This window comes from Chanos chanos, chromosome 7 (assembly GCF_902362185.1).
Source record: "Chanos chanos chromosome 7, fChaCha1.1, whole genome shotgun sequence".
In the NCBI taxonomy this organism is placed as follows: Eukaryota; Metazoa; Chordata; class Actinopteri; order Gonorynchiformes; family Chanidae; genus Chanos; species Chanos chanos.
The window spans coordinates 36404915-36548560 of NC_044501.1; the positions used below are offsets into that span (position 1 = coordinate 36404915).

The 143646-nt window shown below is 41.6% G+C and overlaps 10 protein-coding genes across 11 annotated transcripts in view; all 10 read left to right on the top strand.

Moving 5' to 3' along the window:
• Positions 1 to 818, top strand: part of cldn7a (claudin 7a) — a 3902-nt gene extending 3084 nt beyond the window's left edge. The window contains exons 3-4 of the mRNA XM_030780630.1: positions 272 to 356; positions 656 to 818. Coding sequence (XP_030636490.1) covers positions 272 to 356; positions 656 to 818 — 248 coding nt within the window. The remainder of the gene's footprint in view (positions 1 to 271; positions 357 to 655) is intronic.
• A 14790-nt stretch (positions 819 to 15608) lies between these two features.
• On the top strand, positions 15609 to 21076 carry ponzr5 (plac8 onzin related protein 5). Its single transcript, XM_030780796.1, has 3 exons — positions 15609 to 15711; positions 16415 to 16569; positions 20954 to 21076. The coding sequence occupies exons 1-3, from the start codon at positions 15609 to 15611 to the stop codon at positions 21074 to 21076; spliced, it is 381 nt and encodes a 126-aa protein (XP_030636656.1).
• Positions 21077 to 25752: 4676 nt separating this feature from the next.
• Positions 25753 to 28432, top strand: LOC115816300 (cornifelin-like). The gene is made up of 4 exons (XM_030779259.1): positions 25753 to 25858; positions 26346 to 26500; positions 26759 to 26877; positions 28291 to 28432. Exons 1-4 carry the CDS (start codon positions 25753 to 25755, stop codon positions 28430 to 28432), a joined length of 522 nt encoding a protein of 173 aa, XP_030635119.1.
• A 1937-nt stretch (positions 28433 to 30369) lies between these two features.
• On the top strand, positions 30370 to 31355 carry LOC115817495 (cornifelin homolog). The gene is made up of 3 exons (XM_030780806.1): positions 30370 to 30475; positions 30749 to 30903; positions 31233 to 31355. The coding sequence occupies exons 1-3, from the start codon at positions 30373 to 30375 to the stop codon at positions 31353 to 31355; spliced, it is 381 nt and encodes a 126-aa protein (XP_030636666.1). The 5' UTR covers positions 30370 to 30372.
• Positions 31356 to 34088: 2733 nt separating this feature from the next.
• LOC115817486 (cornifelin homolog B-like) lies at positions 34089 to 34821 on the top strand. The gene is made up of 3 exons (XM_030780795.1): positions 34089 to 34191; positions 34403 to 34557; positions 34699 to 34821. The coding sequence occupies exons 1-3, from the start codon at positions 34089 to 34091 to the stop codon at positions 34819 to 34821; spliced, it is 381 nt and encodes a 126-aa protein (XP_030636655.1).
• A 1349-nt stretch (positions 34822 to 36170) lies between these two features.
• Positions 36171 to 37965, top strand: LOC115816301 (placenta-specific gene 8 protein-like). The gene is made up of 3 exons (XM_030779260.1): positions 36171 to 36276; positions 36467 to 36633; positions 37672 to 37965. The coding sequence occupies exons 1-3, from the start codon at positions 36171 to 36173 to the stop codon at positions 37963 to 37965; spliced, it is 567 nt and encodes a 188-aa protein (XP_030635120.1).
• An 8029-nt stretch (positions 37966 to 45994) lies between these two features.
• On the top strand, positions 45995 to 47536 carry LOC115816627 (UDP-glucuronosyltransferase 2C1). The gene has a single exon (XM_075353587.1). It carries the CDS (start codon positions 45998 to 46000, stop codon positions 47534 to 47536), a length of 1539 nt encoding a protein of 512 aa, XP_075209702.1. The 5' UTR covers positions 45995 to 45997.
• Positions 47537 to 51440: 3904 nt separating this feature from the next.
• Positions 51441 to 52954, top strand: LOC115816302 (probable G-protein coupled receptor 132). The gene is made up of 3 exons (XM_030779262.1): positions 51441 to 51492; positions 51689 to 52271; positions 52555 to 52954. Exons 1-3 carry the CDS (start codon positions 51483 to 51485, stop codon positions 52952 to 52954), a joined length of 993 nt encoding a protein of 330 aa, XP_030635122.1. The 5' UTR covers positions 51441 to 51482.
• Positions 52955 to 55945: 2991 nt separating this feature from the next.
• On the top strand, positions 55946 to 71299 carry fxr2 (FMR1 autosomal homolog 2). 2 transcript variants are annotated; one of them, XM_030779817.1, is made up of 17 exons: positions 55946 to 56575; positions 60181 to 60233; positions 61655 to 61748; positions 62326 to 62397; positions 64122 to 64270; positions 65126 to 65219; positions 65319 to 65435; positions 65831 to 66001; positions 66262 to 66340; positions 66462 to 66619; positions 66826 to 66912; positions 68571 to 68796; positions 69040 to 69219; positions 69459 to 69662; positions 69811 to 69909; positions 70146 to 70240; positions 71072 to 71299. In XM_030779817.1, the coding sequence occupies exons 1-17, from the start codon at positions 56525 to 56527 to the stop codon at positions 71174 to 71176; spliced, it is 2034 nt and encodes a 677-aa protein (XP_030635677.1). In that variant the 5' UTR covers positions 55946 to 56524; the 3' UTR covers positions 71177 to 71299. The 2 variants fall into 2 exon arrangements, with proteins under 2 accessions (XP_030635677.1, XP_030635678.1); XM_030779818.1 differs by having other exon boundaries at positions 66462 to 66571.
• A 9539-nt stretch (positions 71300 to 80838) lies between these two features.
• On the top strand, positions 80839 to 82826 carry LOC115816303 (cornifelin homolog A-like). The gene is made up of 4 exons (XM_030779263.1): positions 80839 to 80938; positions 81470 to 81630; positions 82060 to 82244; positions 82661 to 82826. Exons 1-4 carry the CDS (start codon positions 80839 to 80841, stop codon positions 82824 to 82826), a joined length of 612 nt encoding a protein of 203 aa, XP_030635123.1.
• Positions 82827 to 143646: the final 60820 nt, after the last annotated feature.

A 143646-nucleotide genomic window follows, 5' to 3' on the forward strand; every position in this document is an offset into this window, starting at 1 on the left:
TCCGTGTGCCAAAGGCTTTCCCACCCACAGTGTACAAAGTTCTGAAGAATTTGAAAAGAGGTCCGAGGGTGAAAATTGACTGTGTGGTTGATTGGGTACCTTGTAACTTCTCAAAGGAGTTCAGCAATAAAAGTAAATGCCCTCATCTTTATAACCTCACTGTCTTCTGCTCAGATTCTTTTTTCGTAAAAGAAGCGTTTCTTTCTCTCTCTCTCTCTCTCTCTCTCTCTCTCTTTGCCTTTCGATGAACTGATGTCTTTGTTTTACACAGCTTTGTGTGCGATCGTTGCGTGTTCGTGGTTTGCCCACAACGTGATCCGGGCTTTCTACAACCCCTTCACCCCGGTCAATACAAAGTAAGTCTCGAGCACAGAGCCAATGAAAAAAAAATGTTTGAAATTCCTTAAAACTTCATTTTTAAAAAAGGACATATAAGCTGTGAAGGCCCTAAACTTTGGCATTGAGGTTACAGACTTAAAAAATACATTTGAAACACAGACACGTAAGTCTTTATTTATCTTTATAACAGAGAAACTGACAACTTTTTTAATTTCCAACCTGAATTGTTGGTCTTTAATTACATGTCTGGAACATAACAAAGAACTTGGCCTTTCTCTTCGCTACTCTCTGTCACATACGTGTAAATCTCTTCCAGGTTTGAGTTTGGGTCGGCCATCTTCATTGCATGGGGCGGCTCCTTTCTTGATCTCCTTGGGGGAGCCATGTTGGCTGCTTCCTGTCCGCGCCGCAAGCAGGTGTCCAAATACCCCCCCAAGAACTCCTCACGGGCTCCTAGCAGCACCAAGGAGTATGTGTGAGCGCCCTCTACTGGATGAAGAACTAGAACTGCAAACGGTGAAGGATTTCTCCGCTTCCATGAGAATACCAGGCTTCGAGAGTCAGTGAAAGGGTCTGAATTAGGGTTGCATAAGAAGCATGTTGGAGAGCATCATTTTATTACTAAGAGAAAGAAATTGAAATGTGTTTTGATTCTGAAAGTCCCATCCATGAGTATGGTGCCTTATTCAAAGTTTTTTGTTTGTTTGTTGTTGTTGTTTTTTTTAGCACTGTAACTAAAAGAGTGGACAACCTGTCCAAGTTTATACTTTGGAGTGGACAGCCTGTCCAAGTTTATACTTTGGACTGGTCATAAGATTCAAATGAAGGTAAAAATACGCTTTTGTAACAGTGACCTCTGTCATTCTTCAGTGTGACAGAAGACTTCATAAAATCGGTGCTAAGATTTACACTTAGTATGTTCATCATTCGCAGTACTATTTCAATAACCGTCCCACACAACGACAACAGGTTAATGCAGAACGTCTTTTCATGGTGTCTGGCTCTTGTTTTGGAACGGCTCCAGTTTGTAAACGAATAAATGAAAAGGCATTTTAAACATTCTAAACTCAAATATACAGTCAAATATACAATGTTGGAGTTTGTTTGTGTTTGCTTGGTCAGTGTGGAAGACCCTAAGACGTGGGGTTGAAATAAAACCATACTTAGATAAAGGCATTTTAAACAAGATTCACAGATATGCACCTTTTTTTCCTTTCTTTTCTTTTCTTTTTTTTTTTTACAGAATACAGATCTTTAGATTTGTTGAAATATAATTTGTGACACAGTTGTAGTTTGTTAAATACAAAACCTAGGTTTTGAGTTTCAAATCTGCATTTACTGAGGCACATTTGTAAAACTCAAGATGGGAAAATGAGACGTTACGAATGCCGACGAACCGTTTTTGGCGCTTGTTTTTCGTGGGATTTAACAACAAAAATCCACATTTGTATACGCCATCCAGAATTTGCTGCCCAAGGGCCAAACAAGGCAACGGTTGGTCAAAACCAATCAACGTTCGACAAAAAACTACAATCAGAAAATGCAGACTGGTCGCTTGCACCTCAGGTTTTGTATTTGAGAATATTTATGCAACTGTAAAATATGATCTTATCGTATTTCTACAAATGTGAAGACTCGTATTTGTTAAAAAAAAAAAAACAAAAAAACAACTTGCTGTATATACATAGCAAATATTTTTGCATTCATTCAGAAATTGTTTCTTATAAGTACCAGTTAAGTAGTGTTTATGTGCATGATGAAAGCATTCACTCCACATTCATTATAAATCTGAAAGAAAAACACGTTCGTCACAACACAAAGTGTTGTTGTTGTTGTTTTTTTTCAGCATACTGGTGCACTAGGGAATATTTGGCCTAGACTACCTGTCAAAAGGGACAAGGTTTTCTTAAACTGCTGTCCTCTAACAAGCTCAGTGTTGACATTTCATTTTAATCTGGGATAACCTTTATGAGAAAAATAGTCAGATTGCGATCTGGATCCATATTTTTTTTCCTTTAATGGTGTATGTCATTTCAGTTGACCATAGTCAGAATATTCTCACTCTTGTCTTTTTTTTCTTCATGGTCAAAAAAATACGGATGATATTTAAAATTCCTTCAACTGATGGAACTTTTCTGCATTACATTTTGTTGTGAATTAGCTAATCAGTTGTGTCTGAGTGGTTTGACTAAACTCAAGGCACCATATGACATGTAGGGTCTTCAGCTAAATGAAGTTATATGTCTTCGTGTGGAATGAAGGAAACCCATATTTCTATTTTTGTAGATGATTCGGTCGGCAGTTGCATTCCCAGGATAGTTTTTTTTATTTTTATTATTATCAGTATTAGAACCTCTTTTGTGTTTTACCTTTAATGTAGCAAACAGACATTCCCATATTGATGTGTAGAGGACTTAAATAAATAAATTTACTATGAACATTCAAATTCACAAGGGTATTTAGTTTATGTAATGTTATTTCCACCCCCCCCCTCCTTTTTTTTAAACACTGCAGAGTTTTGTAATCAGTCCTTTCCCCATTATAAAGGTCATTTGGTAATTTTCCACTGGTAAACACACTGTTCATTAAGATAAAAAAAAAAAAAAACACACACACGACATAAATAACACGTGCGCTGACACACACGTCAGAGGACAGTCACTAAAAACCACGAAACGACTTCCTCAAAAATGACCACAGAACAGAATCACCATACTGATTGCTGTCAATCAAAACTGTACATCATGACCTTACAAAAGCTGTTACCATGTGCTAAAATTCCTTTTTCCCCTTAATAAAGGATCTGTTGATTAGCATATAGATTTTATGGGGGGGGGGGTGGTAGAAGTGAAGGAAATCAGTCAAATGGGTTTCCCCCCCCCTACTTGATCTAGAGCAGTACTTCTTGGTCTCTTCCACAGCCCCACCCCCTCCCTGCACACATTTGGTTCGGCCTGATTCTAGCACACCTGATTTCCAATGATCAACAAATCATCCAGCCCTCGATTATCTCAGTTACCTGCCATAAAGAGGAAGTAAAACAATGACGTGCAAGGAAAGGATTCTGAAAGAGCAGATTTACAGCCAATGCACTGAAAGATGCGAAGAAAAAAAAAAACGAGTGTTAATGTATACGGCATGAAACCCAATAGGTCCGCGTCGTCAGCGTTTATAACTATAACTGATGTAGAAGTACTTTGACTGATTGTTGTGCATACTTTATTTTCAAAAATGCAATTTATAAAAATCCATGAGCAGTTTTCATGCAAAACATTTACAAACAATTAAAAGAGCAAAGCAACATTTTTTTTTTTTTTAAATCTGGAACATTAATCAACTGATAACAAAAGGTATCAATTTATTTCTGCATTATATTCAATCTATGATGTGAGACTATGTTAAGTTAGTAATTCTGCAATCACGTAAATAGTGACCTTTTAAACAATGTCCCTGACAACAGTTTTAAATCACTGATATTCTGTGCACACACCAGAAATGCCAGGAAACAGACCCCGGTTACCTTGGTAACGAAGCGTCTTACCTAGTGGCGTGTTACACGTTAACGGACGTTCGTAGGAAAAAAAAAAAACGTATCAAAGGAGATGAGTAACTCCGCCAAATAAGGGCGATTTTTTTTTTTTTTTGTCTGTTGACCTCAGTAAAGTGCAATTTTTATAAACATAGCCCTACTGCTTTCAGAGATCATCCCAAAAAAAAAAAAAAAAACCTTCATTAAAAGTCCATTTAGACACAGAGGTAATCAAATAAACTGAGCATCAAAAAAAAATCAAATCTTAAAGAGGGCACGCTTTCAATTATTTTATATATATATATATAAACTGTGAAATGATAACAATACCACAGTTTGGATATCTTCACAAAACAAACACAACTCAATGGAAAACAGGTTGTTTACAAAACCATGTCATCTTGTCATTTTACCCTTTTCCAGAAAACATTCAAAGCATTCTCTCTTTAAGATTTGATTTGTGTGTGTGTGTGTGTGTGTGTGTGTGTGTGTTTTTCTTCTTCATGTTCGGTATATAATCATTCCAAGCTTCAACGATTAGACAGAGGGTCCAAAGTGTGACATACAAGCAATGACTGCGAAGTAGCGACAGTCACTCGTTTTTTCAAATTACATCTTGGTAGCAATGCAGCCTTTTAGAGAGAGAGAGAAACAGATGGGGTTGGTTTTTTTTTTTTTTTACTTTGGCCTCCCCACAGTGTTGGCAGAGTCCTTTAGGGTTTAGGCAACCGGTGAGATGTTGAGAGTCACGGGGAAACTCCTGTTGTTGTTCATGATGTCATCCAAATCTTCATCCTCAATAACCACTGGTTAATGAGAGGTTATAAAATGTTAGTCATGGAATTTACATAACGGAGCATCACCAATGGAACCTACATGTTATTCATTCTACTTTATATGTATAAAATATTTGGTCAAGCTGAAAAGCAAAGGCTACCATTGCTATCTTGAAGAGCAAGGCTACATAATGTAATATCAACAATATAATACGTGGTATGTTTTCTTAACAGCTATCGACCTTTCCCTTCGTAACAGACTGGACCCAACGCTGCTGAGATATCCCAATTACAAACCTCTCTTAGAGCGTCCGATTTCGCCAAGTTTGGGGGCACGCTGTAGTCTCCGTGGAGGGGAGAGAAGATCTAGTCCGTGTCTTTCGGCGTGGCCGTGTCCTGGGTGGTAGGGGACAACCGGACTAGGCCGCAGTGTACCTGCCGGAGGGATCAGATCTGGCATCTCTGCCGTGCTGTACATGTCCGCTAAAGGGCGCGCGTTCTCTCGCTCAACCCCGCAAGATGTCTTCATACACTTTCCACCCTCGCCTGAAAATGCCGTCGCTGCTTCTGTAGCCTACTTCCGCAGTGTAGAAACGCAGTGGTTGGTGTATCTGCTAAACAATAACAATGAATATGTTTAAGTACTTACTGAATCGGGACAAAACACTTGATTTGTTTGTAGAAGGCAACAATAACAAAGTAGTAAGCTTTCAATCGCTATGGAGACTACGACACAAGTGTGCTACAACTGCTACGACAGACAGTAACACAGCCAACACCACAACATAAGCCATAATAGATCCATCGAAGACGTCTCTAAGTTACGAAAGATAGGAACACATACAAATTAACCAAACATGTCGACAAACAGGAAATGCTGTATTCCTTTTACACAAAACAACCATTCAAGTTATTTTGTTGCCAGCGCGTGAAATCGCTCCCGTCGAAGCCTTCTCCCTGTTTACCAAGGATTTACTGGCATGATAGAGTGTTGGCACTTACCCGATACAACTGAAAACGAAGCCGACTTGTTTTGGTGTGTCCGTTATAACTGAGAGATAACAGAGATTGTGTTCTATCAATCGTAACTTCGGTCCGCTTTGCCTGGGCACCAATGTCTGTCGTAACTCTCACTTGGGGATTTCCTTGTCTGTTTCGCGATGCGTCAGTGCGATGGAGGCCCTGTTACGTGCAGCACCCAAATGAATAATTCACAGGTAGGCGGTTTAACTCTTTATACGCTACACACCCACGTTGCGAGGAGGCAAAGTAACAATGAATGCACGAAGACCCCAAGGCCACCACACATGAGTGAAAACGTGTTTTTCCAAGTCTGCGTCACTGCCTGTTCTCGCAGGAGTTTTCGCACACTTAAAAATGTAACATGAAAAAATAAAATTGCACAGTTTAAAGTGCACATGCTATCTGTCTGTTATAAACTTTATCTAAAGTTAAATAAAGTTCATATCAGGAGTTTCATCGTACTTTAGTGCATACCATAGTGGATATCGGTTCTGCATACTTTTCTGTTGTTCTAACAACGCAGGCACACCAGTGGGGGCTGAGAAGGAATTGAAATAATTTTCGTTTTAAATTAAAGATAATTCCCTGTGGTCACAGTATGACTCAAGCGCTTGTGATGCCGTCAAGTAGTCATCAAATAAGTGTCCGTCAGCTCGCTCGTTTGGTGGTTTGAGGTTTCGGCAGACCACACAAGCATTACTGGAAAATGACACTACCCACCGCTTGATCTCATCTTCCTCTCTCTCTTTGACGTCTTCAAAAATGAACAGAAGTCAATATATAGCACGCTGTGTAAAAGCTGAAATGTTTCTGAAGGAAGTCCGTTTTACGCCATAAATTCAGCGTAACCAGAAGAAGTATGTGTCAGGTGAATATTGTAACCGCGGTGCTTACAGCTGAGTTTGTGTCATTTTAGGAGTAAAAAATGAGGTTGGCACAGACGGTAATCTGTATAGTGCCCTCACCTCCCCGTCCCTTCCTGACCAAGACTAAAATTTCTGTTTGTCCTCATTTCAGTAAAATGTAGAGTGGAGAAGAACAGGTGCTTTTAACTAAATAGAAACTTAGGCCCTGACTGATTTAATGATTTACAATAGAAAAACACACAGAGTTACACAGAGATTTGTCACTCAACCTCCCGTGTCCAATTAACCAAGACATAATTTAACAGAATTACTTAGGGAGGGCATTGGCTCACTAACTTTTCCGGTACTTTCCGTCTCTAACCTAGACTGACTGGCCCACTGCCCCATTTAGCCCTTTCACCTTTCCAGATCTTCTTAATCGGAATGTCTTCCCACTTGTCTCATGGGTGATTCTGTTTACAATCTTGGCAGTAAACACGCAGTATCTTTGCCTTCAAGCGTCCGGGGGATGAAGGTATGTGCTCAGGCCTGTTGAAACTCATTTGTTTAGGTAAGTGTTCAAATTTCATGCTCTGATCCATATGAGTGATTCGGGGTGGTGTTGAGTGCGGGTGGGTGGTGTTGAGTGCGGGGGTGGGGGTTGTGGGGGGGGGGGGGGGGGGGGGTGTGTTGTTTAGATGTTGCTGGTTTGTTATAAAAAGAGGGGAAATCACCAGTTCTTCCAAACCAATACGAAGGAAGACACCAAGAGGCATTCTACAGATCATCGGAATGATGTCCAAGCTCATCTGTGCCGTCCTTGTCCTGGTCGTACTGGTCACTGTTATATGTGATCATTCCGGTAAATATGTTACTTGTTTCTACTCACTTATTCCTCCATAAATGTTTGACTAAATTTGACTAAATTTTACTAAAATGATCCAGCTTTTGATTCTACCTCAGTGATCATGCTCATTTTCAGAGAACTGAGAGATTCTAGTGATGTGGAGTTTATCCTTGCAAAATAAACTGCTTTTGCAGAAGTAGCTGGTGCTTTTGGGTTCCGTCCGCAGTTTCACCTCTCACCATACATTAATACATAGATTTATATACATTTTAATGATATCATTGCTGTTGAAACTGTTGTGATATTTCTCAAATTGTGTGTGTTTCTGATGGAGGAGTGAGCTGTTAAAATTTTAGTTTCATCTTTCGTAATGTTTCCCTCATGTCTCCTTTCTTTTCCATGTAGTTTCCTCTCGCAAATGTTCCTTACCGCAAAAGCTGAATCCATGCAAATGCAAATGTGAGTACTGCATATTATTACATGCTTTAGAACCAGAGCTGGTTGTATTGATATTATTACACGCTTTTGAACCAGAGCTGGTTGTATTGATATTATTACACGCTTTAGAACCAGAGCTGGTTGTATTGAAATGTTGCATATTATATTTCGCCATTTTGACCAGAGGAATTCGGGGAGTCAGGAACTGATTTACCAATTTACACCTAAAGATATTCTAAAACTGTAAGCAATGGGTATCATGTTTATGTCAGAACTAAACACAAACTTCCCCACTGTTCATATCATCCGATCTGTCTCTTTCTTTGTCCGCTCCGTCTGTTTCTTCAGTTGGTGCCAAAGGAAAACTGTCTTGTATGCGAGGACACGCTCCAACCACAACTGCAGAATGGTGGAATGTTAAAAAGTGTATTTGCGACAAGCACATACACAGTGAGTAATGAATTTCCCTTAATCCGGTTACATATGTTCCCGATTCCAGAATTCAAATGTAAACAAAAAAAGAGAAGTTGATTCAGATTGATATTACACATATTAAAAAAGAAACGATCCTGACGCTCTTTCTGTCATTTTTCCTTGGCACAGATCTTTGTGGGGAGCAGAGGAACATCACTGAAAAATATTGTAAACTGATTGCTCCGATTCCTCTGTAGACCGAGGGGTGTTTGAATCTCTCACTCCTGCGGCCTTCAGTAACCTCATAAACCTGCCTTGACCTTCATTCTGTTTCAAATCATCTGGATAGTTGATATATTCCTTTTCTGTGACTTCATATTATTGTGCACTATTTCATGCATATTACCAGTCCATTTCTATGACATAAAAAGTAATGTCTCACACACCTGTAACTTCTGTTGAAATACAAGAGTATTCGATACATTAGTCATATAAACTGTTTGGACAAAAATCTATTTAATACTGTGACTTTTTAGACGTGTGATTGTGTTTTATATAACTTTTCACTGAAAAACGATAGTAGCTCTTGGTTATTAAGAGTTTTCTTCTTTGTTACACCGTTCTTTTGAGTTTTGGATATCATATTGATATTATTTTGTGTTTCAGACCGTCAATAAAAGATTTCTTTTTTTTTTAAGACCTGAGTGTTGGATTTTCTTTCAGTTGACGTGGCTTTATGTCTCTGTTGCAACACATGCAGGGCTTTTTGAACTACACACATCGCATTTGACCTCAGACGTCACATTTTCTGCTCAGTTGCCCACAGATCATCAATCTGTCGTGTTATTACATGTCCTTGTCGTGTCTGGGGGGGGGAAACATGGCTGAGAATCAGGCGGCTGAATTTCATCTCCTCTTACACATCTGAAATTCTCTATCTACCATTCTCATCATTCAAACAGTTTTCCAAGTCCACATGACAAGAGCTTACCGTTGGGTGCCGGGCTAAGAGCCATAGATGAACAAAGATATCAACTGTTCTGTGTGGGGTTTTTTTTTTTTCCCAGAACTAAATTCCGATTCCGTAAAAGATACTGTTAAAGGCCAAAAGCTAAAATGGGTCATTTTACACTGTTGGACTTTGATCTTGTGTTCATCTCTTTTTTGTCAGTTTTACCTCCTTGCACCATTTCACCACGGTGGACCAACAGAACAATCAAACCATACTTCAAAAGAAATCCAAAGAAATCTTCATTTTTAACCGTTTCGGTAACGTATGCCAATATCAAGCCGTCAGACACGTTGAACGCATACTGTATGCATGAACACAGAAAGCATATTAGTTCCTGAACACATTTCACGGGAACCTGAACACAGTGCTGGACACACAGTGAGGGTTACTTGTTTACAGTAAACATCACGTGACATAGGTGAGTAGAGCGGTTTGCTAGGATTTTCTGGTGCCTAAAGGACACCTAGAGAGACAGAAGCAAGGTGAGAGAGAACATTAACTTATATAGAGGCTATTTTAGCCAACTTGTATAATTTCACTGTACCACGGTGGAACTGGAAAGAATAACACAGTAGGAGACTGGTCTCTATTCTACAATCTGTGCTTCTAAAAACAGCTGACAATCTATCTGTCAATCGGGTCACAACCGGTAAGCCTGCTCTCTCTCTGTGATACAATCTGTGTCTTTGTCAGACCTCTCCAAACAAGCTACAACTTCCACAGAGCCTCTCAGATATGGAGTGATATTTTGCAGTTAAGAAGTTGCTGTTTATGCATGCACTTTGCTTCCAGATAATAACAGTAAGCTTTACGTTGTCGTGTGACTACATCCAAAGCGTCGTGCTCTTGGGAGTTTTGTGGTGGAAAAATACCCAGTTACTCTTGTGAACAGCCACTACAGGTCATCCATCCATCCATCAAGAACATTTCAAATGCACTTGCTGTAGAGTGTCAGTCACTGAAAGTTGCTGATGTTTTAGAGTTTCAGATCACAGCTCAGTATGGAGAGGTGCAGACCCCTTTTGCAGGTGAAAGTGGTACAGTCCCAGCCTGGTCAGGTTGCTGAGGAAGGCCAGTGGAGCACTGGACTATGTGAATGTTGGAAAGATATGGGGGACTGTGAGTCTTCGCTTCAACTCTTTTTCTTTCATTATTTCTGGTCTTGAATAAAACTAAAAACACTCACATAGCCCATGTGAAGTCTCTTAAAGACAATCACTTTGTACCAAGAAGAAAAAAAATCCATTAGTACATTACAGTTTACAACTTATACTTCATAGGTTACATTTGTTGACCTGTTTGTAAGATGTCTTTTGCGTGGACACCGGGTAACACGAAATGTGTGTTTGTATGTTTGCGTGTGTGTATGTATATTTGTGTGTGTGTGTGTGTGTGTGTGCGTGTGTGTGTATTTTTTTCCAGGTTGTTTTGCTCTTTGGTGTCTGCCTGTGTTTGCTTGTAAGACCACCAGTGCTGTAGGTGCTTGTCCTCTATTGCCCCTGCTGGACTGCATCAGCTGTGCGCCTCCGGCCTCCCTCGCCATGCGTGCAGCGGTGAGGGAACGCTATGCCATTGAGGTATCTTACATACACGCACATGCCCGCACAAACATTTTGGCACAGAACACGTTTCGTATCTTTATTCTCAACGCTCCTGCCTAACTGAATTTGGTTTTTGATTTCTGATATGAGGCAGATAATTATCTGTTCTCAGCTTTTCACTCTTTATCCGTGCGCTGAGCCTTTAGCAGGAAGCAGTAGGGTTACAGCTGCCATGAGAATATCATTAAATCAACTTCAAGATATTACATTTCTCTCTCTGTCTGAGTCTCTTTCTCTCTCTCTCTCTCAGGTGATGTGAGAAGTCTGGAATTGATTTACCAATTACAACTAAAGATATTTTAAAATTCTAAGCAGGGGTATCATGTTCATGTCAGAAATAAGCACTCTCTCTCTCTCTCTCTCATTCACTGGGTTTTTGACAGAGAATTTTGATAGCCCTTGTGTCAAATTGCCAAGATCTTTTATTAAAACATAACCAATTTAGAAAATAAAAAAAAGGCAAGAAACAAAAAACAATGAACGTTTAAAACAAGTTGACGCTCTCACAAAGTAACGACTGGATATCAAAGACATTCACGTTTTTTAAGTTTAGCGATGCAAGCAGAGGGCTTAGTGACGCCATTCCAGCTCACTGATGAATTATGGAGGTAGTGTTATTTTACCCTCGGAGTGACGGCTGTGAAAACACTGTTAAACGCTGGGTGTCCATGTGTATCAAAACAGCGGAATGAGCTCTTCAGACGCTCAGCAGGGAAAGTGGAAAAAGGTTCAACCATCCGTAGAGCACGATGGATGTCAAAAGACGGCCGAAAACATGTTACACAAGGACAAGCTAGGCATCACAGATAACTGTATTGTGGTTTCTTCTTCTACCCCTTGATGGACTAGTTGCTTTAGACGCGATTTGTAGTCTACAGGCAGATCAAAGACCAAAATGTTTTGTGGCTTGCTTGCTTGGTTTCTTTCTTTCTTTCTTTTTTTGTAGAAATATTATTTGATGTTTAGTAGTCTTAATGGTTCATTATATTGTTCAAAGCTGTCAGAGTAATAATAAAGGCTGGAAGAAAACTGTGAAAGAATTCCAACTTTCACCACCAAATATCACAGGGAACCATATTTAAGATGGGAACAGAGCTTTATAGCTCTGTTGGTTGGTTTTCCTTGAAGCGGGTTCTCTTTGGCAACATTTGCGAACTGTCCAGTAACAGACCGATTAAGGAACGACTGACAGCCTTGACTATGATACTTAACTTCTCCAAACTCTCGTATGTCTTCTCCGCTGTGTATCAGAAGCAGTTCAAGGAGAGAGATGCGCTGTTCTCACCGTAACGTCGATGTCGTTCACAGGGCAGCGCGTGCAGTGACTGTTTCTACGGTTGCTGCTGTTATCCGTTTTCCTGGTGTCAGATCTCCCGCGAAATAAAGAGACGGGCGGCCATTCACGCGAACGCCAAATCCTCCTCGTCTTCAACATCATTCAAGTCAACCAGATACACGCCGTTGCTTTCTCTGGATGAAGTGCATCTCGTTTAGGGAATTTTTTTCGTCGGTTTATCTACCGAAGTAGAGTATTTAAGGACTGAGTCAACTGTAAAATGCTTTCTCTAGAACGAGATCAGAAGGATTAGCGGTATCCTTTCTTTATCTGCTTATCACATCCCTGTGTGGGAATTTTGATTATCATGTCTTTTCATTGACTTTGGCAACTGTACCATCTCTCAAACTTTACACTGACATTTACTCATTTCAGATTTCCCGATTTCTGATAATTTACATGTTTTGCCTTAGAGCTTTTTCTGTCATAGTTATTCTTAGATTTATCTTTTACATTCCAAGAACCTAGCTCCTATCAGAATCAGACGGAGCAGGAAGATATGTGCCTGGGGGTGGAGTGGACAATGGAGGCAAGGCAGCATTTGTGGTTGAAGGTTAACGAGACGAGTTTGGTGGAAAATATGCAGCTGAAAGTGAGCCTGTTTTAGTTTCAGCAGGTCTGTCCAGTTCAGTGACTGAAGCACAACGAAGAGACTTGGCAACATCTTCACCTCTGTTAGACACTCCTCCCCAAACAGTATAGACATCTCTATAAGATCATTACATCATTATGTCAATCAAAATATTAAAAGCAAGTAATGCTCTCCCTCTCAGTACAATTAATGTTTATTGAAGGAAGAAGTAGGGACAAGACCAAGCGTTGTCATTTCTTGCCACTGCTAAGTATTCACTGTCTAATAAACTTGAGACAGATAGCAGCCCATACTGAGTGAATGACTAAACTAACTATAATAACAAACATGATGTGTGAACAAGTGATACATGAATACTGAAATAAATACTGAATGAATACTGAAATAATAAAGTGCTGAAGATCATTTACAGCAATTTTGTCATTTTAACGACATGCATGTGCACACACAAAACACTTCAGCTTATAAATAAATAAATAATGAACACAATAATAGCAACAGGATGGATCCAAGCTAGATGTAGATTTGTTTTTAAACAGAAATATTCTGCCCAAGGCAAAGAACATTTGCTCAATCAGCGACAGATTAAAACTTTGTTGACTTTACAGTGTTTTAACGTCACATGTCACAGTTGTCAACACATTTTCCTAATGTCTTGCATCAGCAGTTTCAGTGTGAGGGACACTCTTTGCCATAAACACTCGATATACTGGAGTGTCCACATTCAAGAACCATTTTGTTCGAACAGTTAATTAAGATTTATTTTATTCGGGGGTTGACATAACATTATAATGCCAAGGCTGCTCCCTGTAACTGGGTTTCCTCCATCTTTGAACCAGAGAACGGAATGCAGTTTGTCTAGCAGTTTCATTGTTTTCTTAAAGTCACGGACAAACAAGAATAATCGTATGAGTGACATTCATGGAAACTCAGACACCCAACCCACAGGTAACATAATAACCCTCTTGTCTTTTGAGTTCACGACAAAGGTCATTACAAGCCAGTAAGCTGTAAATGAACTTCTGCCTAGAAATGGAGTTCCTTTAAATCACCTCCTCACTTCCGCCCTTGACTATTTTATATCTTAATACTTCACGCACATGAACGATAAAACACACTGCCAAATTCTGCTTTTTTGTGTGTTTTTTTATGCCAAGTGATGAACTGACAAGTCGGCTGTGTCGTCACATGAGTGTCCTGAGACTTGAGCAAATTTGATATTTTATTAATACACGTGTCTGATAACGATCGGTTTCTCATAGACCTCCTTACACGCAGGCTGTTAATCTTCCTTTTAATCGGGGTTTGGGTTTTTTTTTTGTGCTCCCTCTTTCTTTCCTCTCTGTTTCTCGCTTGTTTGGGCCTGACTGACGTACCCAGCCAAGGAACGCGGCCAGCCACGTTCCCTTGGACTCCCAGTTACATTCGACAAGTTTGTTAGCACAGCTGGGTTTTATGCTGTTTTTATACTGGAAAACCCAGCTGTAGGACAGACTTTTACTTTGGTAAACAGGTGTACCTCTTTGGACCACTCATATGTGTTTGTGGATGTCTAATGCAAACATTCAGATGGGATCAATGGTATTAACAAATGATAAATAGATGATATTTCACACTTATGAATATATCATCTCACCTTCTGTAGTTTATGACTTCTATACGTCTATACTATTTACATTTTCAATTATCACATGTTAACCAAATGTGTTATCATTTTTAGGGTGATTCATGTGTCATACATATTTGCAAAGAGTTCATTCACTATTACGAGATATTCAATATTCTGTGTCCCAGGAATGCACGAAATGGAAATTCTTAGTCATAGATTTCCAAGACTTATTACAGAGAGAGGTAAGAATCATTGGCATTTTGGTCATGCTGCCTTTGTTTCGAGGCACACCACATTCTAACATGATCAGTCGACAGAAAACGATTCTCTTTTTCCCCTGCGTTTCGCAGTTTATTTGGTCACTGAATTCAGATGTCCATTAAACTGCCCCTAATACAAGTATCTAACTTGTACAACAGTCCCTAGCCAATTCAGTGACAAGCACATAGCATTCTTTTATAAGACACACAGTTTTTGGTTAGTCTAAGTCACAGCCCAACTGTTTATATAAGGACCGCCTAATGGGAAGATAGAATCTCACACTTTTGTAATTCATAAACAATCAGAGCCATAATTATTCACTGCCCCGACATGCTGATTAAGTCAACTTAATGTGGAAGTTTAGGGTGACTACTGACTTCTCTATATATGAATCCAGGTTACCAGATTTGGATGACATCTACTGGCAATTTCTTAAGAGGATGGGTGTATACTCCTTCCACACCCAAGGCTTGACAGACCAGTTGGTGACAAAAAGAGATTTCGTACCTAAGTTTTGCAAGGTGTCACACCTCTGTCATTTTGCTCCTGGACCATCAAGCTCTGTCAACGTCCTTCTTCTCCGCCAAACAACAACACACAAAAACAGGTAAGAATAAAGCTGTGTTTGCAATGGAATAACAACCAGTTGTCCAGGAAATAATAGAAAGAGCACGCAATTTCCCATCACATCAGAGACTGGTCATTGTTATTACTAAGATAATCCAGAATTTATTTTTGTTTGTTTATAAAGAACTTTTTTTCCCCCCCTAGAGAATCATGGAATACGCTAGAATCATCTTACGTCCTCAGTGTAGTACAATGACTCAAATTTTCACCAAATTTATGTAAATGTTTGTCTCTCTCTCTCTCTCTCTGTATGTATGTGTGTGTGTGTGTGTGTGTCTCTCTCTCTCTCTCGCTCTCTCTCTGTGTATGTATGTATGTGTATGTGTGTGTGTGTGTGTGTCTGTCCAAAAATAGCCACCATGTCGAGGATGGTCGTTCAGCAGCCTCAGCCTGTTATGATCGCCACAACCTCTAATCAGTGGAGTTCTGGAATCTGTGACTGCTGTGATAACGTCCCTGAGTGTGAGCAACCTCAGATGCGTTTGTTTGTGTACCGGTCGCCTAGATGAATCGTGTTTGATTAGCATCATTCCAGTTGTTGTCTTGTAATAACTTTCGATTTGTTGTGTTTAGGCTGTGTTGTATTCTGTTTACTTTTATTTAAAAAGATTTGACTACACGTGCATCTCAGCTTTGCCTGTGTTTACTTGTTTATTTGATTGATTTATTAGCATAAAGCTAAAGCTTCCAGGCAGTGGTAGACGTAGTTTTATACTAGACGAGTGACTTAGATTCAGTGACAACCTGCCTTTACTGGAACTAGATTAGCTCCAAGATTTTTGGGACTGACAGCAAAATTCCATTCAAATATAACGGAATTTTGATGTAGCTAACAAATATTCATGCTTAAAATCCCTATTAAAATAAAAATGAAAAATAGAAATCTCTTTCTTGCTTACCCTGCCTTATTTTGAGATATGTTTTAAAACAAATAAATTTAAGATGATTAATAAATCGTGTTCAAACACACAATTGGAGTTCTTAAAGCAGCTGTTAACTTAAACGTGAAATGTGTTAATTTTTTAACATGGAGAAACAACCATTGATTGTTTACGTGTTAAAAATATATGTATCCAGAGAAGGTTCTGAGATGAGTAAGTGTCAGATATGCGATTCTTTTAAATAAAACGAGATTGCTCACGTACTTGGTTTTTTTTCTCACCAGGTTGCTTTTCATTCTGGTGTTTCCCTTGCTTTGCCTGCATGACCGCGAAGAAACACGGCGAGTGTTTGTGCTTACCTCTGCTTGATGGCTATGGGTTCATTCCACCAATCACGTTGGCGATGAGGGTTTCCACTCGCAAGCGCTACGGCATCGAGGTGAGACAAATGGTAGACCCGTACTTACTTCACATTGATGAATTTTGACCTTATCAGTGGGACTAAGAATCAAAAGGACCCCTTATGTACTAAGCCAGGGACAGACAGACACTGCACATTTTCTTCCGACACCACAGGAAGCATTTTTACTCAGTGGTGAAAAGTGGAATTTATCTGTATTTTTGAATGTGTATCATTTCCTGAATCTAAACTACTCTAAACGACTCATCAGAAACGTTGCTTGAAGATTTACTGATAGTTTGATGGTCAGTTGGTCGGATGGTCAGCGTTTGGTCAATCGTTTGTAATACTTCAGTCAAAATCATTCAACCAAGACCTATGAACTTATAAGAATGACAAAAAATCCTATAAAACGATGTTGTCACTCGACCTTGGACTAGGCCAGACCTAAACGGATACCAGCACCACATAAACAACCTTATCCCATTAAATGGGTGTCAAATATGGATGTGTGGACATGGGTTAATAATCAACATAACATGTCCATTTCAAAATCTCATTAAATGCTGTTTAATGGTTGTGTGGAAAAAAAAATATCAAGTTACTTTCTTTAATAACCTTAACCACTAATAATTTTGGAACAACCATATTAGGTTTTAGGGCATTTCTCACGGAAATGTGTTGGGTTTTTGTCACATGTCAACACACAATACTCAGAAGCTGTCACATGAGACAGATGGGAATAAACTCGTGTAGACTTGCAAATCTCAGAGGGCAGAGTAAAGATACTGCTGTTGTCGAGACAACAGGAGAATTTCAATATCTGCATGGAGGTCATGGACAATTTGTACAATAGCGCCCTCTGACTGAGGGTAAGTGAACACTGAGGAAGCTAATCCCAAGTCAGTTGTAAGAATTCCTCGCACTCTTTCTTGCGCTCGCTTTCTCTCTCAATTTTCAACAATATCTTTATCAATTCAGTTCAGTTCAATTCTCTCTTTCCCCCCCTCTATAGTATAATATAAATTATAAGGCATATAAATTGACAATGTAGGCTATATATGTGCTGTATCAATGTATAACATAGAACAGAACAGAACAGAATAGAATAGAATAGAATAGAATAGAATAGAATAGAATAGAAATGCTTTTTGGGAACATAAAGGAAACACTAATTGTTTAGCATTCCCAAGAATGACCCAGATTCTGTGGTCTCCGTTGTGAATCTCTCCGCACCAACTCGTGCATGGTGATTCACAACATATTTTTGTTCTGCTCCCAGTCTATTCTGTAGCACCCCACACAGTGCAGATAACTCTGTGCTACGGGCTGGAGACCGGACGACCCACGCCGGCCTTCCATCCAATATTGCGTCCTCCTCCTCAGGCATCATAGGCTATCTGCTGTTACGGTCTTCCATATGGCAGCCTCCTCCTCAATTTGAACACTAGCTCTGGCCTCGCGCAGCTGCAAAACACGGCGGGAAAACAGAAATTAGACCACTGAAAACGTCGAATAGGGAGAAAGTCTAAGAACTACTGGGGAAATTATTATGTTTTCACTTACTCTTCTCTTCCTTTCCTCATGAGGGCTAGCCGAGCCCTGATACTTCCGCGCATCCCCCGCTTCGGCTTCCTCTCACACCGCCTGCAGCGCCTCCTCCCCAGATAGGAAGCAGCAGTCGAGGCCGATTATGTGGTAGGCAGGCGGAGTAGTCCAAGGCTCCGAAGTTCCATTGTTTGCGTGGGCTTCGGGTTGTTTTCCTTCGTTCTGCCGATGTCTAGCAGAAACTGACGGCTGTACTTGTATCTTGATAATGACGAACATGAAGACGCACACAAACGAACACGTGTAAACACCCTACTACTGGGACCGAGAGAAGCAGCTGCGTCCGTACGCCCCGTCACTGACACGTCGTCCAAAAGATGTTTTGTTGCCTCCTGGTTGTGTGGGAAAGATAGAGTGTGGAGAAGAAAGGAATTTTGATTAAAAGTTTACTTAGAATTCCAGATGCTGTTATGAAACAATCGTGATGATATACCAGCAAAACACGTTAGTTTACCTCGTCTGTGGATCATATCTGTTCGTGTTTTCAGCATTATGCTTTCTCCGCACAGCTTCCTGTAAAAAGCAAGAAATAGTGCACGGGTAAAATTCAATGCTAAAATGCGAACACATCAGAATGTGCGGCAGTCATACTAAAACAAGCAGGCTACAAAAATAAACTTACCGAAACAAAGTTATTCGGACTCGGCGTTGGAATAATTCGATATTACCGGCGCATAGGAGTAGCCTCCCTACTCCACCGTCCGTACGAAAACTCAAGTGTTCTTTTTGTAAGTCATCTTCAAAACGCGCACTAACAACAGGTTATGGTGTATACAACTTCTGCAAACTTTCGTAATCGTTCTGTGATGTGCTTCTCCTATATACAGGTAACCCACTTCGCCAAAGCAAATTTCGCGCTGCAGGTGCACACAATGCTATTGGTTATTTTCACATACGTCATGCACGCACATAAACCTGATTGGACAGGACTCAACCTTAGATTCTGAGTGGGAGGTTTTAAAACGGGGGCGCGTCTTTGCACTGTCACTCTTCTTCTTCTTCTTCTTTTTCTTCTTCTTCTGCTTATTCTTCTTCTTCCTCTTCACTGCATGACACTACTGATGCAATGTACATAAAACAGTATTCATGTATGATGTCATCTGCAACACCTCCTTTGCCAGACGTGAACACGGTCAAAGCATTACCCCCATTTCAGAATGTTGTATTAACAGACCCTGTTAGACAAACTTTGTTGTCAGTGTACAAAAACGTATAATCCTGACAGCTCAGTCTCACAGGTCGGCCAATTAGCAAAGGTTTGCAGTAGAGTAAGAAGCCTTGGGTTGGCTCTTTGTGTAAAGCAGTAAGGCTGAAGGGTCTGCATGTGTGTCTGCTGCTAAGTGGTGTGTTTATAATTCAACCTTTGAAGAGCCAGTCCTTGACCCAAATGCAGAGGCGCATCCTGGAACTGTGAGGCAATTTCTTGTCATCTCTGTAAAAAAAAAAAAACCCGGAAGCCTCTGTTATTCAGCATGTGGTGGCAAAAATGATGTGGGGGGGCCCCCTCAACCAGACAGGCATTTCTTTGGAAAGCCTGTGGAGGTTTGGGTTATTTAGGGGTCAGAGATAGCGCAGGGATACCAAACGGGCACACACACACACACAAACACACCATCTGGCTTGAGTGACCAAATAATGAGACAAATTCTCTCTCTGTCACATAGACTCGTTCACTTTGCGTGTTTTTCTCTCTAACATTTGCTCTGGACAGGAAAAACCCTATTGTTTGTAAACCTCTGTGGTCATGCTAACTCCACCTGCTGAAGAACAAAAAAAAAAAACCTGGAAAAGAAAAAAAAAACCTGATAAAGAAGAAAAAGAAAAAGAAATGACCGCCTGAATTCGCCTATCAAAGTTAATTGGTCAGTCAAATCTTCTAGGCAAATGTGTACAGTAGTAAATGTTGCACTACAATACCGTCTTTAAAAGTTTGAATATTCTCTCCACTTAGAGTTGCGTGAGAAACCGCTGAAGCTCTCTGTGCCATTTAGAGAAAGTCTAGTCAGAAATCTTTCAATTTTTTTCCAGTTTACTTTGAGATAAGTCCAGTGTTGAAACAGTTCGATGTTTAAAAAGCTTAATTCAGCAAGCGTATTACAAGCAGGTGTATACTCAGTACCTCAACTGTGCAGTTAAGTCATACTAAGGAGAGAGTATCTGTGGTCATTCCATTGGGCACAGAGGTAAAGATTTAAGCGAAGTCTACTTAATGTTATCTTTATATTTTCCTGTATTTACATTTGTTATACTTTGTTTGTTTTTGTAGATTTTATAGCTTTTCAATTAATTTTACAATTAACTGTTTTATAGCATGTTAATTAGCGTTTCTCCTTTGTTATAAGAAAAAGCCAGCGAAGACCCAGATGCCTCTGCTATCAGGGTTTCTTTGCTGGGCTGTTCAGACTCCCTTTAACTTGACTCTGTGTCAGTTCTTTCTAATGAACTGATTCAAGATAGAAAAGTGTCAGTCAGATGCAAGAATAGAAGTAGTTCTAAAGCACATTTCAAACACTAACGCCTACCTCCCTGAACTACTGACGGGGGAGGGAGAGGGGAAGGGGGGCAGGCTTCGGTACCAAGACCACCCCCCCCCCCACCCCCCCAGGACCACTGACTGTTGTTAGCATTTGGAAAGCCATCTAACAGCTGTATTCAGGAATTCGTGGGTGTTTGCAGGTCCGCGTAACAAAGTTCCGCAGGTATCCGAATACTTCTGGCGAACACCCGGATATTTGTCCGGATATTTCCAGATACACCACTTCTCATACAGTGTCTCTCTCTCTCTCTCTCTCTCTCTCTCTATTTTCCCCCTTAGGGCTCCATTTGCAATGACTGTGTGTATGCTTTCTTCTGTGGACCCTGCTCATGGTGCCAGATATCCCGTGAGATGAACGAACGAGACCTGCCAATCACCCTCGTCAACCAGCGAGCAAAATAACAACACTCCTCTTTCTCCACCTCTCCATTCTCGTCTCTGTCTTCAGTCATTATAACCAGAACTGTCTCCACACTTTCCACGGTTCTTCTGAAAGGAGAGAGAGAAACTTCCAGAATGTTAATTATCCTATGCCTGATTTTTCACAGCTTATACACACTTCATGATAATATGTCAATTAAATATGTATCATATATTTGTGACACCACAGGAGGGTTCCAAATGTGATTTATCTGATTAACCTCATTTTGTGACACTTATTTAAATGTATGTTTGACGCCGTCTCTTGGTAAATGTAAACGTGAGTGCGTTAAGGTCATTGTAATGTATGATGTGACAATTATGTCTATACTGTCAAACTGATTCATGAAAATAAAAAGTTACCTTTTAAATTCTATTCTGTCAACTAAAGACTGCCCAGCAAATACACACACACACACACACACACACACACACACACATATATACAGTACCAGTCAAAGGTTTGGACACACTTTCCCATTCAGGAAAGTGTGCCCGAACTTTTGACTGGTACTGTATATTTGAGTGTGTGCGTGTGTTACTGAAAATCCACCTCAGTACAGAAGGTCCACAAGGCAATATGGGAACACACTAGCAGCTGATGACAGAGGTCATTGACATTCACTTGAAACCCAGATGGGTTTTTTTTATGTTTTGTTTTGGGTTTTTTTTTGTTTTTTTAAGAGAGCTTTTTTTTCCCAAGAGAATCTTGCCACGAGTGAGTATCGGAGCGTGCACACGTTTGTGTATTAAAGCCACAATGTTTACATCCACACAGCCAGTGGTAATGAGCGTATGTGAGTGCGTTTACTTATGGTTGTTTATGACTGACCCAAAAAAAGCACTGACGCTGGTGTACATTTGCCAATATTTGGTGTATATTTGCCAATACTGACTGCAGTGTAAAGCACTACGTTTAAAATCTCGTGGCTCCAATGGTTTTATCTCATGGTTTTATCACGTTTAATCATAAACATCCCAGTACTAAGGTTGATATTTTGTCTTAATTTATAAATGACAGCTGAAAAAAAAACCCCATTTGCTAGTATTTGTTTTTCACTTTGTTTATTTCTTGACAGAATGACCCTGACCATGCCTCTCCTTAACCAAAACAGCTGCGTGGAGGGAACAGAACTAATGCTGTCCTCATGACCTCTGTTCCTCCTTTACCGACGTTTGCAAATCTACGATAAAAATAATGATTTGGCATTTTCTAACTGACAGATTTCTGGGGACCAGTTAACTATCTAATTTAAATGGCTTCAGTCCGACACACAGCGAACCGTCAGAAATTCCTTTTTTTTTTTTACCTGTAAAATTTTTGTCCCTTTTTTTTTTTTTCCCAAAAACTCTATTTCAGATTCTTGGGCAAATGTCAGGTTAGAGAAAAGAGCAGGACAGATCCTGGTGCCTTATCTGCCCGTGTGTGCTAACACAAGCCTTAGAAAACAGACGGAGCATACTGATAACGAGGCTGACCGAGATGTTTATCTGTCCGAACGTTTCGCGTGACTTAGACAACATGCTAAAGTTAATCGAAATGCTCTGTGAAGACGTACACGGTCATCTGTACCTTTCTCTCTCTCTCTGTCTCTCTCTCTCTCTCTCTCTATCTATCTCTCTCTCTTTCTCTCTCTCATGTGTGTGGTGCCGAATGTCTCCAAAATGTCTGGAGAAGGGACGACCTCGGGCCATCCAGTCACCGTCACCTCCATCAACCAATGAGCCACACAAAGTCACTCCCGTTGGTCCACTTGAGGTTTAACCACTTCAAGATTATTGCCCTGTTTATATGGCACTGAGAAATATATACAAAAGAGACCATCTCTTTGAGCTTTTGGACACTTCATAGAAACTTAAAAGATTGTGGTAAAAAAAACGATCACAATCAACAAAAACGGATTCACAGATACGTTTTTTTTTGTTTTGTTTTGTTTTGTTTTTTTGTAAATAAAACAAGTGCACAAACGTGTTTCTGTAGTGAGACAACTGTTTAGAGAAAACACCTGGCCTCTCGCTCTTGCAGAGAGCAGTTTGGTGGAGAACGTTAAATCATTGGAAATAGATTACGTGGCTACGTAGGTTCACTTCTTTCTCAGCCCAGGTTCTACAGAATCCAGAGTCTAACATTTCATCGCTGTTTTATAAATGTTTACGTGCCGAGGGGCCATAAAACAGCATGTTTTTGCTCCATTTAGGACTTTCTCACCTTATTCAGTGATATTTATTGCCGAACCCTTGGCCTTTGGAGCCGAGTTTATTGGTTGTCTAGTTCCCACAACTGGAACGGGGAAACACTAGGCACGTGCATGCCAGTGCTTTTCCTGCTGTCGGAAATATGAATGAATAATCTGTAAACAATCTATAAGATTATAATTAGAGATTAGAGACTTCAAAAAAGAATTTGACTCATAGGTAAATGTTTGTTGATGAGATAAGGGAAGTTTAACAGAGCATCAGTATTGAAATGCATAAACTGACCACCAGAGGCCGCCATCCATGTTGTAACACTCATTTTGCTTTGACCCAGAAAAAATCTTGAAAGAGGAGAGTAGATTGCACAAACCCCATTTCAAAATTCTTCAATGTCTTTTTTCATGTTCCGTTTTTGTTTCTTTTTTTGACTGTTCTTGTTTCAAATTTCACATAGCATGGACAGACAATGCTGAAAAGGACTTAGACAAGTGAAAGCAAAAAGAACCTTTAATCCATTCAACATACCGTAAATTCTCAAATGGTGCCCATGGCCTTTATCTATCTCAGCTGAAGAAAGAACCAGGCCTTTATTTGAGGCAGGCTATTGTTAGAGACAGGCCATTATTTATGATTTGTCCTTTTTTAGTAGTGCACTTTGTAATATTGTAGTAATGTTTCATTTCCAATTTCTCCTATAAGGATTTATGGGTATACCTACCACTTGAATATAGCCTATACTGTACTGAGTTTAAAGAACAAAAATATTAGGTCTTCCACAGGCAGTTTGTGTCAAATTAAAGGTTTAAAGGTATAATTTGTTCCTCTGTTACCAGCTCATGGACCGATGTGTCCCTACTGTATCTACGCCATCTAAAATCAGACATTTTTTCCCTTCCGTGACTTCCGTACTGTTAAGGCATGCTGTTATATGAAATAATTCATAGAAATACTGAAATAATGCATAGGAAATAGGAAGGAGAGGACTTTTGGCAGTGATGTCCCTGAATACTAATAATGGGCCATTAAGACACATAGTCCTACAGGGACCACAATCAGTGTGAGTCAGAACACTATTGGTATAGCATTTCTGTTAAAAAGTGAAACTAATAGCAACATAGTAGTGAGCATAATTACCGTATGTTGCTGTACTGATGTAAATAATGGTGTGGAAATATGATGAATTTACCACCTGAGTGTTTCTGTAATTTATGGGGGGGTTTTTTTGCTTGTTTTTTTACCCGGCGTGTATTTAGAACTGGTCTTTATTTGCCCAAAGAGGCAAAACCCCAGGCTATAATTTGAGACCCGGTTTTTATTTGAGAATTTACGGTATCTGTGGAAAATGTTTATATTTTCCTTTTTGTATACCAGCACAAAGTACTTTTATTTCTGTCCTTTCATTATCTCCATTGACCTATAAAAAGTACACATGGAAAATGACTGGCCAAGTGAGAGCTAAAAGATTGTTTACTGTTCATACCGTAAAGACCCTGTACGATGTATTTGTATTTGTATTTGTTTTCTGTTTGTTTACTATAGTGTACATATTCGGAACCTCTTAAACGTGTGCATCATGCCCCATCAGAAGGTCCTGCCATGCCATTCAGACAAGGGCTCCCGGACTGCACTACAGTCTGTGAGGTAATTTGACTCCGTGCTACAATCCAAGGTCATGGTTGGAGGCATTACCAGAAGAAATGTCTTTTTATCGAGTAGCGCAGAACTATGTTCAAATGGACTGTTTTTTGGCCATCTCACCAATCAGAAAGGCTTAAACTTTCATATGCACAAATCAGTTCACGAAGCCTCTGTCCAATAACTTAACGATGAATTTAGTTTAAAAAACAAACAAACAAACAAACTAAAAAAAAAACCTTTCAGGTCTGAACACACCTCTTGGCAAACGAATACTTCCTCCCGGGGTGTTTCTGGGTTAGAAAGCTGTTCAGTACCCTAGTCTGACACACACCAGACAGGTTGTCTCACCTGCTGACAAGTTTGTCCGTAATTTCTGTTCACAACTGATCTCCATCCTCTCGTTTTACAAATTAATACACACGCTCCCTTCTGCTACATTAATTTCAGACTGCTAAGCCATTGGATCTATTTCTTCTGCATCAAACACCTACTCATACACAGGTAAGAATCGAGATATTTGTAAAAGGGCAAAACATCTCTTATTGAAAAGAGAATATGGGAGCGTACTATGGGAGAATATGGGGACATAGTTATAATCGTTCACAGAGACTAGCCTAGCTTATGTGTAAGGAATGGATTTTCAAAAGTACAGAACAGTATGCTCATCTGTTAAATCCACTGAACAGTTTAGTCTGTGAGCCAATTTGCCGTGGTAGATGAAATGTGGAATAACCATTCTTTTTTTTTCTCTTCTTTTTCTCTTCTTTTTGGTGGTTTCATCATTCTGTCCTTTTATACACCGACTGTGTGGGGAAAAAGAAATCATGCCAAACTCATCGGTTATGCAGCAGCCGCAAAACACTGTGATAAATACATTTTCTAATCAGTGGAGTACTGGGATTTGTGATTGTTTTGACAACATTCCAGAATGTGAGTAAATGTATCTGTGTGTGTGTGTGCGTGTGTGTGTGTGTGTGTGTGTGTGTGTGTATGTGTGTGTGATTGTGAGGAAAGAGGTACATGTATTCATGTAAGACTTACTTGCTTTGAAGAATCCTGTGGATCTAGTTTAGTCACTGTTTTCATTTATATCAGACTCACATCCACTTTCGATTCACACATAGTGTTTAAGGTGAGAATGGTGTGAAACAGAGAGCTCTCACGTTTCAGAGAAAAGATTCCAGTGTCACTCACTCACACTCCAGTTTCACTCACTGTGCTGTAAACTTGTTTTGACCACAACATTCAATTTAAAAAATTTACCACGGATAGAATCTATTAATAGTATGTATGACAGAGTTGTCATTAACTTTAGAGGGGAGTGATTCTGAGTCTCTAGGACTGAGTCTAAAATCATACAGTGAATTTTGAACATAAAATAAAGGGAATTATTTGTCTTTGCTCTGTCTTTATGCAGGTTGCTATGCGTTCTGGTGTATGCCCTGTTACGCCTGTATGATATCAGAGAAACACGGAGAGTGTTTGTGCTTACCTCTACTTGATGGATTCGGTCTTTTCCCACCTGCCACAATGGCTATGAGAGTGAGAATGCGCTACCTCTATGGCATCGAGGTGGGCCAGTGGACAGTTTAAAACCGCCGCGTTAACTCGTGTTAACTGTTAAGCCTTAGGAAATACGACAACCATACCAACGTATTTAAGATGATTAGAAAACTTTCAATCTGCTTATCTTCCGTGCCTATATGCGTGACGGAGTATCAAACTGATCTGGAGTCAGTTTAAAATGCGGCTGTGTTTCGAGCGAATGCTGTGTGAATGGGTCATATGCTACCCGTGATTTTCTTTTACTCATTTTCTTTCCTTGTTCAGGGTTCCATCTGCAATGACTGCGTATACTCCCTCTTCTGTTGCGCCTGTGTTTGGTGCCAAATGTCCCGAGAGCGGCAGATTCGCGAGGAGGGAGTCACTCTCGTCAGCCAACGACAGACGTAATAATCCTTATCTGTGACATTTGGAGCAACACTTGTTACTTTACAAACTCTTGCCCTGTTTACGTGATACCCAGTAAAAGACGAGTTTTTGTTGACTTTCAGCCCTGTGTGAACGTCAGTGTATTAAAGTAATGCATCTGGTTACAAATACGTGTTTGTATTATAAAATAGTTTTTTTTTAAATATTCATTTATTTGTGTATTTTAAATATTCATTTATAATGCATTTGTTCAAATAATCAGATAAAGCTATTACACTATTGCATTTGGCCTTTGAAGTGACTTCATCAATCAACAGACTCGGTTTAGTATATGCTGGTAAATTCACAACACTGAGGCTCTCGGAGAGACTGCCCTTTCACAGTGTGTTTAAGAACAGCCCAAGAATTAGCCAGTGGAGCCATCTCAGTCTAGTTCATAGAGCAGGATTATCAACTGGTAGATGGACTTGAATCTGAGGTATGACATTTCCAACAGCGAAGAGACATTATTCAACGTTGCTAACACTATGTCATTTACACTCTTTTGAAAGAATCTCCTCTAAGCGAAACTATTTCTGTGAAGAGAGAGAGAGAGAGAGAGAGAGAGCAAAATCAACCTAAACTGGATGGTTTGGTCGTTTACTGCCTTAGTGAACAATGGAAACTTGCCAGTTATAACTTCCTGGAAAGCCCGACGGTAAACAGGTGGACAGGTGATTTTGTAAAACGGCTCTCGCTTTTCAGTAATGTTATTATGCAAAAAAGGATCAATTCCCGGCAATCACTGCGGCTGAGCGGGAAAAACTTTTTTTTCCCTCTATTTGCGAGATGTCGTATATCCACTCATTCATCTCGATCTAAACATGCTTTTCAGAACCTGGCTTAGAGTCAGACTTTTTCATTCATTCATTTTCTAAGCTGCTTATCCTAATTAGGGTCACACGGGGTGCTGGAGAGTGAAAGGTGGGGGAACACCCCGGACAGGACAGGTCGCCAGGCCATCACCGGGCAGACACACAGACAAACACATTCATGCACACATTCACACCTAGGGCCAATTCAGTATCTCCAATTTGCCTGACTTATATGTCTTTGGACCGTGAGAGGAAAACCCTGTACAATATACAAAAACCAAGTACATATTGTAAATATCACAAACAAAAAGTGCTAAGCAGTTAAAGAAATACATTAGGACTATGCAATGTACAAAAGCCCTGTACATACACACTGCACAACAAATGCCACTGTACAGGTTAAGCATTATTTTCACAACCCAAACATACCAAGCACACCTGACACGGACAGTGAGTTTCTAGCTGCAACAGTTGCACAGGTAGGTGTGTTTTAGAGTGACAGTGCAGTTTATTGTGCGAAAGGACAAAGGTCAAAAAGGTCATTGTGTAGAATCTCTGAGTGTTCAGGCTGTTAAGGAACCTCACAGCACGGGGTAAGAAACCGCTGCGTCGTCTGGTAGAGGGAGCACGGATGCTCCGGGACCTCCCACCGGAGAGCAGGACGGTGAAGCGGATGCGGGAAAGGATGGGTGGGGGGTGGGATCCCCCACGCTGCTGAGGGCCTTCCGGGTGCACCGTGCATTGTAGATGGCCTGGATGGACGGGAGATCAAGTTCCTAAGGATCCTTCCAGCTGCCCCAGTCTGTGCTCTAAAACAGCCCCGAAGAGCTGAGACAGACCCCTCCGGCCTGACCCTGATCTGTCGCTGAACCGGTTTGGCGAGTTTCAGAAGTGGCCTGTATGCAGTTAGCATAACTGAGATGTGGTCTGTGAGTCTCCCAGGTGGGGGAGGGGGGAGTGCTCTGTATGCATGCTTGCTCCACAGGTGGAGAGCAGCGTTTGGAGACTGTTTGCACACCATGCCTTGTTGATGTAAACACACAAGCCGCCACCACCACCACGGGTCGTGCCAGACAAGGATGATGCCCCGTCGGCTCGGTAGCATGCTGGCCCCCCCTAGCTGTATGGTATGCCTGCAACCTACTGTTACTTGGAAATAATTTGTAAATGAATATTTCCAATAAATTGCGAAACAGTTCTTAACACCAGGCCAAACAGTATGTGCTAATAGATAGAGATCAACCAATACAACTTTAAAAAAAGGTAAAAAAAAAAGATTCTTGGCTTGACATGCAGGAATTGACCACCAGAGGGGGCCATTCCATTCCAGTAATGCATTCATTTCACCAAGAAAGTATCCAAATTTCTGCATGACATTCCTGATTCATGGGTAAATGTCCCTTGATTAAATTTAAGGAAAAGTGGTGCAATGTATTTGTATCTGCCTCATGTGTATATTTACCCATTTTGTTTGTTGTTGTTGTTGTGTGATTTGTTTTGTTTTGCTTGTTTGTGCATTTATCGCAATGAATAGGCTTTCTCCAGTAGGAGGCAACCTAGGACCACTGTTAATACAATCATGATGTTTTTGGCTTTGGGTCGTTTAACAGGTTGCAACCCTCTGTAGCCACCAGAGGAGGCAGTTGAGGTAAAAGAAACACAGTGTTAGTAAGCTGTACTCACCACAAAAACTGGAGTGTTGGTGACATACAGAAAAAAGGGGTGTCTGGAATAGCTGTCACTAAATTGAGCCGTTGAATCTGTGCTTGTTTAATACAGCAAAGTAACCGGGGAGGTATTCCACACAGTGCCTCTCAGTTAGCCCGATAACTTGAGCCAAAAGTCGTAAGAGTCAATGCAAATTGCTACTGAATACTGCAATATTCTCCCCACTCAAAACGTATGAGCAAACATTTACATTCTTTACCATCACTTTACCTTTTTATCCCTCAAATTCTTTTGAGAAAGGTTTGCTTTGACTCAAAAGTAAAGTTCTGGTTTTGAAGCCTGTTTGAACCCACATTTGTACGCTATATTAAATGTGACGTCAAAGGGACAGCTAATCATGTTCAATCTACTGATAAAAAAAAACGAGAAACCGAAAAGCACATACCTGAGCCGTCGAACATATTACTGGAAAGACGTCACTTGATAAGCATCTGAGGGCACATAGCCTGAGTGCGCACATGTGTCTGTCCTTATAAAAATACAACTGTCTTCTGCAGAAGCCAGTGTCTAACTCCAGCTTTCCCTCTCGGACTCTACGCGTCTTTCCTCTCCTCTGACACAGGACTCAGGTACTCTGCAAGCATAGAATTCTTTACTTATAGCAATTCTGCAGCTCCCTGTCTATTTTTAAGAGCAGAGAATAACATTTAAAAGCATTTTCATTCCATCAGATTGTCGTGTTTTTTTCCCTTTAGTCGTTTAATTCATGAAGCTTTATTTTAGCGCGCGAACAATGTATTTGGGATAGTTCTGCAGGAACTGAACATTTTGGAACGGTTAAGAAGGCATTGAACATTTAAGAACTAGCTTAATAACCAGTTCCAAAAAAATGCTAACGTTCCTTATGGACTTTTGTTTGTAGATGAAATTTTGAAGTTTTTTTTTTTTTTTAATGTGGGTTATATTTCGTGTGATAGACAAGACTTCACCATGGCAACCAAGATGGTTATTCAGCAGCCTAAACCCCTCGTGGTCACTCCAGGGGCAGATCAATGGAGCAGCAGCATCTGTGAATGTGACAACGTTAACGACTGTGAGTATTACTGAGAGATTTCTGTCCACCAACCAATTCAGTCACTGCATAAACCACATTCTTACTGTTCAGTCCGAAACACAGTCGACCTTTTGGTATGACATGTCAAAGGTTCATTTAAGATACTTCATACCTTTTTTTTTTCCACATAAAATGTACACAAGATTGACTCCCCAAACCTGTCTGAGTCCACATTACTTTTGTCTCTGCCGCTGGTTTTAGGAAAAAACGAATTAAATTAATGCTTTTTTCCCCCTTCTTTTTTTTTTTTAGGTTGTTTTGCATTCTGGTGTTTCCCATGTTTTGCGTGCATCACGGCACGGGACCACGGCGAGTGTCTCTGTCTGCCGCTCCTCGAAAGCTTTGGCCTCATTCCTCCGATCACCATGGCGATGAGAGTGTCCGTCCGTCGCACCTATGGCATTGAGGTAAGAGCATTCACTCTCTCTGGTACTCATTTATTTAAAAAAAAAAAAAAAAAAGCTACACAACCTAAATAAAACTATATGAAAATTCAGTCTGTGTTAAATTACCTCTGCGAGTGTTGATAATGTCCATCACTGTTCAACATCGGTAGAGTTAATTAAATACTGGCATATTTAATATTTACTCTGTGGCTTTCTTTATCATGCACATAATTGTGCAAACTGCTTGATAACTTGCATCCTTACTGAGCTGAATAATTCACTACGTGACCAAAATACCCGGAGTTTATCTCAGATCAGTGTTAACTCTTCATCCTTGTCTTCTTCCCCAGGACTCCATCTGCAACGACTGCGTCTATGCCTTCTGCTGTGGACCCTGCTCCTGGTGCCAGATGAGAAGAGAGATGAAGTTTCGTAACCATCCTGTGACCCTCTTTAACAACCGGGCAAAATGAAAAGCCTCTCTCTTCCTCCCTGCTCTGTGTTCACCATCATCATCATCATCATCATCATCATCAACATCACTGTGAGGCTCTTCACAGGGACCTCTGCGGACAATGACTGTCACTCATTCATTCTTGGACATAATCTCCCAAACATCTTGAATGTGCTTTAACCGCCTCACCCAAAACTTAGCTTTCACTGATCCCATATCAGTTGTACACACTAACTGTGGAAAACCTCTATTTGCTACACTGTACCAACTCGAATGAATGAATGAATGAAGACTTGAGCCGTGTGACAAAGTCATCTGTTTTCCATGTGTATGTAATGTATGAATTTATATATATATATATATGTATGTATTATGAATAAGGCAAAACTGGTTGGAGATTTGCATTGTGTTGACTGACGGTTCATTTACTGAGGATTCATTTGTCGACATGCCATGTTTCTGTCATAATCTTGTATATTATATTGTCAGTGAGCCTGATGTTTAATGAGTTGTTTAGAATTTGCACGTTGTTTATAATATTTGCACATTACCTCAATAAAGAATTTTAATGAAATGCTGTGAAATTCTACTTTTTCGTAACCCAATGCTTCAGTAATTGTATAAATGATATTACATGTTTTATTGGTACATTTTTCACTCAGTGTCAGTTAATGCACGAGTGTTATGTTTTTATTCTTTATATTTTCTAATGCTTTGATCTAAAAATAAAATCCACAATAAATTTGAAATTAAATGTTGTAGTACAACAGTAGATTTTTTCAATGTTCTTTTGACATAATCCAAAAAAATATATATTTATTTATTTATTTAACATGGACAATGGACAGTTAGTAACTGTCTAGGAATTAGCTAGAAAGCTACATTTAATCTGGAGTCTCTAAGCAGGTGATACAAAGACAGGCCAAATTTTACAAAGTAGTTTACAGCCAAAAAAAACAAAAACAAAAAACAAAATAGTTTACAGCAAAAGCTGGAGCAACATCAAGTATAATTTGTCAAAGAAACAGAAGTAAACACTTCAGAGAAGAGGAAAAAAAAACCCATTTCACTGTAATTTATCAAGTCATTTTCACAGGTTATTAATTGGTGGGGGTTGGGGGGGGGGGGGGGCTGTTGACATTCAGTATTTCAGTAATGCATTGTCAGTTATTGATTGATTTCTGTTTTACTACATTTAATTAGGTCTGACAGGGTTAAACAGAGGATTTCATGTTATATTACTTCTGTTCCTCCGTTGTCAATGTCATTTAAAGCACTGACAAAATTTATGCAAAAAAAAAAAAAGTTTGGAAGGAATAGTTTTTCCTTGGTCCCTTTATGTCCTGCCTCAACTAGTCTCTCCAGCTTCTCCTGGAAACGTGCACCAAACTGCCAAACAGATTGGATTTAATTAAGTCCTCGAAAGATTAAAATCTGCCATTTTATCTCACGTTCCACAGCTGTATGTGATGTCTTTAAGATAACTGTTATAGAATGTTAAAAATGTATTTAACGACCCCCCCCCCCCCCCCCCCGTCTTTTTCATACAATCATATACTTAATTGTACACTTAGCTGTTCCAAGATTTGGTGTTAATAGCATATTTAAGCCATTCACAAATCAAAATACACATGGACTAGTCCTATATCCTAGATTGACGTAGTTCTGAAGTAATTCTCTGAACCCTGGTTTTATTTTATCAACAGTTTCATGATTCTAATTTTTTGTTTGTGTTTAGTAAACATGTAGATTGAAGAGAACATTGTGGTAATCAGCGTAGACCCCAAAGTCTGCTGAACAGATAATGTTTGAGACAGATCTCATGTATTTGCATGGGAAATGCACAACTGTAAAGGCCCTCGATGTGACCATTGTTAATGCATCAACAATGCCTTAACAAGTTAAAAAAGAAAGAAAAAAGTAACGTCAGATGAAGGATTCTCCACAAAGAGTCTGAATATGTAATAAACATGCGACAGTTGTTTGTTTATACAAGTTACAAATTTACTGTGTGAGAGTAACTGTAAACGCTCAGTTTCTCTCTTGAGTTTTTGGGTGCTTTCCATTCATATCATTTGAATTAGAGTTCTGAAGATACCTTTACTGTCCTGTAACAGCCATATTCCACAGAGAGTTCAGCTAATCAAGCGCTAATCTAAGCATTTTTTTTTGTTTCTTTGCTGTCTGCATCTCTCTACTGGCTGGACCAGTTCATAGAAAGATATGTACAGATAAGCTCTCTCTGGCATGCAGTCTTGCGTACGTATGGATGTATCTGCGTGTGGACATTCCCTCGTTCTTCCCTCCCCGGTCTAATAAAACGTCCCTCTCTTCCGACCCAAGCATCAGTCTGGTCTCAGCCTTCACCTTGGAATCATCTCTCAGGTAAGACAGAACCTTCATTAGGCACTGGGACACAATTACATACAGTAACATGTGGACTGACAGTATTTGAATTTATGTTAGAGTATATTATTATCATTATTATTATCATTATTATTATTATTATTATTATTGGTAGTAGTAAAGTAATTTGAAAATCAGTTTGGTTTGGAACAATGGGAAAGAAAGAAAGAAAGAAAGAAAGAAAGAAAGAAAGAAAGAAAGAAAGAAAGAAGCATGTTGATTAAAATTGGACCTTCAACAGTTTAGGTCAAAATTACTAAAGTTTAGGATGATTTTCTGTCCACTGTTCATGTGCTTTTGTTTGTTGGTTTGTTTACCAGAATTTTGCAACTACCAAACACTAAACATGGCGACTAAGATGGTCATTCAGCAGCCTAAACCACTTGTGGTTGCCGCTGCATCAGACCAGTGGAATACCAGCATCTGTGAATGCGACAACCTAAATGAATGTGAGTGTGTGTTCAGGTTATAATAAGTGTGAGTGTGTGTGTGTGTGTGTGTGTGCGTGTGTGCGCGTGTGCCCAATTAATGCTGATGCATTCATGTCTTGAATTAACCATGAATTAACCATGTTCGAGCCCAACTAAAACAAAACCAGCACATTCATTCTCTATAAATACACTGACACATTTTAATGGTATGAATTGTACCCTTTGGCAGGTTGCTTCTCCGTGTGGTGTTTCCCTTGTTTCGCCTGCATTACGGCGAGAGACCACGGAGAGTGCCTGTGTCTGCCTCTCTTAGACAGTTTTGGCCTCATTCCACCGATCACTCTCTCCATGAGAGTGTCCATGCGTAGGCGCTATGGCATCCAGGTAAGGACAAACAGGGTTTTTCCTCTTGACCGTGCTAATTTATGATAGAGAGAGAAACGAGTACTTGCCGCAGTTATCGTTGTTAAGCTAATGTGTGCCAAGTCGTTGAACGTGACCCGTGTACATTTGCCTTCTTTTTAGGATACCATTTGCAATGACTGCGTCTACGCCTTCTTCTGTGGCCCGTGCTCGTGGTGCCAGATCAGACGTGAGATGAAGGCACGTCTGCACCCCGTCACACTATTTAACAACAAGCCTACATAAAGACCCTCACCGTCATCATCATCATCATCACCATCATGATTTGAAACAGCAGCAGAATCTTCACAGTTATCTCCACGATAACCTTGACTCTCGCTTACCGCCAAGCCCGATTTTGAATTCGTACGCTTTCCAACTGACTCTGGGATTTTGTTCGTCCGTTTGTTCGTCCTGCTAGCGGACCGATCTCGTATCAGCTGTCGGCATTCCGGAAATCCGGAATGTTATCCCTTCACAGACAAGGCTTCAGTTCAGAGCGAGGGAGCTGCGTGAGATGCAGTACTTGGCTCTCTTCCCAGTTTCTCCCAATATGACAACTGGAGCCTCTGGATGCAAATACAACTACTATCTCACTTTCACGAATTATACTAATGTAAAAATGTGATTATGACACGCTAATCTGTTACTCTAACTTCTAACTTGGTCTTCTTCTTGTCATTTAAGAAAAAGAAAAGATTCTGTTCACCTATGTCCTTTGGAAACAGTCATTTTCCTATCTCTGGTATCAGTACCAAGGTTTATGCATTCAGCTGAAAAATACATTTAGAAACGGAAAGAGAGAATAATTATGGATTGTTTTAATGCTTTGAATTTGTGTAAATACTTCTTAATAAAAATGAATTAAGCATCTATAAAGTGTCTTCAATGACCCATTGACTGTTTTGATTGTTTCATGATCTGTTTTAGTGTTGAACCCCAAACAACCGTTTACTTGGCCATATATGCAAACATATGATTTTGAATACATATGCAAAATAATATATAAAAAAAAAAGCAAAACATCGCTAATAGTCAAATAGTCCAGTCTGGCATTTCCTTTTAGGCTTCAGAACGAAAGGTATTGATCCTGTGTGGCTCTGAGGTATGTGAATTTAATTTGAGGGTTTTGTTATTGGTGTTATTGTGACTTAAGTCTTAAATTAACATTAGAAAGTAAAATTCTGATACAGTAAGGCTTCACTCTGAACGCTACTGTTTTTAAAAGGGCTTTAAATTGAAGAGCAACACCGGTTTTACGACACAGGTTTATCTGAGTAGATGATTTGACAAACCACCGTCATTAAAGACAGAATTGATTTGTGCAATTTGTACTCAGCTGTTTTACAGATAATATGCAAAGGAAACACATCCGAGTTTGTCCCATCCGCAAAAAAAAAAAAAAAAAAAAAATGTAATAACTTTTCACTCTACGTTTACCATTTAGTAATATGTGGTTAGAAAAATCTTTATTGTTCATGTTGTTTTTTAAAAAAAGATGAAGAATAAGAGAAAAAGAAAAGCTTGACATAGATTCGGGAGTCAGGATTGTTATTTATCTGTTTGTCAGTGGGGTTTCTTGTTGAGCGACGACTATGGCTAACGTGATCATCCAGCAGCCACCAACCGTATCAACGCTCGCGGTCCAGTCAAACCAGTGGCACACTGGGATCTGCGACTGCTTTGATGACTGCGACGTTTGTGAGTCGCTCTTTTTCTATACCTTGCTTTTCAAAGCTCATATGGGCTGGTTTGAAGTTCCGCTGCTTAAAATAAAAAAATAAAAATAAAAATAATAAAAAAAACCAACGGCTGCACATTTAGCGTTATGATGTAAAATATAAGGCAGTCCACAGACCAGGCAGAAATTTCATGTTTCTGTTCGTTGCAGGTTGCTTTGCATTTTGGTGCTTCCCATTTTTTGCATGCCGAACTGCGTCGGATTTCGGAGAGTGTTTTTGCCTTCCCCTGGTGGATAACACCCTGTGCTACGGTGTTTCGCTACCCCCCATATCCCTGGCCATGAGGGCTGCCGTCCGAAATCGTTACGGAATAGAGGTGAGGGTGGGAATACCAGCTCCTGACAATGACTCATAACTGTTTAATGTAACAGGGCCTTTTAGAGATACTCAAAGTTGGCCCTCAGATACCTGAGTTACCCTCTGAGTAACCCAAGACACGTGTGCATAATATTTTGACAACCCCGTTCTCTGAGGGACCACTGAGTTTTTGGATTTTGGCTCTGACCCAGCTGTGTGAACACAACCCGATTTTAAGCAAATTGTGGTCTATGTGTAGCCTTGGAACAGTCCAGATAAGTTTGTTAGACTAAGGTTTGAAAGGGTGTCCAATATCCAGGGCAGATCTCTCACTGAAGAGTTTGGCACCTTTGGCACCTTGGCACCTTTTATCCCTGTAGCGGTGGAGTAAAATTCACATTTTAGAATACAGCCCCATTATAACAATCGCTTTTTTATTTATGAGTGTTACGCATGATTTTTTTTTCAACGAACTGCTTGAATCTTCAGATTTTTTTAAAGTGTTTTTTCACCAATAAATGCTATTTATATGGAAGACTCTAATTCATCTATCGTCAGTGAATCCCCGCATAAGCATTAAACATGCAGAGTTTTTCACTTGGTGTAAGTTATATATCAGTTGGTCCAGCGGCCTACGATGTGTTTCTTTCTTAATGACCATGATTGATGGGAGGCAAAACCAGCTTTATAGGTAGAAAAGTACTCATTGTACTACACATACACACAGTAAACATCCAGCAGCTGTCAAATCAGCTACTGGAAACACATATGCGGGTTTACAATACGAGGTGTCTTTCTGCGATTTTTTTAAGAATAGCTGAAATGCATCAAAGTCATCACAAAATGAGTTGGTCATTATGGGCCAATGTTTACAAACGAAGACACACTGAGAGCTTAATGAATGAGCCCTTGAATGAAAAAAAAATCACTGAAGAAAGGTGATCTGTTTTAAATTCCTGCCTATTGTGACTCCTGTTACGGGGTAGAATTATTACAAGCTGTCATCTAGATTGGAAAAGTGTACATATGGAAATTTCCTCTTTCAACTCACCTGCAGGGTAGCCTGATGTCTGACTGCATGTATACCGCCTTCTGCAATACCTGCTCCTGGTGCCAAATGGCTCGTGAGATCAAGAGAAGAAAGGCTACCATCACTGTTATCAACAGCCAGTCAACTGTCATATCGGCCCCCCCAGTGGTGGTGTCCCCACCACCCCCTGTCATTGTGCCCCAACCAACAGTCATCGCTCCACCAACCCCTGTCGTTGTTCCCCAACCAACAGTCTTCGCTCCACAACCAACAGTGGTCACCTCAACCCAGTCCGCAATCGTGGCCACTCAAATCAGATAACCAGCAGCTCTTGTGTCCTCAAAAAGGTATACAAACAGTTTACATAAACATTTGCTTTCATGTAAGTAGACTGTATACCGTTCTGATGCTTTGCAATGTTTATGATGCTTTGTAATGTTCATTCACACACACACACACACACACACACTCACACACACACACACACACACGAAAATTAATTAAAAGTCTAATGTGACAAACGAAACAATTTAGGGAATGCTGATTCACTCTATGGCCAAAATATTATGCTGCAGTTATTGTGTGGGCCAGATCCTCCGTGGAATACAGGCTAAAATTTCTCATTGTTTTAAATTTATGACTCTTGTATCTGGATTATTGTAACTGTATGAGTCTGGAAAGTAATTCATAATATCAAAAAATGACAATGGACTAATCCTCTGAGAGTTCCAAATATAATATGCGGTCGAGTTTCCCCAGGCCAGGATGTTTTGGTACCTGGTGATAAGAGCATGGGACAGGGGAGGCGGAGAGGGAAACTGCTGGGCTCTGATAAAGTCTTTACTGTGAGTCATATGCTGGGATAATGATCACCATTAAAGTCTCCTTTGTTTTTCTTTGGCTTCTCTCTTTGGTCTCTATACCTTTCACCATGGCAATAAAAAAAAAAAAAAAAAAATCACACAAGAAAAAAAAAAAAAAATCGTCATCTATTCCATAATAAATCTATTTTTCTTGTTCAAGACTGTTCTTGTGGCGTTACGCGTCTGTTTGTTCTGTTGACAGAGGCTTTGGCTGAAAGCTCACTTTTCTTCAAATAAAGTTGCACATTGGAACATGTTGTCCATGCTGAGCTTGGCTGGTTTCAGTTTCTAAGGGAGACAGAAAAAGACCAAAATAAGTTGATAACTTGAGGCTCGCGTTTTTCAAATCTTTCGTTTCAGTAACTGCAAATGCAGCACACCAAAGTATTTAGTTTGGAGCCGTTGACAGTGTTTTCTACAGTTGAGACCCAAAAAAAGAAAAAAAAAACAAGATCATAAAAATTTGAAGCGAATGGACGCTATACATTCTACAGGACATTGTTTTATCGTTGATCGTTTGATAGCAGTCACGTCAGGCTCGACCAGCTGTGACCTTCTGTAAGTTAAATGCCTGCCCCTCCCAAACAGAAATCATAAAGGGCCTGTAACAACTCGCCAATGTGCTGTAATGGAAATTTACAGATGCAAAGATCCTGTCTCCACATCCCCTCTGGTTCCACCATTCAGCTTTCAACGTCACCAGCCTATTGATCACCAAGCTGATCGTCCTGTCATTTTAATTACTGTTTGCACCTGTTTCTGTTCTGTTTCTTTAACTTTGTTCCGCCTCTCACTAATTTATTCTTTTTCCTTTTGTTTGGTATAAATACCACTACCTTTTCATTGTTTTCTTTGCAGAGTCTTAGTTTGAGATTGCGGGTTGTATCTTTGCGGTCTGGTTATGAGCAGTAGGCGATTTGTAGGGAGATGGGGAGGGGGGGGGGGTGCCATCCTCCTTGTTAGCAAAATGACCAAAATGCACCCCCCTTGTAAACCTGCCACGCCCATATATACTCTACAGAGTAGTGTCAGTGACCACTGGGCCATCCCCGCTGTTAAAAAATAAAAAATTGCATACTGGTTATAAGCCCGTGTACCTGCTGGTTTATCTTGGTGTTCAGCATTTAGTCCTGTGCCCTGATCTTCAATAAACAATTCAAATTGCACAGTACTCTTCAGTAATTTGTGACAACAGCTGCATCTTGAGGTTATTAACCCCTACCCTCGGTAATAATGAGTTCACAGGGACAGAGTAAGAAACTGCAGACCATCCAAAAAAAAAAAAAGAAAATTAGCATTGAATCAGTTGTGGTGGCCATTTAAGTAAAAAATAACTATTCGGTAAAAATAGCTAACGATACAGCCTCATGACTGATCAGTGTAAGAATATGACTAATTAATATTTGCTTACTAGACCTAAAAATTTGCTAGTGACTGCAGAAAATGTGAGGAAATCTAGCGTGTAGTATATGTGTCAAAACCAGACAAACCTCATTATATTGACTGTGATATTCATTCGAATTCATTTGTCTACTTAGTCTATGGTGTGCCATCGCTAGTGAAAGTGTAGAGAGATAGCCTACATGGATTGGCTTGGTATTGCTGTATATAGGAAGTGACAGATTGCCAAAAAACAAGAATCGGGAGCCAACTGAACTGATTGTTTTAAGGTGGGTATACACTGCGCGACTTTGGGCTGTCCCAGACAAAAGCTGACAAAACGTGGCGACATCTTTGGTCCTGGCTCCAAAATGGTGGTCCTGCGTCGCAGTGTGAATTAGGTGCAAAGATGGCCGTTGTCACGGTCTTGCGACCAAAGATAGCCTGGGACAAAATTCTGACAGTGTCAAAAATTTAGGATGACCATCTCACAATGTGACTGCTCCTACGACCGCCGTCAACCAGCCAACTAACTACTAACACTACGTCTACTAACACTGATGACGCTTTATTCTTGTATATTGACTTACGTCGTAGCTTACGGTTCAGTTGGGGTTATCATTGTACAGTCTACATACATCAAACTACAAACATCGTACCCAAGTTCATAAGATCCATGTCGCACAGTGTGGCTTGCAATAAACTTATACGATTGCTGAAATGTCACAGTCTGTAGGCGCCGTTAGAGAAGTGATTTGAATCCCAGCATTCACTTTAAACAGTGTAATCAAAAGATCTACTCATTTGTGAAGAACACACAGCGCACAGGTACTGAAAATAGCCTACAGGTAAGCAGGTAGGTGATGGAATCTAGGTCTTAGTCCGTCAGTCCATCACATATACTGGAAAACGTATTCATTTAATGAGGAGTGGAGATCAGGTGTTTCCATGTCGCATTAACCCAATGGATGCTTCACCATGAAAGTTTACAGTTGTAAAAATGGCCTTAACGCAAAAAATATGAATCTGCTGATTCGTGAGACAGCAGAAACATGGTTTGCATTTTTCATGTGGTCCTTTGAATTAATTGTTTGAGTGTTAAGATAATGATCTGAAAAGTGTTTGATTTACATCACATTGTTTAGTGTCTCTGTGCTTGTAACCTTTGCTTCTCTAAGCCTGAAAATGTTCATTTCAACAGAAACAGTTCACTTCAGTAGGATCAGCTTAGTCAAGTTAAACTTGTTCTTGTTGCCATGGATACAACCCAAATCGTCGCTCTCAGCATGCCCTGTGCATGTGCCCAGAGAAGCAGAATATTACCCTTGCTTTAGGAGAGCAAAGAGTAGCTGTGTCAGTAAAAGTCTACACCCCTAATAAATGCTTACATTTTCTTGCCATTTTAATCTACATTTTGAAAACTTGTGCTTCAGAACTTTCAAGTTAAAAAGGAGAAAAAGAAGGGGAAAAAAAGCACCCTGCCAATCAAACCATCTCTCCAAATCTGGCAGCCATATCACATGACGTTCATAAGAGAAGCTAGCAAAACAAAAAGAATTTTACATAGACCTGGCTTCTGAAAGAGAGCTGAAACTGGGACGGACATTTGCCACCCAACACAACAGTTACCCAGCTCGCACTGCCAAAGCTACAGTACAGTGGTAAAAGAAAAATGAAATGACCTCGAGTATAGCAGCGGTTCATGTTTGTCGTACGGCCTGTTGTTGACATTTTATAGGCCAAACTGATTTAGACAGAACCTAAAACTCTTCCAGCATAGCCCTGTAAGGCAACCTGTGTTTGACTGAATGAATGTTGATTAGCAAATGATGACTGATCATGTACAAAAAAACCCCAAAGGGGTTTATTACCTTGCAGACTGATAAGTGAAAAAGTAGTGAAGAAAAACGCAAGTTCAATGTTACTAAAGTAGGATATGTCAGAAATTCTATACGTAATCGATGCAGTTAGAACTCACCATACGACACTGGACAGTATCAAAATTCTTTTATCAGTTTTCAAGTGTAGGGTGTAAGTGGGTGTAAGTGTAAGGTGGGCAGAGCCGTGGGTAGTGCTGTCGCCTCACTGTGAGAAAGTCTCGGGTTCAGTCCTGGCCAGGGTCATTTCTGTGTGGAGTTTGCATGCTCCCCCCGTGTCTGCGTGGGTTTTCTCCGGGAGCTCCAGTTTCCTCCCGCAGTCCAAAGGCATGCAGGTTAGGTGACCTAAGGACACTTAATTGCCCTTAAGTATGAATGTGTGTGTGTTTGCCCCGTGATGGACTGGCAACCTGTCCAGGTTGTTTCCCTGCCTAAGTGTGTATATATATACATATTAGCAATTCTTTACTGCCACTCTTGGTTTACATGTGAATTATGATGTCATTGAAACTTAGAGACTTAAATCATGGCAGAGATAGATTTAGTTGTGTGTGATGGTAGAGGATAAGTTCATAATCAGCCAAAAGTTAATCAATATTCATTTAATATAGCAGGTTGCTGTTGTTACTTCATCTGTAAACAAAAATAAAAGAGAACTTGTTCAAACATGTTGAGGAATATGTTATAATAGATACTATATAGTCACTATTCTAGTTAAGCGAATGTTTTGCTTTGAAACTGAAGTTTACTTATTTTGATCATTTTCATTCTTGTTCTGCAGGTCATATCGTCTTTCATGAAGAATGGACAGCAGGGAAGAATAACAGTAACATCTTAATGGTTCCAGTCTACTGTAGCCAGTGTGCTAACATGAGGGTCATTTTGAAAGAACTGCACTCCCTGTCTGTGATGGTATTGAATGGATTTTCTCTTTGGGCCACTCTCTGCCTGCAGGTTGCTGTCACGCTTTGTCAGAGAGTATACCGACAGACCGGGAGACTCGCAGAGGACACCAACAGACACCGGGGGTGGAGCAAGACACAGGGCAGGGCAGAACTGGCGGCGGACTGGTAGACTGAGCTGGGCAGTCCGAAGTCTCTGGTGGCAGACCAGGAGCAGGAGACGGAACTGGGCGATTCAGAGGCTATGGAGGTAGAGCGGGCAACAGAGGGCCCAGAGCTGGAAGAGGAGCCTTCAAGGCGGCAGGAACAGGAGGGACCTCCAAGGCGACCAGAACTGGAGCCGTGGGAGGGCCCTTGGAGACAACTGGAATAGGAACTAGAGATGAGGGCGGAGCCTCCGAGGCGACTGGAGTGGGAACAGGAGCAAAGGGCGGGCAGGAGCGGAAACAGGAGCCAAGGGAGGAACCCCTGAGGCGACTGGAGCGGGAACAGGAGCCAAGGGAGAGGCCTCCAAGGCGACAGGAGCAGAAACCAGAGTCATGAGAGGAGCCTCCAAGGCGAATGGAGTGGGACCCGGACCCAGGAACATGAACTAGAACAGGAACAGGAACCAGAACAGGGACGGGACCAGGAGCCAGAACAGGATCAAGCACAGGAACAGGAACTAGACCAGAAGCTGGAACAAGAACAGGACCAGAGGTGAACTAACTGAAGACAGGTGGGATCAATGATACCCCTTTTCCACCAACAGGGAGCGGGTATTTGAATGGGTTCCATTCAGGATTCTCTGAACCTTAGTGCCATTTGGTGAACCAGCCCGCGTTTCCACCAGTTTTGGGCGGAACCATTGTAATCAAGGATGCATCATCAACAAGGTCTCAGTTAGCTGGTAATTACCAGTTTTTGCCTGGTAAAATTAATAAAAAAACGATCAGTTAGAAACTCGCCGGTCAAAATGTCCAGTAATAACGCTCATGCAATACGTAGCTATAACAAAGGCAATCCCTAAAAGGACGTTTGTGTTTTGACAGCGAAACAGCCCATTAAAAGCATTGCAAGCTGAAAAAGAGACACATTGGACAAGTTTGAAATCAAGTCTGCGGCAGAGGATGTTTGCCTACGTTTTAGCAGCTAATGCTAAGGTTTTGTTCAATCATTACTGTTCATTTTGCGTAATCGTCACTGATCATTAAAGAGTCAAACTGCTTTGAGGTCGTTGTCATTCTTTCATCAACCTTGGTGAACTTAACCAAAACCACAAGACCACAAGAGGAATGAGAAGAACAGGGCGTGGCAGTTGCTTTGTACAAAATTCTCAAACAAGGGAAGCAAAAGCTAGATAGAGTTGAACACGAAGCTAATATATTTGTAAAACTGGTCTAAAGATTTACTCAGTATATTTCTCTCTGCTTTGATCTGTGTCTTTTTCTTTTATTTCTCTTACATTTCATAGCTTGAACTATTTCTTTAAGAGGATTGTTGTTCCGTACCAAGGCACACACCTTAATGAGGGCTTTGTTATTTTAGCCTAGCAGAAGTATTGACATATGGATAGAACTTTGGCTGACATTCACTTTTCTTTTGGGGATTGTTCTTTCATAGACTTTTGCATTTTAAATTTAGTTTGTAAGTCACTCGCATGCAAATACTGTGGGTTGCTTAAGTGAACCTGTGTAACCATTAGGTACCTGATGATGAAATGATTTTTGCTTTTCCAGGTGACGAATAAATTTTCATGACAGTGTTTGGATTATGTTACGGTAGCTTTTTTGACTGGGAAACTGAAGATGAGGGAAGTGAATGTTTATCGATCCTCGGTGTGATCTTCTAAGATTTGGGATTAGGATCTCTGAAAACAGCACCAGTAATCTACAGCGTAAGGGGGGGGGGGGGGGGGGGGGGCAGAATATGCCCAGGCTCATATTACAAATACCAAACAATAAGTCAAAAGAGGATCAGACAGCCCTTGCCAAAAAAGTCATAGGAGGACACCGTACTCTAAATTTCTTGAATGGCGAGTTCTAATGCAAACAGGAAAATTTAAGACGGGGAATTAAGTTTTAGCTTGCATAAAGTGAACTGGCTTTGCCTGCCACCCCTGACAGAGTGGTTTATGAGATTCACATGTGGCATTTCAAGGTACAGTATATGCTCTACGCTTCGTTAATGCATTGTATATTCTATGAAAAGACACCTGTTATGTCAAGACATGAATGTGTGTGTGCGTTTGAACATGAACAGCTGTAGACTTTTTAGCAAGAATGTACATGTCAAGAAAACAAAACAAACAAAAGAGTATTGAGGGCCAGCACTTATCTTGCATGCTGATGTTGAGTCTGTAACTTAGAGTGACAGAAAGAAAGCGAAGGGGAGAAAGGGATCTCAAACAGAAAAAAAACTGATAACTGTTTAACGGTAGTACAAACTGTGAATCATAATGAATGACACAGGGAACATGGCATTGTTTAATTTAGAACACTGGAGAAAACAACACAAACATTTTCCTCATCATTTTCACTTGTTTTTGCATAAATTTCATTTATAACATAACACGCCTAACATGTGATTCTGATCATACGTATTAGTGCTGAGGCTCTCACAGGATCTTTTTCAGGTGGACAGGGAGGTGGCCAAGTATCTTCATAACAAGAACATGAGCTAGATCTCTGAAGGGTTACTGCTTTGCATGTCGCTCCCACAGACTGTATTCACAAAAGGTTTAAATGTAATGGTGTTCTAATGTGCGTGTGTTTGCTCAGATGGTTACATCTCTGACCATGTCAGTTCACCAGTTTTTGCTGTCTCCTCTTAGAGATTTATTTTTCAGTCTTATCAAATTAATTCACCACAATGTTTTTCCTGCCTGGCCACAGAACTTGACACATAACAACTGTGGGTGAGAACAAGCTCAACCCCCATGGTTCCCATCAGTTGCATTTGTTTCTGCAGCACAAATGTGGCAGGTGAATAATGCAGTGGATTTTATCTTCTCATTCCTTAATGTATAGTATGTGTAATATGTTTGGTCTGCTTCAATGAAGGGAGCAAAAATGTTCTATGATTAAATGGATTGAACAATGAATTCAGTTGTCGACTCCTATCTCTCTTCAACCCTTGCATTCTCCATTTATCTTCCATTTCATACATATGTACAAACAGAACAATTCCTATTGTATGTATAGTATGTCTAAACATATCCTTTGTCCTTATAGGAGCAATCTTGGCTTGAAGAGCCTAAACATTTTATGTTTTCTTTTCCATGTTTTTCCCAGCTTTCTGAGAGATGGCTATTTGTGGGAAATGGTTCTCCACATTGCCCTACCTCCTCCTTATGGTTGACTGTTGCCATGGTGGCAAGATCATAGTCTTCCCAGAGGATGGCAGTCACTGGGTGAACATGCAGGTTATCCTCAGGAAGCTCCATTCCCATGGTCACCACCTGACTGTTGTGCGTTCCTTCAGAAGCTGGTACATCAAAGAAAGCTCTCCCATCTACACCTCCATCACCATCACCCCTACCCATGCAGAGGATGTTAGTGCTGAGTTCTTCAAGACACTGGTTGAAAGGTCACTGGCGCTGCGTAAAATGCCAACTTTCCTTCATTTCTTCGAACAGCAAAGGGATGTGACCACTGTTCTTAAAAAATTCCACGGTGAAACTCTCAAGCTGATATCTACCATGCTGGAGGACTCCCCTCTGATGAGAAGGCTGCATGATGCCAAATTCGACCTGATGTTAACAGATCCTGCCTTTCCCGCTGGGGTCCTCCTGGCCCACTATCTCCACCTCCCTATGGTCTATAACGTACGTTGGCTCAATGCAGGAGAAGCCCACATGGCTATTGCCCCAACACCCCTATCCTATGTCCCCATGTACAATTCATTGCTCCATGACCATATGGATGTCTTGCAGAGGGTTGAGAACTTCCTGAGGTACCTTGTCAGTCTTCTCCAGGAGCGATTCGTCATCCTCCCCGTCTACGAAGAGCTGATCAAAACTCACTTCCCTCCAGGCTCGGACCTGCTCTCCATGCAGAGGTCAGCAGACATATGGCTCATGAGAGTGGACTTTGTCTTTGAGTTCCCACGCCCCACCATGCCCAACGTGGTCTACATGGGCGGCTTCCAGTGTCAGCCAGTCCAGCCTCTTCCTAAAGAGTTGGAGACTTTTATGGAGAGCTCAGGAGAACATGGGGTGGTTGTCATGTCCCTTGGGGCCATGGTCACAGCCCTCCCGAGAGAAATTACTGAAGTCATCGCTGCTACCTTTGCTGAGATCCCACAGAAAGTGGTGTGGAGGTACATGGGTGAAAGACCTTCGTCGCTAGGCAACAATACTCTCTTACTGGAATGGCTCCCTCAAAATGACCTATTGGGCCATCCCAAGACTCGTGCCTTTGTGGCTCATGGAGGTACCAATGGAATATATGAGGCAATCTATCATGGAATTCCTGTGGTGGGTCTACCTCTGCTCTTTGACCAGTTTGACAACCTTCTACGACTGCAAGTTCGTGGAGCAGCTCGGACAGTGGACCTAGCCACTCTTACTTCAGGAGAGTTCCTGTCAGCGCTAAATGACATCCTGAACAACCCTTCATATAAACAGAACATACAAAGGTTGTCAGAGCTGCACCATGATCTCCCCCTATCTCCCCTTGACAGCGCCATCTTCTGGATTGAATATGTCATGAGACACAAAGGAGCAGCCCACCTTCGGCCAGAGGCTAACAACATGCCCTGGTACTCTTACCACAGTTTGGACGTGGTAGTTGTGTTGCTAGCCCTCTGTGGAACTTCTCTCTGGGCTTCTTTCTTTTTCTGCAAGCTGCTTTATCGTAAAATCTCAAAAAGGAAGTTGAAGGTGGACTGAGCTAAACATATGAACCCCACCCTGACCCTCACCCACCATTTTTTTTCCATTTTAGTGTAGCGCCCCACACTTAGTCTGTATTATGTATGCCTTCTATAGAATAAAACTAGAAAGATGGGATGTTTGGGTTTCCCAACCTTACCTAGAGTTAAAGTGTTACCTTCACCTGGAACTTTTTTAGGCCTGTAAATGACTACAATCAGACACTGTAATAAAATGCAAAAAAAACATATATATTCTTTACCTAAACGAGTAAAGATTAGTTTTGTTTAGATTATTTCCTGTGTGATTAGTTTCTGTTTTGTACGCAACACAGTATTGAACAGGAATAGTGAAATAAAATACAATAGAGGTACACAACCCCTAACCCATAACCGAGTATTCAAAATTCACAACACCAGGGGTTTTCCCAGTTTTAGGGCACAAGTAAAAATACTGTACCTGAATGTCCTTATCCTAAAATCATATAAAACTTATGAGTACTAATCAACCAACTACAAGTTCCTTAGCTAACCTGCGATAGACCTCAATGCAATATATATATATAGACACATATATGAAATGTATACACAATGAAACTATGGGCCCACACACACACCAAACACACAGGCACACTCAAAATAACAAACGTTGCAGGCCAGTGCAGAGCTGGGGTGCAGTGAGGCAAAAACACAAAGCTTAACTCACAACACCTGAGCAAAGACACAAAGTTCAATTTACAGTATTGGTGAAGGGATGCTCGCAATCCGCGAGGATGAGAGGCAGCCTCTAAAGGGACATGCTGTTTTCTTCTGGTCACAGGTAAGCGTTGATCACTTGTTCCTTTATATCGAAAAGGCTTCATCGGGGCAACCACATGGCTTTTCCTGGTCACACGTGAGCGCTGCCTGATCAAAGAGTCTTCATCAGGGGAACCACACAGCTTTTCCCGGTCACACGTGGGCTCTACCTGACCTTGCTTCGGAATCCCACATTCACTTCAGCGATGCACTAGCGAACATACTACCACACTCAGGGGCGTAATGAGCCAACATCGGGCCCCAGTGCAGGATGGTCAAGGCTATCTCCCCAGCCTATCTCACTTAACCAGAACCCGTGGCGACGTAATGTCAGTAGCAAACGGGAGAAGTATTTTAAAGCAGGCAGCTTTAAAATCACTGGCAACAGCGAAATGCACTGCACAGTTGACGCCACAATTATAATATTAAGCCACTAGTAATAGGCAACAGACTACCGTACATTATAGGAAAGGATGGAAAATAGATAAGTAGCCCATGCTCACGGGCCCCCAATTGTCAGGGGCCCCAATGCAACCGCATCACCTGCTTACTGCTAGTTACGCCCCTGACAACATTGATGCTAATCCTAAAAGCAATTACACGATAGGTTAGCAAAAGCTAATGACTGTGGTAGCTTTCAATGCCTTAAACTCACTTATTCAATACCTACAGCCACTGAATACGACTCACGTCAACACCCTTACAATAATGTTCTGACCAAACAAATTCATTGGAATGAGTGAACAGTGACTGACTTAACAAAGCTTCAATGTATGACTCACTCTCTGAACTTTTCAGCGTCTCTTCCCGCCATCTCTCCCATGCTCTTCTCTAAACTAAAAACATATTATTGATTATTTTGGACTGTAACTCAAAACACATCATTAATTGTGTAGTAATGTTAATGAATTGCAACGTTTAAATGTTCAGCTTACCAAGATATATTAACTGCTACAATACTTACGTGTGACTGCTTGCTTTGAGTAAATAGACAGAACCTCTGGGTTATGGATGTTCTCCCCCAGGATACATTTGGATGACCCAATTACTCTTGAAAGAAAGTCTCCCCCTCATATGGCTGCCACCACATTTGGGAGAATTGTGGCTAGCACACATATTATACGGGTTCCAAGAAACAAGCCATTGCATCTTTTCACACTGGCACTGGCAAGCAGACTATCATGCTTCAAGAAGAACATTATATAAGTCTACCCATGGGGGAAAAAAAAACCCAAACAGCTGCTTTCTCTCAGAGACAGCTGACATACGTGAAACCGAGATACAGGATACATCTCTTCAATATGAAACAGTATCTTGAGCGGACACGCAACGTAGGAGCTTAGTATATAATTCTTAATGTCCACACAAAAGTATCCCGAGCCGCAGAGGATCCCATAGCACGACATAGCGTAATATGTGTAAATAGAACTGAAAAGTTCCATTGTTGGGACAGGATATGTGATCAGCAGCTAAAGGCTTCTTTGTATCGAGCTGCATATGCAATACATGTGCAGCTAAAGCAGGACAAGAGGTCAAATAAGTGCTCATTCCTTTGAAATAAAGTCTGTAACAGCTTGCAATGTAATGTGACTGCAGCAATGTACAGTTTCGTGTCGTTCAACATCAGTGTACTGAAAACAACTCAAGTAAGTATGCAGTTTTTGGTAGATTCTTTGAACATATCAAAAGACTTAATGGTTGTTTTAAATACTGCCTCAAACACATTAAAAAAAATCATTTATGTGATTTCACTGTGTTTTTAAGTTGTTCTCTCGCATATATACGCTTCTGGCAAATGAGTTACAGCGCTCATTACTGTTGTGCAACGTCTTGACTCAAAAATACCTCTTTTCCATTGTCTTACAGTCATTCTCCATAAACAATATGAATTGTGTGAAAAGCTTTTTCAGCTGCCAAAGTCAGGGTTTTACTCTAGATATTCTTTACATAGCCTTTCCCATGTCAGATACCAGTGAGCAAGTTCTCACAGAAGGGAGTCAATTTCTTCAGCTGCTCTGGGTGACTGTTTTTTTGTGTATTGGTTCGATTCTTGGTTCAGTGCCTATCTTGCATGATGAATACCTCCCTCCTAAAATGTAGACATACATCTGCCCATCTGTACACTGGAGTTATCTGTGATCGGCTATCAGTGACATTCTTAGTCAAGGACACACACACACACACATACAAGCACATTCACAAAGAAATTCAGCACACACTTAAAACACGCCCACTTATGAAGAAATGGTCCAAAAACTCCCTGACCTCAGAGTTTGACTGACGGCTATGATTTACAAATTGGAAATAAAATAAAATTATATAAATCTACACAATTCGCAGTATAGTTTTGAGTTCTCTATTATTTCATGGTAGAAAACTATAAATTGTTTTATTTAAACACCATTGTTTAAAAAATGTGTAGTGGAAAGAAACCAATCAAAATACGACCAGTAAGATGATGAACTGGGGTGCCATTGGAAACACTGACATATTGAGTGTGTGTGTGTGTGTGTGTGTGTGTGTGTGCGCGCGCGCATGCTGTGACTTGTCTCTCAGAGGTCTTTCCGTCTCTTCGAAACAGTTTGGCCTCTCCGTATCACTCTCTTTCATAATGGTAAGCGAACAGGAGTGTGTTTTTGTTCTGAAGGAGAAAGGCGTTCTCGAAGGCCTCAGGATGTTGCTCAAAGGCAGTAGAAGCAGCTTCCTGCCGCGGGAAATGATCGAAATGCTAGACAAGCCCCCCCCCCCTTTTTTTTTTCTTTGGACAGGCCGTACTTTCCACCCTCACGCAGGTCACTAAACAGAACCGGCTGGGCATTCAGAGTGAACGAAACGCACAAGAGAGACACGCACGTGGTGAGTCCAAATTAGTCACAGTCTGAGAAGTGCCGAAGTGCATTTGTGCCTCTTCTGCAGTTTCCTATAAATGTATGTTGAAAGCTGTGCTATTTCGGGATGCCACAAACCTACAGCGACAGCTATACAATAGATGACGGCCTTTCGTGGTGACTTTGTCTCAAGGATTTTCCTGATGGGTGCACGACTTGATGAAGGGAAAGCAAGAAGCTTAAGGCTTGCGTAGCTTGGAAACACACACATTGGTTTCTACAGCCAAATTAAAAGTGAAGGGCTTTCAGTGAGATGGATAGACCATATCCAGAAAGACCATGCTGCTGAGTAAGTGACTGTTTTCCTGTATTTATAATCTAATTGGATATCATGACTGTATCTGTCTTTGTTCATTAAATACATTCAGCCACCAGCAGGTAAAGCATTATAGCTTTGCTTTGTAATACCACACATCCCGCACCTGACTATCAGAGTTTCAGAGTTCATCCAAGGCCTTTTTTCTCTCTCTTTTTTTTTTTTTTAGACTTTACCAATGACAGCTGCCACCTCCCCCTGGAAACAGACAGAGTTGGCCTGACCTACATCTATAGCCTGGCGTTCTCACTGGGGCTCCCAGCAAACCTGCTCTCCCTATGGGGACTATACCAAATGGGCCGTTCCGGCGGGGGTGGCTGCCAGCTGGTTTACATCCTCAATCTGCTGCTGTCGGACCTCCTGCAGCTGCTTACCTTGCCGCTGTGGATCATCTACCTGCAGAGGGCGCACCACTGGGCCTATGGCTCCATAGCCTGCCAGTTGGTGGGCTACGTTTTTTACGTCAACATCTATGCCAGCGTCGTCTTTCTTTGCCTCATTGCACTGGATCGGTGCCTGGCCATTGTCCACCCCCTGAGCAGCCGAGGCGTGCGGAAAGTCCGGGTAGCCGCGTTCTCAGGAGTGGTGGTTTGGACTCTCACCTTCCTGTTCTGCCTCACAGGTCTTTACCCTTCAGTGTTTGAACCAGAGAGGGAGCTCTGTCTTGAGCAATACCCCGTCAGCCCCAGATACGCCCGCTTCAAGATAGCCACGGTGGCCTTGGGGTTCCTTTTACCTTGCAGCATATTAGGGTAAGTGTTTTAGCACGCGTGTAGTGGTGGTAAACATTCAAAAAACTCATTGTTGACAGAGAGTGCCCCTATTGTACAACATTTCAAAATGTGATGTACTTTCAGTACAAAAGTTCTGGTATGAGGTAGCATACCTTAGGAATACCAACAACAGAGATCCCAAAGACAGATACGCCGTCTCTGTCTCTGAGTTTTTTGGAATGCTGTCTGGTTAAAAATGTGTTATTCTGTTTGTAAGGTCAAACGACCTACTGTAATCAGCCTCTGTCTCCTCCATAAACAGCTATACCTCTGCCCGAATTACGATGACGCTACGTAGCTCTCCCTCCGTCTCCAAGCAAGAACGTCAAAAAATCGCCGGCACGCTCACCGTCATCACCGTCATCTTCATTGTGGTCTTCGGCCCCTATCACCTGGTGGGGGGTTACAGGTTCGTGTCTCTGCTTGTGACGGAGGACCAGTGCAGCATGGAGCGTTCTCTTTACCTGTGCTATCGGATTTGCTATGGCCTCACCAGCCTAAACACTCTGCTGGATCCCCTCTTCTACATCTTTCTGTGCCACAACGCTCGCCACGAGTTACGCAGGTCACTGCCATGTGTGGGCAGGGGTCAAAGTGCGCACCAAGGGCTGAGGGTCACGCTGGGGGCGAAAGGTCAGTTGGACCGTAGCGAGAGTGTGTAAGCGCCATGTGCAGATGACAATCTCTGACCCCGAATTCTTTCACGGTTCACATATATGAATCGCGCACGTTTCTTTCAACATGACGTCACGTTATCTTGGAAGACCATCGCAAGCACCCCGCGTTGTCGCCGATGGAATCAGCGAGCTCATTAAGTCTTGGAATCCAGAGCCGACGCCCGGGTATTCTGTCTTGGAACAGCGTTTTGAAGAGGATGAAGACTTCATCGATGCGTGACGAACGGCAGCCACAAGAGAACAACCTGTCTGATCCCAAATCAAAAACATTTCAACCAATAAATTTCCATTTAAATCTACAATTCTTCTCACCAATATTAATATGAACAATCACAAGCACTCTTTAAAACTGGACATCTCAGTCATCATCCATCTGTTCAGATATTGTTATATGTTGTTCATTATTCTCATTAAACTGGGATTAGTTGCTCTCATTATGTTTAAATTAAGGATCAGGGAGGACGGGTTAAAATCAAATAATTTGTGTCATTTCCCCTTCAAACCATCTTTTTGGACCTATGATGATGTATTCTACAAGGAAAAGGGGCTTACAACTTAACGTGAATGCATATAAGGCATTTATATTTATTGATTTGCATGTCCCTGTCGGACATCTACATGTGACATCTAGTGGAGGATATATGTTACTCACCGAGATATCCATGACCCACACATGTTGAAAACATTTAATTATTATTCTCATGGTATATCATCTAGCAATCACATAATGCTCCTGTATATTTTTTTTTAAATAATTCTCTGTTATCTGCTATATTTAAAAATTTGAACCGTGTCCATTTTATTACGCCAACTCTCTGTTGGCGTAAATCGACATAAAGAAGTATAAAATCCGTAGTGCTGGCAGCATCAATTTGAAGAGTGTTACTCAAACTCATATCCAAACACACTAATAGACTATGTCAGTTTTTATATATGTGCATGTCTCACTGTATAAAACTCACCACTGGATTTCACAAGACAAAATCAAGTCATTAAAGCTCTGCACATCCTCTGTCTTCAGGCAACACCATACATGAGCAGTATCATATAATGACTAAATTACTTTTTACTTCTCTTGCTTCTGGACAGAGCCTTTAGTCTCAAACTGTATTCTGATATGAGGGAATGAGATTTTTTTTTTTTAAGTAAACATGACCCTAAAAAGGTTTGATATCAGATTTAGATGTTAGTAGGCCTTGTGGAATGACTAGGTTTATACATTCAGAATTCAAAGTGAATGGTTCTCTGTGACATTTTTTCTTTTCTGTGTTCTTTGGTCACTTTATGACCCCGACTAACTCAGTTGTAGGCAATGTGATAATCTACATACACATTTTGAGGGGAGAAAAGAATGTGTAGAATGTATTTCCCTCAATGAGTCATGGTTCTTGTCAGTTTTTACTATATCTTCCTTTTTTTTTTTGTTTGCATTTCCGGTATGCTCACTAAAGGTTTCAGGTTTAGGAATCTGTGAAGCTGTTTCTAACAATGCTTCTTATTAAAACCACTGTGCAGATTATAATGAACTGGATTTAACTGAAATGTTGCGTTACAATGACACCTGGTGGAGTTATGTGGTTTTATCAATAGCCTGTATACATGCAGGTGATGTACTGCTCACTCATGCAAAGAGACTGACTGTCAAGTCAAATTAGTCAAACTCATCTAACCATGAAAATACAGAGTCAATTTGTTTACTCTCCGAACAGTTTGTGGTTTCTAAGGTTATAAGCAGGCTACGGTTCTTTAGTTTGATCATCATCATTCACACTTCCTCTTGCTGAAATACCTGCATCCAGTTGTGGATGATCTCATCAAAGGAGCACTGATGCCCCCTGCTGTCGCTAAAGTGTACCTACACAAATGTCATAGCACTATGCAAAGCATTACCTTCAAGCTAATTATGACGGCTGATGTCCAACTTTGCACCTGTTCTTCTCTGAGGTCCCACTGGCTCTTTTATGCAAAATCAACATTAATAATAATAATAAGAATAATAATAATAATAATAATAACAAAACCAATTTCAAGAAAAAGTCCAATCCTGACCTATTTGTTTATTATATTACCACGATGTTAAATAATTCTGAGTTCTTAAAAGAGTTTACGAATTCTTCCCGTGTGTTGCAATGCCTTAGTCCTGCCCTTTGACCCCTGTGCTCTCTTCAGCTGTTCTCCAAGTCAATTTTGCCGCTGTCGCAGAAACAGATGCGTCAGTAAGTCCGTCCGTTTTCATTCTGAGGTTATTCAACAGGCCCTGTCTCATCCTTTGGTAACTTGAAGATGCGTGAGGTCTATTCGGAGGTATGTTTTTCTTAGTTTGATCTTGAATTTAGTTTTTGCCCGCTCTACTTCACATCAAAACATACTTGCCTGAGGCAAAACTTGTAGTATAATGAACCCAATAATATGCGTATTGTTGTCTTTGAGAACTGTATTTCACACATATGAGTGTGGCAAGTCCCTTGTGTTATAACCTGTTTGGTAATAGTGTATATTTAGAATCTGATCTTTAAATACCCTACATTTGACCAAAAAAAATACGTTTATCAAATGACAGTGTATCATTACGTTACTTTTGTTGTTGAATTAATTATTGCAACTCAAACCTATACAGATACACGCAGCTCGGTAAACCCGTCCTCAATGAACTGTTTTCTTGGGCTGATTAAAATAGTGAACAAGGAGAGCCACCCAAATTTAGAAACTGTGTAACCAACATCCAATGACACCAGTAAGAAATTTTACAACGAACCCGTAACGTGGTCAATATACCCATTAAGACCAACCTAAAAGTGATGCACCAATTAAACACAGTGTTATTGATGAATGACTTACCCAGTGATCAATGAAAAGTGAGTACTACATTGGGGGTGGGCTTTAGAACACTAATGGGTGGAGATTTGGAGGGTCATTCACACTCGGCGTGCGTTCGAGGGGACGGGCAGTAGCAAGGCAAAAGGAGTTGCCGGGCGATAGCATAGCAAGCAACGGATTTTGGGAGGAGACTTTAATAGAAAATCAGAAAATTGCGTCGTAAGAGACGGTTCTCTGTGACTGCACAGTATCATTACTCCCGATTTATGCAGTAATTCGCCTTGCTGCATCATTTAGCATCCCGGCAACTGAGGGACGAGGTGTTGGTGAGGAGCTAATTAGCGATTGATGTTAGCAGTTTGCTAACATCCCATTTAACACCATCCTCATCAGCTAACAAATCCTCTGCGAGAATCAAGTAGACCAGCGAGACACCTACCGCAAAACAACGCAAAAGCTCTCGCTTAGCCTGCAAGCTATCCCTAAATAGTTGGTTTGGGTGGCTTTTATTAAGTCAACTTGACCGCAAAGGAAGGGTGTCAGTGCTAAACCACTGATTACAATACCTTACTCCCTCAAACCTCATCTCCTCTACTCCCTGTTTCTCTACCCGAAACACTGGAAATCCACAAGCGGCCGGAAAACGGCGAAGGGCCAGGGAAGCTGGGGGTGATACCGGACTCGCACATTATCGGAGCCCCGGCAGAGAGGCACAGTCGTGGGGACGTAACGGCGACCATGGACGGGCTGGCGGTGGAGGTGCGCGGTTCCAACGGGGCCTTCTATAAGGTAACTAAAAACAAAAACAGGCCTAATGTTTCTAACGGGTAAACATTCATGTGTCCCCCACCACAAATGTTATACCTTTTACCAAAAACACCATACAGATGCTATGGTACAATAACATCAGTTCTCTTCAAGGAGGCCCAAACCAGATGAGGTCGCTTATCAGGAGCTTGTCTGTCGGACAGGTCAGAATAAGCCAATATGGGGCACATTTTTCACCGCCTTCCATTGTATTAGAATTGTCTTACTTAAACTAGAGTTTAGTCATTTAGCGGTTTATCTGTTAATGCCGTTAGCCAGTTTGCTAATTGATCTGTTGGTTAAAAGCCAATATCCTATGTAAGGGCACTCCTTGTTTAAGGTACTGAGGGGATAAACGACTGGCACTGTTGTGTGCTCTCGTCTGGTTAATCTCAAGTTGAGAGCTTTTATCACGTCTGAAATGCTAGCATAGTGATCTAAGGCCACGCTGCTATTTGCATGTCACTGTCACCTAGTTTGTCCAACATACTGGAAAAACTCAATCGCCGTACATTCTCCAGGTTCAGTCGACGATGAAGATGACGTTTAGGAAAAGTGTGCTGCGTCAGGGTACATTTGTCAATAAAACTGCCAAAATGGATTCAGTATTTATCTTTTGTGTCTTTATGACAACGCTCTTATTAAAAAAATATTGTAAGCTTTTCCCTAAATGATAGTTTATTGCCACTCTCATCTTTTCTGTGGAAAACGCAGGACTATTTTAATCCATTTGATTTGAGTGGGGAAATGGAATCTATTTCGAGTTTTGTAAATCCGTACAGAAACTCTGAGTGGTTCACCCCTCACAAAGAAGCTCACTCACATATCTCTGTGTTTCTCATGCTTCTGGCAACTTTAGTCGTATCGGTAACTAAGGACGAGTTTGTAGTGCTACTTAAAATTAAGCTTTTTGTATCTTTAGGGCTTGTTTCGCCAGGTTTTTCCCCTGTAATATTTGTTTTCTGTATAACATGTGACGCACGTGTATGTACCGTGAGGAATTCTGAGTTGGGTGACAGTCGGTGCACGAAGCCCAAACTCTGAGGGGTTATAGCAGGTGTGTCAGGAACAGGTGATCCCAATCTTGACACTCAACACTCTCACACCCCCCCACCTCCACCCAACCCGCCCCCCCCCCACTCTCATCAGCCTGTTTTTACAACTTCTTCCCCGTCTTGTCTCTCTCTCTGATTCCACCCTCGCTCCTAGACACTGGTCCTTGTGCGTTCAGCACATGTGACTGTGCCTCTTTTGCCATCTTTATTTCATGTGCAGTTTTTCTTACTCTCTCTCTCTCTGTCTGTCTCACTCTCTCTCTCTCTGTCTCACTCTCTCTCTCTCTGTCTCTCTCACTCTCTCTCTCTCTCTCTCTCTCTCTCTGTCTCTCTCACTCTCTCTCTCTCTCTCTGTCTCTCTCACTCTCTCTCTCTCTCTCTCTCTCTCTGTCTCTCTCTCTCTCTCTCTCTCTGTCTCTCTCTCTCTGTCTCTCTCACTCTCTGTCTCCCTCTCTCTCACTCTCTGTCTCCCTCTCTCTCACTCTCTCTCTCTCTGTCTCTCTCTCTCTCTCTCTCTGTCTCTGTTCTTACACAGCTATAGAGCTGCACTGAGTCTGTCAAAGAGTGACATACTTTTTCCTCATTGTCTTCCGTGCTCACGCGTCTAATATCGGTCGGATTGGAGACAGCGACACAAAGACGTAAATGACCTCGCTGGACTGAAATCAGTACTATGTCAGTTTCGGTGCCAAGACTGTTTGCATTTTCACACAAGCGCTCTGTGAGTACAAACGGTCCACGTCAACGCGTTTGCCTCGTGGGTTCAATAAACGCGTTAGTGGGCATTCTCACGGCGTTGTAAGTGTACCTGAGTCTCGCATTAATGCACTGAAAGGGAGGCCATTAGCTTTCGAAAACTTGTAGCGTCCATTTTGTAACCACATATCCTTAGTCATACTTTTGTATTGCCGACCCGACGTTGACTAAAGCATGAAAAACAGTCTCCCCGGGTCGCAGGCAGCCAACAGACTCGTTCTGTGGTGGCTCTGTCTCGAACACGCGCCTGCAGCGGTCATCCGGCGATGAGGAACGTGAACCTGGATTACACACACAGGCTCAGAAGCGCTCTTTTAGACCGCACGGCAGGCCGACCGCACGGCAGGCCAACCGCATGGCAGGCCGACCACATGGCAGGCCGACCGCATGGGCGACAACATGGAACTAGGCACGTGGTCGAGGACCTTACGTCACCGAGGAGTCATCAGTGACAAGTCGGTCCACTCCCCTGGTGTCACTTTCCAAAAAAAAAAAAAACGAAACTGCCTTACCAAAATTGGATGCCCACTCCAACATGAGAAGGCGATCGGTGGAATGCAGGAGTCGCTCGCACTCCTCAGTGTTACCTCAGCTTCACTGCTGCACGCTCGTCACTGCCCCTGGTTCTCAAGTCTTCACTGTCTTGACACAGGGGCTGGTATAGTGCACACAGTCAAAGATGTTTCTCTCAGGTTTGTTCCAGCTCTGCTGGTTCCCATGCTGAAAGGTTCTCCGTTACCCTTTTCAGGACCAGTCTGAATCTAGAACTGAATCTAGAAGCAGTGATGCGGAGATCAGAGAACTTGGGTTTGGGGGATATTCATAGTCACGGTCTAGTGAAATATCCTTTCAGTGGTTTAATGAAGGAGGAAACATTCGACTGTGTTTGAAGTTGAGTGTCAGTGACTGGTACACAACGGCTTAATTATCTGACCCTTGGTTTTATGTTCGGTATCGAACGCATGTATGCCACGCGCTTGCTATTGAAACCACGGCCAGTTTTCCATGAATCAGACGAGTCTTTCCAAACAGGTGATCCTGTGTCTCTCTCCGTCTGCTCCCTGTCTCTGTCCCCCGACTGTGCCCACCTCTCTCTTCCATATTAGGCACCGTTAGACAGGCCGGCCCGGAGAGAGAGAGAGAAGGGGGTTTTATGGCCCATCCTGATAGATTTGTGAAGGGTTGTGATGGACGTGGAACAGATTTTAGAGGAGAGGAGATTGTGGAACTGCAGACTTCACGTAATGATAGTTACAGACTCCTCTCTCTCTCTCTCTCTCTCTCTCTCTCTCTCTGTCTCCCTCCTTCCCTCTCCCCGTTGTCATATGTAGTACTGTGACATGCGAATATGCCCCAGTATACTCGGAGTGCATGTGAACACGTGTGTGTGTGTGTATGAGTGAGAGGGAAAGAGAGGCAGTGTGTATGTGTGTGTGTGAGACCAACCTGGCTATGTTACCAGGGGAATTCAGTGACTTGTCCTCCAGTTTCTCTCCAGAGTCATCGCCGCCCAAAATATGGAATGGAGTGATGGTAATATCAGTCCCAAAATGGCAACTCCACAGTGCTCTCTGTGAAGCAATTTAAGGCACTTGACGAGCTCTGAAGATATGAAAATGGCCTGTCTGACTTTTAGTCAAGCATTTTTTTTTTTTTTGGTCTGGTTTTTTTTGTGATTGAGTTAATGACTGATCCTCATATGAACATGTTTGTCCCAGAATTGAATGTCTCTTCTTTTTTTCCCCCTCTCTCTCTCTCTCTCTCTCTCTCTCTCAGGGATTTATCAAGGATGTACATGAAGACTCCCTCACAATAGTGTTCGAAAACAAGTACGTTTTTCCACATTGCTTTTCCTGTCTCGTCTGATTTGTGTTTGTGGTCTAACAGATGTCAGCTTTTGACGTGTGGTTTCATCCTGCCCGACAAGTAAAAAGAGGCGGCCCAAGCAGAAAAATAGAATAGGCTTGTGAAGTGTGTCTGCACACATTTGTGTCTGCAAAACCTCAACTGAAACCCCACCCACTCACTCCTCACTTAAAGAGAAGACTCCGCCCATTTATGATGAAAAAAAAAAAAAACCAGGTCGTGTGACCAGCATCTTCCAATCTGTCTTAATCTCCGAGCAGGCTCCCCATTAGAAGGGTCTCTACTCTCCTGTCGCACCTGTGCTAAGCCTGTAGTCCCAGCTGTCGTGGATCCCTTTATAGGCCTTCCCCTTAATCACACCCCCCCCCCCACTCCAACCCCACATCCCTCCCCCCCTCTCTCACTTAGCTGTTTTACTTTTATCTTCCTGTCTCTGGAGGTGGGGGGGGGGGGGGGGTGTTCCTAAAAATAGGCCCCTGAGGTATGCGAAGAGTAGGGGGGGAGCAGCACGTCAGAGGCCCCTACCATTCTCAGGAGGGTTTTACTATTGACCCCTCTCCTAACACCCCCCCCCCACACCCCCTTTCTCCAAAACTCTCCTCTCCGTTTATGAAGTTACGAGCGATGAGCTTGTTGTGTAACACCCTTCACAAATGAATAAATGGTTTTACGTATATAGTCCCGACGTTAACGGACAATAATAGAGCAGCGTGCGCAGTGAGAGTCCGACCCAGCTGGTTGGCTGGAGCCAGTGAACGATGACTGCGGCCAGAATCACCGGGCCCAGTGCAGAAGCCCTTTTGAGTCAGTGAACTACGCCAAAGGAAGCAAGCTGGGGATTTCATCTGTTTGTTTTTGTTTTTTGCTTTTTTTTCTCCCCCCCCCCCCCCCCCCCCCCTCACAGACCACGCTCCTGCTGTGTGTGAGGATTTGATCAGTGTTACGTAGTTCCATTCTGTTCATGGTTTTCTGTGGCGCGCTTGACCCGCGTCAAAGACGGTACCACAACTGGTTTTCATAGTCATACGCATCAAACCGGTTCATATCTCGAAGCGACTCAGTCAGTGTTTTGGGAAATGCTGTAATTTTGCTGTTGGCGTTTTTACACACACACACACACACACACAAGTAGAGTATGTTATTTGAATCAGTGGTAACACCTGCCCAGGCTACAGAGGAAGTCATTTGTAAAGTCCATTATAGCGGTGTTACCTCATGGGGAGTTACGATGAGAACCTTCTGGACTTTTGCTGAACAAGGGTCATCATTTTGAACCTCCTGAGGTTGAAGGTGGCAGATTTGAAACATTGTTAGGAAGCTGACTGACAGCAGCGTGTGTGTGTGTGTATGTGTTTATTCATCTCTGTCCCCTCCCCTTTTTAAGCTGGCAGCCAGAGAGACAGCTGCCTTTCAGTGACGTGCGACTCCCGCCCCCAGCAGACTATCACAAGGACATCGGCGAGGGAGACGAGGTGGAGGTATGGACCCCCCCAACCCCCACCCCACAAATCACTTCTCACTTCTGTTTTCTTTTCCAAATTACCACTCTCTCTGTCATCACCTCCCAGTCTCTTGTCCTTTCTCCCATATTACACCTCACTCCTCTGACCGTTACCAAAAGCAGAAACCAAGTCGAACCAACTGGAGCAGGGGACAATTACATCTTCGCTGTGTTTGCGTCTGAATAGCGTGGCCCTGTCCCAGTTCTTCTGTGTGCTTCTTTTTTTTCCCGTTTTGCCATTTATCCCCTTAATTACGAGAAAAAGGTCAGTTTTAATGAAGACTGCATAAGGCGTTCAGGCGTTTGGTAGCCTGTTTTGGTATCGCTTCAGTAGGTTCAGCCCGGTTCGAATTTTACTCGCTTTAGTTAAAAAGGACGCGAGAGAAAGGAGACACGCGAGACAATTTGGACGGGGCCCGTCTGACCCAGATCTGAAACCGAGACCACTCATGACTTGGTTCCCCGTGAATGCCCAAGTGCACACACACACACACACGCGTATATTGGAATGTATCCTGAATGTGCTGTGGATCTGATGGTGTCTGTTCTCTCAGGTGTATTCCCGAGCCAACGAGCAAGAACCCTGCGGCTGGTGGTTAGCGAGAGTGAGGATGATGAAGGGCGAGGTGAGTTTGGGCGGGGTCGTGCGCGTGGGGCCTGCCCACCGCAGGGTGGGCGGGGATTTTCTACCGGGGGGGGGGGTCAAACTACACGAGGGAGGGATGACTCACGCCTACAATTCCCAGCGTCTTTTTGGTTTTAACGGCCACTGACCTTCCATATGCTGCCGATTGGCTGAAAAGGATGTACCCATTTCCCCATCAGCCACTGATAAAAAAAACATACTGCCAAAAACCTGCAGGATTGTGGCCCCTTGAGGACCAGAACTGGTTCAGTAGTCAGAGCAACTTCAGATAGAGTCCTTTCGGGCGTGTTTAACTGTCAGAGATGTTTAACTTGATCAGGTCTCATTTCAGCGCTTGTCTGAGCGAGTGCATATCTTGGCCTGGCAGCAGAGATCTCTGCAGCGTTGACCTATAAACCTATAAACTCATGACTTCATCTTTCCTTAGCACGCTCATACTGTCATTAATCCAGCTGAGTCTTTTACTTAAGATCTCGTTTTCTAAAGCATCCAGAAATATACAGCGTAATAGCACGGGAACAGCTAAGAGTCCAGTGGATATCAGTATGATGTAAACCAACCATTCGTTTTAAACCTATAGCTTTAGAAAGGGTTTGAGTGACGCCATGTGTTTAATGTCTGTCGTCTCCTCGTGAAAAGGATTTAGCCTCTCGCGTTTGTAACACCCTCCGCCTGTAGAGGAAAAACACTCATCTGGGACTCTGTCCAATGAGACGTGTTCGAGCAGAAGCAGCGCGTGGCGTTATCGCCGGCTTTGTGAGACCCGGTCGTAGCGTAAAACGAAGCACCGCTCCAAGTCTCTTGACACCCTTGAATACCGGGTCAGCTAGACGCTTTAGTTCTGACGTTTACCGTTAAAGTGTTAATACTCACACAGCGAAGGGGGGGGGTAGAGAATCACAACGTCCCCCGCACAAATGTCAGTCCCGTCGAGTGACGGTCAAACCGCGCGCAGTTTTCACACAAGCAGACGGTCCAGGTTTCTAAGTCGATTTAAAGACGAGACAGTGACTGATGAGGTGGCGTTCTGAATGAGAGAGGCAGAGGAAATACAATGCAGGTCATTCAGCGGCATTCGCTGCCTCTGCGCTGTCTGTCTAGGCGCCGTGGCTTTGAATGGAAGCACTGTTGTCTTAATATGTAACATTTCTCTGAGATATTGCTGGTTTGTAGTAGTAGCCTGGTGTGTTTTTTTTTTCCCCTCCGCCTTTGACGCCGAACATTTTGAATTGAAGTTTGGTAACGCCAGAGTTACCGTGAAAAACAAATTCTCAAATCCCGAAAAAAAAATCTTTTTTTTCTTTTTGGTTTTGTTTTTAGTTTGCGGTCGATTCATGAGATCCTTTTTTTAGAAACTCTGCTTCAAAAAGTTATCGACCAATGAGAAAGTTGAGAAGGAGAGATTGGCCAGTATGTATAATGGTGTTTTTCCAAAGTCTCAGCCTGTGTCTCTAAAATTAAACAAGTGAGGTATCAACACAGACTCTCGTTTCATATGGTTACATTTTACAAAATATCTCTCGTCTTGGGTTCAGCTTCGGTTGTCATTTAAGAACATGTCAGGACAGTATGAAAGGATTCATAGAAAAAACTGGTTTCAGAAAGTCATGTTGATATGTTACACTGCATATAATATGTATGTTATTGATATATATGTCAAGTCCCCTCATGCGTGTCTGCGCATTTGCATGTTTGCGTTCGCAGTTCTACGTGATCGAATATGCAGCGTGCGACGCCACGTACAACGAGATCGTCACGTCAGAACGAATTCGACCAGTGAACCCCAACAGTCCCTCCTCCCGAAATTCGTTCTACAAAATCCCTATCCCAGTGCCAGAAGATCTCCGAGACATGTGAGTATTACACACACACACACACGTGCACAGGCACACAAACAATGGCCGAGTGCAGATTCACACTCTGTTGTCGTCTCATTACACGCTACGTTTGTTTTACACGCTACGTTTGTTTTGTTTGTGTTTGTTTGACTTGCATTAATATTGTGGTTTGTTCGGGAAGTGAAAGTAACTGAACAGAGGGCTCCAGAGTAGGTAGACTTGGTGTGTTTCCAACAGATTAGGCTCGGTACGTGTGTGTGTGTGTAATATATATATATATATATATATATATATATATATAAATACACATACTTTTTTTCTGAGCAGAAAAGCTTTTGCTTGGACTTGAAATTGACAAATGAACCATTTACGATAAGCTAAATGCACTCTTAAGTTTGCTAAAGTTAGTTTGTGTATTCTTAGCTAAGAGGTTTGCGCACGCTTGACTGAGAACCTAAAGACAGAAGATATGGATAGATGAATCTAATAAAACCAAAGCAAAAACACAGATTTACCACTGTAGACTCTGCTATCTCTGGTGTGTTTCTTCTTTTTATCTCGTTCCCTTTTGGGGATTTTTATTTTGGGGAGGAAATGAAGGGCTTTTATAATTTAAGTACTCTTAAAGAAGATGAGCTGAATCATTCAGCAGTGCGGGTTCCTTTTTCCGCCCTCTGTTTTTCTTTGACTGAAGGTCTGACGTGCGGAGCTGCTCTCTGCTACGCTGGAGTCACCTCTTCACCTGTCTTTTATCCTCGTTTCATCTAAGGAACACACTATTTGTGGTACCCAACTGACCCAACCTGTTTTGTGTTCTTGTTTGTTTGTTTGTTTGTTTGTTTGTTTGTTTGTTTTTGAATGTTCGAACAGCTGCTTGAACGACAACTTACACAAAGACTTCAGAAAAGCAATCGGAGCCAACTGTATCTTCTACAACACTTCTTCACACGAACTTATAGTGCTGGTCAGTACTTTTGTCTATAGCTTCTTGGTCAGATTAACCCTTGGCTCTGTGTTCTTCTCAGATCTGCAGTGGTAATAAATCGTGTCCGTTTTTCTTTAGTCCACGAACGAGTCCACAGTAAAACGCGCCACCCTGCTCAGCGACATGCATTTCCGCAGTATCCGCACCAAACTAATGCTCATGACCCGAAACGAAGAGGCAACCAAACATCTAGAGGTACTCTTCCTCTCACTCTCTCGCTCCCTCTCTATCCGTATGTTTTCCTCTCTCTCTTTCTCTCATCGTTTCTCTGACTCAGTTACTTTAACCCCCCCCCCCCCACCCCACCAGCATCTCCCACAGACATGTTTTTTTTAAATCCAGTTGCTGCTTGGTTGTATTTTGAGTGGTTGTTGTTTTTGTTTTTATTTTTCTTGTGCACTTTAGTCTTTAGTAAAGCACTTTACGCGTTTGACGTCAGCTGCTGCTGTTGTTATTGTTGATGATGATGTTGTTGTTGATAGTCAAACACATGAACAACCAGTATTCAGAGAGACATGCATACGCTTGTACACAGACATGCTCACACATGATGAAACTCATCAGCCCGTGTGTGTGCATGTGTGTTTTAGACGAGTAAGCAGCTGGCGTCGGCCTATCAGGAGGAAGTGAAGGTGAGAGAGGATCTGATGGGCTTGGCCATCGGTTCCCATGGCGCCAACATCCAACAGGCCAGAAAAGTCCCCGGTGTCACCGCCATCGAACTCGAAGAAGAGAGCTGCACTTTCAGAATCTACGGAGAGGTGTGTGTGTGTGTGTGTGCGTGTGTGTGTGTGTGTGTGAGTGTGAGAGGACGTTTTTCAAAATGCGTCCTCTAACATCATGACTGCACTGTATGTTTGTGCTGCATACTGTATCATTAAAATGAAGGCTTGAGCTATTTCTAGATACAGGTCCCTTATGTGAAATCACTGCTTTGACCCAAAGCATTTTCAAATATTTGTGCATTTGCGAGCACGAATTTGAATCGGTAGTTTCAATCACGAGTTGTGTACTTCTCTAGACCCCAGAAGCAGTGAAACAGGCCAGAGTGTATCTGGAGTTCAAAGAGGACTCTTTCCAGGTGCCCAGAAACCTTGTCGGTAAGTCTCTCCTGAGATCTCACCTCCACCTCCGAACGCGGGCATAGGTTCTGAACGTGGACGCAGAATTGTTTCCCAAAATCTCCTCTTAATCTCCGTGATTCCGATGATCGATTCGTAGGCAAAGTTATTGGCAAAAGCGGTAAAATCATCCAGGAGATCGTGGACAAATCGGGAGTGGTGAGGGTTCGAATCGAGGGCGACAACGACAAGAAGATTCCACGGGAGGAGGTAGGCAGTCAGACAACCAACAGAGACAAGGCTGTCTGCAGCCAAGAGGTGAATGAAGCACCCGACGGAAAAAAAAAAATTCCAACTCAAAAATATCCCACAAACACACTTACTGTTTAACTTTCATATCTTTGTAGGATTAGAGCCTTAAAACACACTTTTCCAAATGACACAGTAAATAATCAGTCTCGACCCGTATTGCGCATTTTTTCACGTGGCAGCCCTCTCTGTTTTTCTCTCTCTTCTCCTCTCAGGGTATGGTTCCTTTCATCTTTGTTGGTACCAAGGAGAACATCAGCAATGCCCAGGCCCTGCTCGAGTATCATGTGGCCTACCTGCAAGTGAGTGACATTTTAGATATTCTCCGTTGTTTTTCTTTTCGCTTTAAACCTCATCGAAAGGAACGTCTGCGCGGACCATGGGCCAGCTGCAGCCGCCGATGCGCCTACGCCACAAGCCCCCCCCCCCCCCCCCCCCGGAGTGCGCGGCGGGACCTCCGCGCCAGCAGGGGGCGACGGGGAGTGCCCGTGCCACTCTGTGAGGACCGAGAGGTCCGCTGTCGTGCTTTGCGGCAGCTCGCTTTGATGTGTTTGTTAGTCCCAGCTGCCCACCGTAATGTTTTGTAAAACGACAGAAATTGCTACCACCTTCATGGAGTTTTTGGCCAGTATGTAAAATTAAAGAAGGATGAGCTTGAAGGGTCTGTTAGTGTGAATGTAGAAGTATTACTTCAGGAGACCATGTGGAGTGAAGAGGAAAATGGCGGATCTTTCTAGATCTGTCACCTGACGCGCTAAACCCCAACCCCAACCCCCACCGCAGCCCCCTGTTAAAACCTGCTGATGATACCTCGTTTTGCTCTTAACACCAACTGCCAGTAAAAATAGCCCCCTTACTCAGGCCTGGAGTGATGGGGAGAGAGAGGGAGAGTAAAAACGAGGGGGAGGATGTCCGAGGAGGTGGGTGGAGTGTGGATTACAGGCTATCTGGACCTCAGTCTCTCAAAATAGCCCCCCGCCCACCCCCCGTCCCTCCACCTCCCTCAGAGTTCAGCTGTTGTTTGAAGGAGCAGCTGTCGCATTTTGCCCTGGCACCTCCCTCCCTCCCTCCCCTCCAGCCTCACCCAGCCAAAGACCAGCACGGGAGGTGCTGCCAACGCGCTTTAGCTGCAGCTCACTGACGCCGCTCTCAGACAACACCACCCTCGCAAATGTCTGTCTTTTTTCTTCCTTTTTTTTTTCTTTTTTTTTTTTTTTCTTTTGTCCCTCACCCCTTTTGAACAGTCTACATCAACCTGTGGCTGCCTTCACCCTGAAAGTCCAGCATACTTTAAATAGCATTCCCTACCATCCAGCTTTGAGTTTAACAATTAAGAGGCTTCTTTATTCGCGATTGGTCACCCACAGACAGCGTTAACCAAGTCAGGCTGCAGCCATTCAGGGGTTGTGTCAAAGGAGGAAGTTCACCACCCATTTCGACATTTCGGCACAAGGGTTGTAAACTCACACCTCAGTCTCTGTCTGCACTTTGTTCTTTAATCAAGCGCAAAACACAGCAACTGTATTGAATTTGAAATCGACTGCCTTTTTTTTTTTTTTCTTCCCTTAAGACTTGTAGTGTGAGAGAAAATCAAAACAAACACCACCTTCATGCCAGTGAACAGTTTATTCTGTGTTGCATAATCTTCTTGATTATGCTCTTATTCTCATTCAGACTTACAGGACTCTGAAAGACAAGCAGCATCTTTTAATACGAGTCCAGGTTTACAGATAGGTTTACATCTGTTTTTCACTTTGTTTTTCACTTTCAAAATTGAACGCTGATGAATATTAATATCGTGTAATAATGCGTTGATGTGCCAAATGGACCAAGTTTACTCTGCCTGAACATTGCAGTACGGAGACAGAGTGAGAGTTACTCTACAGTTGATCTATATGAGGGTGGGGGGGGGGGGTGAGGTATGCAAATGACTCATGTCATCGTGGCCTGTGATTGGCAGGAGGTGGAGCAGCTGCGGATGGAGAGACTACAGATCGACGAGCAACTCCGTCAGATCGGCCTGGGCTATCGCGCCCCCCCAAGCAGGACGGGCACCGGGGGTCCCAGCGACCGGGAACGAGGCTACCTGACAGACGAAAGCAGCAACTCCCTCCACACCTCCCGCACCTACGGCGGCAGGGGCCGCGGCGGTCGCAGAGCCTCCAACAGTCAATACTCCGGCTATGGTGAGACTACACTACCCATAATCCTCTCGGCCTCGCACTCAGCCAGCCGCTGATTGACTCACTGAAGTGGTCCTTGCTGTGGGAAAGGTGTAATTCAACTGAACTCCAGAAAGTATTCCAGTATTTACATATGCAGATTAGCAATAACCCAGACCACAGAAAGAAGACAAAACCATCCAAGTTTTATATGATTTATGATCATCTGCGTAACACCCTTTCTCTTTCCTCTTTGACCTATTACAGGAACAAACTCGGAGATGTCCAACGCCTCAGAGACGGAGGAGATGGTGGAGAGAGAACCCCGCCCCAGGGGCGTGGGTGGAGACGAGAGGGGATCTCGACGTGGAGGCCGGGGACGTGGCTCCAGCGCAGGCAGGGGCCGCGGAGGCCCCGGGCCTCGCCCCTCAAACACCATCAGCTCAGGTGTGTGAGCAAGAGACAGGAAGAGAAGAGTAAACGCGGGCGTGTGTGTGTGTGTGTGTGTGAGCGCGAGAGAGGGAGGGACAGTGGAAGATGTATGTTTGAGAGAGTGAGGGAGAAGGATGTGTGAATAAGTAAATTGGCAGGCATGTATGTATGTGTTTGTGTTACGTGTCTTTGCGTGTAAGAGGACTGAATGCGTTCGAGATCTCATTTCGCGCGTCCCTTTTTCCGGTCCGCAGTACTGAGGGATCCCGACAGTAACCCCTACTCTCTGCTGGAGGGAGAGGGCGAGATCGGAGGTGACACAGACGCCAGTGAGTCCGTGGGCGGGAACGACCGCCGAAGACGTTCACGCCGTCGCCGTAACGACCAGGAACCCAGCGTGATGGACGCCGCCGCCAACGAATCGGACAGCCAGGCAGCCGCCAGCGAGAATGGATTGGGTAGGGTGTTTTACCCGCCAGGCACCTCCTAAAATCTCAGGAGAAGCACTTTCAGTGATCGATGTCTAGTCAGTTGAGGAACGTCTGGAGAGCAGTTTTTTCCTGTGTCTCTCTCACTCTCTCTTTTGCTCTCTCTCTTGTCTTGTAGAGGAAGAGAGCAGGCCCCAGCGCCGCAACCGAAGCCGCCGCCGCCGCAACCGTGGCAACCGTCCTGAGGGAGGGTCCGCCAGCCGCGACCGACAGCCAGGTGACTGCGTGACGGATAGTGAGAGAGACCAACAGACCGTGTGTGTGTGTGTGTGTGTGTGTGTGTGAGTCTGAGAGAGAGACCTTCCGTTTAACCCTGTAAGAGTGTGTGTGTGTGTGTGTGTGTGTGTGTGTGTGTGTGTGTGTGAGTGTGAGAGAGAGACCAACAGGACGTGTGTGTGTGTAAGAGTGTGAGAGAGAGACCAGCTGTTTAACTCTTCTCGTCACGACCCGCAGTGACCGTGGCAGACTTCATCTCCCGGCCAGAGTCTCAGAGCCGACAGAACCTTCCGGTGAAGAAAGAAGACACACAGCAAGCCTCCCATCCTAAGGTCCGTTCTCCCACACACACACACACACACACACACACAAAGCAGTTCTCTTATAACATAATACCTACGGATATGAGAACCACAGTAACTCCACCCTCAGCCCGGTGTCAGGTTCATATCCGAAGATCACAGTTGACATGAACATACTGGGTATCAATTTCAGGTTAATGCATAGCTTTACGCAGAAATCTCATGCCAGGAGATGTCATCAAAAGTTGTTTTTTGTTTACGGAGAGCAGAGTTTGTACAATCCTGGATTAGAAACCGGGCATTGTCCAGGCTTGGCAAGGTAAATGATCTTGGTTTTGGAAAATGATAAATATTTGGGAGGTTTGGGGAAAGTTGTTAAATCCAGTGATTCAGATGTGATATTTTATCCTCTTCAAATACAGCTTTTGTAACCATGTCTAAAAACACTCAAAGAAATTTTTTCTACATATTGCGTATCCAAATGGATTAAACTCGCATGTTAAACAACTGACTGCTACCACATCCTACATGTTCCTTTTCTTTGCCTAATCTATAGAGGGAGTTCAGTTATATGTTATCATGGGGACATTTGATACACAGTTCCACCTTAATCAGGGAAAAACTCAAAAAAATAAGACACGAATGAACTCTGCCCAGTAATGTAACACAGCACTGTCAAGCAGTGCTGCTTTTAACCTCTAGAGGGCGCCATTGTACAACTGTTAAGTTCCCCTAACAAATAAATTGTTAGAACAGTTTTGTTGCTGTAATTTCAGCAAACAGAAAGAAAAAACCTCATTTCACAAAGCTAAACACGTCAACTTTTAACCCTGCTCATTTCTGTCTTCTGTCCACCAATAGGAGAATGGCATCAAGAAGGAAGACCGCGCCTCCTCCAAGCGTTCCCCCAGCAACGGCATGGCCGCGCCCGGGGAGGCGGTGACTCTCGTGAATGGCGTGTCATAAAAGCCGCCGCCTCGAGACGCACGTCTAGAGCAAAGACATCACGGCGAATTCTGTCCCTGCTTGCATTTACATAAACCTTTAAAAACAGATGAGCGAAATACGACTAAAAATACCCGAATTCATACCGAGAGAAAGTTAAAAAGGAAAAAAAAAAAAAAGTTACAAAAAAAAAAAAAATGACAAAAGCATCTACTTAAACAAAAAAAAAAAAAAACCCACACGTAACTGTGTATGTTTATCCTATCTATCAGTACTCAGTGCTTATTTAAGACTAACTTGCCAAAAAAGAAGCTGGTGAATATGACTCTATTTCTGACATAACTGAACACAGAAACAGGACGTGACTCAAATTCTTCGTTTTATTTGAAAACGGTTCTTTTTTTTTTTTTTTTCTTTTTCTGTTTTTTTTTCTTTTCTTTTTTTTGTCGTTGTTGTTGTTATTGTTGGGTTTTTGTTTGTTTGTTTGTTTGTTTGTTTACTCTCACTGGTGTGGGATTGTGGTAGCACTCCCAGTCAAACAGACGCATCTCTGAAACAGTGTTAGTGAGGGGAAGAAAAAAGGGGGGGCGGAGAGTTGACGCTAGCCGAGGAGCATGGTGGGCGGAGCCTCCCTGGTTTGAGTGACAGTAGAGTCGCAGGTACTCTGATAGAGGTTGAAATGAGAAAACAGCGAGACATTGTGCCTTGAATTTAAAAAAAAAAACAAAAAAAACTTGATTTTTTTTTTGGTGGTTGTTGTTATTTTATTTGTTTTATTTGTAGAAGGAGGGGAGATTTGTTTCGTTTTGGTTTTGTCCGGGGAAGATGAAAAGTAAAAAAAAAAAGAGAGAGAACAAGAGTAGGGTTTCAGGGTGGTGGGGGAAAAAAAAGACTTATCGGAGAAAAAAAGAAAAAAAAAAGAGGACTAATGCCAAACATGAAATTCAGTGTGCTCGTCCGCTGCAGGGTTTCGAGAACTGGACGGCGTTCGGGTCGCGTTTGAGTGTGTGTGTGTGCGTGTGCGCGTGCGAGTGTATATGTTTATGTACGATTGCAAGAGATACGACAGTAGTGTTAAAACTTGGGGTTACAAGGTCACGGGAATGACCCTGTGGTGTGGTGGTGATGACGACGGAGTGATGTTACTCTGTCCTGACAGATCAGGGAAGGGTACGGCCGACGCCCTTCTCCGAGTCGCCCCTAGACGAGTTCAAAGACGACGGCCGCATCGTACGCCGCCTCGGAGAGAACCGGACCCGACAGTACACACAGACGGACGGACAGACGGACGGAGACTCGGTGCGGACAGAGACTTTTAGTTAAAAGAAAGAAGCGAAACGGAATTTCCAGTGCCTCTTGCATCCATACGTCAGCCGCTGTCTCCGGAGATGAGGAGGGTTAGAGAGGGGAGAGTGCGCGTGCGTTCGCGCGTGCACGTCCGTGTGTCGGAGAGCGAGTGTGAGTGGTATGACGCACGCGTGCGCGCGCACACACACACGCGCACATGCGCACAGGAGCACACAAACAGTAGCTTCAAGCAACACAAACACCTTGATTGACCACAGTGGCGTGTGGTTTACACGGTCGCGGCCGGCTGACTTTTGGGGGAAGAAGTTCATAATAGAGGAAGGGGTAAAGATGGCACATAACGGGAACAGGCCCAGCCTCAGACGAGAGCAACACACACACACACACACACACACACACTTACACACACCGATTCTGTATGACACCGTGTGAACTGACCCCCTCCCTCCCTCTGTGTCTCTGGGCGGGGATTCAAAGCTGAGGTCGTCCCCGGGGGGGACGGACGGCCCGGTGGGACAGGCGAAGCTAGGCGGTCGTCTCGTTCCGTGGCGCGAACAGCGGTGGAAAAGTAAAGAGGCAGGGTAGAGCCATGGCTCGTGTGGTCACTGTCATCTTGGTTTCTGCTCTCGACTTTTTTTTTTTTTTTTTTTTGGTTGTTCTTTCCACATCATTAAAAAAAAAAAATGAATAAAATGGAAGTGATATCAAAATCTTCCGGATGTTTTTGTCTCCTCTTATGTGTTTTGGTCACTTTTTTTTTTTTTTTTTTTTGGAGTGTATGCAATCTATCGCAAAAAAAAAAAAAAGAATTGTTTTGTGTGGGTTAAATGCTGCAATCTGAATACTACAGACAAATTAGATGAAACTTTTTGTGCAGTATGTTCTGTGTGAGTGAGCCTCAACCTTTTTAGCTAAATTAATTGGTCCTGGTATTCTTATGACTTAAAGCCCAAAAAAAAACCCCCAAAACCACACTTGTGTACTCATTGTGGGTGGCACGGTGGCACAGTGGTTCCTGCTGTTGCCTATCAGCAAGAAGCGCTGTCGCCTCACAGCGCGTCCTGGGTTCAATTCCTGGCCAGACAGCCAGGGTCCTTTCTGTGTGGGTTTTTGCATCTTCTCCCGGTGTCTGCGTGGGTTTCCTCCCCCAGTCCAAGGATGTGTAAGTCAGCCTAATTGGAGATACTTAATTGCCCCGAGGTGTGAATGTGTTTGTCTGTCTGTCCGCCCTGCGATGGACTGGTGACTTGTTCAGGCCCCCACCTTTAACCCAGTGGGATAGGCTCCAGCATCCCGCAACCCTAATTAGGATAAGCAGTTTGGAAAATGAATGTACTCATTGTGGGAAAGCTCTTTCTCAGAGATCCTCAGGTGTAATATTCCATTCCGGGGTTGAGGTTCTGGCAGTTTTTTTTTTTCCACCATTACCACAATGTTAAAAGCCTGTTTTACGTAGGAAATTTATCAAAGAGCTTCTCAGCCACTTGCCCACACAGACACACCCCCCATTCGTCAGTGCTGTTTGCATTATTTGAACGGGTAAACATTCCTGCATTATTATCCCAGTGGAAGATTAATCCAATCCACTCGTCAAAGGCCTTGAGTACATAATATCTGCCTTGCTTTGTCCAAATGAGTCAATACAAACCCGCGACTGCTTTGCCTCCACTCCCATATGGAAACAGACTTGCATATTTGTTAGTCCGGAATATAAATGTTAAATCGGTAAAATATCTATGCTCCAAAACAAGCTTTGTGGTGTGTGAGGAACCTTAACCTGTGTTTTTCATAACATGTTTGACATCGTAAATTCAAATGAGTGGAGGCAGGGTTGCAAATTAGCACCCACCACCCGCCCAATGCGGCTGAATACCTGTGAGTGGTGGGTAACGGTTAGATTTGCTTGACCTACCGGCCACTCTGGCGGTGCAAAAGAACATAGTCTACAACGTGTAACTCCCATACACTGATTCATATCTAGCTATAAATTATCGAGTTATAAAGGCAACCGAATGACATAGTAAGTAAGTAAGCAGGAAATTGTTAGATCGGTTTTAATCATTTGATTAATCAAAATGTCCGGTTTTGAAATGGAACGGATGTAATATACATTTGGCCCCTGGTGGAAATTTTGCTGCTGTTCCTGAGCTCAACAGCAACTCCCGTAGTGACACACGCCGCCCCTACACGGCAACCATCTTCTCAGTCATCTTATGACTCAACAAGTAAATCATGTTCCCATATTAGATAGACCTTATGGAGTTAATGTATACCATTCGTAATATACACAATGACCATATTTAGGAATTAAATAAATATGTTTATAAAAACATTATTAAAAAAATGGCTGGGAAAAAATTTGAGGGGCTTTTAAAATTTCAGCATAGGCTATACCAGCCACTGTGAATGGTAGACCAACAAGTTTATTTGCACCCCTGGGTAGAGTGTGTCATAGACCAACTGGGTGAATATCAAAGAAATATCCAAAACAAACTTTACTGCAGTAACGTAACGTTATTGATGTCGCCGGGTTGTAACACAGCAAAATTCAGACGGAGGAAAGATTAACTTTCGGTAGGTACAAACGCTGGTTTCTTTCATGCCCGACCGCCGTCAGCGGGACGTCCTCACTCACACACCCTTTGCATGCAGCAACACAGCTGGAAAAGAAGAGGAACCAAAAGCAGCCCAAGATAGTACCAGCAGGCAGGAAACGGTACCTCAGAAAGGTGAATGGAAAAACTAGGCGGTTGAATATATAGCAGATGGCTTTCGTGCCTGTAATATCCGGTGTGTTTAGTATCTCAGATATGGTGATGTTACCTACAGTCATTGTAGATCACCAGTGGGTCATCTTTTTATGTGTTGTCTTTATTAAGGTGACATTGCCGGTATACTTTTAACATAATGCCATTGCACATTGTAGCTACACAGGTATGCTCTAAAATGTAATATCTACGCTTGTGGACAGGCAAGGGAAGATTCCGCTGGAGCTGTTTACTCTGGAACAGTGATTGGACTAGTGCCTTCTAGCCTTAAAATTTAAACATGGATTTACTGACGAGGCCACAGAAGATCTTCCCTAGTCATGATTCTGTAATTCCGTGTAGTTACTTGTTTCACAAGTTCTTTGAGGATGTTAGAAACCATATGCGTGCTCACTACGTCTGTGAAAACTGTGTGTGTATCATGGAGGAGCAGGCAGATGACTTTTTGCCGTGCAGATCTTACAACGGGAACATCGAAGACGACTGATCAGACGTGAAGAGAAAAACTGTTTCCTTTATCTACCTTCAGAGGAGCGATTAAAAACTTTATTTTTGAAGAAAGAATGTCATCAAACATGTTAACAATAGATTTGAAAGGGAAATGGATCTAAATGTCATTCGTGACAATATCAGCAACCGGCAGACTTGCCTGAATCACGTTTAGGTTCACCTAATAATATATCACTAACGTGCAGTTGTGACTGGGTCCCCCTCATTTAGCATTCGGCCCGTCTTGTGCATTTTTTAATGAACCGCCAATATTTCACAGACAGGAGGATATAATGCTGTTTGGGCTATGGTTTGGCAATAGAAAAAAACAAACATGAGCGTGTACCTTCAACCCTTTTGTTGAGGAGATTTTACATCTGCAAATTCGGGGGTTCACTTGGCAAACGTATAAGCACTTCTAACACCACAAGAGTTTATCCTCTGATACTTGTGCCCGATTCAGTAACAAGGCCACCAATGCAAAATCTCAAACAATTCAGTGGTGAATATGGGTGTTCATTTTGCCTGCAGGGAGCGGTGAGATGGTCGAAAAGGGGGAGGGTTGTACACGTGTGTACCCGTTTGAAATCTCGTGAGTTACGAACCCAGGCTCAAACCGAAGAGCACGACAAACGTGCTCTACAATCTGGCATGCCACTTAAAGGTGTGAAAAGACCGAGCATTTTACTACATATCCCACATTTTAATATAATTGAGGCCTGTGTCTCAAATTACACGTACAGTGTACCTTCAGGTATTGCTAGGACAATGGCCAGGCTCTGGTTAAACAGTGAGAATCAGCAGACACCCTGGTACACTGGCCGATGAAGTCACGTGTTAGATGAGAGGCCTTCTGGACATCAGGCCTCCATGTACCGTTTAAACGATACCTCGTTCTTTTAAAGACAGCAAGTCCTGGAAAGCTCTCCATGAAGATTCTCAGGCATCCAGGTCATCCAGGTCATGGTTATCCAAGAAGGGTTAAGTGGAGGGCAACTGGACTTGACTGTAGATACTTGAAGATGCCTCTGGATGAGAGGTGAAACACCTTCAGGTATCTACAACCAAGTCCAGTTGCCCTCGACTGAACCCTTCTTGGATTCCGAAAAGCTCACTGACGCGGTTGCTATACTATAGCGTCCCAGTGTTGAAGGGAATTCAGCCTGACAAGTATCTCCTTCATTGGTCTAAGCTCGTCCATGGTGTAGCTCTCTTATTTGGTGAGAAAATCAGCTTAGGTGAGATTCAGCAAACTGAGGAGCAACTGCTGCAGTATGTGGCAGAAGTGCAAGACCTTTATGGGCTCGAGGACACGACTTACAATGCAGACCTTTGCCTATATTTTAATAAAGGAGTGTTAGACATTGGGGTCCGCCTTGGGCTCAGTCTGCATTTGTATTCGAAGCATACGACTGTGACCTCATGAACCTGATCAGCGGTACACGAGGTGTTGCTCTTCAGATTATTAAAACATTTTTTGATGCAGAAATCCTCACCAGCGCTGGGAGAAAAGGTCATGGGCAACGCCACTGTTGAATGAAAAGACTTTTTCGAACAATTTTCACTGCCAAAGAGGTTGAAAAAAAATGCGTTTCACAGTCTTTAGGTGATTTGTTATTTTTTAACAGGGAGAATGGCCCAATGGTCACTGATGCTGCTCTATAGAGTATAAAGGGGGACGGCAAGGGGGATGCATTTTGGTCGTCTTGCTAACGGGGGGATCTTATCCCCCTTACAAATCACCTACTGGTCATAGTAGTGGTGTGACTGCTCTTGGCAGTCCCAAAAAAAAAAAAAAATTGACCATGAAGATTTCTTAGCAATGCCCAGTGTCTTTCATACATTCAGGAGGAACCCCTGTGAGATATTACAGGAGAATAGCGGTGAGTGGCAAGATCATTCATTCAGAGTCTTGCACTAGGAAAATCAGAAACGACTCCTACACTGTTGTATTGAATGATGACATTTTGTTTGCAGTGAAAACTTTCCTTGCGTCCCATGCGGGGGCCGACGAGGCTTGTTATGCAATAGGACGGCACTTCACTGAAACAAAGCATAGTTTCTTAAGTCGTCAGCCTAAGCTTTCCTATTCTGTATCTGTGATGAAATGTCTTGGGCATCTCGCAGCTATTCCTGCATCTTTAATTAAGGGTAAATATTTTTTCATAGTTACACCCGCTTTGCCGGTGAATTACGTATTAAGATTTGTGAATGGAGTTGCGATAACATTTTGATAGATTTAGTGCGAGGTTACAACCGTGTTTTGATGTCAGCATATTTTCTTGAACATGGGTATTGTTGGATGTGTTTCTGTATATAATGTGCAGTGCAGTATATAATGTGAGATATATAAATGTATATACTGTAATAATAATGGAATGGAAAAGCTATTTAGTATTGTGTGTATATTTTTTAAGCGCAGTGTTGGACACTGAGTGTATTCTATCTTAATACTGTATTATTACACTGTACTTTGCTATTGTAGTGTCATTGTATCATAGTTGCATCATAAATACTGTGCATGTTTTCAATATTGTTTTAAACAACAGTTTCTTTTCAGAAAGATGTGCATCAAAGCACGTCAATAAATGTATTAATTGAACTAAGTGCTGTTTTAATGTATCCTGATGCCCTAAGGAAGCAAATTTAATTTGACATTTGACATTGCAATCATTTAAATGTAAATATACAGTATATAGTATAGTAGTATGTAATACAGTATACAAGAGCAAAATCTGTTACTGCTGTGTAGGGAAAGAGGAGGCAGAAGTAATTCCTGAATTGCTCAAAAAAAACCCAGAACATTTCGGCCCTTCTTTAGCTGTATGAGCGAGGTACTTCTGAGGTTGAAACATGTACAGCTGAGGAAGGTCTTCCGTCAGTTACGGTCAGCTAAAATTTCCTGACCACATATATTTTGTCTTACATTTTGCATGTCATGTCATACATTTGAATATATTTCACACTTAACCTCATATATTTTGTTATGTTTCAAAATATATTTCAGAATTACAAATGCAAGTGAACAACGATGCACATATATTGCAGCGTGTTTACAATATATTCCACAGATATTTCAATGCATTTTTTTTCTGTATGGGCAAGTAAACACCCATGTATTTCCTGCATTATTATCCTAATGGAGGATTAATTCAATCTACTCATCAAAGGCAAAGAAAACACCTGCACATTCTGTCAGCCCTGGGGCCTTGAGTAAATAATATCTGCCTTTATTTACTGTGTGTTCTAAGCTCAGTATACCTGGAGACTGCCAATGCTTTGTCCGAGTGAGTCAATACAAACCCGCGACTGCTTTGCCTCTATCTCCATACCCCATCATCTCCACATCCTGTTAGAAATCCCTGCGGCGTCGTACGAGACTCCGCAATCAGATTTAATCTCCAGGTGCTTACCGACAGGTTCTCGAAATGTCGTCATGAATTCTGTTTGAAAAATCGGACGCTGAAAGTACCAAAGGCAGTTCACGCTCGCTATCCTCTTTTAGATGTACTATGCCCTCCATCATCTGCAAGTTTGTATAATAACCTTTATGAACTTGTTAAACACACACACACACACACACACAGATGCACGCACGCATGCAAGATAATAAAAAAAAAACATTACAGGTGACATATGAGCGGGGCGAGATCAGAGGAACTTGACCTGTAACGACACAGTAGGTTTACCACACACGCTTTCTCCCCTCCCACCCACTCTGTGCTAAAGGAGCTGAGGGTGGGGGGAACTGTGTGTAAAAGAGGTGTGATGTAGAGGAGTGTACTTGTTTTGTGCGTACTTCTAGTTCTGCTCTCCGGCATCATTGTTTGTGAGACAACGGCGCTGAATACTGACACAGTCACGCACACACAGACACACACCTGTTTCACGTCTAGCTGTTAGCAGGTGAGTTAAGTCTTTTAAAAAAAATTTTTGTTGATATTCTTTGTTGTTCCTTTTTCAAATGTACTCGTAGGGCCAATATACCGTCTGAATCGTATGAAGATGGATATAATTTTCAGGTCATTTCATTTTTGCGTATCGACGTGTATGTACGCACCCTGGGCCTGTATGTCTTTGTGTCATTACTGACAGATCTTGGTGGAGAAATTGAGCTGTGTTACATAAACAATGTTAATTACCATATACGTTTATTACAGATATCTCAGTAGGATTCATAATTTCCAGAAGTACCAGTCTCACACAAAAGACTATTTTAATATATGTGACAATGTAAACTGATGGACAGTGACATAGAAAGGCATAAGTTAATTAATTGATTGATTATCACGACTGTTGGTTTTTCTTTTTTCCTTGCCATTAAACACAAAGATTTCGCCACTACATTCAGAGTTTGAACTTTTATTGGTACAAATACGTTTTTTTTTTTTTTAAAGCAGAAACAACTTTGAGATGATCCTTTGAAAGTTCCGTGAGACGGAGTGCAACATTTAGTTAATCTGTAATACCAAGTCCTGACAGAAAGCCCCTGAACTGCCAGGAAGTCGGGCGTTATTTTTCACTCCATCGCATTCTGCTTCCTTTGTAATGCAAACTAGAGGAGGAGGTCTACATTTCTTTTTGTGTATTGGAGGGAAAAAAATGTAAGCTTAAGCCCTGAGGCCATACAAGGAACCAACTGTGTTGAATTTCAGTGTTTTTGTTTGTGGTTACAACGGAACACGAATATCATGATATGTAGGTATAAGCCTACAAGTGAAGTAGAAACAGTTCCTGTGTTTGTGTGTGTGTGTGTGTGTGTGTGTGTTTTGTTCTTAAGTCTTGTTCCTCACTTTGTATTAAAGCACTTACTCTACCTTTGATGAAGCCACTTCCTGCACAAAAGGGTTGCGCTGGCATGCAGCTTTTGAGCAAAACCACACATGCTAATGCTGCTGATGTTTAAGACTTAATATCTAAAATCTCACAAAATAAACCAAACATAATGCTATACTTTTTCATCCTGAGATAAACTGACGATCGCCGTTGAACACAATAGAAATGTTACGCAAAAACATTTTTATATTTTTATACTTTTATCATTTGTATCACATATTTGTTCGTGAACAAACGCTGAACCGTACCTCTTGATTTCATACGCAGCTTTCTGTGGAAACGATGGTAACGGTACAGCCAACTTCATTCACCGTTTCCCATGTGATGACGTCCCAACAGTGGAGCAGTGGGGTATGTGACTGCTGCGAAGACATGGGCATCTGTAAGTGTGTGTGTGTGTGTGTGTGTGTGTCTGTGTGTGTGTGTGTATGTGTGTGTGTGTGTGTGTGTGTGTGTATGTGTGTGTGTGTGTGTGTGCCTGTGCGTGTGCGTGTGTGTGCGTGTATGTGTGCGTGCGTGTGTGTGTGCGCGTGTGTGTGTGTGTGTATAAGATATTCTCATATTTTCCGAGGAATTTTGGGGGTCAAAGGTCAGATGAGTCAACTTTCAGAGAAACAAAACATATTCGACGAAGATGCTTCCCTGGGTTGCACACACGAACAAAGCGAGGAGATACAGCAGCAACTTCTTGAGATCCATCTTCCGTCATCCCGTCCTTTGTCAGTAAACCAATTACACGTTCAGACCGTTCTATTCAACGCAAATAACCACGGATTTCAGCAGAGAAGGAAAATGAGTGGGACAAAATATTGAAACTATCCTGAACAGGGGCCACGGTGGCTGATGGCAAATGCACCCGGTATGGACACGCCCCCCTGTTGGGGATCTAATTTCTAAACTTGTATCTCGGCAGGTTGCTATGGTTTCTGGTGCCCTCATTGCCTTATGTGCAGCACCAGTTCCGATTTTGGAGAGTGTCTTTGTCTCCCCCTGCTAGACGTGTTTTTTGGAGGTGCCATCTCTCCTGTGTCTCTCGCTATGAGAAGTTCAATGAGAGAGAGGTATCATATCCAGGTGTGTACAACTTGTGTTTCTTAGTGTTATTATTTACTGAATGAAAACTTGAAATACCAATTTAATGCCCCCGTAAATGTAAATAAATAATGAAATAAATAATAATGAAATAAAATATATTAATGAAAAAAAAAAAAGTAATTGTAACACAAGATCCCCTCACAGATCTAAGATAAAACGAGTTGTGTTAAGTTGTTAGCGAAATCATAGAGGTTTGCAAACGATGCATTACATGCAAGGATAAGAATTTCCATTCCTTCAACTGTTTTTTCACTTAAAATTGTAACTGTGTAACAGCACTCCATTGTTCATATGTCTTAGAAAACAACCATGACAATGTGGCATAAAACTTTTTTCTTTCTTTCTGTCTTGTCTTGTCTTGTCTTGTCTTCTCTTCTCTTCTCTTCTCTTTTTTTTTAAATTCTGTAGGGCTCAATCTGCGATGACTGCTGTATGATCACTTTCTGTGGGCCGTGCACCTGGTGTCAAATGGCACGCGAGGTGAAGAAAAACCGTCAAAGTGTCATGATCATCAACCCGCCAGTGAATCCATCCTATCAGCCAATACCCCCCCCAGCCCCCCTACAATACCCCCCTACAGCCCCTGTGCCACAGTGAGACCCCCCCCCCCCCCCACGACAAACTACTCTAGCACGCTTTGAGCTTTTAAGGTCAATGTTAATAAATGTAGGTGTATAATGGTGTATAATGGAACAAAAATAGTTTGCAACAAAACCAAAAAAGACTAAAAATATGCATGTATGTTTAAAAGATTTTTTAAAATCCATATCTACCATTTATCTGTTGTCTAAGTCGCTATTATTTGCTGATTATGATGTATGAATAAGTCGTGGAGAACAAAATGCTTCGTGGTTATTTATAAATAAACAATTACGTTTCTGTGAAAAAGATCTACAGACTTAACCACCAACCACCTCGACCGCCATCTCTCACAAACATGCGCAAACACACACATGCATGCATACAGTCACACAACAAAAGAATGTTTGAGCGCACTCCGAACTTGTAGCGTGTATGAGGTCACGCTGCCCCCTAGTGGCTCAACGCTGGCCATGATCCACCTGCAGCACCAGTCTCCATGGAACATCCAGCCACATCTCCACAGCGTCCAGTTCACTCAGACAAAACCTCACAAACACTCACACCCGTGGTTCTCCTGTGACACATCACTGTGACTTTTAACCATTAGAAACACAAAAGCACTGTGCAGTGAAGCTGTGAACAGCAAAGGAGCGACGTAGGTGTTTACTCTGAGGGAGAGAATCTGAGTAAGGTTTCACCTGCCCAGAACTTCATTTTTATCCATTCCTGTTTGTGACACAGTGAGTGGGTAATTATTTATTAGAGATTTATTAGAATCTTCAGTGTATCCAGTTGACTGACATAAAGAAATAACTCAACAGTGAATGTGATATGTAGTACTATTTGCGACGATACGAGGCTTGATGAAGAAAAAGGATCAGAGAACAACTTTTAAAGCTCTTAGAGACATGACTTTAAATCTCCAAAGGTTTCCGACAGACTGTCTAAAGTGTTTAAAACTTTACAAATGTGTTTTAAAGCTTTAAAACACACACACACACACACACACTGGATGTTTTTCTGGAGTGTGTGGGAGTTGATGGTGAGGGATGGACTGCGGTGTGGATACCAAACATCTCACTCCTCAAATAACTGTGGGAGGAGATCATCTCCTCTGACAGAATGCTTTTCTGTTTTTCTCCCTTTTTTATTACATCAGTGTGTTAGTTACACGTTAGGGGTTTTGAGAGTGTGATCTCAACATAAATCACTCTGCGTATTTGTTCATTAAACAACAGGTGTTACAGCATCTGAGAAGAGCCATGGCTGAAACTGGTTCATTTGTTTCCCTCTCAGTCTCTCTGTCTGTCTGTCTGTCTCTGTCTCTCTCTCCCACTCTGTCTCTCTGAAACATCTACTAGCTTGCTTGAAATGAACTGATCTTCATAGTAACTGTAACACATTTTAGTTTACTGACTGCTTTAAAGTTGACTGATCTTCATAGTGGCTGTAACACATTTTAGTTTACTGACTTCTTTAAAGTTGACTGATCTTTATAGTGGCTGTAACACACTTCGGTTTACTAACTGAGTTACAGTTAACTCATCTTCATAGTGTCTGTAACAGACTTTGGTTAACTGACTGGTGTGTGTGTGTGTGTGTGTGTGTGTTGCGTTGCTCTATGAGGGAAACCCTACACACTCAAGTTTACATGCATACAGGAACTCCGAGGTGATTCTACATTTTGACAGTGGAGAAACATCTTCAATATCAGGGTCATAGTATCACTGAGGGTCATAGCCAGATGGAAAGGTTTTGACAGACCTGTTAGGTGGACAGGTAACTGAAAAGCTGTTACCATAAGCTTTTACTGTAAGCTGGTCTTTGGTTGGATGCTAAGAAATGTTTTAAGCAAATTTTTGTGTCCTAATGTATCATTTTTATAACTATTATTTCATATCTGTTATTATTATATATAGTAATTGTTATAAATTTGATTACTATTATTTTATAACTATTATGATTTGGTTATTTGTTTGTATTAGAAGTCACTTTGAATAAAAGTGCCCCTGGATACGAGTCAGAAGCTTTTCCTGATATCAATCTTAACACCATGTGTTTAAAAACAAATAAGATTCAAATTTCCATTCGGCTCTTTTTGATACCGAATGAGAAAAGCGGGACCTCTGGGTGTAGGAGTCTGTTTTGACTTCCTGCTTTTTTTCCCCCATAAAGGCATTCATTACCAAAAAAAAAAAAAAGAACATGAAAAAACCTGGAAACGTGTATTTCTGTTAGTTCAACGGGAATTAGAGTTTAATCCAGGGCAATGTGTTGTATGATCACTTTCTGTGGGCCGTGCGCCTGGTGTCAAATGGCACGCGAGGTGAAGAATAACCGTCAAAGTGTCATGATCATCAACCCGCCAGTGAATCCATCCTATCAGCCAATACCCCCCCCAGCCCCCCTACAATACCCCCCTACAGCCCCTGTGCCACAGTGAGACCCCCCCCCCCCCCCTCACGACAAACTACTCTAGCACGCTTTGAGCTTTTAAGGTCAATGTTAATAAATGTAGGTGTATAATGGTGTATAATGGAACAAAAATAGTTTGCAACAAAACCAAAAAAGACTAAAAATATGTATGTATGTTTAAAAGATTTTTTAAAATCAATATCTACCATTTATCTGTTGTCTAAGTCGCTATTATTTGTTAATTATGATGTATGAACAAGTCGTGGAGAACAAAATGCTTTGTGGTTATTTATAAATAAACAATTACGTTTTTGTGAAAAAGATCTACAGACTTAGCCACCAACCACCTCGACCGCCATCTCTCACAAACATGCGTACACGCACGCACGCAAACACACACATGCATGCATACAGTCACACAGCAAAGGAATGTTTGAGCGCACTCCGAACTTGTAGCGTGTATGAGGTCACGCTGCCCCCTAGTGGCTCAACGCTGGCCATGATCCACCTGCAGCACCAGTCTCCATGGAACATCCAGCCACATCTCCACAGCGTCCTGTATACTCAGACAAAACCTCACAAATACTCACACCCGTGGTTCTCCTGTGACACATCACTGTGACTTGTAACCCTGACCTTTTGCATTAGAAACCCAAAAGCACTGTGAACAGTAAAGGAGCGATGTAGGTGTTTACTCTGAGGGAGAGAATCTGAGTAAGGTCTCACCTCTCTATTGTTTTTACTTAAAAAAGTGCATTTGAAGTGAAACTGTATTTTCATGAAATGATAAAAGTGAGAACGGACCCTTCACTTCTACTCATCAGCCTGTGACGGACGTATTGGGTGGAGACGACCTGTATTACTGCTGCTCTTCCTCCTCATTGCTTGCGGGTTAACACTTATGAGTATTTAAAGACACACATATTTGCACACATATCCATTTCACATCCGTCAGCTGGCAGGTGAGTCGAGTTTTCTGATTCACTAATATTAATTTTAGCTACTCACAGTATGTAGATCAATATTATATGAATGCTATGTTGATGAAATTTAAATCATTTTCACTGTATTTTATTCTGACAATCTTACCCTAAGTATATTTCCCCCAAAAAAATTTGTTTTCGTGTTACAGATGGACAGATGGCATGATTAAGAGTGAGGGACTGTAACTGAATACAATGTGAAAGGATGTGAATTCTCTGTATTGGCTGGTTGATTAATCAGTTATCACTCGAGTGGTTTCAGTCTGGATGTAGTTGATGTTTAACAAAGGATGCCAAAAGCTCTACTCAGAGATAAACAGAAAGTAATTTTTGAAAGAGGAAACATATTTTGAAAAAACAAAGAACTTTTCAGATGAACGTCAGAGAATTTGAGCTCAAGTTTTAGTACATTTTTGGTACTTGTCCAGACGGAGAGCTCACAGAATTTCCAAATTCCCCTCATTAGTTTTTTTTTCTTCTTCCCCAAATTCGTTGGTTGGAACTTCACTATGAAAGCTGTGGTGTTCTATGGACATAAAACAAGTGAAAAATTCAATAAGGAACATTTTCTGTGTGTGTTTTCCTCACCCTGTTTTGAATCATGAGAAGTATCTTCTCCCCTGTAATTTCACTGAAAGTAACAGTTTTTAACACAGGCAATAATTTATCATTGAGGATCCTTTCTTCTGAAAAAGTTTGTCGCAGCCATGATAGTAACGACGCAACCAACGGTGACTGTCTCGGCTCTGAGCCCAAGGACGCAGAACTGGAGCACTGGTGTGTTCGATTGCCAGGAAGACATGGATATCTGTAAGTGTGCATTTGTGTTGTCTTTAAGACCATAAAACCAACAAACAGATACTCTTTCTTGTGTGCCACACATACTTAGAATGATCAGCTGTGTTCTCCCCGCTTCCCCTTTCCATGGGTGGGGGGGGGGGGGGGGGGGTAGGCGGTGGGGGGCAGTACTAGTGATTGAGAATGGGTTATTCAGGGGGTAAAGGGGCCAGAAAGAAGATGTACGCTAGTTGGCACCTGATGGCAGAACGGGTGTGTCAGAGATTACACTTTGTCCTGGGGATTTTCACATACAGCCGTGTAAAAAGTCACAGGTGCATTTGGAATGGTCCACAACCATTACACTGGTAAGAAAGGACTTGCTGAGATACAAGGTAGACACAACTTTTGCATCATCAAGTCACAGTCGCATTACGGCTGAATAGAACCATGACACCCCGTGCATGTAAATTAAAACGCTCAACTCATCGTGCGTGGTCACGGAAGAAGTACGGCAGATGTCAGAGAGTCCCACCGCACGCCTAACAAAGAACCCATTCGGCGTAACCCGTCAAGTTTACGTTGGCATTCAAATTTTCCACATGCTCCAAAGCCCGCTGTATCACCGTGTGGCATCGGTGATTTGCTTATGTCAGTCTAATATCAAAACGTGTCTGGCCAGGCTGCTGTGGCACCTTGTGTCTCCCCTGCCTGATGAGCAGAACCAGCTCTGAGTTTGGGGAAAGTGCCTGCTTCCCCCTGCTGGACATGTGTTCCACCGGCTGGGCTCCACCCGTGTCCCTCGCTATGAGAGGGGTCATGAGAGAGAGGTACCATATTGAGTTGTGTGCAACTAAATGAAGATACTTTAGTTTGTCACTGTAAATGTTACTATTAGCGACACATTACCATCCCATCACTGATTACTGAGCACCAATGTCTTATCATGCTATATATAAATTAAAATATTATTGCAACACATCACTCCATGAGGCAGATGTCCTTATGTCCTGAATTTGATAAGTGACGAAAGAGAGCAGATGATGTCATGAAGACTGGAATATCCATTTCTTCTGTTTTTTGTTCTTCTGAAATTCAAATTCCATTACAGTACCCTATTGCTCATGCAAAATCAGGGTTACCATGACAACATGTTTCCGTGGTGTTTCAGAAAATAAATTTTTATTTAATTTGACTGTTCTTTCCCCGTCTGCAACTTTGTTTGTTTGTTTGTTTTGCCCCAGGGTTCGATACGTAAAGACTGCATTGTGGTCGCCTGCTGTCTACCTTGTGCCTGGTGTCAGATGGCACGTGAGCTGAAGAGGCGCTCTCGCTGAACCAGTCTTATCAACTAATGCCCTCCATGCCACACGGAGGACTACAGCAACATCCACACACACATAACTTACACATTATTAATCCTGGGATTAGGGTACTTCTATGTCTGTGTTAAGCCTGTTTTAGCGGGTACTTGCTTGACTGCACCAGCTGGCATTTTTGAAACCTTTTTCTTCTTTACAAGGATCCTTTAAATGATGATATATGAATATTTCATAAATGAATATGTGAATCATATATGAATGTATCATATAAGAATAACATATAAATATTTGTATATGTCTATACAAAATAAATATGTATGCCTTCACTCATTACAAACTAGCACTCTCATTCTCCCTTGCCCAGCATGAACCTTGAGCAAATCTGATGTAACACTGTCCCCTAGTGGCTCAATGCTTGACATGATCCACCTGCTCAGACAAACTCCACAAACACTCACTCCTGTTATTCTCTGTGATGTATCGCTATGACTCTATAAACTTGTCTTTCTTCATTAGAGGCGGGGAACTGTACTTAGTGTGTAATTCACTCAGGGATGTAACAGGAGAAATCTACAGCAGAACTGTGGAGAAGGTCTAGGTGGTTACACTGAGACAGTCTCCAATCACACAGCAGTTATTGGGAGAGAATGAGTTCATTTCCAAAGCACTTCATCTTTATTCATTCTCATTTTGGGCTGGAGTACACACTAGTTTAGAAAAGAGTGTCACGCCCTGGTCCTCTCTTTCCCCCTCTAGTGGTTAGTTTCGGTTAAGATCTGTTACTTCCAGGTTCCTTAGTTCATCTTGTTAATTGAATCATTGGTTCCACGTGTTTTCAGTTAGTTCCGCCTTGTTCAGTTCTGCATTAATACTCCTAATTTGGCCCTTGTTCTGGGCGTGGAACTGTCTTGTTTGTCTTACACCGTGTTGGTTTCTCTGTCTGCCTGAAGCCTGAATCTCTTAAGTTTCTTGAAGTCTTTTGTTACATGTTTCACTTAAATAAAACTGAAGCTAACCTGCAAATGCATCCACTCTCTACAACCAACCATGACAAAGGGTCAGATCCTCCACTGATCCTCTTGTTCTAGCATAAATATCAAGCATAAATATAAGATAATTCATGATAATCAACACTGTATGTACAATAGTCCATTCATTGTGGTATTTAATACTTCTTGCAGTCTTAGTTTTAACCATTGGGCCTGGAAAAACCACGCATAGAACAGGACATTTATTCAAACCTTATTTGGTGAAAAACAAATTAACTACAAACATTAAGTGTGTCCTTTTGATTCTGTTCTTACGGGTATTCTTACCAGGTAATAAGCAATGAGCTAGTATCAGGTAGGCTGGAGCGATGAGATCTGATGTTGTCCTCCGGCTCCCTCTAGTGGTCAGTCAGAGCTGTGACGGTTCCTGAGCAAACCAAATGACATAAACCAAAGTCTGTCACTCTGGTGATATCTGTCATCAAATATTACCTGAGTGATAAACCCCCTGTGCTTAATCATGAACTTCAGCCTGTACTTCCTGACAGCAAAAGATCATGAGGATAGGGCTTTTGGTATGATAACAGTGTACATGAAAATATTACATTTCTTATGATTTCATTATAAATATTAAAACAGTGCTAAAATCATGCAAAAATATTCTTTTCATGCTACAGATATGTGGGGCTGATTTAGAGCAGGGGACAGTGACTGAAAAATGTTAAAAGATCTGAATTATTGGTACTTCTCAGTTAATGAATTATCACTGAATTGGTCAGTTCAGATGTGCACTATGTGGAAGTGTCTTGCATTGTTTCTAGAGAAATACATAAATATTTCTTGAAAGAGGAAACATGGTTTTGAAAGTGGAAACCAAATCTGAGACTCGTTGACTTCAGTCTTTAGTTTATCTGTCGTCTTTGCCCATTTATGGAGTGCCTGAACCAGAATTCATACCAAATTTGTCTTTCGCTCTATCATGATCTGAATCCCCTACAGTGAAAGCAAGAGGAGTTCTGCGTGTATTTCCGATTGCTGCAAAAAAAAAAAAAAAAAAAAAGACAGGATGATTTATGCTTTGTTTTATCGCTTTGTTTGTTTGGTCAATTGATTTTGAAATTCTGTAGGTTAAAACTGTGGATGCTGCAATATCAATAATGGGAAAGAGAATTTGTGTGTGTGTGGCTGTGTGTGTGTGTGTGTGCGTCAGAGGTGGACAAAGTACACAACCCCATTACTTGAGTCAAAGTACAGATACTCCCGGTCAAATATTTCTCCAACACAAGTAAAAGTTGTTCAGTTCAATTTTTACTTGAGTTAAAGTACTGGAGTACTTGCTTTTAAAAATACTTAAGTATTCAAAAGTACATTTTCTTTTTAATGTCATCGCATTGTGGTATTGTTGCAACAATGCATCTACAGAGTCTAGTGACTCTGAAACAACCTACTGAATGCACTAACTTGCTTGTAGAACCTGTAGAATAAAAAGCTTGTGGAATATGCTACAAAACCTATAGAAACACAATTGAATCGAATGCTTCCTCTATAAAAAAAAAAAAAACAGTGTATAGCTTCAGTTAAACAGGCCCTAGGTTAATTCAGATTGGCCTTAAAAGGATAAACACATCATAATGTTGTAGGCTAGGTTAATTTTACTTCTACGACATGGCATTGCCTGAAATGTGAAACAGCTGGATGACCCTCTCACCGCTTGATTCCCGCCCGCCTCGTCTTATTGGGTCCTACGTGAATCCACTGACATCGCGTGACCTTAATAATAGTACTGTGTTTATCTGACAAAATTAAAACATATATTTCTGAAAGGACTTTTGTCAGTAACGTTAATTCGGCATTTTCGCTAGCTAACTATTAGTATGCGTCAGCAGTGGATTCACACAGGACCCGGTGTTACGCCCCAAATGGTTTTCAAGCCAACTGGTTTCCGTACGTGTTCACACACTGTGTTAACAGTAGCAGTTGTGGTCTGCCTCTGTCACCGGATACGTCATACATTCACAAACATATTAATCGCGATTTTCTAGTCACATCTCATATCTACCGCGGCAAATGATTATAAGTGTTAGGCGAACGCATACGGGAAGCAATTAGCTTGGAAACCAGTTGATTTAAAAAATCTCAGACATGGACGTAAAGATAAAGGTTCCTCACCTAGCAAGGCCATATCTTATCATCTTTATCTACCGTTGTAGTATCCATCAGTAAGACCGCCAAGTTCAGTTGTTAAAAAAATTGCCCCTGTGATGAACACAATATGGCCTATCGCATTTTAGAAAAGAAAATTTGTCCGCTGACTTCAAAGCTGTGCGTTAAAGTAACGAGTAACGAAAACCATCATAGGAATGTAGTGGAGTGAAAAGTACAATATTTGTATTTCAAATGTAGTGGAGTAAAAGTCATAAGTTTCCAAAAAAAAATAACACTCAAGTAAAGTACAGATACTCAAAAAATGTACTTAAGTACAGTACTCAAGTAAATGTACTTCGTTTCATGTCCACCCCTGGTGTGCGTGCGTGTGTTGAACAAACGAACAAATTGAACAAACGGGGATAATAAACTGCTATTTGTGAAAATTTCCCAAAAGCCACAACTCACCTGAGATACGGGACCAGGCACGGGGCACTATCGTCCGTTGTCCTACTGCAAAACTGGTCATACTGTTCTTTTTTCCCCCTTTATTTTGGTTGCTGCGTTTGGTGGATTATATTTTTTGCTCCTTCTGTTGGATCTCTGGGACAGCTTTTGATGGATTTCTGTTCGCCCTTTTTGCGTATTTTTGTTTGATTACTTTTCGATCGGAGTGACTTTCCCTCTGCGTCCGGAACGAGAAGTGAACGGCTTGAACTGTGTGTTTGAATGGGAAGGTTTCATGTATGTTTGTGTTTGATTGTGTGTATTGAAAATATACTTTAAAACACGGTATCGTCTGTGCTTTACCCTTGTTTTATTTGCCAATTTGAATAGACGCAATAGAAAAGATTTTTTTTCCAGGATAAAGTCAAAGAACGTAAACTTTATCTGTGAGTCTGCACTGAGGAGACGTGTTGTCTGTTTATAAAGACGTACACACATGACTCTCAACATACACTTATGAACACACGTTAAACAAAGCGTCAAGCTGTAGGGACCTTCATGGGAAACTTCAGGTTTGATCTGTTAAATCAGACATGGCAGGCGGTTGTGGCATGTACTAAATCTACCAACCGCCAGAACTTTTTTCTTAGAGAAAGACTATATATATATACATACACACACATACATACATACATACATACATACGTATGATAGCAATAACAAATTAGTTTCTTAGTCAAATAGTACTAATCATATTGTTATCCCCAGACTTTGGCCTCCTGTCATGCAGAGATCTGAGAGTTTTAGGCTGGGGCACAGTATCTTTGGCGACCCTGGGACTGCCCCCCTCTGAACAGGAAATCCATGTTGTCCTTCTCGGAATCTGTCATTGCTCCTTTATCTGAATAGATAGTACAAGAACAAGGTTATGAGTCTGTGAAACCTATAGTATAACTTTCACCTGTTTCGTGAAACCCTTAGTATTACTTCAGATGCTCCACGTTCCTCAATTTGATGCAGGCAGCAGGCCGCTCTTCTGATACTTTCCCCTCTAAAATAACACATAGCCTAAAATTACGACTTTATTCTTGTAATATTATGACTTTTTTCTTGTAAAACTATGACTTTATTCTCGCGGCAATTTCCACCAAGTCCATGTGGTTTTTTCTTCGATATAGACACAGTTTCTTGCACATTCTTTTCTAAGTCCTGATATTTATGATAGTGTGGTGCTGATGTACCAAAAGAATTTCATTATCTGTGAAAACTATACTAAAGTATAACTTCACATGCTCCATGTATATTAGCCCACATTAGCTCTGGCAATGTAGTTACTTGCTCAGAGATCTTCAACAGGGGGTGCACGGCCCCTTGGGGGTCCTCAGAGTTACTGCAGAGGGTCCACCAAATTATTTAATCCCAAACTTTTCTTTCCTCCAAAAATCAAAATATGTCTGAAAACATACATTAACACAAATACAAAGTGATAGGGTGAGGAGCTCAGACACCCGAGAAGAGCTCGGAGTAGAGCCGCTGCTCCTCCACATTGAAAGGAGCCAGTTGAGGTGGTTTGGGCACCTAGTCAGGATGCCTCTTGGGCACCTCCCTGTAGAGGAGCATGAGTATTTATACCCTCCCACACTCTCACACACAAACTCATTTCACATCCAGCAGCCAACAGGTGAGTTGTGTTTTTTTGCTGGTTTGTTTGTTTCGTAAAATGATTTAGCAGTGTGCATTTCAGCTTATCTGAGTATTATAATGATGGACATCATTTTCAAAGCAATTAAATTTTGTTTATTGCTGTATGTCTGTACATACTATACTTATGTGTATTTGTCCCTTTAATGACAGATCTTGGAGTAGCATGCATTGTATTCAGAACAAAAAAAAAAATCTTTTTGAAAGAGGGTGCATGTTTTGAAGGTAATCTGTCTGAGTTCAGGATGTGAGATATCTGTAGTATTGCTCCAAGCAGGGAGTTCCTGAACCAGGGACCAGTCTGTAACGAACTTTACAAGCCATGAACATGTTTTTTCGTTATATCATATTTTGTCTCTTTTTAATGAAAGGAGAAGAAGTGCACAGACTAATACACAAAATCCATGAGGGCTTTGTCTGCAGGGATACACATTACTACTCAAACTGCTATACCTGCAGTAAAAACATTACGGGGGGGTGGGGCGGGGGGGTCTGACCCCCCCCCCCTCAATTAAGATTTTGACCCCCTTCAAAAGAGGTAAAAACAGCAGTTTGGGGAGGTCTAAACATTCATACATCCTAAACATTTATACATCCTATGCTATAAACATTTATACATCCCTGCCGACTGTCATTATGTATTTGTCATTGTATACTTATTTTAGTTACCATGACAATACAATTCTGAAAGCACAGAAAGTTCCTGAAACTACATACCAAGAGATAAGCCAGATAAGAATAATCATCAGTAACAGCAAAGTATGCGGAAAGAGAGTACGACCCATAATGAGAGGATATGCTTGCACGTGTTCATTTGTATGAATTGCTGCTGGGGTAATAAACATGATAATAAAGATATTGCTTAACACGAGGACAATAAAACTCTGGCTGGGGGACTTTGAAAGCGTGAAAATTTGTTATGGAGGCAAATCAACTGGCTCAGTGGTCAAATAAAATGGGAAAATCGATGTAAAATGGGTTTTATCATCGGGTGTGAGAAGGATCTTTATAAATCAAGACCTCGTTAGTTTAGAAGAAAGATAGCTTGCAACAATCTCCCAACAAAGAAGAGATCATAAAGTCTGAAAAAGACTTTACAACACACGTGCACAAAAAGAACTTCCAGATTAAACAGATTAAACAGCAAATAATTTGCCAAAGTTTTCTGACTAAAAGCATGTTAACAAAGTCAAAATGTTTGGAATTTCTATGTTATACCCAGATTCTTCAACCTATCTATGCGTTTTGATTTCTGGATCCAGATGATGCTTTTCATTTTGTCTGACTTCCTCTATGAGAGATTCACATGGTGTAGCTTCTCCCTACTTCATTGGTCTTTACAGCTGAGCTGTATCCTGAGCAGGAGATGCTTGTGTGGTCTCTCTCTGGGTTATACCCCAGGAAGATGGGACTTTCTGAATATCTAATTATAAATCACACCTCCTGAAAGGTTGGCCACATTTATCTTTACACATACTCCAATTATTTATCCAACTAGATCAACTGAATCAACCAGGGGTCGTGACAGAGGTTGTGATTGTCTTGTATCTTTGAGCTTGTTGTTCTATTGGCCCAGAAGAGCTGGTCTTGTCCAGTCATCTGACTCGCGTTAGAAATGGAACTCAGCTTGAAGAATTTACAGAATCAGACCTCGAAATGGAAATGCTGCCAAGAAATTTACACGGCGAAGGGGATTCATTCTCCAGCGTTACATCTGTGAAACATTATAAGAAAACAAAGCTTGAGCCGATCTATTGTCCTTTGATTTTGAGATTTCTGCAGCCACAATGGTAACGGTCCAGCCTATGACAATCAACAATACCCAGAGAGTAAGCCCACAGCAATGGAGCAGTGGATTATTTGACTGCTGTGACGATATGGGCATCTGTAAGTGTGTTTGGTTTATTGTCATGTTAATTATCAAACCATAAAGCATGTAGAGTCCCTGCAAAGAATCTGCAAAAGAAAAAGACGCCAATTGTAAACCACTCATTGTGAATTTGGTGTTAACATTCCAATTCTCCTTGATCTCAAATCTCAAAGTGTCTCATTGTCAGCTATGTTTTAATGTAATGTCAATCTCATCTGAAAACGTGTGTCCTGGCAGGTTGTCTTGGCTACTGGTGCCATCCTTGTTTCACGTGTAAGACCAGTGCTGACTTTGGGGAGTGCCTCTGTCTTCCACTGATAGATATTATGTGTGGGTGTTTTGTTCCACCTATATCTCTCTCTGTAAGAAGCTCAATGAGAGAGAGGTATAATATCCAGGTGTGTACAAAAAGATCAATTCTGACAAATTATTGTCTTAATGTAAATTTTAGTATCTGCTAAATGAATACTTGGGGGGATTCATTTCCTGTCTTGCAAATTAATTTCCTGTCTTGCAAATTATTGGCCTATTCATAAATAGAGGATCTCTTACTGGCACAACACATCCTACATCAGAAATCATAGAGACTTTAGAATGTCCATTCCTTCCACAGTTTTTCCTCTGACAATGACACTTCATTGCAGTACCTTCGTCCATGTTGGAAAATCAGGGCTTCCATGACAACTTGTTTGCATAGTAGACTATGAAATAAGCTTTGCGTGTTCTTTTGGGGTTTTTTTCCGTATCTGCCAACCAAACTCACCCTCTCTTTTTGATCCTTGATTTAGGGAAGCATGTGCAGGGACTGCATGGACGTCTCTTGTTTTCGACCCTGTGCCTGGTGTCAGATGGCCCGTGAGCTAAAGAAGCAGAGACAACCACACGTTGTCACCTATAACTTACCACCAGCAATTCCCAGGGCCACAGGACCTCCCTATTCTCCTATGCCCAATGCACCACAGTAAGGACTATGAATGACTCTCTTAACCGGGAGAGTTTACACATATGTTCAATCAGGATTCAAGTACTCGTGTATCTGTGTTGAGTCAATTATAGTTCATACTCATTGTATTAAAGGCATTTTTGAAGACAAAGCTTTTCTTTTGTTCTCCATCACAGAGCACCCCCAATGATGAATCCCTACCAGCAAATGCCTGTGCAGACATCACCTTATCGATATATGGAAGAGTGAGGAGAAAGACAATTGTTTTCCTACCCTAAAAAACAAACAGTCGAAAGTCATTTCATTTACTAGTACTACAGGTTCAGACAGTTCATAAGACTTAATTTTGTTAAAAATAAGAAAAAGAGAGAGAGAGATGAAAAGTACAGTATGAGGATGTGGAAATATATTTCATAATTAATTATATGCCAATGTTAAATCAACTTGATGCTTTGAAGGCATAGAAATTGCATTGCCAATGAATATTAGAAAATACATTTGCCCGATTTAATGTGCTGTCCGGTGTAAACCACACCCACTGGTTGGTCTACTATCCAAATACAGTATCGTTAAGCTAGCGACAAGAAGAAGTTTCTGGCCACATAAGGTTGTCTTTCATTGAGAATTCCAGGAGAAATCTTGTCAGGAACAAAGTCTGTGTGAGGCATTCGTCGAGTCCTTTGCTGGAACTCCTTCACAACTGTAACTACAGTGATACGTTAAAGTATTTACTGCAATATAATTTCATCGAAATTTTACAGTTGCTGTATCAAATGAAAAAATATAATAACAGTGACTGCTATAACATGAATAATGTGGACATAATACAGTGTATGTATTTGTGTTGTCTGGGAGTATCATTTTAAAAAATGAATAAATAAACCAATAAACAAAAAAAGATGCCTGTCATGTGCTGAAACTGTGAAATACAAAAAAAAAAAAAGTTATTAATCTACATGTGAAAAAATTCCTCTGTTTCAGGAATGAATGACTTTTTTTCTTTATTCTTTTTGTTGTTGTTCTTGTTCTTTTTTTACAATTAATACCAACAGCATAACAACCTGTTATAGGCATACTAAAATAAAGTGTCTGTATAAAAATATGTATTATATTAGATTAAACCATAATGATCAAGATATTATCAGAAAAACAATATTTCACTGAGGTCTGAATAGCCTTTGAATGGCAACCTGGTGTAGCAGATTGATTTTATCATTCCACTTGCCATGCACTGTTTTTCCCTTGGAGCATGAGACCCCATCCCCTCATGTCCATGCAGACTTGGGGAGGTACATTGTCAGGTAAATTGTTTCTTTCAAATGTTGTTCCTTTTATACAAATAAAAGGTGTAGCATTACTGGATACATTTTGAACATTGTGTATGATAATCGCCAGTCTGCTATTAATGTTTCAGGGTGTTAATGGTGTTTTCTTACTGCGAGTCTGCGAAGGTCCTGAATATTTTGTCAGGGGCTTACTGAGAATACACGGCTGCAGCCAACAACATTAACGACTCGGTCAAATTATCGAAAAATAGCACAACGCAGAAGAATTGAGACCGTCACAAGTGGTGGGCATGGCCCTCCTTTACTCATCGTTGGATGAACTCCTAGAGGAGCGCTATCACCTGTCCCCAAGTGCGAGTGGAGGTAGACTGGGTTGCTCTCTACTAAGGCTGGTATGACGTCACCTAATCCCGCAGAGACCGACGGACTGAATACGGTTGCATGATTAAACTGGTTTTGAGAAATAATATTGATACTATATAGAGTTTGTAGAAGTTATAAAATAAGTTATTTATCTTTTTGAGTGTCGTTTAAATCCAAGTAAATTACACGATTGGACTTGATTGGAAATCATTTTGGTGCTATGTTCAGTGTAAGCCATTTGGGTATTTTAATTTCGTTTTTGACAGTCATATATAAGCCCAAGTAATTTACATGTACTGGTTTGAGAAACAGTCCTATTGACTGTACTGAGTTATTTTAATCAATTTTTGGTCATGTATCAGTCAGTCATAGTTACATATCAGTCCAATACAGGTATATATACATACATACATACATACATATACATATACATATATATGTGTGTCTGTGTGTGTATGTATGTATGTATGTATGTATATATAAATTAGGGATGTCTGATCAAGTTTTTTGCCCCCGATCCCTCTGCCGATACCAAGTCCCGATCCGATACTTGTATTTTCCTAGATAATACAGTTGCACAGTGCACTTTAAAGGCATTAAAATCAATTCAGTGTATATGTTTGACAGCTGAATAGCAATGCATTAAGAAAAAACTACCTGCACTCAAGCTGTTCCTTCGGAGCAGCCTTTGCCTGAGTTACCTGAGTGAACTCGCTGTATTCCGTTGAGTGTTTACTGTTTAGGTGCCCTATCAAAGTGGCACTATTGAACGCAGCTCCTACCGCCTCGGGAAATGCTCGCATGACAAACATCACTAGTGGCTGCTTGACTGCTTTCTTTTCCCAATTTAATATATTTCCACACCGCAGACATTTTAGCTGCGTCCTGCCACTAATTGTGCTCTCCGTTTATGACACCTGTGTGACTGCTGACATAAAACAAAGGATTGGCTTAGGGTCGTTGTGACGGCCCTCTGGGCTTTGCCCCTTTTCCCCCAGGCCATGGTTTTGTTTATCTTTTTGTGTGTTCCCTGGGAGGCATGCTGGTGGTGTGGCAGGAGGCAATCAGCCCAATTGGGTACACCGGCATGCAGTTGTACCTGAGATTAAAAGCTCTGCCTCTCCACCTTTCCCGGCCCCTCCTCTCTTTTTTTGTTTGTCTGCTTTAGGTTGCCGGGGTGGACGATGTTAATTTTGGAGGTGGCCGGTCGGACCGACGTTGTGTTTTTGTTCATTGAACTTTTTTTGGAAATCCTGATGGTTCGCATTCATTTTCTTTTGCGTTGATAAAATAAATTATTTGTTCAAGATTGATCCATATTCTCTCCCCCCTTACTTATTGTTGCACTCACTTTGTGGGTGTAACAATTGGGGGCTTGTCGGGGGGATAGACTGCTTATTTGTAATTAGATGTGGCGTCTGTTTTTGCAATTATTGCGTTTTGAATTTTCCGCTTATTCAACTTTACCATGTTAATACCACTACATCAAAGAAATGCCTTTGTGTAGTTGGACTTCTGATTTTGGTAAGTGCTTTGCACTTTTTTTTGTAAGGGGGGCGGAGGAGTGCAGATTTCGGAAGTAGGTAATTTAGAATTGAATAACTGAATTGTAATTGATTGGTGTTCGGCCTAATTGAGTTCGGTAGCGAGAATAATTTTGAGTTTTGCGCTACTTACCTGATTTAGAATAACTGAGTTTTCTAATTTTACTTTAACTTTTATAGTGGATCTGCCAGTGCCTGACCTTTTTGGAAATAAAATTCTCCCCATGGTAGGTGAAGAACGTGTCCTTGGATGCGTTGTTTTTATTTTAGTTTTGTTTTTAGTTTAGGGCTTAGTAGCGGTTGTCTCGGGGGCACGTCCGAAGTTTGGGGGGATCGCTTGTCAATTGGCAGTTTTCTCAAGCTTACGGGATTTAGTGTATAATTGCCCGGCCCCAAGCCGTCTGAAGATCAGGGTCAACATTAGTTAGGTAGCCTTTTGGTGATAATGAGGGTTGGGGAAGTTTTATTTTGTTATAGAGGTACAGATTGGAATTTACTCCTTCTTTGTGCAAATTCATTTGTTTGAATTGACCGTCGTTGTTATAAATTTGAAGCATTTACGTTTTCATTTTTGGACTAAATTTCCGTGGCCTAGGATATGACTTCCCAGCCTGTTGAGGTTTTCATCCAGGCTCCGTCCGAGGAGTTGCTGGATGTGATGACGCGCGAACAACTTTTAGAAGTTGCGGCGCATTATGAAATTGGTGTGTCTGCGTTACAGAAGAGATCAAAAGAGGGGATTATGGGTATCATTAGGTCTGCGTTGGAGGACAAGGAAGTGTTGCCACCTAAATCCATTCTCGAGCCGCCACTTATTGCGAGTGGTCTTATTTTTGAGCAGCAAAGAGAATTACTCTTAATACAGCGCCAAACAGAAATCGAAAAAAGACGTCTGGAACAAGAAACCGAGGCTGGTCAGCAGAGTTTAGAGAGACAACGAATTCAAATTGAGCAACAACGTTTAGATTTAATTAAGGAGGGCAAACTTTTGAGTCATACACCGTTTGGATCCGATCTGTCCTCTTGATCTAAATTAAATATTGCCAGTAGTATGCGTTTAGTTCCGCCGTTAAGCGAATCAGACGTGGATACGTTTTTCAATTTGTTTGAGAGGATTGCTGATGCCCATGTTTGGACAGACCTGGAATGGATACTGCTTCTTCAATGTGTGTTGACTGGCAAAGCGCAGCGGGCCTATTCCTCACTGTCAGTTGCGGATAGCCAGGTGTACGAGCGTGTTAAATTGGCGGTGCTGAAGGCTTACGAGTTGGTACCTGAAGCCTACCGCCAACGCTTTTGCAGTCTGCGGAAGAAGCATAACCAAACACACATTGAGTTTGTGAGAGACCTGACTCTACAATTTAATCGCTGGTGTGCGTCCACAAAAGTTAGATGATTTGATTAACTTGATTTTATTAGAGCAATATAAAAATGCGCTTCCTGAAAATGTTGCCACATTCATTGTGGAGCGTCATGTTCAGACCGCTTCTCAGGCAGCGGTGCTGGCTGATGAGTGGGAGCTTACTCACAGGTTCCGTTCAGGTGAGGCTAGAGCCAGGGGTGATAGGGGTATTTTGCGTCCTCGCCCTAATTCGACCGTCCATCAGAGTCAAGAGAGGAGCATAGGTAAAGGTCCGCCACCCGTGTATGACTTAACCTGCAATTACTGTCTGAGAAAGGGCCATTGGAAATCGGATTGTCCAGTACTCAAAGCAAAGAATGCAGGCGCTAAATTCCGTAGTTGTCCCATGAAGCCCGCGGCTTTGGCTACTCCTGTGTCTGTTAATCTGGTCAATCCCGTTGAAACATCCGCATCAACCTCTGCATGTGTGGCAGACCGCGAGGTGATGTTTGAACCCTTCATTTCTCAAGGCTTTGTGTCGTTTATTGGCAGCAATAATATGGTGCCGGTGAAAATTCTGAGAGACACCGGAGCCTCCGAGTCGTTCATTTTGGAGTCGGTGTTGCCGTTCTCGTCAGAGTCTTACACAGGAGATTCTCTCTTAATCCGTGGAATAGGGTTAAACACATTGTCCGTACCACTGCATAAAGTGACCCTTATGTGTGATCTTGTGCAGGGCCGTGGAGCTTGGAGTGCGGCCTGCTCTGCCGATTGATGGCGTATCACTTATTCTAGGTAACAACTTGGCTGGTGGACGTGTCTGGCTGGACAAGTCTCCCCCTCTGGTGGTTGCTGACGCGCCCTCCCTGGTTAGCGGTACCGATGAGTGCGTGCAGCAGTACCCTGAGGTGTTTACTGCATGTGCTGTGACTCGCTCTACCAGTAAAAAGATGGAACCTAAACAGGTAGAACCGACAAAGTCTGAAAAGCTTTTCCTCCTTGATTACCCGTTGTCCGTTTGTCGCGGTGAGCTGTCAAAAGAACAACAGGGTGATGAGACGCTTAAGTCTCTGTTTGAACAGGCTATTGTTGCCGACGATATTCGGAATAGGGCTAGGGGTTATTACATTAAAGATGGGGTGTTGCTGAGAAAGTGGGTACCTCATGCCAGTTGTTTTGTTGGTGATCCTATTGTCAGGTGGTGGTGCCGGTGAAGTTCTGACCGTTGGTACTACAAACTGCCCACGACAGTCATACTGGAGTAAAGAAAACGTATGATCGGATTCTCAGGTACTTTTACTGGCCTCGAGTTAAGAAGGACGTTGCCAGTTTCGTTAAGACATGCACTACGTGCCAGCTTATCGGCAAACCAAATCTGGCACTAAAACCTGCCCCACTGCGCCCTATTCCGTCCGAGTGCCAACCATTCGAACATTTAATCATTGATTGCGTCGGTCCTCTCCCTCATTTGGTAGCGAGTACCGGCTCACTGTGATGTGTCAGGTCACTCGCTACCCCACAGCCTACCCTTTGCGCTCGATCAGCACAAAATCGATAGTGAAAGTACTGTCTCAGTTCATTTCTATTTTTGGCTTGCCTAAAATAATTCAGTCAGATCAAGGGAGTAACTTTACTTCCACTATGTTTGCTGAAGTGCTCCGCCAGTTGGGAATCAGACACAATTTAGCAACTGCATACCATGCTCAGAGCCAAGGCGCTCTGGAACGTTTTCATTCTTCGTTGAAGTCATGCTCCGTGCCTACTGTGTGGAATTAGGTCGCGATTGGGAAGAGAGCCTTCCCTGGCTGATGCTGGCAGCCAGGGAGGTTACTCAGGAAAGTACCGGTTTCAGCCCAAATGATCTCGTTTTTGCACACAGAGTGCGTGGGTTGCTAGCCGTTCTCCATGATCAGTGGGCTGACTCGGAACCACCAAGGAATTTATCAGAGTATATTCTGGGCTTTCGCCTTCGTTTCTGTTCTGCCTGGAAATTGGCCAGAGAGTGACTGCAGGAGTCTCAGAAAAAAATGAAAAACTGTTCGATCGATGTGCAAAATTTTGCATTGTGGCTCCAATGACAATTATACAATTTCAACCCCTGAACGAAGGAAGAAAACACAAGTGTGTCATGTCAGTCTTCTAAAGCCATACTACAGTCGTGACAGAAAGACGGAGGCTTTGCCGCTAGTTAAACCAGTGGCGTTAGTGCACAGCTCCCCACTAACTAACTCTTCCCGTTCAGTAATGGCAGCATCGGATGGTGATGAGTTAAAAGCACCGGATGACTGTGTGTTACAGGGTCGTTTAAAGAATTCAGAAACTTTTAGAAACGTACCTTTGGTCCTTGAACATCTGAACTCAGCTCAACGTCAAGAGCTGGTCGGTTTGTTGTCCGAGTTTCCATCTTTGTTCTCTGACGTGCCGACCCAAACTAACATCCTGGAGCATGACATAGATGTTGGCAATGCTAAACCCATCCGCCAGCGTTTCTATCGAGTTCTGCTAGAAAAAAGGGAAATTCTGGAAAAGGAGGTCCAGTATCTACTAGATAACAAATTGGCCCGAACCTTCCTTCTCAAACTGGGCGTCACCTTGTCTTCACGTAAAAAAGTCTGATGGTACTTTTCGTTTTTGCACCGATTATAGGAAAGTTAACACGGTATCAAAACCTGACTCATTCCCTCTACCTAGGATAGAGGATTGTGTCGACCAGGTAGGGGCTGCGAAATTGGTAACCAAATTAGACTTACTCAAGGGTTATTGGCAGGTCCCCTTAACAGATCGAGGGCGCGAAGTTTCAGCATTTATTACTCCCAATGGCTTGTTTTCATATCGTGTAATGAGTTTTGGTTTGAGGAACGCGCCCGCAACTTTCCAGCGATTAATGAGCTGAGTGGTTGCGAGGTTGGACGGAGTTACTGTTTATCTGGATGACGTAGTGGTTGTTAGTCAAATTTGGGAACAGCATCTCGAGTGCCTACGTCTTCTCCTTGCTCGCCTTGCACAGGCATGACTTACGGTCAATCTGGGCAAGGTAGTGGGGCAAGGACAAGTGCGCCCCATTCGTGCTAAAGTAAGGGCGATTGACAAGTACTCCGTCCCTACTACTAAAAAAGCATTTGATGTGTTTCCTTGGTATGATCGGATATTACCGTTGCTTTTGCAGGAACCTATCTTCGGTTGTCACACCTGTAACTGATCTGTTAAAGTAAAAAAGCTTGTTCGTGTGGTCTGATGCTTGTCAAAGTGCATTTGATGGAGTTAAAACCCTTTTAACCTCTGCACCCATCTTGATGGCTCCATGGCTGGAAAGGCCTTTTAGTATTCAGGTGGATGCCAGCAAAGTGGGGGCAGGGGCGGTGTTATTGCAAACAGATGACTCTGGTATAGAGCATCCAGTTTGTTTTTTTTTTGCGGAAGTTCACAAGCTACCAATTGAATTATTCTGCTATTGAAAAGGAGGCACTTGCACTGATATGGGCACTTCAACACTTTGAAGTGTATGTTGGTGGGAGTGGTTCACCTTTAGTTACATACAGTGACCATAACCCTCTTACCTTTCTCCATTCACTTCAAAACCCAAAACCCAATCTTTTCCTCCAGCCATATCATTTGGATATAAGACACATCAAGGGCTCAGAGAACGTAGTAGCGGATGCATTGTCTAGAGCGCCTACGTATTAGGAGAAACTAATCCATAGGTTTGTATGTATGGTTTTTTTATGTCTTCAGGTTGGTAAACTTCTGCCTTTCCTGTCCCTGCATCATGCTTCCCAGGTGCTGGTGTGGTGGTGGTATGGAAGAAGTTTTCTTCTATTTAGTCTCTTCAAAAAATTAAATGTTTAAGATTTGTATGTTTGTGTGAACTGAAATCAGGAAACTTGCTGGGAGGGTGTAATGGCCCTATGGGCTTTGCCCCTTTTCCCCCAGGCCATGGTTTTGTTTATCTTTTCGTGTGTTCCCTGGTAGGCATGCTGGTGGTGTGGCAGGAGGCAATCAGCCCAATTGGGTACACCAGTGCGCAGTTGTACCTGAGATTTAAAGCTCTGCCCCTCCACCTTTCCCAGCCCCTCCTCTCTTTTTTGTTTGTCTGCTTTAGGTTGCCAGGGTGGACGATGTTAATTTTGGAGGTGGCTGGTCGGACCGACGTTGTGTTTTTGTTCATTGAACTTTTTTTGGAACCCCTGATGACTCGCATTCGTTTTCTTTTGCGTTGATTAAATAAATTATATATATATATATATATATATATTATATAATTATATTGTTCAAGCCTGATCCTCATTCTCTCCCCCCTTAATTATTGTTGCACTCACTTTGTGGGCGTAACAGTCGTACTCAATAAAGCCGATACTGATCAGTTAAAAAATGCCTTGATCGTCCCGATACCAGGACATTCTTAATATATATATACACACACACACACACACACACACACATATATATATATATATATATATATATATATATAAACACACATACATGCATACGTACATATTTATTTATTTATTTAATTGACTTTCAAGAGTTCTCTATATCTGAGCTTTTATTATGGAGGGCTCTAGGTTCCTTCATTTCATGGTGTTGGTATCGGGAGGGGTGTGCACATGTTTACTCCTGTGCCTTCTGTGGTTGAGTGTACTAGGGATGGGCCCATTACCTCCACACCTGTTGGTGAGTATGGGGGAGACACATAAGCACACATTGTGAATCAGCCACATAATGCCACTGTAGATTCTGTGAACTCTCCAGCCCATAACAATGTAACAATCAAACTGCTCAGTGATATGGTGAAACAGATAGGGAGCAGTACTAGTGAAAATATCGTCAGTTGCCTTGAATCCAGAGGTTTCGGTAGTCCCTGTCAGAGTGAGCCAACAGTCAATGTGAATAACCCCAGACCTGTCGCCCTGTCCAGGGTTCACTCACTCTCTCTCACTCATTATCTAAGCCGCTTATCCTAGTTAGAGTCGTGGAGGGTGCTGGAGCCTATCCCAGTACTCATAGGGCGAAAGGCAGGGAAACACCCTGAACAGGTTTCCTGTCCATCGCAGTGTCCAGGGTTAACCTCATAGTCAAACCCGAAGTTAGAGAGCCAGTAGTCTTCAGAGGGGATGGCACGAAGGAGGCATCCATGAGTAGGAGGAGTCTGTTAGAGGCCACCTGAGAAAGAGAGAGGTAATTCTACAGGACCAAGCTGATGAAGTATTGAGCAGATTACAGGGGAGGGTCCATGATGTTGTTAGAATTGGACTGAGAAGCAACCCCTTAGTCATCCATAGTGAAGGCTCCGGACCAACATTTGACATTCTCAAACAGCATTTCAGGGAGAGACAGTGTCGTCCTGCATCCCCCTGGCAGACTTCGACGCCACTCTTCCCTTTCACAACAAGCTGCCTTTTGACTAATGGATCCGGCTCCACAAAGCCATTGATACGGCAGAGGAAGCATTGAGGAGGCAGGGTAAAACCATCGACTACCCGGCTCGAGAGGTAACGGTCATTCACCATTGTCCTGACCCTGACCTCTCCCTGGTATTCAAGTGTAAGCCATTAGAAGAGTGGACTGCAGGTGAAGTGCAGGTGAGGCTTGATGAATGTGAGAGCGAACATAGGCTCAAGCAGCGTCAGCTCACACGACATACTGGTGGTGTAACATCTCCTGTTAGGCCCACAGATGTGCTGCGCTCATATGCTCAGACTGCAGAGTAATCTCTTGCTGCACAGCCATTGCTGGCTAGTGGAGGGCTGGAGAAATGTCCGCAGTGTGTGGTGATATTGATTTGGAATCTGTGTACTCTCAGTTTTGCAACTCAATTGAAGATAAGTCCCAAGAAGAGGTGAAACGGTATGAAAATTTAAAATCAAAATTATACAGACCAAAATTATCATGGTTATCAGTATTATCGTGGTATAGTTAAAATGTGCTGAGAATGTTCAAGAAGTACCGATACACAAACTGAAATCATTTCATCAAGTTTTACAGCCTACTCAGAACCACAAATAAACATTAATATTAAAATAGTAGGCCTATTACTGTTATTGTTTCTAAATACCCACAACAAAAGAAGGCAATAGGCTAGCCTACATCTATTCTGTCCATTAGGCCTGGAAAAAACACACGTATAACAAGACATTTATTCGAACCTATTTGGTGAAAAACAAATTGACTGCAAACATTCAGTGCATCCTACTGATTCTGTTCATATGAGTATTCTTACCAGGTAATAAGCAATGAGCTAGTATCAGGTAGGCTGGAGCGATGAGATCTGATGTTGTCCTCCGGCTCCCTCTAGTGGTCAGTCAGAGCTGTGATGGTTCCTGAGCAAACCAAATGACAAACCAAAGTCTGTCACTCTGGTGATATCTGTCATCAACTATTACCTGAGTGATAAACCCCCTGTGCTTAATCATGACCTTCAGCCTGTACTTCCCAACAGCAAAAGATCAAGAAAATAAGGCTTTTGTTATGATAACAGTGTACATGAAAATATTACATTTCTTATGATTTCATTATAAATATTAAAACAGTGCTAATATCACACAAAAATACTCTTTTCATGCTACAGATACGTAGGGCTGATTAAGAGCAGGGGACAGTGACTGAAAAATGTTAAAAGATCTGAATTATTGGTACTTCTCAGTTAATGAATTATCACTGAATTGGTCAGTTCAGATGTGCACTATGTGGAAGTGTCTTGCATTGTTTCTAGAGAAATACATAAATATTTCTTGAAAGAGTTAACATGGTTTTGAAAGTGGAAACCAAATCTGAGACTTGTTGACTTCAGTCTTTAGTTTATCTGTCGTCTTTGCCCATTTATGGAGTGCCTGAACCAGAATTCATACCAAATTTGTCTTTCGCTCTATCATGATCTGAATCCCCTACAGTGAAAGCAAGAGGAGTTCTGCGTGTATTTCCGATTGCTGCAAAAAAAAAAAAAAAAAAGACAGGATGATTTATGCTTTATCGCTTTGATTGTTTGGTCAGTTGATTTTGAAATTCTGTAGGTTATAACTGTGGTTGCTGCAATATCAATAATGGGAAAGTGTGTGTGTGTGCGTCAGAAGTGGACAAAGTACACAACCCCATTACTTGAGTCAAAGTATAGATATTCCTGGTCAAATATTACTCCAATACAAGTAAAAGTTGTTCAGTTCAATTTTACTTGAGTTAAAGTACTGGAGTACTTGCTTTTAAAAATACTTAAGTATTCAAAAGTACATTTTCTTTTTAATGTCATCGCATTGTGGTATTGTTGCAACAATGCATCTACAGAGTCTAGTGACTCTGAAACAACCTACTGAATGCACAAACTTGCTTGTAGAACCTGTAGAATAAAAAGCTTGTGGAATATGCTACAAAACCTATAGAAACACAATTGAATCGAATGCTTCGTCTATATAAAAAAAAAAACAGTGTATAGCTTCAGTTAAATAGGCCCTAGGTTAATTCAGATTGGCCTTAAAAGGATAAACACATCATAATGTTGTAGGCTAGGTTAATTGTACTGCTACGACATAGCATTGCCTGAAATGTGAAATAGCTGGATGATCCTCGTCACCGCTTGATTCCCGCCCCCCTCGTCTTATTGGGTCCTACGTGAATCCACTGACATCGCGTGACCTTACTAATAGTACTGTGTTTATCTGACAAAATTAAAACATATATTTCTGAAAGGACTTTTGTCAGTAACGTTAATTCGGCATTTTCGCTAGCTAACTATTAGTATGCGTCAGCAGTGGATTCACACAGGACCCGGTGTTACGCCCCAAATGGTTTTCAAGCCAACTGGTTTCCGTACGTGTTCACACACTGTGTTAACAGTAGCAGTTGTGGTCTGCCTCTGTCATCAGATTCGTCATACATTCACAAACATATTAATCGCGATTTTCTAGTCACATCTCATATCTACCGCGGCAAATGATTATAAGTGTTAGGCGAACACAGCGCGCGAACGCACACGGGAAGCAATTAGCTTGGAAACCAGTTGATTTCAAAAATCTCAGACATGGACTTAAAGATAAAGGTTCCTCACCTAGCAAGGCCATATCTTATCATCTTTATCTACCGTTGTAGTGGCCATCAGTAAGACCGCCAAGTTCAGTTGTTAAAAAAATTGCCCCTGTGATGAACACAATATGGCCTATCGCATTTTAGAAAAGAAAATTTGTCCGCTAACTTCAAAGCTGTGCGTTAAAGTAACGAGTAACGAAAACTATCATAGGAATGTAGTGGAGTGAAAAGTACAATATTTGTATTTCAAATGTAGTGGAGTAAAAGTCATAAGTTTCCAAAAAAAAAATAACACTCAAGTAAAGTACAGATACTCAAAAAATGTACTTAAGTACAGTACTTAAGTAAATGTACTTCGTTTCATGTCCACCCCTGGTGTGCGTGCGTGTGTTGAACAAACGAACAAATTGAACAATCGGGGATAATAAACTGCTATTTGTGAAAATTTCCCAAAAGCCACAACTCACCTGAGATACGGGACCAGGCACGGGGCACTATCGTCCGTTGTCCTACTGCAAAACTGGTCATACTGTTCTTTTTTCCCCCTTTATTTTGGTTGCTGCGTTTGGTGGATTATATTTTTTTTGCTCCTTCTGTTGGATCTCTGGGACAGCTTTTGATGGATTTCTGTTCGCCCTTTTTGCGTATTTTTGTTTGATTACTTTTCGATCGGAGTGACTTTCCTTCTGCGTCCGGAACGAGAAGTGAACGGCTTGAACTTTACGAACTGTGTGTTTGAATGGGAAGGTTTCATGTATGTTTGTGTTTGATTGTGTGTATTGAAAATATACTTTAAAACACGGTATCGTCTGTGCTTTACCCTTGTTTTATTTGCCAATTTGAATAGACGCAATAGAAAAGATTTTTTTTCCAGGATAAAGTCAAAGAACGTAAACTTTATCTGTGAGTCTTCACTGAGGAGACGTGTTGTCTGTTTATAAAGACGTACACACATGACTCTCAACATACACTTATGAACACACGTTAAACAAAGCGTCAAGCTGTAGGGACCTTCATGGGAAACTTCAGGTTTGATCTGTTAAATCAGACATGGCAGGCGGTTGTGGCATGTACTAAATCTACCAACCGCCAGAACTTTTTTCTTAGAGAAAGACTATATATATATACATACACACACATACATACATACATGTGTGTGTGTGTGTGTGTATATATATGTATCTATGTATGTATATGTATATATGTGTATGTGTGTGTATATATATATGTGTGTGTGTGTGTGTGTGTATATATATGTATGTGTGTGTATATGTATATATATATGTATATGTATATAACATATATATATATAACAAGAAAGAAATGACAGTACATGCTCAAAAAACTGAAAAGACTTCAAGAATTTGTATGACTGTTATTACTGAGCTGTTTGTAAGTGCGAAATAAATTCCATTGATAGCAATAACAAATTAGTCCATAGTCAAATAGCAATAATCATATTGTTATCCCCAGACTTTGGCCTCCTGTCATGCAGAGATCTGAGAGTTTTAGGCTGGGGCACAGTATCTTTGGCGACCCTGGGACCGCCCTCCTCTGAACAGGAAATCCGTATTGTCCTTCTCGGAATCTGTCATTGCTCCTTTATCTCAATAGATAGTACAAGAATAAGTTTATGAGTCTGTGAAATGTACAGTGTAACTTTCACCTGTTTCATGAAACCCTTAGTATTACTTCAGATGATCCACGTTCCTCAATTTGATGCAGGCAGCAGGCCGCTCTTCTGATACTTTCCCCTCTAAAATAACACATAGCCTAAAATTACGACTTTATTCTTGTAATATTATGACTTTTTTCTTGTAAAACTATGACTTTATTCTCGTGGCAATTTCCACCAAGTCCATGTGTTTTTTTCTTCGTTATAGACACAGTTTCTTGCACATTCTTTTCTAAGTCCTGATATTTATGATAGTGTGCTGCTGATGTACCAAAAGAATTTCATTATCTGTGAAACCTATACTAAAGTATAACTTCACATGCTCCGTGTAGATTAACCCACATTAGCTCTGGCAATGTAGTTACTTGCTCAGAGATCTTCAACAGGGGGTGCACGGCCCCTTGGGGGTCCTCAGAGTTACTGCAGAGGGTCCGCCAAATTATTTAATCCCAAACTTTTCTTTCTTCCAAAAATCAAAATATGTGTGAAAACATACATTAACACAAATACAAAGTGATAGGGTGAGGAGCTCAGACACCCGGGAAGAGCTCGGAGTAGAGCCGCTGCTCCTCCGCATTGAAAGGAGCCAGTTGAGGTGGTTCGGGCACCTAGTTAGGATGCCTCTTTCGCGCCTCCCTGTAGAAGTGTTCTGGGCACGACCAACTGGGAGGAGACCTCAGGGAAGACCCAGGACACGTTGGGAGAATTATATATCTCGGCTGACCTGGGAACGCCTTGGGATCCCCCAGGAGGAGCTGGTGGATGTAGCCGGGGAAAGGGATGTCTGGGCTACCCTCCTCAGCCTGCTGCCACCGCGACCCGGTCCTGGATCAGCGGAAGAAGATGATGATGATGATGACAAATACAAAGTATAATAAGCAAATAAATCTTTTTATCTTCCACTTGTTCAGTTCACTTCTGTGCGAGTGATGTAAGTCAAAATGGTGTATTCTTGATTTTCGTAGGTAAAAAAAAGAATTACTAAAGAAAAACATGTTCTATAAATATATGAATCTGTCAATAATTATTATTTTAATGGCTTAGCATTGTATACACCATTACAAAGTACTTTTATACATGGCACTATAGGCCGCTCAGATTTAGTGCTTTATATGTTTTACCTCTACTTGCACTGTTCTCTAAGATCAGAGAAGATACAGATTGTATTTAGTCTTAAAGTGTTTAAATTGTGTGTTTCATTGACTTAGTGGGATCCAAAATCAAAGGAAACCAAGATACTCTGTCAGTAATCTCTTGTTTGCTTTCATTTATGGCAAGTGCATAATAGAAGTAAGGCAAATAAGTTCATTTCTTATATGTACATCATATGCAAAAATTAAAGCATATTCTATTATTTTTTAGTTCAAAAGTGCATCTGAAGTGTGTTTCGGTAAACTTGCGTTTTATGAAAAGTTACACCATGTCTTTGGTAGCAGTGCTGGGTGGAGACGGTGTCTATATTTACTGCTTGTCCACCTAATTACTCGAACTTTTATGAGTATTTATACCCTCCCACACTCTCACACACACTCATTTCACATCCAGCAGCCAACAGGTGAGTTCTGTTTTTTTGCTTGTTTGTTTGTTTTTTAAAATAATTTAGCAATGTGCATTATAGCTTATCTGAGTATTATAATGATGGACATCATTTTCACAGCAATTAAATTTTTTTATTGCTATATGTCTGTACATACTATACTTATGTGTATCTGTGCCATTAATGACAGATCTTGGAGTAGCATTCATTGTATTCAGAACAAAAAAAAAGAAAAAAGAAAAAACCTTTTGAAAGAGGGTGCATGTTTTGAACGTCTGAGTTCAGGATGTGAGATATCTGTAGTATTACTCCAAGCAGGAAGTATCTGAACCAGGGATCAATCTGTAATGAACTTGACAAGCCATGAACATGATTTTTCATTATATCATATTCTGTTTCTTTTTAATGAAAGGAGGAAAAGTGGACAGACTAATACATAAAATCCATGAGGGCTTTGTCTGCAGGGATACACATTACTACTCAAACTGCTATACCTGCAGTAAAAATGCACATTGTTTGAGGATATACATGATGGGCAAACATGATGGTTGCATTCATTTTTTATCAGTCCTTCTAACTCTATTCAGTAAGTTACCTGTAATTTTAGATTTGGATGTTTTTGAGGGTTTTTTTTTGTATTGGCAGTGGCTTCTGCCTATTGTAAAAGTTATTTTAGTGTTCGTATTTTAGATTCAATGTAATTCAATGTAATTCCGAAAGAACAGAAAGTTCCTGAAACTGCATATCAAGAGATAAGCCAGATAAGAATATATATTAATAACAGCAGAGTACGATAAAAGAGAGTATGACCCATGATGAGAGGATATGCTTGCACATGTTCATTTGTATGAATTGCTGCTGGGGTAATAAACATAACAATAAAGATATTGCTTAACACGAGGACAATAAAACTCTGGCTGGGGAACTTTGCAAGCATAAAAATCTGTTATGGAGGCAAATCAACTGGCTCAGTGGTCAAATAAAATGGGAAAATTGGTGTAAAATGGGTTTTATCATAGAGTGTGAGAAGGATCTTTATAAATCAAGACCTCATTAGTTTAGAAGAAAGATAGCTTGCAACAATCTCCCAGCAAAGAAGAGATTATAAAGTCTGAGAAGCAGAATTACAACACACGTGAACAAAAAGAACTTCCAGATTAAACAGCAAATAATTTGCCAAAGTTTTCTGACCAAAAACATGTTAACAAAGTCAAAATGTTTGGAATTTCTACGTTATACCCAGATTCTTCAACCTATCTTTGAGTTTGGATTTCAGGATCCAGATGATGCTTTCATTTTGTCTGACTTCCTCTATGAGAGATTCACATGCTGTAGCTTCTCCCTACTCCATTGGTTATTACAGCTGAGCTGTGTGGTCTGCCTCTGGGTTATACCCCAGGAACATGGGACTTTCTGAATATCTAATTCTGAATCCCTCCTCCTGAAAGGTTGGCCACATTTATCTTCACACATACTCCAATTATTTATCCAACTAAATCAACTGAATCAACCAGGGGTCGTGACAGAGGTCGTGATTGTCTTGTATCTTTGAGCTTGTTGTTCTATTGGCCCAGAAGAGCTGGTCTTGTCCAGTCATCTGACTTGCGTTAGAAATGGAACTCAGCTTGAAGAATTTACAGAAACAGACCTCATATGTGGAAATGCTGCCAAGAAATTTACACGCCGAAGGGGATTCATTCTCTAACATTACATCTGTGAAGCATTATAAGTAAACAAAGCTTGAGCCAATCTGTTGTCCTTTGATTTTGAGATTTCTGCAGCCACAATGGTAACGGTCCAGCCTACGACAATCAACAATACCCAGAGAGTAAGGCCACAGCAATGGAGCAGTGGATTATTTGACTGCTGTGACGATATGGGCATCTGTAAGTGTGTTTGGTTTATTGTCATGTTAATTATCAAACCATAAAGCATGTAGAGTCCCTGCAAAGAATCTGCAAAAGAAAAAGACGCCAATGATTGTAAACCACTCGTGAATTTGGTGTTAACATTCCAATTCTCCTTGATCTCAGATCTCAAAGTGTCTCATTGTCAGCCATGTTTTAATGTAATGTCAATCTCACCTGAAAACGTGTGTCCTGGCAGGTTGTCTTGGCTTCTGGTGCCATCCTTGTTTCATGTGTAAGACCACTGCTGACTTTGGGGAGTGCCTCTGTCTTCCACTGATAGATGTTATGTGTGGGTGTTTTGCTCCACCTATATCTCTCTCTGTAAGAAGCTTAATAAGAGAGAGGTATAATATCCAGGTGTGTACAAAAAGATCAATTCTGACAAATTATTGTCTTAATGTAAATTTTAATATCTGCTAAATGAATACTTGGGGGATTCATTTCCTGTCTTGCAAATTATTGGCCTATTCATAAATAGAGGATCTCTTACTGGCACAACACATCCTACATCAGAAATGATGATGTCATAGAGACTTTAGAATGTCTATTCCTTCCACAGTTTTTCCTCTGACAATGACACTTCATTGCAGTACCTTTGTCCATGTTGGAAAATCAGGGCTTCCATGACAACTTGTTTGCATAGTAGACTATGAAATAAGCTTTGCGTTTTCACGTGTTTTTTTTTTTTTGTATCTGCCAACGAAACTCACCCTCTCTTTTTGATCCTTGATTTAGGGAAGCATGTGCAGGGACTGCATGGACGTCTTTTGTTTTCGACCCTGTGTCTGGTGTCAGATGGCTCGTGAGCTAAAGAAGCAGAGACAACCACACGTTGTCACCTATAACTTACCACCAGCAATTCCCAGGGTCACAGGACCTCCCTATTCTCCTATGCCCAATGCACCACAGTAAGGACTATGAATGACTCTCTTAACAGGGAGAATTTACACATACGTTCAATCTGGATTCAAGTACTCGTGTATCTGTGTTGAGTCAATTATAGTTCATACTCATTGTATTAAAGGCATTTTTGAAGACAAAGCTTTTCTTTTGTTCTCCATTACAGAGCACCCCCGATGATGAATCCTTACCAGCAAATGCCTGTGCAGACATCACCTTATCGATATATGGAAGAGTGAGGAGAAAGACAATTATTTTCCTTCATTAAAAAAAAACAGTCGAAAGTCATTTCATTTACTAGTACTACAGGGTCAGACAGTTCATAAGACTTAATTTTGTTAAAAATAAGAAAAAGAGAGAGAGAAATGAAAAGTACAGTATGAGGATGTGGAAATATATTTCATAATTAATTATATGCCAATGTTAAATCAACTTGATGCTTTGAAGGCATAGAAATTGCATTGCCAATGAATATTAGGTTAGAAAATACATTTGCCCGATTTAATGTGCTGTCTGGTGTAAACCACGCCCACTGGTCTACTATCCAAATACAGTACCGTTAAGCTAGCGACAAGAAGAAGTTTCTGGCCACATAAGGTTGTCTTTCACTGAGAATTCCGGGAGAAATCTTGTCAGGAACAAAGTCTGTGTGAGGCATTCGTCGAGTCCTTTGCTGGAACTCCTTCACAACTGTAACTACAGTGGTACATTAAAGTATTTACTGCAATATAATTTCATCGAAATTGTATGGTTGCCGTATCAAATGAAAAAATATAATAACAGTGACTGCTATAACATGAACAATGTGGACATAATACAGTGTATGTATTTATGTTGTCTGGGAGTATCATTTTAAATGAATAAATAAACCAATAAACAAAAAAAGATGCCTGTCATGTGCTGAAACTGTGAAATACCAAAAAAAAAAATATTAAACTACATGTGAAAAAATTCCTCTGTTTTAGGAATGAATGACTTTTTTCTATTTCACTGAGGTCTGAATAGCCTTTGAATGGCAACCTGGTGTAGCAGATTGATTTTATCATTCCACTTGCCATGCACTGTTTTTCCCTTGGAGCATGAGACCCCATCCCCTCGTGCCCATGCAGACTTGGGGAGGTACATTGTCAGGTAAATTGTTTCTTTCAAATGTTGTTCCTTTTATACAAATAAAAGGTGTAGCATTACTGGATACATTTTGAACATTGTGTATGATAATCGCCAGTCTGCTATTAATGTTTCAGGGTGTTAATGGTGTTTTCTTACTGCGAGTCTGCGAAGGTCCTGAATATTTTGTCAGGGGCTTACTGAGAATACACGGCTGCAGCCAACAACATTAACGACTCTGTCAAATTATCGAAAAATAGCACAACGCAGAAGAATTGAGACCGTCACAAGTGGTGGGCATGGCTCTCCTTCGCTCGTCGTTGGATGAACTCCTAGAGGAGCGCTATCACTTGTCTCCGAGTGCGAGTGGAGGTAGACTGAGTTGCTCTCTACTACAGCTGGTATGACATCACCGCATCCGGCAGAGACCAACGGACTGAATACGGTTGCATGATTAAACTGGTTTTGAGAAATAATATTGATACTATATAGAGTTTGTAGAAGTTATAAAATAAGTTATTTATCTTTTTGAGTGTCGTTTAAGTCCAAGTAAATTACACGATTGGACTTGATTGGAAATCATTTTGGTGCTATATTCAGCGTAAGTCATTTGGGTATTTTAATTTCGTTTTTGACAGTCATATATAAGCCCAAGTAATTTACATGTACTGGTTTGAGAAACAGTCCTATTGATTGTGCTGAGTTATTTTAATTAATTTTTGGTCATGTATCAGTCAGTCATAGTTACATATCAGTCCAATATAGGTATATATACACATACATACATACATACATACATATACATATATATGTAGGTGCAATTGCAATCCTAACACAGAGACACCAAAAGATGTAGGTGTGGTAAGATCTATAAATCAGTCTCATAAAATTTATTAACCATTAATTTCGATGTTCAATATTTTATTAATTAAACAACTAAGATTAATGGGATAAGCTAGCTGTAACACTGTGCTACAGTCTTAGAGAGTATTGCAGTACTAATGTATTGCAATTACACTACTAAACCCATAACACTCATGAACAACCAGGTTGAAGGTAATTGGGAGTGCTTTGATGGCAGAGGTTGGCATTCAGTAGATACTGCGGCAGAAACAGACAGGACAACTTCATTATTTCAATGATACTATTTATTAACATAATCAATACTACTTGGCAAACCAATACTGATATGGTACAATCAATAATCAGCAGCAAATAGAATGATCAAAGGGTAACAAAATGGTGATGAGTCTATGTACAGGCATTCAGTGTAGAACTGAATGAGTGTTAGACCAGAGATGAGTGAGTGTGTGTGTGTGTGTGTGTGTGTGAGAGAGAGAGAGAGCGAGAGAGAGAGAGAGCGCGTGCGTGTATGTGGGCGTGTGCCCAGCTGCGCACTGAAGAGAGAGGGAGGAGTTCTTTGGCGAGAGGCTCTGCGCAGGCGCACAGAAGAGAGGAGGAGGAGCGAGGGAGAGAGGCTGTGCGCATGTGTACAGCAAGAGGTATGCGTGGTATGAGGATTTAGTGCGCAAGCGTGTGTGCTAGGCACCAACTAGAATGGGGGTGGCAACGAGAATCGCATGTGTGCGAGAGACCAAAGAATGTCTAACTTGAGAGCTAGTCTCAAGTAAGTAGGCCCTAAACTCAACAACTCTACCCAACCCTTAAGTCACGCTGCAATCCCAATGTTGGAGGTGTGCAATCAGAAAAAGGGAGTTAGAGAGAGAGAGAACGCATGCCAGATCTATCCTTCACAAGAAAATAATAAACGGCTAAAAAACGCATCGTACATGAAATACAGCGTGTACATTAAAATCATAAAAGAATTCAAATGATAACACTTTCTTCACGTTAACTGCGTATGATCTTAATACTAAAGCATGCCCAGATGCCAGCCTTACTTTGAATAGCTCATTGCGTGGCGACCGAAGGTGCGTCTTTGGTAGTCTGATGAGCAGTGCGATTCGCAGGTCCAGAGAGAAGTTCCTTTCCTTGCCACTTGAAGATCTTCGGGGCTCCGTTACTCGTCCGATGATCTTTAAGGGTTCTCGATTTAGTTCGTCGACGTTTAAAGAAGTAGAAAGGGATCCGGTCGCCTTTTCTTCCGTCGATTACTGTGTGCGTTACAGTGTAACTAGCCGGTAGAAGTTAAAGTTGCAACTGCGCGAGAGAAAGTAAATTAAACTTTGGTTGTACAAATGTCTCGCTTCTTTGTTACGTTGTCCTTTTCTTCGGCAGAGAAAAGAGACACCCGCTGAGTTGCAGAATTGCGGGGCTGGAAAGGAGCTGGAAAAGAGAGCTGGAAAAGAGAAAAAAAGTTTGGAATTTTCCGCAGTTTTATGGCGAAAATTGCGTCATCACTGTATGGTATCTGCTGTAACCAATACCGTTACAGTGAAACCTGAGAAGATGGATACAGATTACCCATGCGGTCACGCATGGAATTATGGGTAATATGTTCTACGGCCTGACGACCCCTACATATATGTGTGTCTGTGTGTGTATGTATGTATGTATGTATGTATATATATATTAGGGATGTCTGATCAAGTTTTTTTGCCCCCAATCCCAATCCGAGCCATTTAATATTGAGTATCTGCCGATACTGAGTCCCGATCCGATACTTGTATTTTCCTAGATAATACAGTTGCACAGTGCACTTTTCAAGCACATTAAAGGCATTAAAATCAATTCAGTGTATATGCTTGACAGCTGAATAGCAATGCATCAAGAAAAAATTGCATTCAAGCTGTTCCTTCGGAGCAGCCTTTGCCTGAGTTACCTGAGTGAACTCGCTGTATTCCGTTGAGTGTTTACTGTTTAAGCGCCCTATCAAAGTGGCACTATTGAACGCAGCTCCTACCGCCTCGCGAAATCCTTGCATGACAAACATCACTAGTGGCTGCTTGACTGCTTTCTTTTCCCAATTTAATATATTTCCACACTGCAGACATTTTAGCTGCGTCCTGCCACTAATTGTGCTCTCCGTTTATGACACCTGTGTGACTGCTGACGTAAAACAAAAGATCGGGCTTAGGGTCGTTGTGACGGCCCTCTGGGCTTTGCCCCTTTTCCCCCAGGCCATGGTTTTGTTTATCTTTTTGTGTGTTCCCTGGTAGGCATGCTGGTGTGTGGCAGGAGGCAATCAGCCCAATTGGGTACACCATCGCGCAGTTGTACATGAGATTTAAAGCTCTGCCCCTCCACCTCTCCAGCCCCTCCTCTCCTTTCCTTTTTGTTTGTCTGCTTTAGGTTGCCGGGGTGGACGATGTTAATTTTGGAGGTGGCCGGTCGGACCGACGTTGTTTTTATTCATTGAACTTTTTTTGGAAATCCTGATGGTTCGCATTCATTTTCTTTTGCGTTGATAAAATAAATTATATTTGTTCAAGCTTGATCCGTATTCTCTCCCCCCTTACTTATTGTTGCACTCACTTTGTGGGCGTAACAACTGGGGGCTCGTCCGGGAGCTAGACTGCTTATTTGTAATTAGATGTGGCGTCTGTTTTTGCAATTATTGCGTTTTGAATTTTCCGCTTATTCAACTACCTTGTTAATACCACTACATCAAAGAAATGCCTCTGAGTAGTTGGACTTCTGATTTTGGTAAGTGCTTTGCACTTTTTTTTTGTAAGGGGGGCGGAGGACTGCAGATTCCGGGAGTAGGTAATTTAGAATTGAATAATTGAATTGTAATTGATTGGTGTTCGGCCTAATTGAGTTCGGTAGCGAGAATAATTTTGAGTTTTGCTCTACATCAGGAGAATCCGCCCTTTCCTCACGCAACAGGCAACCCAGCTCCTAGTCCAAGCGCTTGTCATCTCCCGCCTGGACTACTGCAACGTTCTACTGGCTGGCTTGCCGGCCTGCGCCATCAGGCCGCTCCAGCTCGTGCAGAACGCCGCTGCACGCCTGGTATTCAACCTCCCTAAGCACTCTCATGTCACTCCGCTGCTTACTGCACTCCACTGGCTTCCGGTAGCAGCCCGCATCCAGTTCAAGACACTGGTGCTGGCCTACCAGGCCACAAGGGGCTCTGCCCCATCATACCTTCAGTCTCTTATAACGCCTTACACCCCAACTAGGACCCTCCGCTCCACGTCCTCCGGACAACTGACGGTCCCCTCACTCCGGGAACCCGGCAGCCGCTCCTCCCGACCACGCCTCTTCTCTGCCATTGCCCCGAGGTGGTGGAACGACCTCCCCCATGCAGTCAAGACTGCGGAGTCTCTTACCATCTTCCGCAGGAAACTGAAAACCCACCTCTTTAGAACACACCTGTCCCCCAATGCCTAACCTCCCTTCCCCCAATGCCTAACCTCCCTTCCCTAGAGAAAAAAAAAAAAAAAAAACCTTTGTCTTGTATTTCTGTTTGTAAAAGTATTCCAGGGGCGCAATGCGAAAGGGCAATTTGACGCTCAGTCTTATTATGATCTCTGTTGAAGGTATTAGAAATCCGACTGATGCACCAATTGTAAGTCGCTTTGGAAAAAAGCGTCTGCCAAATAACTAAATTGTAAATTGTAAATTGTACTTACCTGGTTTAGAATAACTGAGTTTTCTAATTTTACTTTAACTTTTATAGTGGATCTGCCAGTGCCTGACCTTTTTGGAAGTAAATTCTCCCCATGGTAGTTGAAGAACGTGTCCTTGGATGCGTTGTTTTTATTTTAGTTTTGTTTTTAGTTTAGGGCTTAGTAGCGGTTGTCTCGGGGGCACGTCCGAAGTTTGGGGGGATTGCTTGTTAATTGGCAGTTTTCTCAAGCTTACGGGATTTAGTGTATAATTGCCCGGCCCCAAGCCATCTGAAGATCAGGGTCAATGTTAGTCAGGTAGCCTTTTGGTGATAATGAGGGCCGGGGAAGTTTTATTTTGTTATAGAGGTACAGGTTGGAATTTACTCCTTCTTTGTGCAAATTAATTTGTTTGAATTGACCATCGTTGTCATAAATTTGAAGCATTTACGTTTTCATTTTTGGACTAAATTTCCGTGGCCTAGGATATGACTTCCCAGCCTGTTGAGGTTTTCATCCAGGCTCCGTCCGTGGAGTTGCTGGATGTGATGACGCGCGAACAACTTTTAGAAGTTGCGGCGCATTATAAAATTGGTGTGTCAACATAAAATCGATAGTGAAAGTACTCTCTCAGTTCATTTCTATTTTTGGCTTGCCTAAAATAATTCAGTCAGATCAAGGGAGTAACTTTACTTCCACTATGTTTGCTGAAGTGCTCTGCCAGTTAGGAATCAGACACAATTTAGCAACTGCATACCATGCTCAGAGCCAAGGCGCTCTGGAACGTTTTCATTCTTTGTTGAAGTTGTTGCTCCGTGCCTACTGTGTGGAATTAGGTCGCGATTGGGAAGAGAGCCTTCCCTGGCTGATGCTGGCAGCCAGGGAGGTTACTCAGGAAAGTACCGGTTTCAGCCCAAATGATCTCGTTTTCGCACACAGAGTGCGTGGGTTGCTAGCCGTTCTCCATGATCAGTGGGCTGACTCCGAACCGCCAAGGAATTTATCGGAGTATATTCTGGGCTTTCGCCTTCGTCTCTCTTCTGCCTGGAAATTGGACAGAGAGTGACTGCAGGAGTCTCAGAAAAAAATGAAAAAACTGTTCGATCGTCGTGCAGAGTTGCGAACATTCAGTGTAGGTGACCAAGTAGTTGCTCTGCTTCCTGTAGTTGGCTCGCCATTTCAAGCCAAATATGCCGGGCCCTACAAAATTTTGCATTGTGGCTCCAATGACAGTTATACAATTTCAACCCCTGAACGAAGGAAGAAAACACAAGTGTGTCGTGTCAATCTTCTGAAGCCATACTACAGTTGTGACAGAGAGACGCAGGCTTTGCTGCTAGTTAAACCAGTGGCGTTAGTGCACAGCTCTCCACTGACTAACTCTTCCCGTTCAGTAATGGCAGCATCGGACTGTGATGAGTTAAAAGCACCGGATGACTGTGTGTTACAGGGTCGTTTAAAGAATTCAGAAACTTTTAGAAACGTACCTTTGGTCCTTGAACATCTGAACCCAGCTCAACGTCAAGAGCTGGTCGGTTTGTTGTCCGAGTTTCCATCTTTGTTCTCTGACGTGCCAACCCAAACTAACGTCCTGGAGCATAACATAGCTGTTGGCGATGCTAAACCCATCCGCCAGCGTTTCTATCGAGTTCTGCTAGAAAAAAGGGAAATTCTGGAACAGGAGGTCCAGTATCTACTAGATAACAAATTGGCCCGAACCTTCCTTCTCCAGCTGGGTGTCACCTTGTCTTCACGTAAAAAAGTCCGATGGTACTTTTCGTTTTTGCACCGATTATAGGAAAGTTAACACGGTAACAAAACCTGACTCATTCTCTCTACCTAGGATAGAGGATTGTGTCGACCAGGTAGGGGCTGTGAAATTGTTAACCAAATTAGACTTACTCAAGGGTTATTGACAGGTCCCCTTAACGGATCAAGGGCGCGAAGTTTCAGCATTTTTTACTCCCAATGGCTTGTTTTCATATCGTGTAATGAGTTTTGGTTTGAGGAACGCGCCCGCAACTTTCCAGCGATTAATGAGCCGAGTGGTTGCGAGGTTGGACGGAGTTACTGTTTATCTGGATGACGTAGTGGTTGTTAGTCAAATTTGGGAACAGCATCTTTAGTGCCTACGTCTTCTCCTTGCTCGCCTTGCACAGGCATGACTTACGGTCAATCTGGGCAAGGTAGTGGGGCAAGGACAAGTGCGCCCCATTCGTGCTAAAGAAAGGGCAATCGACGAAGTACTCCGTCCCTACCACTAAAAGAGAACTGATGTGTTTCCTTGGTATGATCAGATATTACCGTTGCTTTTGCAGGAACCTATCTTCGGTTGTCACCCCTCTAACTAATCTGTTAAAGTCAAAAAGCTTGTTCGTGTGGTCTGATGCTTGTCAAAGTGCATTTGATGGAGTTAAAACCCTTTTAACCTCTGCACCCATCTCGATGGCTCCATGGCTGGAAAGGCCTTTTAGTATTCAGGTGGATGCCAGCAAAGTGGAGGCAGGGGCGGTGTTATTGCAAGCAGATGACTCTGGTATAGAGCATCCAGTTTGTTTTTTTTTGCGGAAGTTCACAAGCTACCAATTGAATTATTCTGCTATTGAAAAGGAGGCACTTGCACTGATATGGGCACTTCAACACTTTGAAGTGTATGTTGGTGGGAGTGGTTCACCTTTAGTTACATACAGTGACCATAACCCTCTTACCTTTCTCCATTCACTTCAAAACCCAAACAATGGCTCATGAGATGGTGTCTTTTCCTCCAGCCATATCATTTGGATATAAGACACATCAAGGGCTCAGAGAACGTAGTAGCGGATGGGTTGTCTAGAGCGCCTACGTATTAGGAGAAACTAATCCATAGGTTTGTATGTATGGTTTTTTTATGTCTTCAGGTTGGTAAACGTCTGCCTTTCATGTCCCTACATCATGTTTCCCGGGTGCTGGTGTGGTGGTGGTGGTATGGAAGAAGTTTTCTTCTATTTAGTCTCTTCAAAACTTAAATGTTTAAGATTTGTATGTTTGTGTGAACTGAAATCAGGAAACTTGCTGGTTTCCTGCTCTTAAGGGGGAGGGTGTGATGGCCCTCTGGGCTTTGCCCCTTTTCCCCCAGGCCATGGTTTTGTTTATCTTTTTGTGTGTTCCCTGGCAGGCATGCTGGTGGTGTGGCAGGAGGCAATCAGCCCAATTGGGTACACCAGTGCGCAGTTGTACCTGAGATTTAAAGCTCTGCCCCTCCACCTTTCCCAGCCCCTCCTCTCTTTTTTGTTTGTCTGCTTTAGGTTGCCAGGGTGGACGATGTTAATTTTGGAGGTGGCCGGTCGGACCGACGTTGTGTTTTTGTTCATTGAACTTTTTTTGGAACCCCTGATGACTCGCATTCGTTTTCTTTTGCGTTGATTAAATAAATTATATATATATATATATATATATATATATATATATATATATATTATATAATTATATTGTTCAAGCCTGATCCTCATTCTCTCCCACCTTACTTATTGTTGCACTCACTTTGTGGGCGTAACAGTCGTATTCAATAAAGCCGATACCGATCAGTTAAAAAATGCCTTGATCGTCCCGGTAGCAGGACATTCTTAATATATATATATATATATATACACACACACACATATAGGTATGAACACACATACATGCATACATACATATCTATTTATTTATTTCATTGATTTTCAAGAGTTCTCTATATCTGAGCTTTTATTATGGAGGGCTCTAGGTTCCTTCATTTCATGGTGTTGGTATCGGGAGGGGTGTGCACATGTTTACTCCTGTGCCTTCTGTGGTTGAGTGTACTAGGGATGGGCCCATTACCTCCACACCTGTTGGTGAGTATGGGGGAGACACATAAGCACACATTGTGAATCAGCCACATAATGCCACTGTAGATTCTGTGAACTCTCCAGCCCATAACAATGTAACAATCAAACTGCTCAGTGATATAGCGAAACAGATAGGGAGCAGTACTAGTGAAAATATCGTCAGTTGCCTTGAATCCAGAGGTTTGGGTAGTCCCTGTCAGAGTGAGCCAACAGTCAATGTGAATTACCCCAGACCTGTCGCCCTGTCCAGGGTTCACTCACTCTCTCTCACTCATTATCTAAGCCGCTTATCCTAGTTAGAGTCGTGGAGGGTGCTGGAGCCTATCCCAGTACTCATAGGGCAAAAGGCAGTGAAACACCCTGGACAGGTCTCCTGTCCATCGCAGTGTCCAGGGTTAACCTCATAGTCAAACCCGAAGTTAGAGAGCCAGTAGTCTTCAGAGGGGATGGCCCGAAGGAGGCATCCATACATGAGTAGCAGGAGTCTGTTAGAGGCCACCTGAGAAAGAGAGAGGTAATTCTACAGGACCAAGCTGATGAAGTATTGAGCAGATTACAGGGGAGGGCCCATGATGTTGTTAGAATTGGACTGAGAAGCAACCCCTTAGTCTTCCTCAGTGAAGGCTCCGGACCAATATTTGACATTCTCAAACAGCATTTCAGGGAGAGACAGTGTCGTCCTGCATGCCCCTGGTGGACTTCTATGCCACTCTTCCCTTTCACAACGAGCTCCCTTTTGACTACTGGATCCGGCTCCACAAAGCCATTGATACGGCAGAGGAAGCACTGAGGAGGCAGGGTAAAACCATCGACTACCCAGCTCGAGAGGTAACGGTAATGTTCATTCACCATTGTCCTGACCCTGACCTCTCCCTGGTATTCGAGTGTAAGCCATTAGAAGAGTGGACTGCAGGTGAAGTGCAGGTGAGGCTTGATGAATGTCAGAGAGAACATAGGCTCAAGCAGCGTCAGCTCACACGACATACTGGTGGTGTACCATCTCCTGTTAGGCCCACAGATGTGTTGCGCTCATATGCTCAGACTGCAGAGTAATCTCTTGCTGCACAGCCATTGCTGGCTAGTGGAGGGCTGGAGAAATGTCCGCAGTGTGTGGTGATACTGATTTGGAATCTGTGTACTCTCAGTTTTGCAGCTCAGTTGAAAATAAGTCCCAAGTAGAGGTGAAACGGTATGAAAATTTAAAATCAAAATTATACAGACCAAAATTATCATGGTTATCAGTATTATCGTGGTATAGTTAAAATGTGCTGAGAATGTTCAAGAAGTACTGATACACAAACTGAAATCATTTCATCAAGTTTTACAGCCTACTCAGAACCACAAATAAACATTAATATTAAAATAGTAGGCCTATTACTGTTATTGTTTCTAAATACCCACATCAAAAGAAGGCAATAGGCTAGCCTACATCTATTCTGTCCATTAGGCCTGGAAAAACCACACGTATAACAACACATTTATTCAAACCTTATTTGGTGAAAAACAAATTAACTGCAAACATTCAGTGCATCCTTCTGATTCTGTTCATATGAGTATTCTTACCAGGTTATAAGCAATGAGCTAGTATCAGGTAGGCTGGAGCGATGAGATCTGATGTTGTCCTTGGGCTCCCTCTAGTGGTCAGTCAGAGCTGTGATGGTTCCTGAGCAAACCAAATGACAAACCAAAGTCTGTCACTCTGGTGATATCTGTCATCAACTATTACCTGAGTGATAAACCCCCTGTGCTTATTCATGACCTTCAGCCTGTACTTCCCGACAGCAAAAGATCAAGAAAATAAGGCTTTTGGTATGATAACAGTGTACATGAAAATATTACATTTCTTATGATTTCATTATAAATATTAAAACAGTGCTAATATCACACAAAAATACTCTTTTCATGCTACAGATACGTGGGGCTGATTAAGAGCAGGGGACAGTGACTGAAAAATGTTAAAAGATCTGAATTATTGGTACTTCTCAGTTAATGAATTATCACTGAATTGGTCAGTTCAGATGTGCACTATGTGGAAGTGTCTTGCATTGTTTCTAGAGAAATACATAAATATTTCTTGAAAGAGGAAACATGGTTTAGAAAGTGGAAACCAAATCTGAGACTTGTTGACTTCAGTTTTTAGTTTATGTGTCATCTTTGCCCATTTATGGAGTGCCTGAACCAGAATTCATACCAAATTTGTCTTTCACTCTATCATGATCTGAATCCCCTACAGTGAAAGCAAGAGGAGGAGTTCTGCGTGTATTTCCGATTGCGGCAAAAAAAAAAAAAAAAAAAGACAGGATGATTTATGCTTTGTTTTATCGCTTTGTTTGTTTGGTCAGTTGACTTTGAAATTCTGTAGATTAAAACTGTGGATGCTGCAATATCAATAATGGGAAAGAGAATTTGTGTGTGTGTGTGTGTGTGTGTGTCAGAGGTGGACAAAGTACATAACCCCATTACTTGAGTCAAAGTATAGATACTCCTGGTCAAATATTTCTCCAATACAAGTAAAAGTTGTTCAGTTCAATTTTTACTTGAGTTAAAGTACTGGAGTACTTGCTTTTAAAAATACTTAAGTATTCAAAAGTACATTTTCTTTTTAATGTTATCGCACTGTGGTATTGTTGCAACAATGCATCTACAGAGTCTAGTGACTCTGAAACAACCTACTGAATGCACTAACTTGCTTGTAGAACCTGTAGAATAAAAAGCTTGTGGAATATGCTACAAAACCTATAGAAACACAATTGAATCGAATGCTTCCTCTATATAAAAAAAGCAGTGTATAGCTTCAGTTAAATAGGCCCTAGGTTAATTCAGATTTGCCTTAAAAGGATAAACACATCATAATGTTGTAGGCTAGGTTCATTTTACTTCTACTACGTAGTATTGCCTGAAATGTGAAATAGCTGGATGATCCTCGTCACCGCTTGATTCCCGCCCCCCTTGTCTTATTGGGTCCTACGTGAATCCACTGACATCGCGTGACCTTACTAATAGTACTGTGTTTATCTGACAAAATTAAAACATATATTTCTGAAAGGACTTTTGTCAGTAACGTTAATTCGGCATTTTCGCTAGCTAACTATTAGTATGCGTCAGCAGTGGATTCACACAGGACCCGGTGTTACGCCCCAAATGGTTTTCAAGCCAACCGGTTTCCGTACGTGTTCACACACTGTGTTAACAGTAGCAGTTGTGGTCTGCCTCTGTCACCAGATTCGTCATACATTCACAAACATATTAATCGCGATTTTCTAGTCACATCTCATACCTACCGCAGCAAATGATTATAAGTGTTAGGCGAACACAGCGCGCGAATGCACACGGGAAGCAATTAGCTTGGAAACCAGTTGATTTCAAAAATCTCAGACATGGACTTAAAGATAAAGGTTCCTCACCTAGCAAGGCCATATCTTATCATCTTTATGTGCCATTGTAGTAGCCATCAGTAAAACAGCCAAATTCAGTTGTTTAAAAAATGCAGCACGCACCTGACTGACAGGATTGGAGTAGTTTACTGTGATTGGCTTTTCCCCTGTGATGAACACAATATGGCCTATCGCATTTTAGAAAAGAAAATTTGTCCGCTAACTTCAAAGCTATGCGTTAAAGTAACGAGTAACGAGAACCTCCATAGGAATGTAGTGGAGTGAAAAGTACAATAGTACAATATTTGTATTTCAAATGTAGTGTAGTAAAAGTCATAAGTTTCCAAAAAAAAAAACACTCAAGGAAAGTACAGATACTCGAAAAATGTGCTTAAGTACAGTACTCAAGTAAATGTACTTCGTTACTGTCCACCCATGGTGTGCGTGCGTGTGTGTTTTCCACCTCTGAGCTGTATTAAACAATAGTGAATATGAATTCATAGCAACAGTTTAAACAGTCACTGATATTGTAGCACTGCCACATAAAAGGAAAACGTAGGATTCACTTTAAGGCAAGGTTAACAATATCGTGGTTAACCATCATTAAAAGGTATCTCGATAATATATGCCATCCACTGTGTATAGCCCTATAGTTGTGGGAATGTTGTGTGAGTGTGTTCCTTGTTATCTCTCTGTTTATGTTTGCAGTCAGCAGGCTGTCAAATCAGCATACCTGTCAGCTGACGCGCAAACTCGCGAACTTTTGAAATGGTTTAATAGGAAACGGAAATTAAAAGGGGGAGCGCCAAAAAAACTCAGGGGGCTTGCGGAAGACCCGGGCGTTGGAAAGAAATAAAAGTGCACTAAAATTGAACAAACGGGGATAATAAACTGCTATTTGTGAAAATTTCCCAAAAGCCACAACTCACCTGAGATACGGGACCAGGCACGGGGCACTATCGTCCGTTGTCCTACTGCAAAACTGGTCATACTGTTCTTTTTTCCCCCTTTATTTTGGTTGCTGCGTTTGGTGGATTATATTTTTTTTGCTCCTTCTGTTGGATCTCTGGGACAGCTTTTGATGGATTTCTGTTCGCCCTTTTTGCGTATTTTTGTTTGATTACTTTTCGATCGGAGTGACTTTCCTTCTGCGTCCGGAACGAGAAGTGAACGGCTTGAACTTTACGAACTGTGTGTTTGAATGGGAAGGTTTCATGTATGTTTGTGTTTGATTGTGTGTATTGAAAATATACTTTAAAACACGGTATCTTCTGTGCTTTACCCTTGTTTTATTTGCCAATTTGAATAGACGCAATAGAAAAGATTTTTTTTCCAGGATAAAGTCAAAGAACGTAAACTTTATCTGTGAGTCTTCACTGAGGAGATGTGTTGTCTGTTTATAAAGACGTACACACATGACTCTCAACATAAACTTATGAACACACGTTAAACAAAGTGTCAAGCTTTAGGGACCTTCATGGGAAACTTCAGGTTTGATCTGTTAAATCAGACATGGCAGGCGGTTGTGGCATGTACTAAATCTACCAACCGCCAGAACTTCTTTCTTAGAGAGAGACTATATATATACACACACACACACATACATACATACATGTGTGTGTGTGTGTGTATATATATATATATGTATGTATGTATGTATGTATGTATGTATGTATATGTATATATGTGTATGTGTGTATATATATATGTGTGTGTGTGTGTGTGTGTATATTTATGTGTGTGTATATGTATATATATATGTATATGTATATAACATATATATATAACAAGAAAGAAATGACAGTACATGCTCAAAAAACTGAAAAGACTTCAAGAATTTGTATGACTGTTATTACTGAGCTGTTTGTAAGTGTGAAATAAATTCCATTGATAGCAATAACAAATTAGTCAATAGTCAAATAGCAATAATCATATTGTTATCCCCAGACTTTGGCCTCCTGTCATGCAGAGATCTGAGAGTTTTAGGCTGGGGCACAGTATCTTTGGCGACCCTGGGACCGCCCTCCTCCGAACAGGAAATCCGTATTGTCCTTCTCGGAATCTGCCATTACTTCTTTATCTGAATAGATAGTACAAGAATAAGTTTATGAGTCTGTGAAACCTATAGTATAACTTTCACCTGTTTCGTGGAACCCTTAGTATTACTTCAGATGATCCACGTTCCTCAATTTGATGCAGGCAGCAGGCCGCTCTTCTGATACTTTCCCCTCTAAAATAACACATAGCCTAAAATTACGACTTTATTCTTGTGATATAATGACTTTTATTCTTGTAAAAATTGTGACTTTATTCTCGTGGCAATTTCCTCCAAATCCATGTGGTTTTTTTTCGATATAGACACAGTTTCTTGCACATTCTTTTCTAAGTCCTGATATTTATGACAGTGTGGTGCTGATGTACCGAAAGAATTTCATAATTTGTGAAACCTATACTAAAGTATAACTTCACATGCTCCATGTATATTAACCCACATTAGCTCTGGCAATGTAGTTACTTGCTCAGAGATCTTCAACAGGGGGTGCACGGCCCCTTGGGGGTCCTCAGAGTTACTGCAGAGGGTCCGCCAAATTATTTAATCCCAAACTTTTCTTTCCTCCAAAAATCAAAATATGTCTGAAAACATACATTAACACAAATACAAAGTGATAGGGTGAGGAGCTCAGACACCCGAGAAGAGCTCGGAGTAGAGCTGCTGCTCCTCCACATTGAAAGGAGCCAGTTGAGGTGGTTCGGGCACCTAGTCAGGATGCCTCTTGGGCACCTCCCTGTAGAGGAGCATGAGTATTTATACCCTCCCACACTCTCACACACAAACCCATTTCACATCCAGCAGCCAACAGGTGAGTTGTGTTTTTTTGCTGGTTTGTTTGTTTCGTAAAATGATTTAGCAGTATGCATTTCAGCTTATCTGAGTATTATAATGATGGACATCATTTTCAAAGCAATTACATTTTGTTTATTGCTATATGTCTGTACATACTATACTTATGTGTATTTGTCCCTTTAATGACAGATCTTGGAGTAGCATTCATTGTATTCAGAACAAAAAAAAAAGCCTTTTGAAAGAGGGTGCATGTTTTGAACGTAATCTGTCTGAGTTCAGGATGTGAGATATCTGTGGTATTGCTCCAAGCAGGGAGTATCTGAACCAGGGACCAGTCTGTAACGAACTTTACAAGCCATGAACATGTTTTTTCATTATATCATATTTTGTTTCTTTTAATGAAAGGAGAAGAAGTGCACAGACTAATACACAAAATCCATGAGGGCTTTGTCTACAGTTGTGATACACATTACTACTCAAACTGCTATACCTGCAGTAAAATGCACATTGTTTGAGGATATACATGATGGGCAAAGATGATGGTTGCATTCATTTTTTATCAGTCCTTCTAACTCTATTCAGTAAGTTACCTGTAATTTTAGATTTGGATGTTTTTTGGGGGGGGGGGTTGTATTGGCAGTGGCTTTTGCCTATTGTCAAAGTTACTTTTAGTTATCGCATTTTAGATTCAATGTAATTCAATGTAATTCTGAAAGCACAAAGTTCCTGAAACTGCATATCAAGAGATAAACTAGATAAGAATATATATTAATAACAGCAAAGTATGAGGAAAGACAGTGATACCCATAATGAAAGGATATGCTTGCACATGTTCATTTGTATGAATTGCTGCTGGGGTAATAAACATGATACTAAAGATATTGCTTAACACGAGGACAATAAAACTCTGGCTGGGGAACTTTGCAAGCATACAAGTTTATTATGGAGGCAAATCAACTGGCTCACTGGTCAAATAAAATGAGAAAATTGATGTAAAATGGGTTTTATCATAGGGTGTGAGATGGATCTTTATAAATCAAGATCTCGTTAGTTTAGAAGAAAGATAGCTTGCAACAATCTCCCATCGAAGAGGAGATTATAAAATCTGAGAAACAGAATTACAACACATGTGCACAAAAAGAACTTCCAGATTAAACAGATAACAGCACATAATTTACCAAAGTTTTTTGACTAAAAACATATTAACAAAGTCAAAATGTTTGGAATTTCTACGTTATACCCAGATTCTTGAACCTATCTTTGAGTTTGGATTTCAGGATCCAGATGATGCTTTGCATTTTGTCTGACTTCCTCTATGAGAGATTCACATGGTGTAGCTTCTCCATACTTCATTGGGTTAAAATGTTTGGAATTTCTACGTTATACCCAGATTCTTCAACCTATCTTTGAGTTTGGATTTCTGGATCCAGATGATGCTTTGCACTTTGTCTGACTTCCTCTATGAGAGATTCACATGCTGTAGCTTCTCCCTACTTCATTGGTCTTTACAGCTGAGCTGTATCCTGAGCAGGAGATGCTTGTGTGGTCTGCCTCTGGGTTATACCCCAGGAACATGGGACTTTCTGAATATCTAATTATAAATCACACCTCCTGAAAGGTTGGCCACATTTATCTTCACACATACTCCAATTATATATCCAACTGGATCAACTGAATCAACCAGGGGTTGTGACAGAGGTCATGATTGTCTTGTATCTTTGAGCTTGTTGTTCCATTGGCACAGAAGAGCTGGTCTTTTTCTGTCTGTCAGACGGTTTCCAGTAGCCATTCTTTTGGTTTGTGTCTCTCTTTTCACTTCTTCGCACAAGACAACAAGCTTTTCTCTCACCAGTGGCCAAGAACAAACCAGGGCATTTCAAGGAACACACATCTAAATCCAGCTCAGTAGAAGACATGTATACGGCGAAGGGGATTCATTCTCCAACATTACATCTGTGAGGCATTATAAGTAAACAAAGCTTGAGCCGATCTATTGTCCTTTGATTTTGAGATTTCTGCAGCCACAATGATAACAGTCCAACCCATGACAATAAACAATACCCAGAGTGTAAACCCAAAGGAATGGAGCAGTGGATTATTTGACTGCTGTGACGATATGTGCAGCTGTAAGTGTGTTTGGTTTATTGTCATGTTAATTATCAAACCGTAAAGCATGTAGAGTCCCCCTAAAGAATCTACAAAAGACGCCAATGATTGTTAAACCACTCATTGTGAATTTAGTGTTAACATTCCAATTCTCCTTGATCTCTGATCTCCCAATGTAATGTCAATCTCATCTGAAAACGTGTGTCCTGGCAGGGCTTCTGCCAGGCTGTTCTTGTGAGAAGTGCACGACCAGTGCTGACTTTGGGGAGTGCTTCTGTCTTCCACTGATTGATATTATGTTTGGGTGGTTTGTTCCACCTATATCTCTCTCTGTAAGGAGCACAATGAGAGAGAGGTATAATATCAAGGTGTGTACAAAAAAATTAATTCTGACAAATTATTGTCTTCATCTAGATGTTATATCAGCTAAATGAATACTTAAATGAAACAAGCTTTGCTTTCTTGTTTGATTTTTCTTTCCGTGTCTGCCAACCAAATTCACCGGCTCTCTTTGATCCTTGGTTTAGGGAAGCATGTGCAAGGACTGCTACGAGGTCTCTTTCTGTGGACCTTGTGCCTGGTGTCAGATGGCTCGTGAGCTAAAGAAGCAGACACAACCACGCGTAGTCGCCTATAACTTACCACCACCAATTCCCAGGTTCACAGGACCTCCCTATTCTCCTATGTCCAACGCACCACAGTAAGGACCATGATAGAATTTACACATGAGTTCAATCAGGATTCAAGTGCTCATGTATCTGTGTTGAGTCAATTATAGTTCATACTCATTGTATTAAAGGCATTTTTGAAGACAAAGATTTTCTTTTGTTCTCCATCACAGAGCACCCCCGATGAAGAATCCTTACCAACAAATACCTGTACAGACATCACCGTATCGATATATGGCATATTGAGAATAAAAACAACTAAAAAAAACAGTTGAAAGTCATTTCATTTACTAGTACTACACATTGATCGCTAAAGTGATCGCTATATTCTATAGTCGACCCACAGTCAGTACAAATTTCTGTTGTATAATATAATATAATTCACCTTTTCCTAGTGAACTGCGGGAACGTTAACACATCAGCATCAGCACATAAAGAATCATTTGAACAAAAGATTATTCCCCAACTGAAGGACATTTTCCCATATATCTTTACTGTAAATCATTTATATCTCATTTATATCTTTCAGTTTCAGTTTATGTCTGCCAGTTAAGGGCGGGGGGGGGGGTTGTGTTCAGACAGTTTTGTTAAAAATAAGAAAAAGAGAGCGACAGATGAAAAGTACAGTATGAAGATGTTGAAATATATTTCATAATTAATTATATGCCAATATTAAATCAACTTGATGCTTTGAAGGCACAGAAATTGCATTGCCAGTGAATATTAGGTTAGAAAATACATTTGCCCGATTTAATGTGCTGTCCGGTGTAAGCCACGCCCACCAGTCTACTGTCCAAATACAGTACCGTTAAGCTAGTGACAAGAAGTTTCTGGCCACATAAGGTTGTCTTTCACTGAGAATTCCAAGAAGAACAAAGAACAAAGTCTGTGTGAGGCATTCGTCGAGTATTTTGCTGGAACTCCTTCACAACTGTAACTACAATGATACGTTAAAGTATTTACTGAAATATAATTTAATCGAAATTTTACAGTTGCTGTATCAAATGAAAAAATATAATAACAGTGACTGCTATAACATGAACAATGTGGACATAATACAGTGTATGTATTTGTGCTGTCTGGGAGTATCATTTTGAAAAATGAATAAATAAACCAATAAGGGAATGAATTACTGTTTTAGGAATGAATTACTTTTTTTCTTTATTCTTTTTGTTGTTGTTGTTGTTGTTGTTCTTTTTCACAGTTAATACCAGCAGCATAACAACCTGTTATAGGCCTGCTAAAATAAAGTGTCTGAATAAAAATATGTATTATATTAAACCATAATGATCAAGATATTATCAGAAAAAAATATTTCACTGAGGTCTGAATAGCCTTTGAATGGCAACCTGGTGTAGCAGATTGATTTTATCATTGCACTTGCCATGCACTGTTTTTCCCTTGGAGCATGAGACCCCACTACTCCACTCTTCCCTTTCACCAGTGCTAAGTTCGTTGACAAACAATGTGACGAAAAGTGTTCGTCAACGAACTTTGTTCCATGATGAAAACAAGACGATAACTAAATGAAAATGCACCTTTGAGAATAAAAACTGTGATGAAATATATTACCATTTTCGTTGACGAATAATAATGAAACGAGAATGTCAGAGACGGATAAATGGCAAGCAATTTAACCACCATAAGACTATATTTTTTAGTGCATGGCATGCGCTCAGTATGCAAGATATTTGTGATTGGTTGATACATGCTAGTAGTGCTGCCACTCCAGTATCCCCCTCCTCTTGAAACCTCTTAGGTTAACTTGGCAACTCAAATCATGGATACTCTCGGAAGAAGAAAAAGAACAGATTTGTCGACACATTTTAGCTATAATACAACTGAAAATAAAACGCATTGCAAACAATGTGGGCGCAAAATCGGTGGGAAATATACCACAAACATCAAGAGGTATTTGAAGGTGCACCACCAAGAAATATATGATAAGGTAAGCAGACAGCTATCTTTTCTTGTTCACTTGACTTGTTAACGTGAATTGTGCATACCGATAGGTTAGTTATCTAGGTGCAAGATGAATGTGAACATTACATCAAGAATGAAGTCAATGTTCCTTCTTTTACCTTGCTACCGGGCTGCCCCTTACTTCCCTAGCACAGACAGCATAGTTAGATACGAGCAGGGCTCACACGCTCGCCATTGAATATCTGTGTGCTTGATGAAATCACTGTAAGGATTCAGTTAAAAATGCAAAAACGCAAACTGACTAAACTGTGACAAAAAATGCATTTGACTAAAATTTGACTAAAACTTGTATAGTTTTCATTGACTAAAACTAGATTAAAACTAATAATGATCAAATGACTAAAATATGACAAAAAACAATATATATTTTGGTCAAAAGACTGAAGCTAAGACTCAATCAAAATCACCTGCCAAAATTAACACTGCCTTTCACAACGAGCTCCCTTTTGAATACTGGATCCGGCTCAACAAAGCCACTGATACAGCAGAGGAAGCCTTGAGGAGGCAGGGTAAAACCATCGACTACCCGGCTCGAGAGGTAACGGTAATGTTCATTCACCATTGTCCTGACCCTGAGCTCACCCTGGTATTCAAGTGTAAGCCATTATCTCAACTATCTTTGTCTTTGCTCCTAACAAACAGCTCGTCCTGCAGTGGCTTGAGATGGTCTTAGAGAGACTCAAAGCCCACAGTGTGAAATTGTCCCTGAAGAAGTGCCATTTCATGAGCCGGTCTCTGAAGTTCCTGGGGCACATTGTGAGTAGGAATGGGGTCCAGACCCAGAGAAGGTCCGGGCCATAGTTGACATCACCGAGCAAGATCTCATGGAGCATGGCACTGATGTCCCTTCACCGTCGAAAGTCATCATCCCTTGGGATCGTAGTCTTCTATCAGCAGTTCATCGAGGGCTGTTCTCGCATTAGCAAACCCCTGTTCAACCTGACTTCAGGCATGAAGAAGCCACGGCATGGTAAAGGCCAGAAGAAGCCAACAGCAAACAGACAGCTGACCTCTGCTGACTGGACCCCTGAGTGCAGTGAATCATTCAAGCACCTGAAACAGGCACTGCTGGAAAAAGTCACGCTGGCGCACCCAGACTTCACCAAGCCCTTCCTGCTGTCCGTTGATGCCTCTAGTAATGGACTCGGAGCTGTACTCTCACAGGTGGGTAAAGGGTGAAGACATTGCATGAACAATAGCTTTCGCTAGCAAATCATAAAATTACACCAAGACAAGATATCCCGCACGCAGACTGGAGTTCTTGGCACTCAAGTGGGCAGTGTGTGACAAATTTATTCAGTAGCTGAGGGACCAGTCCTTCACAGTGTGGACTGATAATAATCCACTGACATATATTCTCACTAAACCGAAGCTGGACGCATGTGAACAGAGAAGGATAGCAAAGCTTGCTCCAAAGAACTTCAACGTCCAACACATGCCAGGTCCCAAGAACATGGTGGTGGATGCCCTCAGGTGTGAGCACTTTGCACAGCCCAGTGTGTTCCACCGGCTCATGCGAGTCCCATATGGTGCACTTTTGGAGGAAGCAAGAGCCCTGAAACCTGACTGTGTCCAGAATGTGTTCCTCTGGTCTTATCACCCCTTCGACTTTGACAGAAGTCATTGTCCTGGACTTGGGCCCTCCACAGACATTGGTAAAAGAGGTCGCCATCCTGGAACTGAGACCTCCACAGATGCTGTAGCTACCAACTGAACAGCTGCGATTGGACCTCAAGGTTCCTGCGTCACACCGTGAGAAGTGTCTGCTGTCCTAAGCTGATGTTGGTCCCAAGACGACTGTGTATAGCCTCATGCATACCTACTCCCGCAGCTCACTCAGGGCTTGCAGCCACCACCAGAGTTTGGGGTCCACGCTCTGTCCAGACAAGAGCTGATGGAGATGGAGCGTGCTGACACCTGTCTGAGCCGAGTCCTTTACTTTGTTGAGCGGCAGCAAGAAGAGAGCATACACGTGAAGTGACAGATGTGCTCCACCTCCTTAGACACTGGGAGAAACTGCCTATCAAAATGGGTGTGCTATACTGCATCTCCAAGAACATCGTCCCAAAAAAGAAGATCCTCCAGTATGTGGTCCCTGCTACGCTGAGGGAGAAAGTGCTCTGTGGAGTCCATGATGAGGTTGGCCATCAAGGACAACAATAGACACTCTACCTCACAAGGCAATGCCTCTACTGGCAAGGGATGGACAAAGACCTGAAGGAATATGTGGGAAGCTGCAGGAGGTGTGTCTTCAGCAAGTCTCCACAGCCCGAGTCAAGGGCCCCCCTCGAGAACATCACTATGTCAAGAACACTCGAGCGGGTCTGCATAGGCTTCTGGTAACTGACCATTTCACTAAGCTAGCTCAGGCCTACCTCTGCCCTAACCAGTCAGCAGAACCAGCAGCGTGGCAGCTCTGGAACAACTTATTTTGCATCTATGGCTTCCCCAAACGTGTGCACTCTGACCACCACGTATAGATACCCAGAATAATGCTAAAACACAAATGCATCGGTGTGTTGTTGGCCCCCCTCAAGATTCTACTACACCTCTGGTTAGTGAACGTGCCTTAGCGGTCCGAAATAGATGTGGGAGAGAGGTGAGACCTGTTATGAGGTTTTGACAGGCTTGAGATGCCTTTTCATAAAAATGGGTTTCTTTTTTGTTTTATTGGTGATTAGTGTAATTGTTCTTATATCAGGATGTGCATGATGAACAAGCCCAATTATTCTCTAAGATATTGTGAAAATTGTGAGTTCACTGACTGTATTTGACATGTAACTGGCATGGTAACCTATGAGTGGTTAGGGGATTTGCAACCCTCTTTCACTTCTAATCCTACACAGGATAGTCTTATGCCTGGAAAGTTAAGTGTCTCTGGTATTACGCAGTATTATACTGCAATTTCTTTTCTTGGATGGCATTGTATTGATGTATCTGATTGCTCCTTGTACTTAGCATGTTTTATCTGGCGACCTATAGCAGCCCGTTATTGTTTTCTTTCCTTTCATGTGCAAATGGAAGTCAGTCTGGGAGACTGTAGCAGATTAATGTGTCAATCCACTTGCCATGCATTGTTTTCCCTTGGAGTATGAGACTCCACCCCCTTGTGCCCAGGCAGACTTGGGGAGTAAACCCCCTCCCCTTCTTGACAATCTGCTATTAATGTTTCAGGGGTAGGTTGGAAAGTTTTAAGCACCTGTTAATTTATACCATCTATTATGACAAAACAAATATCCCTACATGCATTTAGGACAAGCAGACATTCAAGCACACTCCTTCACCCTCAATGAGCCAAGAGCAAATGCAAAACTGAGATCACACTGCCCCCTAGTGACTTATTGCTGGCCATGATCCACCTGCAGCATCAGTCTCCACGCAATATCCTGCCACATCTCCATAGCATCCTATTCACTGAGACAAACTTCACAAATACTTACACCCATCATTCTCCTGTGACATATCTCTGTGACTCAAAGAAGGTGATATAACCCTGACCTTCTTTAGAGCTATAGCAGTGGCTCTCAACTCCAGTCCTGGGGGGTCACTGTCTTGCACGTCTTTGTTTTAACTCTCCTGAGCTCAGGACTGACACACCTGATCAATTAATCATCTAGCTCTTGATTAGCTCAATTAACTGTGATAATGAAGAGTTAAATCAAAGATGTGCAGGGATAGGATCGCTCTACATAGTGGGCTTTACAGTGGCTCAGCGGCTAGCACTATTGCCTCACAGCAAGAGGGGCCTTGGTTTGAATCCTGGCCATCTTTTCTGTGTGATGTTTGTGTGGATTTCCGTCCTGTTTGGGTGGATTTCCTCTGGGTGCTCCGTTTTCCTCCCACTACAAAGACATGGGCTGTGTCCAATATGCCATACTAGTGTACTGCATACTGGCCCAGTATACACTGTGTACTGTACACTACTCCCCACCCTAGTATACAGTATACTCTGCAAGTATGAGAACTTTCGTGTAGTGTACTACACATTCACTATCGATTGGGCTATTTTTTCTGTTAAAAGCAAACAACACACAACTACAGCAAACATCTGTCAAAAGTATCCTCATAAGAAAACATATGAAGACTTATTATACTAAAATATGCAACTGACACATTTATATTCGGAGCTAGAGCTGGACTTGAAGCTGGAGCCGTCACTGTCACTGTCCACCATGGTTTTTTTTTTTTTTTCATTTTTGGAAAGTTGGAAATCACCGCGTTGCATCATGGGATGCAGTAGCTGACGGAATGAGCTCTGGCTGTATACTGGAAATTTTCGTAAGAGTAGTATATCATCTGGGTATCCGTCGTGTACAGTAAAATTTGTATTTTTCATGTACTGCATACTCCCTCTTACTTTTCCGTCAAGATCAGTATACAAGTAGCATGTAGTATGCCATTTCGGACACAGCCTAAGAGAATTACAACTATGCGTCACTGTCGTAAGAATTTTGCCTGACACTAAAAAGGTTGCAGTAACCACATTTAATTAATGGAAATAACAGCAATGGTAAAATTTTATTTCTTTCAAATAAATAAATAAATAGGCTATTTATAGACACTCACCAAGCTGCAACAGTCCTTGAATCTCGCAGATAGCGTCGATGGCCTCACATTCTGTGGTACCTAGACCAGATAAATATCTGTTAAACAAAACAAATCAAACAACAACACGCAAGAAATGGCAGAAACGCATGCAAAATCTAAATGAAACAAATTATTTAAGAACAAATAAATCAACTCACTCAGAGTGAAAGGGTCCATTGTAATCATCTCAAGAGTCTTTGACAGTCAGCTGACTCAATGAGCAAAATGCTGACATCCAAAGATTCACAATCAACTTTACACATTTGCCAGTAAAACAAAGTAACCAGCAGGACTGGTCAACAGCCTGTCCATTCAGTAAGTAAGGCAATGATACCCCTACGGCATGAAATCCACGAACCTCATTTTCTTACACCGCATCAACACAATGGTTTCTCACATACTCTGGCAAATCGGCTGACTCAATAAAAAAAAAACATCCACAGATTCACAGCCAACTTTATACCGTTCAGATGTTCTTTTTGATAAGAGCAACATCTGATTAGGCTAGGCTACTTCCTGTATGCTGAGAACTACGATGAGTATATAGTGATTTGAATATCTGTCTGCCGGAGGACTTCCTCTAGAATTTCAAATACTTTTTCCTGATTTAGATGGTCCAAGCCACAACTTGGGCACTGACACAGGGATGACCCCGTTTAGTAAACAGTCGCTTTCATGGCATGCAGACTCTGTTTCAGTATTTATCCTTTGTAATCAAGTAATAGATATAATGGCCATATCTTTCAAGCGCTGCACATTGGCCTGGAAGCTTGCGCTGTTTTTTGAGCTCCTCAATGCCACGAAACTTTTTCTTAAACAACACTGCTATACCAGCTCCCATGCAGTAGTCCTGGCTGATGCAGTGGGCCAGAGACCCATCAGCAGGTCAAGAGAACAAATCACCTCTCAAATGGCGCAGATTCCAACTGTCAGTGGCCAATTTGTCTTCTTCTTTACATTGACCATACTTTTGATCATATTTTGGAGGCACCAGGGCACACGCCAAAACATCTGTATTTCTGACCAGATATTTCTCCATATTCTAACAAATCTGACGGCGTGCCGATGCTGACTTAAGTGGATGACAACGTTTTCACACCACCACCAACATAAAGAAATAATAGTGTAGACTCCCTTGTGGTCTAGCGGATTCCTGGCTTTCACCCAAATGACCTGGGTTCAACCTCTGACATGGGATATACATTTCGCCCTGCGGTGGACTGGCAACCCGTAAGGCAATAATAGCCTACGGCTCAAAATCCATATACAGCAATTTTCCTCATTTCCTCTTAACAGATTAAATCAGAATAAATCCTCATTTTCCTCCACCTATCCATGTGGCTCTTTTTGATATTGAATGGGAAAAGCGGGATCTCTGGGTCCAGGAGTCCATTTTGACTTTCTGCTTTTTCCCCCCATAAAGGCATTCATTACCAAAAAAGAAAGTAAAAAAATGAAAATAAAAAAACCTAGAAACATGTATTTCTTTTAGTTCAACAGGAATTTGAGTTTATTTCAGGGCAATGCATCAACCAACTTTCTTTTTTAACAAACATTTCGAAGGCATATGTAATATCATTTGGAACCAAAGCTATTTTTTGTATCAGTTACATTATTTCTCAAGGTCTAAAGTGAGAAAACTTAAATAAAGTAGGAGCTAAACAGAACCACATAATAATGTCACAATGTTGCTAGTATTATACCATTACATCATATTGATGGTACTATAAACAAGTCACTGTGCATGTAATGCAGAGTGCATCCTTGTAATGCAGTGCTTGAATATTCCATAAAACAATGTAAAATTGAAACTCTAGTTGTAGAATCTAAAGTTGAAACTTCAGCTGTAAAAGCATCATGACCTTCTGGCTAGTTAATTGAATTGAAGTAGCATTCCTATAGACAGATCTCTGATTAATTTATCCACAAGTAAATTATTCTCAACTGTAGCATTGTACCTGGTCTGATCCAATACAACCCCCATAAAATATCACATGATAAGCATCTTTAAATTGTGTTTGAAGTTTACCGCAGCAGAGTAAAAATTTGCTTATGTTAGCCGGAAAATTATTGTTCTGCTTAATTCTGAATTCTGAATTGCTTCCTGTTTAAGATTACAAGCCCACTGTGACTCAAGAGCATGGCATTAACTCTTTAACTTTATAAACTTAGCTTAATACAAGTAAATCAAAGGCCTAAAAAAGTGTCCTGTATTCTGTGACTCACAGTATTCACTGTGAGTGTGTTGTTAGTACACAGTATGGAATTCCTATTACAAGTTTACTTCTTACAAGTACATCATGTAAAACTTAAAGTGTGCTCTATTGTTTTTACTTAAAAAGTGCATTTGAAGTGAAACTGTATTTTCATGAAATGATAAAAGTGAGAACGGACCCTTCACTTCGACTCATCAGCCTGTGACAGACGTATTGGGTGGAGACGACCTGTATTACTGCTGCTCTTCCTCCTCATTGCTTGCGGGTTAACACTTATGAGTATTTAAAGACACACATATTTGCACACATATCCATTTCACATCCGTCAGCTGGCAGGTGAGTCAAGTTTTCTGATTCACTAATATTAATTTTAGCTACTTTTTCCTCACAGTATGTAGATCAATATTATATGAATGCTATGTTGATGAAATTTAAACGATTTTCACTGTATTGTATTTGTAGCACTCTTACCCTAAGCATATTTCCCAAAAAAAATTGTTTTCATGTTACAGATGGACAGATGGCATGATTAAGAGTGAGGGACTGTAACTGAATACAATGTGAAAGGATGTGAATTCTCTTTATTGCCTGGTTGATTAATCAGTTATCACTTGAGTGGCTTCAGTCTGGATATAGTTGATGTTTAACAGAGGATGCCAAAAGCTCTACTCAGAGATAAACAGAAAGTAATTTTTGAAAGAGGAAACATATTTTGAAAAAACAAAGAACTTTTCAGATGAACGTCAGAGAATTTGAGCTCAAGTTTTAGTACATTTTTGGTACTTGTCCAGACGGAGAGCTCACAGAATTTCCAAATTCCGCTCATTGGTAGTTTTTTTTCTTCTTCCCCAAGTTCGTTGGTTGGAACTACACTATGAAAGCTGTGGTGTTCTATGGACATAAAACAAGTGAAAAATTCAATAAGGAACATTTTCTGTGTGTGTTTTCCTCACCCTGTTTTGAATCATGAGAAGTATCTTCTCCCCTGTAATTTCACTGAAAGTAACAGTTTTTAACACAGGCAATAATTTATCATTGAGGATCCTTTCTTCTGAAAAAGTTTGTCGCAGCCATGATAGTAACGACGCAACCAACGGCGACTGTCTCGGCTCCGAGCCCAAGGACGCAGAGCTGGAGCACTGGTGTGTTCGATTGCCAGGAAGACATGGATATCTGTAAGTGTGCATTTGTGTTTTCTTTAAGACCATAAAACCAACAAACAGATACTCTTTCTTGAGTGCCACACATACTTAGAATGATCAACTGTGTTCTCCCTGCTTCCCCCTCCCATGGGGCGGCGGGGGGTAGGCGGTGGGGGGCGGTACTAGTGATTGAGAATGGGTTATTCAGGGGGTAAAGGGGCAAGAAAGAAGATGTACGCTAGTTGGCACCTGATGGCAGAACGGGTGTGTCAGAGATTACACTTTGTCCTGGGGATTTTCACATACAGCCGTGTAAAAAGTCACAGGTGCATTTGGAATGGTCCACAACCATTACACTGGTAAGAAAGGACTTGCTGAGATACAAGGTAGACACAACTTGTGCATCATTGCGTTACAGTCGCATTACGGCTGAATATAACCATGACACCGTGCATGTAAATTAGAATGCTCAACTCATCGTGCGTGGTCACAGAGGTAGTATGGCAGATGTCAGAGAGTCCCACCAGAGAGTCCCAGACCAGAGAGGCACACATCTAACAAAGAACCCATTCAGCGTAACCTGTCAAGTTTACTTTGGCATTCAAATTTTCCACGTGCTCCGAACCCTGTGTCACCCTGAGGTCACGTTAAGCGAATATTTTCCATGATTGACTGAATACTTTTAACAATGACGGAAAATTCTGAAGGCCATCCGTCATTTTGACAGATTAGAACACAGACGGCGATCTACCATATAACTTTAAGTAATTCACAGCCCTGTCCAGTTTGGTGGCGAGTGTGCATATTAATTAGGCTAGCTATTGTCTAGTCTTGTCTTGGCTCTCACGTGCATGACCTTGT

Coding starts and splice junctions, on each gene's coding strand:
- ponzr5 (XM_030780796.1), top strand. CDS start 15,609: ATGTCGAGGATGGTCGTTCAGCAGCCTCAGCCTGTTATGATCGCCACA. Junction 15,712..16,414: donor CTGTGATAACGTCCCTGAGT/GTGAGCAACCTC, acceptor TTTTCTCACCAG/GTTGCTTTTCATTCTGGTGT. Junction 16,570..20,953: donor GCAAGCGCTACGGCATCGAG/GTGAGACAAATG, acceptor TTTCCCCCTTAG/GGCTCCATTTGCAATGACTG.
- LOC115816300 (XM_030779259.1), top strand. CDS start 25,753: ATGCCAAACTCATCGGTTATGCAGCAGCCGCAAAACACTGTGATAAAT. Junction 25,859..26,345: donor TTTTGACAACATTCCAGAAT/GTGAGTAAATGT, acceptor GTCTTTATGCAG/GTTGCTATGCGTTCTGGTGT. Junction 26,878..28,290: donor CTCGTCAGCCAACGACAGAC/GTAATAATCCTT, acceptor CAGGCTGTTAAG/GAACCTCACAGCACGGGGTA.
- LOC115817495 (XM_030780806.1), top strand. CDS start 30,373: ATGGCAACCAAGATGGTTATTCAGCAGCCTAAACCCCTCGTGGTCACT. Junction 30,476..30,748: donor ATGTGACAACGTTAACGACT/GTGAGTATTACT, acceptor TTTTTTTTTTAG/GTTGTTTTGCATTCTGGTGT. Junction 30,904..31,232: donor GTCGCACCTATGGCATTGAG/GTAAGAGCATTC, acceptor CTTCTTCCCCAG/GACTCCATCTGCAACGACTG.
- LOC115817486 (XM_030780795.1), top strand. CDS start 34,089: ATGGCGACTAAGATGGTCATTCAGCAGCCTAAACCACTTGTGGTTGCC. Junction 34,192..34,402: donor ATGCGACAACCTAAATGAAT/GTGAGTGTGTGT, acceptor ACCCTTTGGCAG/GTTGCTTCTCCGTGTGGTGT. Junction 34,558..34,698: donor GTAGGCGCTATGGCATCCAG/GTAAGGACAAAC, acceptor CCTTCTTTTTAG/GATACCATTTGCAATGACTG.
- LOC115816301 (XM_030779260.1), top strand. CDS start 36,171: ATGGCTAACGTGATCATCCAGCAGCCACCAACCGTATCAACGCTCGCG. Junction 36,277..36,466: donor CTTTGATGACTGCGACGTTT/GTGAGTCGCTCT, acceptor TGTTCGTTGCAG/GTTGCTTTGCATTTTGGTGC. Junction 36,634..37,671: donor GAAATCGTTACGGAATAGAG/GTGAGGGTGGGA, acceptor ACTCACCTGCAG/GGTAGCCTGATGTCTGACTG.
- LOC115816627 (XM_075353587.1), top strand. CDS start 45,998: ATGGTTGACTGTTGCCATGGTGGCAAGATCATAGTCTTCCCAGAGGAT.
- LOC115816302 (XM_030779262.1), top strand. Junction 52,272..52,554: donor TTACCTTGCAGCATATTAGG/GTAAGTGTTTTA, acceptor CTCCATAAACAG/CTATACCTCTGCCCGAATTA.
- fxr2 (XM_030779817.1), top strand. CDS start 56,525: ATGGACGGGCTGGCGGTGGAGGTGCGCGGTTCCAACGGGGCCTTCTAT. Junction 60,234..61,654: donor ACAATAGTGTTCGAAAACAA/GTACGTTTTTCC, acceptor CCCCTTTTTAAG/CTGGCAGCCAGAGAGACAGC. Junction 68,797..69,039: donor CAGTCAATACTCCGGCTATG/GTGAGACTACAC, acceptor GACCTATTACAG/GAACAAACTCGGAGATGTCC.
- LOC115816303 (XM_030779263.1), top strand. CDS start 80,839: ATGGTAACGGTACAGCCAACTTCATTCACCGTTTCCCATGTGATGACG. Junction 80,939..81,469: donor CTGCGAAGACATGGGCATCT/GTAAGTGTGTGT, acceptor GTATCTCGGCAG/GTTGCTATGGTTTCTGGTGC. Junction 81,631..82,059: donor GAGAGAGGTATCATATCCAG/GTGTGTACAACT, acceptor TAAATTCTGTAG/GGCTCAATCTGCGATGACTG.